The following is a 144,179-nucleotide window of genomic DNA, read 5'->3' as shown; positions in this document are numbered from 1 at the left end:
TCATTGCGCCACCTAGTGGTTTTGAGATAGAAATATGGTATTTTTGCCTAAAACTACTCCAACAGTACATCTTAAATCTTAGGTCATCATGTATTATTCTTTCATGGCTTGGAGATCATTGGTGCATGCCAATTAACTCCTTAGCAACCAATTAGGATACCTTATCAACCCTTTTTACAAGAGCTATATCTCTGCATCAGAACATCGTAGAGACATGGGGGTGGTCTCTTTTGACTCATTAACACCACTGTAACATTTTGTGGGCTGAGAATTGCCATTGCAAGCACCACTCACATTTTCTTCAGTGTTCTAGTTGTCAATGCTCCTCGAGAAGAGAGGGAGAGATGACACTGAATGAAAACACAGCTTTTTGCTGATAACTGTTATATTATTTAGTCTGATGTCAAGAGATTTTCCCAGGTTCTTTAAACTGCTCATCCGAATTCAACTTTACTGTCTTATGTGCCCTTTTTGGCTTGACCCCGGCATTGCTGCTTGCAGCTATATTTAGGGGTCAAGCCCCGAAGGGGCGAAGACCCCTATTGTATTTGTTAGTTTTCTTATTATTATTATTATTCTTCTTCTTCTTCCGCCATTGCGGTCTATGGCAGCCCATAGAACCGTACGTAGGAAAGTTATGAAATTTGGCACACTGATAAAGGACAGTCCAATGTGTCCCCACAGCAAATTTGGAGTCTCTAACTCCAACCCTCTAGCGCCACCAACAGTCTAAAGTTGCACTTACGTTTTTGTTTATAACTTCTGACCCGTACGTCCTAGAAACGAAATTCTTGTTTCCTCTGTTTCCTTGGCTCAAGACGATTCGACTGGACCCTATGACGTCATTTTCCGTCATTAAAATTTTTCCGCCATTTTGAATTATTCGTAAAACCTACTTTTGCGAACTCGTCCTAGAGCTTTTGCCCGATTTCCACGAAAATCGGTATGTAGCATCTACAGACCCTCACGGCAAAAAGTTATGGAATTCATGTCGATTCGCCAATCTGTTTGCGTAAACCGCGTCAACAAATTTTACGTAGAGTGCAAAAAAACGGATTTGAGGCTGTATCTTCGCCAAACTTAAGCCTATTGAAACGACACTTGGTACTTGTGATGCCAGTCAGGAACTGAGAGCGCATGCCCAGTTTCGTCGCAGCGCCACCTAGTGGTAAGACGAATGTTTTACACACCTATAACTTTGGCTGTGATCGACGTATTTTCATGGGACTTGTTTCCTTGGAGTCCTAAATAGTTGCCGAGTCCAACGATACCAAACATGCCAGAATTGGCCTTACGGTTAACCCTGCGCGGCAAAATAGCACTTAAAAAACACGCGCGAATATCTCCGCGAGCGTAATTCTGATCGACTCGAAAACATCATAGGAAGAATATTGCATTACCTTCTGAACAAAAAGTTCTATTGGCATTGTATTAAAATTTTCATCAGAAATGGCTGAAAATTGCAAAAAACGAAAAATTACCTTAAAATTTTGTGTTTTTACACATAAATGGCTATAACTTCGTAACGCAAAGAGATTTTTTTACCATATTTGATACCCTGATGTATGAGCATATTTTGAGGCCACACAAAAAAAATTGTATGCTTGCACCACTAGGTGGCCCTATAATTGAACAAAACCTTTGATATCAAGCCAGCCCTATGGTCATACAACTGTTTCTTCACTAAACTAAAGTGTATAGTCATAAAACTAGCTAGATGTAACACAGTTATGACCTGAGGTTGCATGCACAATTTTGTCATTGCGCCACCTACTGGTTTTGAGATAGAATAACGCATTTTTTGCCTAAAACTACTGCAACAACACTTCTAAAACCATGAGTCATCATGGATTATTCCTTTCATGGCTTTGACTATAATCACAGATGGTTGCCAATTCACTCCCTAGCAACCAATGAGAATACCTTATCAACCGTTTTTGCAAAAGCTATATCTCTGCATCGGAACACCGTAGAGACACGGGGGTGGGCTCTTTTCACTAATTAAACTTGGTTTAACTAGGTTCTTCAGTCTGCTTATCCAATCTCAATTTTACATCCTTTTGGGCCCTTTTCGGCTTGACCCCGGTATTGCTGCTTGCAGCTATATTGGCAATTGTTTCTGTTAGTAAATTTTTCTTCTTCCGCCATTGCGGTCTATGGCAGCCCATAGAACCGTACGTAGGAAAGTTATGAAATTTGGCACACTGATAGAGGGCAGTCCAATGTGTCCCCACAGCAAATTTGGAGTCTCTATCTCAAACCCGCTAGCGCCACCAACAGTCCAAAGTTGCACTTATGTTTTTGCTTATAACTTTTGATCCGTAAGTCCTAGAAACGAAATTCTTGTTTCCTCTGATTCCTTGGCTCAAGACGCTTCGATTGGACCCTAAGACGTCATTTTCCGTCATGAAAATTTTTTCGCCATTTTGAATTATTCGTAAAACCTACTTTTGCGAACTCGTCCTAGAGTTTTTACCCGATTGCCGCGAAAATTGGTATGTAGCATCTAGAGACCCTCACGGCAAAAAGTTATTAAAAGAATTTTGATAAACCAATCCGTTGTCGTATAGTGCGTCAACAAATTTTACGTAGAGCGCAAAAAAACAGATTTTAGGCTGTATCTTCGTCAAACTTAGGCCTATTGACACGACACTTGGTACTTGTGATGCCAGTCAGGAACTGAGTGTGCATGCACAGTTTCGTCGCAGCGCCACCTAGTGGCCAGACAGATGATTTATACACCTATAACTTTGGCTGCAATCAACGTATTTTGACGGGACTTGATTTTTATGAGTCCTGAGTAGACGCCGAGTCCAACGATACCAAACATGCCAGATTTCGCCTGACGGTTAGCCCTGCGCAGCAACACAGCATTTAAAAAACACGCGCGAATATCTCCGCGAGCGTTATTCCGATCGACTGGAAAACACCATAGGAAGAACATTGCATTACCTTCTGAACAAAAAGTTCTATTGGCATTATATTAAAATTTTCATCAGAAATGGCCGAAAATTGCAAAAAACGAAAAATTACCTTTAAATTTTGTGTTTTTTACACATAAATGGTTATTACTTCGCAACGAAAAGAGATTTTTTCACCAGATTTAATACGCTGATGTATGAGCAGAGTCTGAGGCCACACAAAAAAATTTGTATGCCTGAACCACTAGGTGGCCCTATAATTGAACAAAATCTTTCATATCAAGCAAGCCCTATGGTCATACAACTATTTCTTTGCTGAACTAAAGTGTATAGTCATGAAACTAGCTAGATGTAACGCAGTCATGAGGTTGCATGCACGATTCTGTCATAGCCCCCCCTAGTGGTTTGGAGATAGAAAATAGCTATTTTTGCCTAAATCTACTGCAACAGCACATCTAAAACCATGAGTCATCATGGATTATTCCTTTCATGGCTTTGACTATAATCACTGGTGGTTGCCAATTCACTCCCTAGCAACCAATGAGAATACCTTATCAACCGTTTTGCAAGAGCTATAACTCTGCGTCAGAACATCGTAGAGACACGGGGGTGGGCTCTTTTGACTCATTAACACCACTGTAACATTTTGAGAGCTGAGTATTGCCACTGCAAGCACCACTCATTTTTACTTCAGTGTTCTAGTTATCAATGCTCGTCGAAAGAGAGGGAGAGATTTCACTAAATGAGAACACAGCTTTTTTGCTGATAACTGTTATAATGTTTTGTCTGAAATCAAGAGATTTTCTTAGGTACTTTAAACTGCTCATCCGAAGTCAACTTTACTTTCTGCTGTGCCCTTTTTGGCTTGACCCCGGTGATTGCTGCTTGCAGCTATATTTACTAGTATTATTATTATTATTAGGGGTCAAGCACCGAAGGTGCTGAGACACCTATTGGAATTGTACTTTTTTCTTCTTCTTAGCCATTGGTGCCTATGGCAGCCCTATGAACCGTACATAGGAAAATGATGAAATTTGGCACAGTTATAGAGGTGGTCCTGAAAAGTCAAGTGACCAAAAATGGGGTCTCTAGCATTAACTCTATAGCGCCGCCAGCAGTCCAAAAAATCAATGTTCAAATGGTTATAACTGCTGATCCGCTTGATCTATGAAAATTCTACTTAGTACACGTGATTGCTCTCCTCATGCTTGTTGTTTTTAATTCTTTACAGTAAAACTCCACCCATTACAGTAGTGGCCATTTTGAAATGTACAGTATTCCGTTTATTCGCTACTCCTCCTTCAAATTTGGTTCAATTGTTATGAATTTTAGCACAGGTAATCTTTGGCGTGAGCCGCACAGAAATGACCGAACAGAATTTTGATATTTATCTTTGTTTAAAAGTAATAAATGCGCAAACTTAACGAGGTTGACGCAAAAATGGTTCTGAAGCTGTAGCTCGGTCATTCTTTGATCAATTGAAATGAAATTTGGTACACTTCATGTTGACCATGAACTTGGGGTTCATGCCAAATTTGGTGACAGCGCCACCTATGGGTCATGAGATAATAAAATAGGCTATTTTTGCCCATAACTTCTGAACTGTTTGTCAGAAAATTATGATCTTGATGTCTATGGATTGCTTACCCCCTGCCGCATCTGTCGATGTGTATTTTGCCGGGTTTGACCGAACCGCCTGTCCGCCATTTTGAAATTTCACATAATTTGTTATATTTTTTGAACTATTGGACATATCCGCGCAAAAATTAGTAAGGAGCTTCGACATGATGTCCTGAAAGTACCTGGGAAGTCAGAGTACAGCGCCACCTAGGGGTTATAAACTATAACAGTTCTTATGGAACTGCTTATAACTTCTGAATACTTTGTCTGATATTAATTTCTTTGTGAAATTGTATTCACTGGTTTATGCCGATTGCAACGATACCTTGTTTGTCATTTTCCAACATTCTATTCATGTGTTATTGTAAGGCATATGGTAAATGATCTTTCCGCTACTCCTTTTACAAATTTTGTTTATTTTATGCCAGGTTCTGCTCGTATAATGTTTGGAGCAATCCGCACAGGAATGACTGAACAGATTTTTCTGGCACCTAGGCATTTTTTTGAGAAATACCTCTGTAAAGTTGATCGTGCCTGTGATGTTGTCTATTTGTCATAGTTAATTACTGTATATTACATTTTATAGCGTTGCTCTACAGAATGTTTTTCTTGTCTTCAATCTCACTTGAGCTTTTTGATTCTCATATACATTGTATTTCTGTTATTTCTGCTCTGAGGTGTCATTTCTACATCTTTGGTAATTGGCATATGTCAATCCTTGCATCTCTCTAATCTCTTTTCTGCTGTCCTTTGAACTGTGTCAACTAAGTGGCGTGGCGAGTAAGGCACACGCAATGAGAATCTGAGTTATTGGGTTTGAATCCCGCCTGAGGCAAGTGTTCATCTCTTCTATTACATTTTGTTCTTTCTCACCTATTCTTCTTGACCTGTCTGTAGTTCACATATGTTCTGTTTTTGCCATGTTTTCGGTTGCTTCTCGGCACCGCAGTGGTTCTGCTCTTTGATTGCTACGCTTTGGGTTCTTTGCAGCGCCTTGTATTCTTGATGCACCTTGGGTGCTCAATGCGCCCTGGGTGATTGATACGTTGTATGTTTCTTGCTGTGCTTTGTGTGCTTGCTGTGCTTTGTGTGCTTGTTCTGCTGGCTGTGCTTTGTGTGCTTGGTGAGCTTGCTGTGTTTTGTGTGCTTGCTGTGCTTGCTTTGGGTGCTCATTATTGCGCTGAAGGTGCTTGACCCCGTGTTGCTGCTTGCAGCTATATTTAGGGGTCAAGCACCGAAGGTGCTGAGACACCTATTGTAATTGTTAGTATTATTATTATTAGGGGCCAAGCACCTATGGTGCTGTGGCACCTATTGTTTCTGTTAGTATTATTATTATTATTTTTCCGCTTCCCCAATGGGAATCTATGGCAGCCCTATGAACCGTATGTAGGAAAATGATGAAATTTGGCACAGTTGTAGTGGTGGTCATAAATAGTCATTTGGCCAAAAATGGGGTCTCTAGCAGTAACTCTATAGCGCCACCATCATCTCAAAAATTCAATATTCAAATGGTTATAACTCATGATCCATTTGCTCTATGAAAATTCTAATTAGTAAACGTGATTGCTCTCCTCATGCTTATTGTTTTTGATACCTTACAGTAAGACTCCACCCATTACAGTAGCGGCCATTTTGAAATGTACAGTATTTCGTTTTTTCGCTACTCCTCCTTCAAATTTGGTTCAATTCTTATGAGATTTGGCACATGTGATCTTTGGAGTGAGCCGCATAGAAATGACTGAACAGAATTTTGATATTTTTCTTTATTTAAAAGTAATTAATGCGTGAACTTAACGAGATTGACGCAAAATTGGTTCTGAAGCTGTATCTCGGTCATTCTTTGATCAATCGAGATGAAATTTGGTACGCTTCATGTCGACCATGAACTGGGGGTCCATGCCAAATTTGGTGACAGCGCCACCTATGGGTCATGAGATAGTAAAAAAGGCTATTTTTGCGCATAACTTCTGAATCGTTTGTCAGAAAATTATGATCTTGGTGTCTACGGATTCCTTGGCTCATGCCGCATCTGTCGATGTGTATTATGCCGGGATTGACCGAACCGTCTGTCCGCCATTTTGAAATTTGTGATAATTTGCTATAACTTTTGAAGTATCGGATATATCGGCGCAAACATCGGTAGGGAGCTTCGGCATGATGTCCTGAGGAAATCAGAGTACAGCGCCACCTAGGGGTTATAAACTATAACAGTTCTTATCGAATTGCTTATAACTTCTGAATTCTTTGGCATGTACGCTCTTTTCTGCTGACCCTTGAGCTGTGTCTACTGAGTGGCGCATCTGTTAAGTCGTATGCATAGAGATCCTGAGTTCATGGGTTCGAATCCAGCCTGAGGCAGGTGTTAATTTCTTCTATTAAAGTTTTGTTCTTTCCCACCTATTCTTTCTGACCTGTCTGTAGTTCACATATGTTCTATTTTTGTCATGTTTTCTGTTGCTGCTCTGCACTGCGGTGGTTCTGCTCTGTCATTGCAACGCTTTGGGTACTTGCTGCGCTTTGTGTTCTTGATGCACCTTGGGTGGTCAGTGAGCATTGGGTTATTGATACCTTCTATGTTGCTTGCTGTGCTTTGGGTGCTCATTGCGCTAAAGGTGCTTGGCCCCGAATCGCTGCTTGCAGCTATATTTAGGGGTCAAGCACCGAAGGTGCTGAGACACCTATTGTAATTGTTAGTATTATTATTATTAGGGGTCAAGCACCGAAGGTGCTGAGACACCTATTGTAATTGTTAGTATTATTATTATTATTATTATTATTATTATTATTATTTTTCCCCAATGGGAGTCTATGGCAGCCCTATGAACCGTACATAGGAAAATGATGAAATTTGGCACAGATGTAGAGGTGGTCATAAATAGTCATGTGACCAAAAATGGGGTCTTTAGCAGTAACTCTATAGCGCCACCAGTAGTCCAAAAATTCAATGTTCAAACTGTTATAATTGGTGAACCATTTGATCTATGAAAATTCTGCTTAGTACACGTGATTGCTCTCATCCCGCTTATTGAATTTGATACTTTACAGTAAGACTCCACCCATTACAGTAGCGGCCATTTTGAAATGTACAGTATTTCGTTTTTTCGCTACTCCTCCTTCAAATGTGGTTCAATTCTTATGAAATTTGGCACAGATGATCTTTGGAGTGAGCCGCATAGAAATGACCGAACAGAATTTTGATATTTATCTTTGTTCAAAAGTAATAAATGCGCAAACTTAACGAGGTTGACGCAAAAATGGTTCTGAAGCTGTAGCTCAGTCATTCTTTGATCAATTGAAATGAAATTTGGTACACTTCATGTGGACCATGATCTTGGGGTCCATGCCAAATTTGGTGACAGCGCCACCTATGGGTCATGAGATAATAAAATAGGCTATTTTTGCCCATAACTTCTGAACTGCTTGTCAGAAAATTATGATCTTGATGTCTATGCTATGGATTGCTTACCTCATGCAGCATCTGTCAATGTGTATTATGCCGGGTTTGACCGAACCACCTCTGCCATTTTGAAATTTAACATAAATTGTTATATTTTTTGAACTATTTGACATATCCGCACAAAAATTGGTAAGGAGCTTTGACATGATGTCCTGAAGTTACCTGGGAAGTCAGAGTACAGCGCCACCTAGGGGTTATAAACTATTACAATTCTTATTGATATTATACTGTTATCTCTTTCTGCTGCCCAATGAACCGTGTCAACTGAGTGGCGCACCTAGTTAATCGTATGCATTGAGATTCTGAGATCCTGGGATCGAATCCCACCTGAGTCAGGTATTTTGTTCTTCCTCATCAATTCTTCTAAACCTGTCTGTAGTTCACATGTGTTCTATTTTTCCATGTTTGCTGTTGTTGCTCTGCATTGTGGTGGTTCTGCTCTATGATTCCTGAGCCTTGCGTTTTTGATGCAATTTATGGTGCTTGCTGTGCTTTGTGTGCTTGCTGTGCTTTGTGTGCTTGCTGTGCTTTGTGAGCTTGCTGTGCTTTGTGAGCTTACTGTGCTTTGTGTGCTTGCTGTGCTTTGTGAGCTTGCTGTACTTTGTGTGCTTGCTGTGCTTTGTGAGCTTGCTGTGCTTTGTGAGCTTGCTGTGCTTTGTGTGCTTGCTGTGCTTTGTGAGCTTGCTATGCTTTGTGTACTTGCTGTGCTTTGTGTGCTTGCTGTGCTTTGTGTGCTTGCTGTGCTTTGTGTGCTTGCTGTGCTTTGTGAGCTTGCTGTGCTTTGAGTGCCTGCTGTGATTTGTGTAATTAATGTGCTTTGTGTGCTTGCTGTGCTTTGTGAGCTTGCTATGCTTTGTGTGCTTGCTGTGCTTTGTGTGCTTGCTGTGCTTTGTGTGCTTGCTGTGCTTTGTGAGCTTGCTGTGCTTTGTGTGCTTGCTGTGCTTTGTGAGCTTACTGTGCTTTGTGTGCCTGCTGTGATTTGTGTAATTGCTGTGCTTTGTGTGCTTGGTGTGCATTGTGAGCTTGCTGTGCTTTGTGTGCTTGCTGTGCTTTGTGTGCTTTGTGAGCTTGCTGTGCATTGTGTGCCTGCTGTGATTTGTGTAATTGCTGTGCTTTGTGTGCTTGCTGTGCTTTGTGTGCCTGCTGTGCTTTGTGTGCTTGCTGTGCTTTGTGAGCTTGCTGTGCTTTGTATGCCTGTTGTGATTTGTGTAATTGATGTGCTTTGTGTGCTTGCTGTGCTTTGTGAGCTTGCTATGCTTTGTTTGCTTGCTGTGCTTTGTGTGCTTGCTGTGCTTTGTGTGCTTGATGTGCTTTGTGAGCTTGCTGTGCTTTGTGAGCTTGCTGTGCTTTGTGTGCTTGCTGTGCTTTGTGTGCTTGCTGTGCTTTGTGTGCTTGCTGTGCTTTGTGAGCTTGCTGTGCTTTGAGTGCCTGCTGTGATTTGTGTAATTAATGTGCTTTGTGTGCTTGCTGTGCTTTGTGAGCTTGCTATGCTTTGTGTGCTTGCTGTGCTTTGTGTGCTTGCTGTGCTTTGTGTGCTTGCTGTGCTTTGTGAGCTTACTGTGCTTTGTGTGCTTGCTGTGCTTTGTGAGCTTGCTGTGCTTTGAGTGCCTGCTGTGATTTGTGTAATTAATGTGCTTTGTGTGCTTGCTGTGCTTTGTGAGCTTGCTATGCTTTGTGTGCTTGCTGTGCTTTGTGAGCTTGCTGTGCTTTGTGTGCTTGCTGTGCTTTGTGAGCTTACTGTGCTTTGTGTGCCTGCTGTGATTTGTGTAATTGCTGTGCTTTGTGTGCTTGGTGTGCATTGTGAGCTTGCTGTGCTTTGTGTGCTTGCTGTGCTTTGTGTGCTTGCTGTGCTTTGTGAGCTTGCTGTGCATTGTGTGCCTGCTGTGATTTGTGTAATTGCTGTGCTTTGTGTGCTTGCTGTGCTTTGTGTGCCTGCTGTGCTTTGTGTGCTTGCTGTGCTTTGTGAGCTTGCTGTGCTTTGTATGCCTGTTGTGATTTGTGTAATTGATGTGCTTTGTGTGCTTGCTGTGCTTTGTGAGCTTGCTATGCTTTGTTTGCTTGCTGTGCTTTGTGTGCTTGCTGTGCTTTGTGTGCTTGATGTGCTTTGTGAGCTTGCTGTGCTTTGTGAGCTTGCTGTGCTTTGTGTGCTTGCTGTGCTTTGTGAGCTTGCTGTGCTTTGTGGGCTTGCTGTGCTTTGTGTGCTTGCTGTGCTTTGTGTGCTTGCTGTGCTTTGTGAGCTTGATGTGCTTTGTGTGCCTGCTGTGATTTGTGTAATTGCTGTGCTTGTGTGCTTGCTGTGCATTGTGAGCTTGCTGTGCTTTGTGTGCTTGCTGTGCTTTGTGTGCTTGCTGTGCTTTGTGAGCTTGCTGTGCTTTGTGAGCTTGCTGTGCTTTGTGTGCCTGCTGTGATTTGTGTAATTGCTCTGCTTTGTGAGCTTGCCGTGCTTTGTGTGCTTGCTGTGCTGTGTGTGCATTGCGCCGAAGGTGCTTGACCCCGTGTTGCTGCTTGCAGCTATATTTTCATCTGAAATCATTAGGTTTACCTAAGTTCTTCAGTCTGCTTATCCAAACGCAACTTTACATCCTTCTGTGCCCTTTTCGGCTTGACCCCGGTGATTGCTGCTTGCAGCTATATTTATTATTATTATTATAATAATTATTCTGCTTCTTCTTCTTCTTCTTCTTCCGCCATTGCGGTCTATGGCAGCCCATAGAACCGTACGTAGGAAAGTTATGAAATTTGGCACACTGATAAAGGACAGTCCAATGTGTCCCCATAGCAAATTTGGAGTCTCTATATCTAACCCGCTAGCGCCACCAACAGTCCAAAGTTGCACTTATGTTTTTGCTTATAACTTCTGATCCGTAAGTCCTAGAAACAAAATTCTTGTTTCCTCTGATTCCTTGGCTCAAGACAATTCGATTGGACCCTATGACGTCATTTTCCGTCATGAAAATTTTTCCGCCATTTTGAATTATTTGTAAAACCTACTTTTGCGAACTCGTCCTAGAGTTTTTACCCGATTGCCGCGAAAATTGGTATGTAGCATCTAGAGACCCTCACGGCAAAAAGTTATTAAAAGAATTTTGATAAACCAATCCGTTGTCGTATAGCGCGTCAACAAATGTTACGTAGAGCACAAAAAAACTGATTTTAGGCTGTATCTTCGTCAAACTTAGGCCTATTGACACGACACTTGGTACTTGTGATGCCAGTCAGGAACTGAGTGTGCATGCACAGTTTCGTTGCAGCGCCACCTAGTGGCCAGACAGATGTTTTATACACCTATAACTTTGCCTGCCATCAACGTATTTTTACGGGACTTGATTTTTAGGAGTCCTGAGTAGACGCCGAGTCCAACGATACCAAACATGCCAGATTTCGCCTTACGATTAGCCCTGCGCTGCAAAACTGCACTTAAAAAACAAGCGCGAATATCTTCGCAAGCGTTATTCTGATCGACTCGAAAACACCATAGGAAGAATATTGCATTACCTTCTGAACAAAAAGTTCTATTGGCTTTATATTAAAATTTTCATCAGAAATGGCCGAAAATTGCAAAAAACTAAAAATTACCTTTTACAATTTGTGTTTTTATACATAAATGGTTATAACTTCGCAACGAAAAGAAATTTTTTCACCAGATTTGATACGCTGATGTATGAGCAGAGTCTGAGGCAACACAAAAAAATAGGTATGCCTGAACCACTAGGTGGCCCTATAATTGAACAAAATCTTACATATCAAGCAAGCCCTATGGTCATACAACTATTTCTAGCTAGATGTAACACAGCTATTAACTGAGGTTGCATGCACAACTTTGTCATTGCGCCACCTAGTGGTTTTGAGATAGAAATATGGTATTTTTGCCTAAAACTACTCCAACAGTACATCTAAAATCTTGGTTCATCATGTATTATTCCTTTCATGGCTTGGAGATCATTGGTGCATGCCAATTAATTCCTTAGCAACCAATTAGGATACCTTATCAATCCTTTTTACAAGAGCTATATCTCTGCATCAGAACATCGTAGAGACATGGGGGTGGTCTCTTTTGACTCATTAACACCACTGTAACATTTTGTGAGCTGAGAATTGCCACTGCAAGCACCACTCACATTTTCTTCAGTGTTCTAGTTGTCAATGCTCCTCGAGAAGAGAGGGAGAGATTACACTGAATGAAAACACGGCTTTTTGCTGATAACTGTTATATTACTTAGTCTGAAATCAAGAGATTTTTTTAGGTTCTTTAAACTGATCATCCGAATTCAACTTTACTTTCTTCTGTGCCCTTTTTGGCTTGACCCCGGCATTGCTGCTTGCAGCTATATTTAGGGGTCAAGCCCCGAAGGGGCGAAGACCCCTATTGTATTTGTTAGTTTTCTTATTATTATTATAATAATTATTCTGCTTCTTCTTCTTCTTCTTCTTCTTCTTCTTCCGCCATTGCGGTCTATGGCAGCCCATAGAACCGTAAGTAGGAAAGTTATGAAATTTGGCACACTGATAAAGGACAGTCCAATGTGTCCCCACAGCAAATTTGGAGTCTCTATCTCTAACCCGCTAGCGCCACCAACAGTCCAAAGTTGAACTTATGTTTTTGCTTATAACTTCTGATCCGTAAGTCCTAGAAACGAAATTCTTGTTTCCTCTGATTCCTTGGCTCAAGACGATTCGATTGGACCCTATGACGTCATTTTCCGTCATGAAAATTTTTCCGCCATTTTGAATTATTCGTAAAACCTACTTTTTCGAACTCGTCCTAGAGCTTTTGTCCGATTGCCACGAAAATTGGTATGTAGCATCTAGAGACCCTCACGGCAAAAAGTTATTAAAAGAATTTTGATAAACCAATCCGTTGTCGTATAGCATGTCAACAAATTTTACGTATAGCGCAAAATAGCTGATTTTAGGCTGTATCTTCGTCAAACTTAGGCCTATTGACACGACACTTGGTACTTGTGATGCCAGTCATGAACTGAGTGTGCATGCACAGTTTCGTCGCAGCGCCACCTAGTGGCCAGACAGATGATTTATACACCTATAACTTTGGCTGCGATCAACGTATTTTGACGGGACTTGATTTTTAGGAGTCCTGAGTAGTCGCCGAGTCCAACGATACCAAACATTTCAGATTTCGCCTTACGGTTAGCCCTGCGCAGCAAAACAACACTTAAAAAACACGCACGAATATCTCCACGAGCGTTATTCCGATCGACTCGAAAACACCATAGGAAGAACATTGCATTACCTTCTGAACAAAAAGTTCTATTGGCGTTATATTAAAATTTTCATCAGAAATGGCCGAAAATTGCAAAAAACGAAAAATTACCTTTAGATTTTGTGGTTTTTACACTTAAATGGTTATAACTTCGCAACGAAAAGAGATTTTTTCACCAGATTTGATACGCTGATGTATGAGCAGAGTCTGAGGCCACACAAAAAAATTGATATGCCTGAACCACTAGGTGGCCCTATAATTGAACAAAATCTTTCATATCAAGCAAGCCCTATGGTCATACAACTATTTCTTCACTAAACTAAAGTGTATAGTCATGAAACTAGCTAGATGTAACACAGTTATGAACTGAGGTTGCATGCACAACTTTGTCATTGCGCCACCTAGTGGTTTTGAGATAGAAATATGGTATTTTTGCCTAAAACTACTCCAACAGTACATCTTAAATCTTAGGTCATCATGTATTATTCTTTCATGGCTTGGAGATCATTGGTGCATGCCAATTAACTCCTTAGCAACCAATTAGGATACCTTATCAACCCTTTTTACAAGAGCTATATCTCTGCATCAGAACATCGTAGAGACATGGGGGTGGTCTCTTTTGACTCATTAACACCACTGTAACATTTTGTGGGCTGAGAATTGCCATTGCAAGCACCACTCACATTTTCTTCAGTGTTCTAGTTGTCAATGCTCCTCGAGAAGAGAGGGAGAGATGACACTGAATGAAAACACAGCTTTTTGCTGATAACTGTTATATTATTTAGTCTGATGTCAAGAGATTTTCCCAGGTTCTTTAAACTGCTCATCCGAATTCAACTTTACTGTCTTATGTGCCCTTTTTGGCTTGACCCCGGCATTGCTGCTTGCAGCTATATTGGCAATTGTTTCTGTTAGTAAATTTTTCTTCTTCCGCCATTGCGGTCTATGGCAGCCCATAGAACCGTACGTAGGAAAGTTATGAAATTTGGCACACTGATAGAGGGCAGTCCAATGTGTCCCCACAGCAAATTTGGAGTCTCTATCTCAAACCCGCTAGCGCCACCAACAGTCCAAAGTTGCACTTATGTTTTTGCTTATAACTTTTGATCCGTAAGTCCTAGAAACGAAATTCTTGTTTCCTCTGATTCCTTGGCTCAAGACGCTTCGATTGGACCCTAAGACGTCATTTTCCGTCATGAAAATTTTTTCGCCATTTTGAATTATTCGTAAAACCTACTTTTGCGAACTCGTCCTAGAGTTTTTACCCGATTGCCGCGAAAATTGGTATGTAGCATCTAGAGACCCTCACGGCAAAAAGTTATTAAAAGAATTTTGATAAACCAATCCGTTGTCGTATAGTGCGTCAACAAATTTTACGTAGAGCGCAAAAAAACAGATTTTAGGCTGTATCTTCGTCAAACTTAGGCCTATTGACACGACACTTGGTACTTGTGATGCCAGTCAGGAACTGAGTGTGCATGCACAGTTTCGTCGCAGCGCCACCTAGTGGCCAGACAGATGATTTATACACCTATAACTTTGGCTGCAATCAACGTATTTTGACGGGACTTGATTTTTATGAGTCCTGAGTAGACGCCGAGTCCAACGATACCAAACATGCCAGATTTCGCCTGACGGTTAGCCCTGCGCAGCAACACAGCATTTAAAAAACACGCGCGAATATCTCCGCGAGCGTTATTCCGATCGACTGGAAAACACCATAGGAAGAACATTGCATTACCTTCTGAACAAAAAGTTCTATTGGCATTATATTAAAATTTTCATCAGAAATGGCCGAAAATTGCAAAAAACGAAAAATTACCTTTAAATTTTGTGTTTTTTACACATAAATGGTTATTACTTCGCAACGAAAAGAGATTTTTTCACCAGATTTAATACGCTGATGTATGAGCAGAGTCTGAGGCCACACAAAAAAATTTGTATGCCTGAACCACTAGGTGGCCCTATAATTGAACAAAATCTTTCATATCAAGCAAGCCCTATGGTCATACAACTATTTCTTTGCTGAACTAAAGTGTATAGTCATGAAACTAGCTAGATGTAACGCAGTCATGAGGTTGCATGCACGATTCTGTCATAGCCCCCCCTAGTGGTTTGGAGATAGAAAATAGCTATTTTTGCCTAAATCTACTGCAACAGCACATCTAAAACCATGAGTCATCATGGATTATTCCTTTCATGGCTTTGACTATAATCACTGGTGGTTGCCAATTCACTCCCTAGCAACCAATGAGAATACCTTATCAACCGTTTTGCAAGAGCTATAACTCTGCGTCAGAACATCGTAGAGACACGGGGGTGGGCTCTTTTGACTCATTAACACCACTGTAACATTTTGAGAGCTGAGTATTGCCACTGCAAGCACCACTCATTTTTACTTCAGTGTTCTAGTTATCAATGCTCGTCGAAAGAGAGGGAGAGATTTCACTAAATGAGAACACAGCTTTTTTGCTGATAACTGTTATAATGTTTTGTCTGAAATCAAGAGATTTTCTTAGGTACTTTAAACTGCTCATCCGAAGTCAACTTTACTTTCTGCTGTGCCCTTTTTGGCTTGACCCCGGTGATTGCTGCTTGCAGCTATATTTACTAGTATTATTATTATTATTAGGGGTCAAGCACCGAAGGTGCTGAGACACCTATTGGAATTGTACTTTTTTCTTCTTCTTAGCCATTGGTGCCTATGGCAGCCCTATGAACCGTACATAGGAAAATGATGAAATTTGGCACAGTTATAGAGGTGGTCCTGAAAAGTCAAGTGACCAAAAATGGGGTCTCTAGCATTAACTCTATAGCGCCGCCAGCAGTCCAAAAAATCAATGTTCAAATGGTTATAACTGCTGATCCGCTTGATCTATGAAAATTCTACTTAGTACACGTGATTGCTCTCCTCATGCTTGTTGTTTTTAATTCTTTACAGTAAAACTCCACCCATTACAGTAGTGGCCATTTTGAAATGTACAGTATTCCGTTTATTCGCTACTCCTCCTTCAAATTTGGTTCAATTGTTATGAATTTTAGCACAGGTAATCTTTGGCGTGAGCCGCACAGAAATGACCGAACAGAATTTTGATATTTATCTTTGTTTAAAAGTAATAAATGCGCAAACTTAACGAGGTTGACGCAAAAATGGTTCTGAAGCTGTAGCTCGGTCATTCTTTGATCAATTGAAATGAAATTTGGTACACTTCATGTTGACCATGAACTTGGGGTTCATGCCAAATTTGGTGACAGCGCCACCTATGGGTCATGAGATAATAAAATAGGCTATTTTTGCCCATAACTTCTGAACTGTTTGTCAGAAAATTATGATCTTGATGTCTATGGATTGCTTACCCCCTGCCGCATCTGTCGATGTGTATTTTGCCGGGTTTGACCGAACCGCCTGTCCGCCATTTTGAAATTTCACATAATTTGTTATATTTTTTGAACTATTGGACATATCCGCGCAAAAATTAGTAAGGAGCTTCGACATGATGTCCTGAAAGTACCTGGGAAGTCAGAGTACAGCGCCACCTAGGGGTTATAAACTATAACAGTTCTTATGGAACTGCTTATAACTTCTGAATACTTTGTCTGATATTAATTTCTTTGTGAAATTGTATTCACTGGTTTATGCCGATTGCAACGATACCTTGTTTGTCATTTTCCAACATTCTATTCATGTGTTATTGTAAGGCATATGGTAAATGATCTTTCCGCTACTCCTTTTACAAATTTTGTTTATTTTATGCCAGGTTCTGCTCGTATAATGTTTGGAGCAATCCGCACAGGAATGACTGAACAGATTTTTCTGGCACCTAGGCATTTTTTTGAGAAATACCTCTGTAAAGTTGATCGTGCCTGTGATGTTGTCTATTTGTCATAGTTAATTACTGTATATTACATTTTATAGCGTTGCTCTACAGAATGTTTTTCTTGTCTTCAATCTCACTTGAGCTTTTTGATTCTCATATACATTGTATTTCTGTTATTTCTGCTCTGAGGTGTCATTTCTACATCTTTGGTAATTGGCATATGTCAATCCTTGCATCTCTCTAATCTCTTTTCTGCTGTCCTTTGAACTGTGTCAACTAAGTGGCGTGGCGAGTAAGGCACACGCAATGAGAATCTGAGTTATTGGGTTTGAATCCCGCCTGAGGCAAGTGTTCATCTCTTCTATTACATTTTGTTCTTTCTCACCTATTCTTCTTGACCTGTCTGTAGTTCACATATGTTCTGTTTTTGCCATGTTTTCGGTTGCTTCTCGGCACCGCAGTGGTTCTGCTCTTTGATTGCTACGCTTTGGGTTCTTTGCAGCGCCTTGTATTCTTGATGCACCTTGGGTGCTCAATGCGCCCTGGGTGATTGATACGTTGTATGTTTCTTGCTGTGCTTTGTGTGCTTGCTGTGCTTTGTGTGCTTGTTCTGCTGGCTGTGCTTTGTGTGCTTGGTGAGCTTGCTGTGTTTTGTGTGCTTGCTGTGCTTGCTTTGGGTGCTCATTATTGCGCTGAAGGTGCTTGACCCCGTGTTGCTGCTTGCAGCTATATTTAGGGGTCAAGCACCGAAGGTGCTGAGACACCTATTGTAATTGTTAGTATTATTATTATTAGGGGCCAAGCACCTATGGTGCTGTGGCACCTATTGTTTCTGTTAGTATTATTATTATTATTTTTCCGCTTCCCCAATGGGAATCTATGGCAGCCCTATGAACCGTATGTAGGAAAATGATGAAATTTGGCACAGTTGTAGTGGTGGTCATAAATAGTCATTTGGCCAAAAATGGGGTCTCTAGCAGTAACTCTATAGCGCCACCATCATCTCAAAAATTCAATATTCAAATGGTTATAACTCATGATCCATTTGCTCTATGAAAATTCTAATTAGTAAACGTGATTGCTCTCCTCATGCTTATTGTTTTTGATACCTTACAGTAAGACTCCACCCATTACAGTAGCGGCCATTTTGAAATGTACAGTATTTCGTTTTTTCGCTACTCCTCCTTCAAATTTGGTTCAATTCTTATGAGATTTGGCACATGTGATCTTTGGAGTGAGCCGCATAGAAATGACTGAACAGAATTTTGATATTTTTCTTTATTTAAAAGTAATTAATGCGTGAACTTAACGAGATTGACGCAAAATTGGTTCTGAAGCTGTATCTCGGTCATTCTTTGATCAATCGAGATGAAATTTGGTACGCTTCATGTCGACCATGAACTGGGGGTCCATGCCAAATTTGGTGACAGCGCCACCTATGGGTCATGAGATAGTAAAAAAGGCTATTTTTGCGCATAACTTCTGAATCGTTTGTCAGAAAATTATGATCTTGGTGTCTACGGATTCCTTGGCTCATGCCGCATCTGTCGATGTGTATTATGCCGGGATTGACCGAACCGTCTGTCCGCCATTTTGAAATTTGTGATAATTTGCTATAACTTTTGAAGTATCGGATATATCGGCGCAAACATCGGTAGGGAGCTTCGGCATGATGTCCTGAGGAAATCAGAGTACAGCGCCACCTAGGGGTTATAAACTATAACAGTTCTTATCGAATTGCTTATAACTTCTGAATTCTTTGGCATGTACGCTCTTTTCTGCTGACCCTTGAGCTGTGTCTACTGAGTGGCGCATCTGTTAAGTCGTATGCATAGAGATCCTGAGTTCATGGGTTCGAATCCAGCCTGAGGCAGGTGTTAATTTCTTCTATTAAAGTTTTGTTCTTTCCCACCTATTCTTTCTGACCTGTCTGTAGTTCACATATGTTCTATTTTTGTCATGTTTTCTGTTGCTGCTCTGCACTGCGGTGGTTCTGCTCTGTCATTGCAACGCTTTGGGTACTTGCTGCGCTTTGTGTTCTTGATGCACCTTGGGTGGTCAGTGAGCATTGGGTTATTGATACCTTCTATGTTGCTTGCTGTGCTTTGGGTGCTCATTGCGCTAAAGGTGCTTGGCCCCGAATCGCTGCTTGCAGCTATATTTAGGGGTCAAGCACCGAAGGTGCTGAGACACCTATTGTAATTGTTAGTATTATTATTATTAGGGGTCAAGCACCGAAGGTGCTGAGACACCTATTGTAATTGTTAGTATTATTATTATTATTATTATTATTATTATTATTATTTTTCCCCAATGGGAGTCTATGGCAGCCCTATGAACCGTACATAGGAAAATGATGAAATTTGGCACAGATGTAGAGGTGGTCATAAATAGTCATGTGACCAAAAATGGGGTCTTTAGCAGTAACTCTATAGCGCCACCAGTAGTCCAAAAATTCAATGTTCAAACTGTTATAATTGGTGAACCATTTGATCTATGAAAATTCTGCTTAGTACACGTGATTGCTCTCATCCCGCTTATTGAATTTGATACTTTACAGTAAGACTCCACCCATTACAGTAGCGGCCATTTTGAAATGTACAGTATTTCGTTTTTTCGCTACTCCTCCTTCAAATGTGGTTCAATTCTTATGAAATTTGGCACAGATGATCTTTGGAGTGAGCCGCATAGAAATGACCGAACAGAATTTTGATATTTATCTTTGTTCAAAAGTAATAAATGCGCAAACTTAACGAGGTTGACGCAAAAATGGTTCTGAAGCTGTAGCTCAGTCATTCTTTGATCAATTGAAATGAAATTTGGTACACTTCATGTGGACCATGATCTTGGGGTCCATGCCAAATTTGGTGACAGCGCCACCTATGGGTCATGAGATAATAAAATAGGCTATTTTTGCCCATAACTTCTGAACTGCTTGTCAGAAAATTATGATCTTGATGTCTATGCTATGGATTGCTTACCTCATGCAGCATCTGTCAATGTGTATTATGCCGGGTTTGACCGAACCACCTCTGCCATTTTGAAATTTAACATAAATTGTTATATTTTTTGAACTATTTGACATATCCGCACAAAAATTGGTAAGGAGCTTTGACATGATGTCCTGAAGTTACCTGGGAAGTCAGAGTACAGCGCCACCTAGGGGTTATAAACTATTACAATTCTTATTGATATTATACTGTTATCTCTTTCTGCTGCCCAATGAACCGTGTCAACTGAGTGGCGCACCTAGTTAATCGTATGCATTGAGATTCTGAGATCCTGGGATCGAATCCCACCTGAGTCAGGTATTTTGTTCTTCCTCATCAATTCTTCTAAACCTGTCTGTAGTTCACATGTGTTCTATTTTTCCATGTTTGCTGTTGTTGCTCTGCATTGTGGTGGTTCTGCTCTATGATTCCTGAGCCTTGCGTTTTTGATGCAATTTATGGTGCTTGCTGTGCTTTGTGTGCTTGCTGTGCTTTGTGTGCTTGCTGTGCTTTGTGAGCTTGCTGTGCTTTGTGAGCTTACTGTGCTTTGTGTGCTTGCTGTGCTTTGTGAGCTTGCTGTACTTTGTGTGCTTGCTGTGCTTTGTGAGCTTGCTGTGCTTTGTGAGCTTGCTGTGCTTTGTGTGCTTGCTGTGCTTTGTGAGCTTGCTATGCTTTGTGTACTTGCTGTGCTTTGTGTGCTTGCTGTGCTTTGTGTGCTTGCTGTGCTTTGTGTGCTTGCTGTGCTTTGTGAGCTTGCTGTGCTTTGAGTGCCTGCTGTGATTTGTGTAATTAATGTGCTTTGTGTGCTTGCTGTGCTTTGTGAGCTTGCTATGCTTTGTGTGCTTGCTGTGCTTTGTGTGCTTGCTGTGCTTTGTGTGCTTGCTGTGCTTTGTGAGCTTGCTGTGCTTTGTGTGCTTGCTGTGCTTTGTGAGCTTACTGTGCTTTGTGTGCCTGCTGTGATTTGTGTAATTGCTGTGCTTTGTGTGCTTGGTGTGCATTGTGAGCTTGCTGTGCTTTGTGTGCTTGCTGTGCTTTGTGTGCTTTGTGAGCTTGCTGTGCATTGTGTGCCTGCTGTGATTTGTGTAATTGCTGTGCTTTGTGTGCTTGCTGTGCTTTGTGTGCCTGCTGTGCTTTGTGTGCTTGCTGTGCTTTGTGAGCTTGCTGTGCTTTGTATGCCTGTTGTGATTTGTGTAATTGATGTGCTTTGTGTGCTTGCTGTGCTTTGTGAGCTTGCTATGCTTTGTTTGCTTGCTGTGCTTTGTGTGCTTGCTGTGCTTTGTGTGCTTGATGTGCTTTGTGAGCTTGCTGTGCTTTGTGAGCTTGCTGTGCTTTGTGTGCTTGCTGTGCTTTGTGTGCTTGCTGTGCTTTGTGTGCTTGCTGTGCTTTGTGAGCTTGCTGTGCTTTGAGTGCCTGCTGTGATTTGTGTAATTAATGTGCTTTGTGTGCTTGCTGTGCTTTGTGAGCTTGCTATGCTTTGTGTGCTTGCTGTGCTTTGTGTGCTTGCTGTGCTTTGTGTGCTTGCTGTGCTTTGTGAGCTTACTGTGCTTTGTGTGCTTGCTGTGCTTTGTGAGCTTGCTGTGCTTTGAGTGCCTGCTGTGATTTGTGTAATTAATGTGCTTTGTGTGCTTGCTGTGCTTTGTGAGCTTGCTATGCTTTGTGTGCTTGCTGTGCTTTGTGAGCTTGCTGTGCTTTGTGTGCTTGCTGTGCTTTGTGAGCTTACTGTGCTTTGTGTGCCTGCTGTGATTTGTGTAATTGCTGTGCTTTGTGTGCTTGGTGTGCATTGTGAGCTTGCTGTGCTTTGTGTGCTTGCTGTGCTTTGTGTGCTTGCTGTGCTTTGTGAGCTTGCTGTGCATTGTGTGCCTGCTGTGATTTGTGTAATTGCTGTGCTTTGTGTGCTTGCTGTGCTTTGTGTGCCTGCTGTGCTTTGTGTGCTTGCTGTGCTTTGTGAGCTTGCTGTGCTTTGTATGCCTGTTGTGATTTGTGTAATTGATGTGCTTTGTGTGCTTGCTGTGCTTTGTGAGCTTGCTATGCTTTGTTTGCTTGCTGTGCTTTGTGTGCTTGCTGTGCTTTGTGTGCTTGATGTGCTTTGTGAGCTTGCTGTGCTTTGTGAGCTTGCTGTGCTTTGTGTGCTTGCTGTGCTTTGTGAGCTTGCTGTGCTTTGTGGGCTTGCTGTGCTTTGTGTGCTTGCTGTGCTTTGTGTGCTTGCTGTGCTTTGTGAGCTTGATGTGCTTTGTGTGCCTGCTGTGATTTGTGTAATTGCTGTGCTTGTGTGCTTGCTGTGCATTGTGAGCTTGCTGTGCTTTGTGTGCTTGCTGTGCTTTGTGTGCTTGCTGTGCTTTGTGAGCTTGCTGTGCTTTGTGAGCTTGCTGTGCTTTGTGTGCCTGCTGTGATTTGTGTAATTGCTCTGCTTTGTGAGCTTGCCGTGCTTTGTGTGCTTGCTGTGCTGTGTGTGCATTGCGCCGAAGGTGCTTGACCCCGTGTTGCTGCTTGCAGCTATATTTATTATTATTATTCTGCCGTTTCTTAGCCATAGGCCTCTATGGCAGCCCTATGAACCGTACATAGGAAAATGATGAAATTTGGCACAGTTGTAGTGGTGATCATAAATAGTCATGTGACCAAAAATGGGGTGTCTAGCAGTAACTCTATAGCGCCACCAGCAGTGCAAAAAATCAATGTTCAAACTGTTATAAATAGTGAACCATTTGATCTATGAAAATTCTACTTAGTACACGTGATTGCTCTCATCCCGCTTATTGAATTTGATACTTTACAGTAAGACTCCACCCATTACAGTAGTGGTCATTTTGAAATGTACAGTATTTCGTTTTTTCGCTACTCCTCCTTCAAATGTGGTTCAATTCTTATGAGATTTGGCACAGGTGATCTTTGGAGTGAGCCGCATAGAAATGACTGAACAGAATTTTGATATTTATCTTTGTTCAAAAGTAATAAATGCGTGAACTTAACGAGGTTGACGCAAAATTGGTTCTGAAGCTGTAGCTCAGTCATACTTTGATCAATTGAAATGAAATTTGGTACACTTCATGTGGACCATGAACTTGGGGTCCATGCCAAATTTGGTGACAGCGCCACCTATGGGTCATGAGATATGAAAATAGGCTATTTTTGCCCATAACTTCTGAACTGTTTGTCAGAAAATTATGATCTTGATGTCTATGGATTGCTTACCTCATGCCGCATCTGCCGATGTGAATTATGCCGGGTTTGACTGATCCGCCTGTCCGCCATTTTGAAATTTCACATAAATTGTTATATTTTTTGAACTATTGGACATATCTGCGCAAAAATTGATAAGGAGCTTTGACATGATATCCTGAAGGTACCTGAGAAGTCAGAGTACAGCGCCACCTAGGGTTTATAAACTAGTTTGACATATGTTAATCCTTGTAGCTTTCTAATCTCTTTTCTGCTGCCTCATGAGCTGTGTCATCTGAGTGGCGCATCAAGTTAATCATATGTATTGAGATTCTGAGTTCCTGGGTTCGAAACCCACCTGAGTCAGGTATTTTGTTCTTCCTCATCAGTTCTTCTCAACCTGTCTGTAGTTCAAATGTGTTCTATTTTTCCATGTTTGCTGTTGTTGCTCTGCATTGTGGGGGTTCTTGCTGTGCTTTCTGTGCTTTGTGTGCTTTGTGTGCTTGCTGTGCTTTGGGAGTTTGCTGTGCTTTGTGTGCTGGTTGTGCTTTGTGAGCTTGCTGTGCTTTGTGAGTTTGCTGTGCTTGCTGTGCTTTGTGTGCTTGCAGTGCTTTTTTTGTTGCTATGCTTTGTGTGCTTGCTGTGCTTTGTGTGCTTACTGTGCTTTGTGTGCTTGCTGTGCTTTGTGAGCTTGCTGTGCTTTGTGAGCTTGCTGTGCTTTGTGAGCTTGCTGTGCTTTGTGAGCTTGCTGTGCTTTGTGTGCTTGCTGTGCTTTGTGAGTTTGCTGTGCTTGCTGTGCTTTGTGTGCTTGCAGTGCTTTTTTTGTTGCTATGCTTTGTGTGCTTGCTGTGCTTTGTGTGCTTACTGCGCTTTGTGTGCTTGCTGTGCTTTGTGAGCTTGCTGTGCTTTGTGAGCTTGCTGTGCTTTGTGAGCTTGCTGTGCTTTGTGAGCTTGCTGTGCTTTGTGTGCTTGCTGTGCTTTGTGAGTTTGCTGTTCTTTGTGTGCTTACTGTGCCTTGGGTGCTTGCTGTGCTTTGTGAGCTTGCTGTGTTTTGTGTGTTTGCTTTGCTTTGTGAGTTTGCTGTGCTTTGTGAGATTGCTGTGCTTTGTGAGCTTGCTGTGCTTTGTGTGCTTGCTGTGCTTTGTGAGCTTGCTGTGCTTTGTGTGCCTGCTGTGATTTGTGTAATTGCTGTGCTTTGTGTGCTTGCTGTGCATTGTGAACTTGCTGTGCTTTGTGTGCTTGCTGTGCTGTGTGTGCATTGCGCCGAAGGTGCTTGACCCCGTGTTGCTGCTTGCAGCTATATTTATTATTATTTTTCCCCAATGGGAGTCTATGGCAGCCCTATGAACCGTACATAGGAAAATGATGAAATTTGGCACAGATGTAGAGGTGGTCATAAATAGTCATGTGACCAAAAATGGGGTCTTTAGCAGTAACTCTATAGCGCCACCAGTAGTCCAAAAATTCAATGTTCAAACTGTTATAATTGGTGAACCATTTGATCTATGAAAATTCTGCTTAGTACACGTGATTGCTCTCATCCCGCTTATTGAATTTGATACTTTACAGTAAGACTCCACCCATTACAGTAGCGGCCATTTTGAAATGTACAGTATTTCGTTTTTTCGCTACTCCTCCTTCAAATGTGGTTCAATTCTTATGAAATTTGGCACAGATGATCTTTGGAGTGAGCCGCATAGAAATGACCGAACAGAATTTTGATATTTATCTTTGTTCAAAAGTAATAAATGCGCAAACTTAACGAGGTTGACGCAAAAATGGTTCTGAAGCTGTAGCTCAGTCATTCTTTGATCAATTGAAATGAAATTTGGTACACTTCATGTGGACCATGATCTTGGGGTCCATGCCAAATTTGGTGACAGCGCCACCTATGGGTCATGAGATAATAAAATAGGCTATTTTTGCCCATAACTTCTGAACTGCTTGTCAGAAAATTATGATCTTGATGTCTATGGATTGCTTACCTCATGCCGCATCTGTCAATGTGTATTATGCCGGGTTTGACCGAACCACCTGTCCGCCATTTTGAAATTTGACATAAATTGTTATATTTTTTGAACTATTGGACATATCTGCGCAAAAATTGATAAGGAGCTTTGACATGATATCCTGAAGGTACCTGAGAAGTCAGAATACAGCGCCACCTAGGGTTTATAAACTAATTTGACATATGTTAATCCTTGTAGCTTTCTAATCTCTTTTCTGCTGCCTCATGAGCTGTGTCATCTGAGTGGCGCATCAAGTTAATCATATGTATTGAGATTCTGAGTTCCTGGGTTTGAATCCCACCTGAGTCAGGTATTTTGTTCTTCCTCATCAGTTCTTCTCAACCTGTCTGTAGTTCAAATGTGTTCTATTTTTCCATGTTTGCTGTTGTTGCTCTGCATTGTGGTGGTTCTTGCTGTGCTTTCTGTGCTTTGTGTGCTTTGTGTGCATGCTGTACTTTGGGAGTTTGCTGTGCTTTGTGTGCTGGTTGTGCTTTGTGAGCTTGCTGTGCTTTGTGAGCTTGCTGTGCTTTGTGTGCTTGCAGTGCTTTTTTTGTTGCTATGCTTTGTGTGCTTGCTGTGCTTTGTGTGCTTACTGTGCTTTGTGTGCTTGCTGTGCTTTGTGAGCTTGCTGTGCTTTGTGAGCTTGCTGTGCTTTGTGAGCTTGCTGTGCTTTGTGAGCTTGCTGTGCTTTGTGAGCTTGCTGTGCCTTGTGTGCTTGCTGTGCTTTGTGAGTTTGCTGTGCTTTGTGAGCTTGCTGTGCTTTGTGAGCTTGCTGTGCTTTGTGTGCTTGCTGTGCTTTGTGAGTTTGCTATGCTTTGTGAGATTACTGTGCTTTGTGTGCTTGCTGTGCTTTGCGTGCTTGCTGTGCTTTGTGTGCTTGCTGTGCTTTGCGAGCTTGCTGTGCTTTGTGTAATTGCTGTGCTTTGTGTGCTTGCTGTGCATTGTGAGCTCGCTGTGCTTTGTGTGCTTGCTGTGCATTGTGAGCTTGCTGTGCTTTGTGTGCTTGCTTTGCTTTGTGTGCTTGCTGTGCTTTGTGAGCTTGCTGTGCTTTGTGTGCCTGCTGTGATTTGTGTAATTGCTGTGCTTTGTGTGCTTGCTGTGCATTGTGAATTTGCTGTGCTTTGTGTGCTTGCTGTGCTGTGTGTGCATTGCGCCGAAGGTGCTTGACCCCGTGTTGCTGCTTGCAGCTATATTGGTCATTGTTTCTGTTAGTAAATTTTTCTTCTTCCCAATGGGAGTCTATGGCAGCCCTATGAACCGTATGTAGGAAAATGATGAAATTTGGCACAGTTGTAGTGGTGGTCATAAATAGTCATGTGGCCAAAGAAGGGGTCACTAGCAGTAACTCTATAGCGCCACCAGCAGTGCAAAAATTCAATGTTCAAATGGTTATAACTGGTGATCCATTTGCTCTATAAAAATTCTACTTAGTACACGTGATTGCTCTCCTCATGCTTATTGTTTTTAATACATTACAGTAGGACTCCACCCATTACAGTAGCGGCCATTTTGAAATGTGCAGTATTTCGTTTTTTCGCTACTCCTCCTTCAAATTTGGTTCAATTCTTATGAAATTTGGCACAGGTAATATTTGGAGTGAGCTGCATAGAAATGACCGAACAGAATTTTGATATTTATCTTTATTCAAAAGTAATTATTGTGTGAACTTAATGAGATTGACGCAAAATTGGTTCTGAAGCTGTATCTCGGTCATTCTTTGATCAATCGAAATGACATTTGGTACACTTCATGTCAACCATGAATTGGGGGTCCATGCCAAATTTGGTGACAGCGCCACCTATAGGTCATCAGATATGAAAAAAGGCTCTTTTTGCCCATAACTACTGAACCGTTTGTCAGAAAATTGTGATCGTGGTGTCTACGGATTCCTTGGCTCATGCCGCATCTGTCGATATGTATTATGCCGGCTTTGACCGAATCGCCTGTCTGCCATTTTGAAATTTGTGATAATTTGCTATAACTTTTGAAGTATCAGATATATCGGCGCAAAAATCAGTACGGAGGTTCAGCATGATGTCCTGAGGAAATCAGAGAACAGTGCCACCTATGGTTTATAAACTATGAAAGTTCTTATAGAACTGCTTATAACTTCTGAATTCTTTGTATGGCATGTAAGCTCTTTTCTGCTGCTCATTGAGCTGTGTCTACTGAGTGGCACATCTGTCTAAGTTGTATGCATAGAGATTCTGAGTTCATGGGTTTGAATCCAGCCTGAGGCAGGTGTTAGTTTCTTCTATTAAAGTTTTGTTCTTTCCCACCTATTCTTCTTGACCTGTCTGTAGTTCACATATGTTCTATTTTTGCCATGTTTTCTGTTGCTGCTCTGCACTGCGGTGGTTCTGCTCTGTCATTGCAACGCTTGGGGTACTTGCTGCGCTTTGTGTTCTTGATGCACCTTGGGTGGTCAGTGAGCATTGGGTTATTGATACCTTCTATGTTGCTTGCTGTGCTTTGGGTGCTCATTGCGCTAAAGGTGCTTGGCCCCGAATCGCTGCTTGCAGCTATTTAGGGGTCAAGCACCGAAGGTGCTGAGACACCTATTGGAATTGTTAGTATTATTATTAGGGGTCAAGCACCGAAGGTGCTGAGACACTTATTGGAATTGTTAGTATTATTATTAGGGGTCAAGCACCGAAGGTGCTGAGACACCTATTGTAATTAGGGGTCAAGCACCGAAGGTGCCGAGACACCTATTGGAATTGTACTTTTTTCTTCTTCTTAGCCATTGGTGTCTATGGCAGCCCTATGAACCGTATGTAGGAAAATGATGAAATTTGGCACAGTTGTAGTGGTGGTCATAAATAGTCATGTGGCCAAAAATGGGGTCTCTAGCAGTAACTCTATAGCGCCACCATCATCTCAAAAATTCAATGTTCAGATGGTTATAACTCATGATCCATTTGCTCTATGAAAATTTTACTTAGTACACGTGATTGCTCTCCTCATGCTTATTGTTTTTAATACCTTACAGTAAGACTCCACCCATTACAGTAGCGGCCATTTTGAAATGTACAGTATTTCGTTTTTTCGCTACTCCTCCTTCAAATTTGGTTCAATTCTTATGAGATTTGGCACATGTGATCTTTGGAGTGAGCCGCATAGAAATGACTGAACAGAATTTTGATATTTTTCTTTATTTAAAAGTAATTAATGCGTGAACTTAACGAGATTGACGCAAAATTGGTTCTGAAGCTGTATCTCGGTCATTCTTTGATCAATCGAGATGAAATTTAGTACGCTTCATGTCGACCATGAACTGGGGGTCCATGCCAAATTTGGTGACAGCGCCACCTATGGGTCATGAGATAGTAAAAAAGGCTATTTTTGCGCATAACTTCTGAATCGTTTGTCAGAAAATTATGATATTGGTGTCTACGGATTCCTTACCTCATGCCGCATCTGTCGATGTTTATTACGCCGGGTTTGACCGAACCGCCTGTCCGCTATTTTGAAATTTGTCATAAATTGTTATAACTTTTGAAGTATTGGATATATTGGCGCAAAAATCGGTAGGAAGCTTTGGAATGATGTCCTGATTGTATCTGGGAAGTCAGAATACAGCGCCACCTAGGGGTTATAAACTATAACAGTACTTATAGAACTGCTCATAACTTCTGAATACTTTGTCGGATATTAATTTTCTTTGTGAAATTGTATTCACTGGTTTATGCCGATTGCAACGATACCTCGTTTGTCATTTTCCATCATTCTGTTCATGTGTTATTGTAAGGCATATGGTAAATGATTTTTTCGCTACTCCTTTTACAAATTTTGTTTATTTTATGCCAGGTTCTGCTCGTATAATGTTTGGAGCAATCCGCACAGAAATGACTGAACAGATTTTTCTTGCACCTAGGAATTTTTTTGAGAAAAACCTCTGTAAAGTTGATCGTCCCTGTGATGTTGTCTATTTGTCATAGTTAATTACTTTATATTACATTTTATAGCGTTACTCTACGGAATGTTCTTCTTGTCTTCAATCTCACTTGAGCTTTTTGATTCTCATATACATTGTATTTCTGTGATTTCTGCTCTGCGGTGTCATTTCTACATCTTTGGTGATTGGCATATGTCAATGCTTGAATTTCTGTAATCTCTTTCCTGCTGCCCCTTGAGCTGTGTCTGCTGAGTGGCGCATCCACTAAGTCGTATGCATAGAGATCCTGAGTTCATGGGTTCGAATCCCACCTGAGGCAGGTGTTAATTTCTTCTATTAAAGTTTTGTTCTTTCCCACCTATTCTTCTTGACCTGTCTGTAGTTCACATATGTTCTATTTTTGCCATGTTTTCTGTTGCTGCTCTGCACTGCGGTGGTTCTGCTCTGTCATTGCAACGCTTTGGGTACTTGCTGCGCTTTGTGTTCTTGATGCACCTTGGGTGGTCAGTGAGCATTGGGTTATTGATACCTTCTATGTTGCTTTCTGTGCTTTGGGTGCTCATTGCGCTAAAGGTGCTTGGCCCCGAATCGCTGCTTGCAGCTATATTTATTATTATTATTATTCTGCTTCTTCTTCTTCTTAGCCATAGGCGTCTATGGCAGCCCTATGAACCGTACATAGGAAAATGATGAAATTTGGCACAGTTGTAGTGGTGGTCTTAAAAAGTCATGTGACCAAAAATGGGGTCTTTAGTACTAACTCTATAGCGCCACCAGCAGTGCAAAAATTCAATGTTCAAAGGGTTATAACTTCTGATCCGCTTGATCTATGAAAATTCTACTTAGTACACGTGATTGCTCTCCTCATGCTTGTTGCTTTTAATACCTTACAGTAAAACTCCACCCATTACAGTAGCGGCCATTTTGAAATGTACAGTATTCCATTTTTTCGCTACTCCTCCTTCAAATGTTGTTCAATTCTTATGAGATTTGGCACAGATGATCTTTGGAGTAAGCCGCATAGAAATGACTGAACAGAATTTTGATATTTATCTTTGTTCAAAAGTAATAAATGCGCAAACTTAACGAGGTTGACGCAAAAATGGTTCTGAAGCTGTAGCTCAGTCATTCTTTGATCAATTGAAATGAAATTTGGTACACTTCATGTGGACTATGAACTTGGGGTCCATGCCAAATTTGGTGACAGCGCCACCTATGGGTCATGAGATAATAAAATAGGCTATTTTTGCCCATAACTTCTGAACTGTTTGTCAGAAAATTATGATCTTGATGTCTATGGATTGCTTACCTCATGCCGCATCTGTCGATGTGTATTATGCCGGGTTTGACCGAACCGCCTGTTCGCCATTTTGAAATTTCACATAATTTGTTATATTTTTGGAAATATTGGACATATCCGCGCAAAAATTAGTAAGGAGCTTCGACATGATGTCCTGAAGGTACGTGGGAAGTCAGAGTACAGCGCCACCTAGGGGTTATAAACTATAACAGTTCTTATGGAACTGCTTATAACTTCTGAATACTTTGTCTGATATTATATTTTTGCCATCTTTACTGTTGTTGCTCCGCACTGCAGTGGTTCTGCTCTGCATTTGCTTTGCTTCGGGTTTGGGCTCTGTATTGCGCGCTTTCTGCGCTTTGCGCATTTGCTGCGTCGTGCCGTTTTTGCTGTGCTTTGGGTGCTCATTGCGCTGAAGGTGCTTGACCCCGTATCGCTGCTTGCAGCTATATTTATTATTATTATTCTGCTTCTTCTTCTTCTTAGCCATAGGCGTCTATGGCAGCCCTATGAACCGTACATAGGAAAATGATGAAATTTGGCACAGTTGTAGTGGTGGTCTTAAAAAGTCATGTGACCAAAAATGGGGTCTCTAGTACTAACTCTATAGCGCCACCAGCAGTGCAAAAATTCAATGTTCAAAGGGTTATAACTTCTGATCCGCTTGATCTATGAAAATTCTATTTAGTACACGTGATTGCTCTCCTCATGCTTGTTGCTTTTAATACCTTACAGTAAAACTCCACCCATTACAGTAGCGGCCATTTTGAAATGTACAGTATTCCATTTTTTCGCTACTCCTCCTTCAAATGTTGTTCAATTCTTATGAGATTTGGCACAGATGATCTTTGGAGTAAGCCGCATAGAAATGACTGAACAGAATTTTGATATTTATCTTTGTTCAAAAGTAATAAATGCGCAAACTTAATGAGGTTGACGCAAAAATGGTTCTGAAGCTGTAGCTCAGTCATTCTTTGATCAATTGAAATGAAATTTGGTACACTTCATGTGGACCATGAACTTGGGGTCCATGCCAAATTTGGTGACAGCGCCACCTATGGGTCATGAGATATGAAAATAGGCTATTTTTGCCCATAACTTCTGAACTGTTTGTCAGAAAATTATGATCTTGATGTCTATGGATTGCTTACCTCATGCCGCATCTGTCGTTGTGTATTATGCCGGGTTTGACCGAACCGCCTGTCCGCCATTTTGAAATTTCACATAATTTGTTATATTTTTTGAACTATTGGACATATCCGCGCAAAAATTAGTAAGGAGCTTTGACATAATGTCCTGAAGGTACCTGGGAAGTCAGAGTACAGTGCCACCTAGGGGTTAAAAACTATAACAGTTCTTATGGAACTGCTTATAACTTCTGAATCCTTTGTCTGATATTAATTTCTTTGTGAAATTGTATTCACTGGTTTATGCCGATTGCAACGATACCTCGTTTGTCATTTTCCAACATTCTGTTCATGTATTATTGTAAAGCATATGGTAGATGATTTTTTCGCTACTCCTTTTACAAATTTTGTTTATTTTATGCCAGGTACTGCTTGTATAATGTTTGGAGCAATCCGCACAGAAATGACTGAACAGATTTTTGATATTCTGTTCTCTTTCTTAGAAATACCACTCCAAAGTTGACCGTGCCTGTGACGTTGTCTATTTGTCATTGTAAATTAATGTGACTGTATATTACATTGTATAGCATCACTATACAGAATGATCTGCTTGTCTTCAATCTCACTTGAGCTTTTTGATTCTCATATACATTGTATTTCTGTTAGTTCTGCTCTGCACTGTCAGTTCTGCATCTGTGTTGATTGGCATATGTCAATCCTTGCAGCACCTAAGCTGGTTTTTGCTGCCCTTTGAGCTGTGTTAACTGGGTTGCGCATCTGGTTAACCACATGCCATGAGATTTTGAGGTCATGGGTTCGAATCCCATGTGCAGTGGTTTTTGTCTTAACTTTTTTTTCTCACTTAAGTTTTGTGATTTTCATACAATACATTGTATTTCAGTTATTTGTGCTCTCTGTTGTCATTTCTGCACTTTTGGTAATTGCTGGATATCAATGTTTACAGCTCTAAATCTCTATTCTATAGCTTGGAAACACCAACTAAGTGGTTTATTCGTTTACTCAGTGGCACATGCGGTTAGTGCTGAGCTTTGGGAACCTGAGGTCATGTGTTCGAATCTCAGCTCTTACTTTCACTTATTGAGATTTCCTTTTGTGTTCCCTTTAACACGTTCTTCTCGAACCTGTGTGGTTTACACACGTGTTATATTTTTGCCATCTTTACTGTTGTCGCTTCGCACTGCAGTGGTTCTGCTCTGCATTTGCTTTGCTTCGGGTTCGGGCTCTGTATTGCGCGCTTTCTGCACTTTGTGCATTTGCTGCGTCGTGGGGTTTTTGCTGTGCTTTGGGTGCTCATTGCGCTGAAGGTGCTTGACCCCGTATCGCTGCTTGCAGCTATATTTATTATTATTCTGCTTCTTCTTCTTCTTAGCCATAGGCGTCTATGGCAGCCCTATGAACCGTACACAGGAAAATGATGAAATTTGGCACAGTTGTAGTTGTGGTTATAAATAGTCATGTGACCAAAAATGGGGTCTCTAGTACTAACTCTATAGCGCCACCAGCAGTGCAAAAATTCAATGTTCAAATGGTTATAACTTCTGATCCGCTTGATCTATGAAAATTCTACTTAGTACACGTGATTGCTCTCTTCATGCTTGTTGTTTTAATACCTTACAGTAAAACTCCACCCATTACAGTAGCGTCCATTTTGAAATGTACAGTATTCCATTTTTTCGATACTCCTCCTTCAAATGTGGTTCAATTCTTATGAGATTTGGCACAGATGATCTTTGGAGTAAGCCGCATAGAAATGACTGAACAGAATTTTGATATTTATCTTTGTTCAAAAGTAATAAATGCGCAAACTTAACGAGGTTGACGCAAAAATGGTTCTGAAGCTGTAGCTCAGTCATTCTTTGATCAATTGAAATGAAATTTGGTACACTTCATGTGGACCATGAACTTGGGGTCCATGCCAAATTTGGTGACAGCGCCACCTATGGGTCATGAGATAATAAAATAGGCTATTTTTGCCCATAACTTCTGAACTGTTTGTCAGAAAATTATGATCTTGATGTCTATGGATTGCTTACCTCATGCCGCATCTGTCGATGTGTATTATGCCGGGTTTGACCGAACCGCCTGTCCGCCATTTTGAAATTTCACATAATTTGTTGTATTTTTGGAAATATTGGACATATCCGCGCAAAAATTAGTAAGGAGCTTCGACATGATGTCCTGAAGGTACGTGGGAAGTCAGAGTACAGCGCCACCTAGGGGTTATAAACTATAACAGTTCTTATGGAACTGCTTATAACTTCTGAATACTTTGTCTGATATTATATTTTTGCCATCTTTACTGTTGTTGCTCCGCACTGCAGTGGTTCTGCTCTGCATTTGCTTTGCTTCGGGTTCGGGCTCTGTATTGCATGCTTTCTGCGCTTTGCGCATTTGCTGCATCGTGCCGTTTTTGCTGTGCTTTGGGTGCTCATTGCGCTGAAGGTGCTTGACCCCGTATCGCTGCGTGCAGCTATATTTATTATTATTATTATTCGGTAACACTTTATAATAACTGCACACTATGAAGCATTAGTAAAGCATTAGTTAAGCATTACTAAATAGTCAACTCTTCATTTATTAAACATTAATAGACATTAGTAAGTAGTTTATAAATGCTTTATTCTTGATTTATAAGCATATATATAATGTGTTTAATAATTTTCTTTTCATTCTTTATTAATGATTAATTCATCATTTCTAAAATAAGTTTTACATTATTTACAAACCAGTTATTAAGGAATTTTCAGTGGTTCTTAAGATCATTTAGGAAGTGTAAGTAAATGATTAATAAACTATTTAAACATTCATTTATACATTTTATTATTTATACATATAGTAGTAAGTTAGTCAGTGTGTTAATAAATGCTTCATTAACACATATTCCTACTGTAATTCATGATTAATTCAGCTAGTTATAAAACATTTAGAAGTGGTCAGTTAACTATTTTTGTGAGCTCATCTAAAGTGAGGACTATTTATGCTTTGTAAAGCTTTTATAAAGGAGATTTAAAGGCTCAGTTAACTTTTAAACAGAAAAAGAAAACAATCACAACAAAGAGTAATACAGAACATAGAAATATTTATTTCCAGATGCAAAAATTAAACTGTACAACTGTACACTTCATATAAAATGAAAAATAAACTTTTGCAATATCACAAAAAAAATCCTTGTACACCTCCAGTAAACATAAGCCTCTGCAATATGGTATAAAATGTTTTTTTTTTTAAAGTGCTACAGGAGTGCTAATGCAACATAAAAAATTAAAAAAATATACCATATAAAATACAACAAATAAAATAAATATTATAATAAAATATTTTACCGTGTAAAAACTTCCTCAGTATTAACATTACAGAACGTTTCAAACACTTCAAAACAGCAGTGCAGATTGTGGACATGTTTCAGTCCATTACACAACTTTTTGTGAAAACTTGAATACAGATCCTAGATCAGTTCACTTTCCTTTTAGAGGCAGCAGCTTACCGGAAGCCTTAAAGGCTTTGATAGTATCTTCTATAGCTGGATCCTCATGAATCACAGCAGCACATTGTGTGGCAAAAATACTGAGTTTAACTTCACTGCTGTGGGTTTTAAGGAGTTCCTTAAATTTGGAGGGAGCAGCGATGTACAATTCAGCAATCGGTGCATTGACTACGATGGTGTTCCGGTCCACCCCAACCTGCTTGAATGCAGCCGACAAGGTCCCTCCTCTGCTGAAGTGTCGAAGAACTCTTTCATATCGGGCCACAACCTACTTTGGTGTTTGAGCTGTAATTCAGAAAAAATAGAATTAGTGTTAGTATTTGGTTTTATTATTCTTGCACACCCTTTGACACTGCACATTGTTTCTATCTATAGTATGACACATTCCACAAACTTCAGAATAAAGAGAGCCGACCACTTCAGTTTCACCCAGATAATTAGAGCATTCCAATGTTAAATGAAGCCATTAAATAAGTCACATATGGACTTCAGTTATTTATTATACAGTTGTGTACTTTTTTGTTTTTTATTTGATATAATCTGATTTGTTGGTTTGTTTACATAGTACTTTAGCTAATAAAAGGCAGAAGCTGCTGTAGTTGTAAAGTCTAGTAATTGGTAGCTTATATAGTTATGATTTAATGCAATAAATTCATCTCATTTGGAGAGTCAGCTGACATTGGCTTAACTTAGCACCCTCCCTATACATTACATTATTACTACGCTCGCTAGTATGGTTTAATATTAGCCTCTGTATTCTGCTGCTTATGTTGTCCATAAATTTTTCTGTGTTTTCTCCTGCATCTGTTAATGTAAAGCTGCTTTAAAACAAATAAACAATTGTGAAAAGCACTATATAAATAAAATTGAATTGAATTTATGCTGCCTTCAAGTGCTATCAGAAATTTGACAATTCCCACTTCTAAAGTTGTGATTACGACCTCATCGCATTCAGCTTTCGAAATGGTTGGGTGTTCATGATGTGCATTTTTTACCTAGAAAACTTGTATTTACAATAGCTCCAAGAGCATGTGAAGGCAACATAAGTTACCCTGTCATTTTGTTTTAAATCTTTTACAAGGATTAAACTAAACACTAAATAAGTATTTAAGCTGATGTAATCCCAGATGCATTTTCTATGGGACACACACACACACACACACACACACACACACACACACACACACACACACACACACACACACACACACACACACACACACACACACAGTGACATCATGCAGGAAGAACCAAGAGAAACAAGTGGAAAGGGTAAAAATATCATTCTAACCTCTCTGACGTGTCTTTGTTTCTATTTTCTTCGACTTCTTCCCATACTTTTTCCCTTTCCCCTTTCTTTTCACCCTTTTCTTCTTCCTGTCCCCCTCTGATGAGGATATAGAGGAGTCAGACATAGAATCAGAGGAAGATTCTGAGCTGTCACGACAGGAATCTGAAGACAGGGGAATTGTATTCTTTGAAACGGTGTCCCCTCTTTTAAGAGCTGTTAAAATGGACACAAATATGTACATAAGTCTGACAGCTTGCATCACGTGGTACATAAGAACACAAAGCTTGACTCAAATAATAACACACACTCAATTTTACTATTATTTAAATACATGTTGTGTGTTGTGAGCCTTACCTGAGGCCAGCTGCTCTTTTAGATAGTCTCTCTCCTTGGTCAGCTCATCAATCTTGTCTTTTTGCCAATCTATTTTCAGTTTACACATCTCCAGCTCATGAGATTTTCTTTTGTCTGCCAGATGTGCAGTTGGGGCCGTGGGTACACCTATTTAAAAGTAACTATACATTATTGAATGAACTGTGAAAGTTATGTTTACTTTCTTGTTGTCTATCAAACTCTCGTCACATCCCTGAACATTACACAAAGAGAGTCAAAAAATGTCTTTAAAGCGTAACTAAACGCCTGGTCAGAGCCTGACTCCACCCACTGGCAATATTTGAAAAATGCAAGAAAAGTGTGCAGATCCCAAGGAGATAGAGGGGACGAACTAAGTGTGTGGTGAGATCGTAACAAGGGCATGGTGATCTTGAAGCTGCTTACGTTACGAATCATTTTTTGGACCCACCATCCGATAGGAAAATTCAACTGCAGTAGCCACGGTTTAACCTGAAGAGGGCAGCACTCAAAAGTTTTTACACCATATATTGTAGTATTAAAACACTTCATATCCAAATGTCAAAAAAAATCAATGAACAGCACTAATAAAGCCCCATTCGTACAGATTATTAACTACAAAAAGTTGGTTTAGGGTTTAGTTACGCTTTTAAAAAATCATCTACTGACAGCCAGGCATCTGCCTAGAATGCGTCGCAGCAACCCACCCCCCCCCCCCACCCCCCCGTGTCGCTGGCATCAGGACTTCGATTAGCTTGCTATCCATCATTAATAAGGTGTGCCAGTAAACAAAGTAACATACTTACCACTACTGCCACCGACGGAAGTCTCATCCAATGCATCCATCTCCACGCTGGCGTTCCGTTTGGCCCGGGTCCGCTTGCATTTTCTACTTTTTTCGGAGTTCTCCATGTCATAAACAAACTGCTGCTGCACATGCACATTTCCTTGTCCCCTGTTGATGACGTTCGAGAGCGCGAGTTTTCATTTGTCCCACATTGATTACGTTTGAAAGCGGGAGCGCGATTTCTCCCTCCTATTTGATCACAAACTAGCTGTCACTATATCACTGGGATCGAAAGTAATAAATTAATAAATTTTAAATAAAAAATTAAATTAAATAAAAATGAGCAGATTAAGCCGGCTAAAGAAGCTTATTAATGAGCACAGCTCTACAAAGAAATCCCTGAAGATGATTAATTGGCTTCAGAAAAGGAAACTGCTAAAAACAAAAATTAAATGCAGAATTTGTCATCGGGACATGAAAATGAAGAAAAGGACGAACAGTAGAGACCAATATGCTTGGTAAGACACACACGCACGAACGCACACGCACGCACACACACACACGCTATATATATATATATATATATATATATATATATATATATATATATATACACATACATACATATGTTCGTGTGTGTGCGTGTGTGTGTACACACATACATACATACATATATAAAATGTGCATCACACTGAAAGATTTTTTTACAATAGGATTTGTCGACAAGCAGGAGCACATGAGGGAAGGGCAAAACAAATTTCGGTCAGGCACAAATCAATATTCAGTGGATCAAAGGTCTCCTTCAATAGGTGGATGCAATTCCTGTACAGGTAGGAATACAACTGTAATATAAATATTTATATAATTAACTCACATTGTCACTGTTCTCTTTGTAATTTGCATAAAATAATGCATGTGTCATTTATTTTACATAAAGGCATTCATAACCATAACATGTTCTATTTGTTTTTACAGGTTTTCTCAGGGTCTGCGGTTACGGCAGATAGACATGATGGATGACAGCATTGCAGGCAGTTCAGCAACTCTTAGTAAAATGGCAAAGAAAATAAGGGAAGTCTGTGTCACAGCAGTTGAAAGGATGCGAAGGCGTACAGGTCAGCTGATTGGTGGAAGAAGGGAGTTTGTTGTGATCGACGAAAGCCATTTTCGGCACAAAAGAAAGGTATGTTATAGCAATAGCAACTTTAAATAAATGTGAAATATAGGTCCCAAAGTTATTATGTTATTATAATGTATCTGTTTACCTCTGTGTTTGTTGTGTTTTTCTCTATTAGTATGGTAGAGGAAGAATGGCTGGTGGGTGGAAAAGAAAGAAGTGGGTCTTTGGTATGTTAGGTGTGAGACATCATCAGCAGAAAAAATCCAGAAAACCTATTTTACGTCTTCTGGAGAGAAGATCTCGAAATGATCTAGTCCCTTTGATTGTGCATCATGTGAGGCCTGGGTCTTCAATTCTGAGTGACGAGTGGCGTGCCTATAACATCCTCCCTGCATTAGGGTACAACCATCACACTGTCAACCACAGCAGGTGGTATGTAGATCCCCACACTGGTGCCCATACCCAACATATTGAGAGGGCCTGGAGATCTTACAAGGAGCAGATCTGGAGGCTTAGGGGAAATCGGACTGAGAGTTTGCTTTCCGACCACCTTGCAGTGATAGAGTGGAATGAATGGCTGGCAAAGAAACACTATGATGGTGCATTTGGCAGACTGATTCATGACATTTCAAGAATGTACAAGTAGCATTATTTAGTCACTGTAAAAAGCATAAGAGTACTTTATATAAGAATTTATATAAAACGTAATTGTCAAATATTTGTTTTTCTATCTCTGTTATTTTGTTGCTTTTTTATATTTACTTTCTTTGTTGTTCATTTTGTTGCTTTTTTCTTTTTATGATATTGCAGAGGTTTATTTTTCATTTTATATGAAGTGTACAATTGTACAGTTTAAGTTTTGCATCTTGAAATAAATATTTCTTTGTTGTGTATTACTTTGTGTTGTGATTGTTTCCTTTTTCTGTTTAAAAGATAACTGAGCCTTTAAATCTCCTTTATAAAAGCTTTACAAAGCATAAATAGTCCTCACTTTAGATGAGCTCACAAAAATAGTTAACTGACCACTTCTAAATGTTTTATAACTAGCTGAATTAATCATGAATTACAGTAGGAATATGTGTTAATGAAGCATTTATTAACACACTGACTAACTTATTACTATATGTATAAATAATAAAATGTATAAATGAATGTTTAAATAGTTTATTAATCATTTACTTACACTTCCTAAATGATCTTAAGAACCACTGAAAATTCCTTAATAACTGGTTTGTAAATAATGTAAAACTTATTTTAGAAATGATGAATTAATCATTAATAAAGAATGAAAAGACAATTATTAAACACATTATATATATGCTTATAAATCAAGAATAAAGCATTTATAAACTACTTACTAATGTCTATTAATGTTTAATAAATGAAGAGTTGACTATTTAGTAATGCTTAACTAATGCTTTACTAATGCTTCATAGTGTGCAGTTATTATAAAGTGTTACCTATTATTCTGCTTCTTCTTCTTCTTAGCCATAGGCGTCTATGGCAGCCCTATGAACCGTACATAGGAAAATTATGAAATTTGGCACAGTTGTAGTGGTGGTCTTAAAAAGTCAAGTGACCAAAAATGGGGTCTCTAGCTCTAACTCTATAGCGCCACCAGCAGTGCAAAAATTCAATGTTCAAATGGTTATAACTGCTGATCCGCTTGATCTATAAAAATTATACTTAGTTCACGTGATTGCTCTCCTCATGCTTATTGTTTTTAATGCCTTACAGTAAAACTCCACCCATTACAGTAGCGGCCATTTTGAAATGTACAGTATTCCGTTTATTCGCTACTCCTCCTTCAAATTTGGTTCAATTGTTATGAAATTTGGCACAGGTGAACTTTGGAGTGAGCCGCACAGAAATGACCTAACAGAATTTTGATATTTATCTTTGTTCAAAAGTAATAAATGCGCAAACTTAACGAGGTTGACGCAAAAATGGTTCTGAAGCTGTAGCCCGGTCACTCTTTGATCAATTGAAATGAAATTTGGTACACTTGTACTGTGTCAGCTGAGTGGTGCGGCGAGTAAGGCACACGCAAAGAGATTCTGAGTTCTTGCGTTCGAATCCTGCTTGAGGCAAGTGTAAATTTCTTCTATTAACGTTTTGTTCTTTCTCACCTATTCTTCTCGACCTGTCTGTAGTTCACATATGTTCTATTTTTGCCATGTTTTCGGTTGTTTCTTTGCACTGCAGTGGTTCTGCTCTGTGATTGATGCTACGCTTTGAGTTCTTTGCAGCGCCTTGTATTCTTGATGCACCTTGGGCTCTCAATGCGTCCTAGGTGATGATACGTTGTATGTTTCTTGCTGTGCTTTGGGTGCTCATTGGGCTGAAGGTGCTTGGCCCCGTATCGCTGCTTGCAGCTATATTTATTATTATTATCGTCCCATGGGAGTCTATGGCAGCCCTATGAGCCGTACATAGGAAAATGATAAAATTTGGCACAGTTAGTCATGTGACCAAAAATGGGGTCTCTAGAAATAACTCTATAGCGCCACCAGCAGTGCAAAAAATCAATGTTCAAACTATTATAAATAGTGAACCATTTGATCTATGAATATTCTACTTAGTACACGTGATTGCTCTCATCCCGCTTATTGAATTTGATACTTTACAGTAAGACTCCACCCATTACAGTAGTGGACATTTTGAAGTGTACAGTATTTCGTTTTTTCGCTACTCCTCCTTCAAATGTGGTTCAATTCTTATGAGATTTGGCACAGGTGATCTTTGGAGTGAGCCGCATAGAAATGACTGAACAGAATTTTGATATTTATCTTTGTTCAAATGTAATAAATGCGCAAACTTAATGAGGTTGACGCAAAAATGGTTCTGAAGCTGTATCTCGGTCATTCTTTGATCAATCGAAATGAAATTTGATACACGTCATGTCGACCATGAACTTGGGGTCCATGCCAAATTTGGTGATAGCGCCACCTATGGGTCATGACATAATAAATAGGTTATTTTTGTTATTTTTCTGCTCACTGTGTTAACTGAGTGGCGCATCTAGTTAATCATATGCATTGAGATTCAGAGATCGTGGGTTCGAATCCCACCTGAGTCAGGTATTTTGTTCTTCCTCATCAATTCTTCTCAACCTGTCTGTAGTTTACATGTGTTCTATTTTTCCATGTTTGCTGTTGTTGCTCTGCATTGTGGTGGTTCTGCTCTATGATTCTTGAGCCTTGCATGTTTGATGCGCTGTATGGTGCTTGCTGTGCTTTGTGAGCTTGCTGTGCTTTGTGTGCTTGCTTTGCTTTGTGAGCTTGCTGTGCTTTGTGAGCTTACTGTGCTTTGTGTGCTGGCTGTGCTTTGTGTGCTTGCTGTGCTTTGTGAGCTTGCTGTTCTTTGTGAGCTTACTGTGCTTGCTGTGCTTTGTGTGCTTGCTGTGCTTTATGAGCTTACTGTGCTTTGTGTGCTTGCTGTGCTTTGTGAACTTGGTGTGCTTTGTGAGCTTGCTGTTCTTTGTGAGCTTACTGTGCTTGCTGTGCTTTGTGTGCTTGCTGTGCTTTATGAGCTTACTGTGCTTTGTGTGCTTGCTGTGCTTTGTGAACTTGGTGTGCTTTGTGAGCTTGCTGTTCTTTGTGAGCTTACTGTGCTTGCTGTGCTTTGTGTGCTTGCTGTGCTTTATGAGCTTACTGTGCTTTGTGTGCTTGCTGTGCTTTGTGAACTTGGTGTGCTTTGTGATCTTGCTGTGCTTTGTGAGCTTTGTGTGCTTGCTGTGCTTTGTAAGCTTGCTGTGCCTTGTGTGCCTGCTGTGATTTGTGAGCTTACTGTGCTTTGTGTGCTTGCTGTGCTTTGAAAGCTTGCTGTGCTTTGTGTGCTTGCTGTGCTTTGTGTGCTTGGTGTGCTTTGGGAGTTTGCTGTGCTTTGTGTGCTGGTTGTGCTTTGTGAGCTTGCCTGTGCTTTGTGAGCTTGCTGTGCTTTGTGTGCTTGCTATGCTTTGTGTGCTTGCTGTGCTTTGTGTGCTTGCTGTGCTTTGGGAGTTTGCTGTGCTTTGTGTGCTGGTTGTGCTTTGTGAGCTTGCTGTACTTTGTGTGCTTGCTGTGCTTTGTAAGCTTGCTGTGCTTTGTGAGCTTGCTATGCTTTGTGTGCTTGCTGTGCATTGTGAGCTTGCTGTGCTTTGTGTGCTTGCTGTGCTTTGTGTGCTTGCTGTGCTGTGTGTGCATTGCGCCGAAGGTGCTTGACCCCGTGTTGCTGCTTGCAGCTATATTGTTCTTCTTGTTTTCAATCTCACTTGAGCTTTTTGATTCTCATATACATTGTATTTCTGTTATTTCTGCTCTGCTGTGTCATTTTTGCATCTTTGGCAGTGTTGTGGAAGTTACTTTAAAAAAGTAGTGTTTGCTCGTTACTCGTTACTTTTTAAAAAAGTAATCCATTACTTTACTTAGTTACCGCCTTTGGAAAGTAACTTTTTACGTTACTCGTTACTTTTACGTTACTTTTATGTTGCAGAACCCAATATCTGTTTCTAAATGTGTAGGCCTAAATAAAGTTATACTATGGAGGACATAACAGGTATTTCTTTTGTGCTCTTTATTATAAAAAAGTATCAATAAGTTCCTTGGGAACATCATGGTAACCTCAAAATGAGTCATATGTCTCAAAATAAATTTATCTGAAAGTCTGTTTCATCTGGGGGTAAGCACAAGACCTACCAGGCTGAACAGCCTTTCCACTAGTGCACTGGATGGTGCAGGGCCGGCCCTGGCCAATTTGCTGCCCTAGGCAAGATTTCACCTGGTGCCCTTTAGAATCCCAGAATCACAATTGTGTTCCAATCATTTTGTTCATAACTTACACAGAAACAAACTGCACAGCTTTGTCTTGTTTTCTTTATTTTGAAAATATTTTGGAAACACACACGAACACACGAACACATACACACAATACCCTGTTACTCAGGCATTTGATCTTGACATTGTTAAAATCTTGTCTTTTTTACATGTTTTAACACTGTACATTTAACTTAAAATATTTAATTGTGTACAAGAAAACAGCTCTTATTAATGAATTATTAGTAGCATGTTGTAGTGTCTCGGGAGATAGTGCTCATTGTTAAATAGGTTTGTGGCTATACTGCACTGGAGCGGCAGTTTAAAATATAAACCCAGAATTCAGCGAACGTCAAGAACAAGAAAAAAACAATAAGGCCAAGACGCGGGATTTAAATTACGTTACACGGACCATGTAAAAATTTCAATGTTTCTGGATAGAAATACCAACTTTGTCTGGTATTAATAAGCTGCACATTGGAGTGCTGGCTGCTCCCCGCGGTGCTGAAGACGCGTGATGGCACATATACACAGATATCTACGTGCAATCTATTGGAAAGTGGAGGAGTTAGTTGGGTTAGTAAAATAACGAAATTACAGCTTTTAAATAGAAGAAAAAAAAAATTTTGTAAAGAGATATATTATTTTAAGTTTTAAAGTGCAGAACTCTTCTCAAGGGGAAGAAAGCTTTTCCCCTTTCGTGCAACCTATCGGAAAGCAGATGAGTTAGTTGGGTTAGTAAAATAATTAAATTATAGATTTAAGTACAAAATAGTATTTATATAAAGAGAACTATTGAAATAAAAAGTGCAGAACTCTTCTTAAGTGGAAGTAATAATGTAAAATAACGAATAAATAATAACGAATAATAGTTTCCAATAGGTTGCACGTAAATATCTGTGCTGCCACCAGTACTCCGTCCGAGCGCGTCTTCAGCACCGCGGCCAGCACTCCAATGCGCAGCTTATTAATACCAAACAAAGTGAACAAGTTGGTATTTCTGTGCAGAAACATTAAAATTTAAACATGGTCTGTGTAACATTATGTAAATTCCGCGTCTCTGTCTGATTGTTGTTTCCGTTTTCTTGTTCTTGACGTTCGCTGAATTCTGGGTTTATATTTTAAACTGCCGCTTCAGTGCAGTATAGCCACAGAGCTATTTAACCAAGCACGATCTTCCGAGATACTATGCTAAGATACAATTAATACAAAACGAAATTCACTTCATACGGAGTGGGGAGACATGATTTTGACCACTTTATTAAGTTTGTTTTCGTAGAAACCTTTCTCTAAAGTGAATTTCGTTTTGTATTAATTGTATCTTAATTTCAATCAATGTTTTATCAACCAATTGCTTGAATTTAATAAATAAGAAATAAATAAAAGAAAACGATTTAGTTTTATATTTATGTTTAAAAAAATATTTCATTTAAACATAAATATGAAGCTGAATCGTTTTCTTTAATTTATTTCTTATTTATTAAAATCAGGCAATTGGTTGATAAAACATTGATTAAAATTAAGATGCCTCCATCCCTCAAAAGTTAGCGTCAGCTGCTTCTTGCTTGCCATGATTTCTTTGCAGACTAATACGAGCCTCTGTCATGTGTGTGGACCTTGTGACTATTGCGCAAGCACGCAAATGGCAGTGTCCCTGTCAAATCTAACCAAAAGTAACGTTGCGCTGAATTGGCAAATGAACTACGTTACGTTACCAAATTTACAGTAGTAACGCGTTACACTACTTTTTTCTCAAAAAAGTAGTTACGTTACTGTAACGCGTTACTTTGTAACGCGTTACACACAACACTGATCTTTGGTGATTAGCATATGTCAATCCTTGCATCTCTGAAACCACTTTTCTGCTGCCCCTTGAACTGTGTCAACTGAGTGGCACAACTGGTAAATCACATGCAACGAGATTCTGAATTCTTGGGTTTGAATCCCGCGTAAGGCAAGTGTTAATTTCTTCTATTAACATTTTGTTCTTTCTCACCTATTCTTCTCAACCTGTCTGGTTTTCCACACGTGTTCTATTTTTGACATCTTTGCTGTTGTCGCTCCGCACTACGGTGGTTCTGCTCTGCGTTTGCATTGCTTCGGGATCGGGCTCTGTATTGTTCTATTTTTGACATCTTTGCTGTTGTTGCTCTGCATTGTGGTGGTTCTGCTCTGTGATTACTGCGCCTTGCATGTTTGATGCGCTGTATGGTGCTTGCTGTGCTTTGTGAGCTTGCTGTGCTTTGTGTGCTTGCTGTGCTTTGGGTGCTTGCTGTGCTTTGTGAGCTTGCTGTGCTTTGTGAGCTTTCTGTGCTTTGTGTGCTTGTTGTGCTTTGTGTGCCTGCTGTGCTTTGTGTGCTGGCTGTGCTTTGTGTGCTGGCTGTGCTTTGTGTGCTTGGTAAGCTTGCTGTGCTTTGTGTGATTGCTGTGCTTTGTGAGCTTGCTGTGCTTGCTTTGGGTGCTCATTATTGCGCCGAAGGTGCTTGACCCCCGTGTTGCTGCTTGCAGCTATATTTATTATAGTTTTCTTCTTCCCCAATGGGAGTCTATGGCAGCCCTATGAACCGTACATAGGAAAATGAAAAACATTTGGCACACTTGTAGTGGTGGTCCTAAATAGTTATGTGACCAAATATGGGGTCCTTAGCATTAACTCTATAGCGCCACCAACACTTCAAAAATTCAATATTCAAATGGATATAACTCTAGAAAAATTTGATCAACAAAAATTCTACCTAGTACATCTGATTGCTCTCCTCACGCTCATTAAAATGAACACCTTACATTAACTGTTTCACCGCCAGCGTTTAAAAAAAAGTTGCCAGTGTTGGACTTTAAGGAGTCCATTGCATGTTCATAATTTAGAGGAAAGGCACAAGATACGAATATCTAAGTTCAAATATTTATTGATCAGATATGAAAAAGTTTAACAGCGCGCTGGATCTTCTCATGACCACATCTGGTAAGCGAAGACACCCAGCCTCTTTTTTGACAATTATTTATATAATATGTGACGTCGATCTTTCTTCAGAAAATCTCCACCCACAAAGGCCGTTCCCCTCGTCCATCTGACTCCATCACCACACCCAATTTTAGCCTGTAGGCAAAGATGGACACACATAGACAAAGAAAAACAAACTGTTCTCCTCTCATCCCTGGGAGCCCTGCAGTTCCTCTCTAGTACTCCTCCACTTCACATAGCATGTTATAATGCTTTCTTAAAAACAAATCATTAATAAAACATTCATTTATAAAAAACATAAGCTGTAAGATGAAAGTGATTATTATGTAAAACATATTTCAATATCATGACATCATTTCATTATTCGTAAAATTGGTTATATGAATAAGGCACACATTAGTGGCAATTATAATCTTGAGATCTATGCCTGGTCTAGACATCGAGACGAACCGAGTAATTTCCATACATAGCATTTATTTGTGACATATTTCTGTTAAACATTATGGTTCATGTGTAATTAAAGGATTAGTCAATTTTCTTTTGCGGTTTGTGACGGTTTGTGACGTCACGCTGAACAGATCTGAACGCTGAACAGATCGTGCATCGTAGCTCCGTCGAGTTCATCATCTAAAAGCTTTTTTTTTTACCATCTTATTCCTATTTATATAATATAACTTATTAGTTTTATATAGGAATACTTTACCGTGACGATTATTGAGCAGTACTACCACGTGAAACTATTTATCACTAATAAACACCCAGTGTTGTTAGCATATAGCCCGCTAGCATCCACACGGTGGAGGCTGAAGCTAGCATTTTCCGATCTAATGGCGGATTCATCTGATATATGCTTTTCTGACCTATCCTCACCTGAGCGGGAAGCTGTGGAGGAGTTGTTTCCCAGTTTTAGCAGATCCAAGGCGAGGTACAGCGCCCACTTCACCCTGCCTTCCGACGTCCACAAGCGAGCAACAAACATGCATTCCACGCGATGCAGCTTCACGGACCGTGAACGACATGAAAGCGATCGGGAAGCTGTGGAGGAACCGCTGCCCGGCCTTCACAGATTCGGCAAGCCAAACATCACCCTGGCCCCAGACGTTCGCAGGCGACCGAGGCGTGTCACAACCGAACACCCCACGCGATGCAGCTCCGGGGACCGCGTTCGGGTAAACGAAGACGCCATCGCCCAGCATGAAAGCGGTAAGACTCCGCTTGTTATTGTAACATGTACTACTTGCCACATGTATAGTTTAGCTTCTGCTGTTAGCATAGAGGGGTTTACATGCACTAAGTGTATTGAAGTATTAAGGTTAACTGAGAAGGTTGCTGAACTAGAATCGCGCATCCGAACGCTAGTTGAGGATAGCAAAACCGCTAATGTTACTGTCGCAAATAATCTATCGAGCGAAAAGACTAATGGCTCGGTTCCGACATCAGATGCTAATATAAATATTACAAATACTGTATCGAGCGCGCATAGTGTTTATCAAAAAACACATGGCTCGGTTCCGTCATCAGAGTCAAGTCGGCGGTCAAACTGGGTGACTGTTAGGCGGCATAGTCATATAAGGCGTCCTTCTAAGACCCATAACGTAACGACAATTTCTAACAGATTCGATCCCCTAAGGAGTATACCAGCTGAAACACCTTTTAAAAGTGCCCTGGTCATTGGAGATTCTATACTCAGGAACACTAACATTGAGGCACCAAACACCATAGTCGACTGTATACCGGGAGCCAGAACGTCTGACATTAGATCCAAACTTAAAGTGCTGGCTAATGCTAAGCGGAAGTTTTCTAAGATTGTTATTCACGCCGGCACGAATGACACTAGGCTCCGCCAGTCGGAAATCACCAAAGATAATATTAAGGAGATGTGTGAAATTGCAAAAACAATGTCAGACAATGTAATATGCTCTGGTCCCCTCCCCGCCTACCGGGGAGATGAAACACATAGTAGATTAGTGTCTCTCAATGGATGGATGTCAAAGTGGTGCCCTCAGCATAACGTAGGGTTTATAGACAATTGGAAGCATTTCTGGGGAAGACCATTTCTCCTAACCCGAGATGGCCTTCATCCGTCATCGGAAGGAAGTGCTATACTCACTAAAAATCTGATCAATAGTCTTAATTCTGATATAGTATGACTATCCAGGGCCCAGGTCAGGAAACAGATGGATCAGCTTAACCGTCCATCTGTTAGCTGCCGTGATATGTCAAGATCACATATATCCCAGCACTTCGAGTCAATCTTACCGAAATATCAGCACATTTCAACTGTATCTGTTCCCCGAACAAATAAATACAGGGCACCGCTTGTTACATCTGGTACAAATCTGATTCAAATAAAATTAGAAAACAATACATTAACAGATGAATCTCGAATCTTAAAATTCGGCCTTCTTAACATTAGATCGCTTACCAATAAAGAACCTATTGTCAATGAAATAATTACAGACCAAAACTTAGATGTACTCTGTTTAACAGAAACCTGGCTTAAAGCAGACGACTACATTAGTTTAAATGAATCCACCCCACAAGACTATTATTATAAACACGAACCTCGATTAAAGGGGAGAGGGGGTGGTGTAGCTACAATATACAACACAATGTTTAAAGTAAACCAAAAATCTGAGCTAAAATTTAAATCATTTGAAGTAATGTTGTTAAATATGGAAATAACTGATCGTAACCACAAACAGCTTTCTTTTGCTTTAGCGACAATCTATAGATCACCGGGCCACCATGCAGATTTCCTTAATGAAATAGCAGATTTCCTATCTGAGCTTGTAGTCACTGTAGATAAAGCTCTTATTGTTGGTGATTTTAATGTCCATGTGGACAACCCAAAAGACGCATTAGGACGTGCGTTTATAGATGTTCTAAATTCTCTCAATATTAGACAAAACGTGACAGGGCCAACGCATACTCGTAATCACACATTAGACTTAATTCTGTCACTCGGACTCAATATTAATGACGTCGAAATATCACCTCAGAGTGATGCAGTTTCTGACCATTACCTTGTGTCATACACTGTACTTCTAGATAGGATCACTCAATCTACAACATGCTACCGACTAGCCAGAACAATAATTTCCACCACTAAAGATAGCTTTATTAGCACTCTTCCAGACCTGTCCCAAATGAAACATGTAGCAGATAACTGTGACGATCTAGATATTGAAATAGAAAACCTAAACAATGTCTGTTCTAACACATTGGATGCCGTTGCTCCCATTCGAAAAAAGAGATTCAAAGAAAAACCGCCAGCTCCATGGTATGACCAGGGCCGGCCCGAGGCATAAGCGAACCAAGCGGCTGCTTAGGGCCCCGCTGGCCACCAGGGGGCCCCCGCCCCAATCGTTTTTTTATTTTTATTTTTTATACAATTAAATAACTTTAACAGGTAATATAAATGGATGAATGAATGAATACGAATTTATAAATGAATAATTAAAGACAAGAAAATTTTGATTTGCAGACAACTATGTGTCTGCAGTGCTAGCGTTTTAGTCAGGCGCAACATAGACACCTGCGCCACCTGCGCGTCGGCGCGCAAGTGCACAACGTCGTCACTCACTGTAAACAATGATGAGCCATTTGACATGTCAAAAAAAAGGATATATCCCTCTGGGGCCGAAAAGAGAACAAAGAAAAGGACCGAGGATGAGAACAAAGAGCAAGATAAAGGTATGTTTGCATGATTATATACAGTATGTTTAATTTGTGTTAGTGGTGTGACAGATCGACGTTAATCCGTGACCGTGATCGACCCACGGTTCGGCTCGCATGCGCTTAAATAGTGAAAGTTTATCATTTGCACGTGTTTCAAAGGCTTGCAAAAGTTAACATTTCAAGTAATTTTAAACATTTTATCCCACAAAAAGGCGCTAAAGTGAGCAGTATTCTGCAAGCCCATTCGGTTTAAATTGTCCAGCCCAGCTCCCTTCAGAGATCAGAACACTAACACTTGATGTTTAAACTTTAGAGAGAGTTCCGCTATTTTGTGTCATACTGTAGTCCATTAACATATATCTGAGGAATAGGGCACTGAAAAGAACATAACGTTTTTATGCTCCGCTGTCTGTATTTCCGTCTGTGTGAGCGCGCCGCGTATAAGTGCACTTAGTAGGGCACACATAAAATCTTTCTATTCTTGACAGGGCACATACAAACAAAATGATCTCCACAGTACTCTTTTCCAATAAAAACAGTTGTTTATGTCTTTAGACGGTTTATGTATAGATTAGGCAGAAACCAGGTCCGTGCTTCTCTTAAAGAGACAGTAACCTTAATTAACCTACTTAAGTCTGTGTCATTAATGTTAATCAAACCTTCCAAGACAAAGAGAAAATCACTTCTGTAGCTCTAAAAAAGAATAATTATATTTAATTCATACAATAAAGTGTTATGATTCATTTGATTTGATTTCTGTTCCTAATGCTAATTTTAGCCATTACTTAATGTGCAACTTTGTTCTTTTTATAAATGTTTGTAAGTAATTTCTTCATTTTTTTAATAGTTTTTCCAACCCCTTATTCTGCTGATCCGAAAAATGATCAGATCTGTGCCTCAAAAACCATAATGTGATCCGAACCGTGAGTTTTGTGATATATCACACCCCTAGCTAGCATTGCTGTATGTGTTGAAGTGAACGTTCCAACATTGGTAACGTTCCAGCTTCATAGGCAAAGCACATGAGCTCTTTGTCTAAGATCTTTGGTAAGAGATGGTATTGGACTTTATGAGAATATATACCAATACCATGTTGGGTAGGGAGATTTCTGTGATGAAAATGGACTTCAATCTTATTTATATGGTGGGTAGTGATGTAACAGTGCTATCCTATATTTATTTATTTATTGCTTGTTGTGTAAGTAATGAAAAATAAGCAAAATAAACTCATTCTGCTCGATCAACTATGCACTTATCCAATGCTATTTTTTTCAGGAACACTGTTGAAGTACTTTGAAGCACAACCAACTCCACCCGCCCCTGATGTTTCATCAAGTGTCAGTGTCTCCACAGCTGATGATGCAGCAGATGAGGTTTTTCTTGTTGGCCAATGTTAACATTCCATAGACTGTTAATATGACATGACACATTGAAGAATAAAGTATTTTATTTAAGTATAGATTTTTTTCATTATTTAAATTATTATTCATTTATAATGTAACATTAGAGCGTGACATTTGTGTCCGCGTGGTGGGAGGGGGGCCCCCAAACACATTCTGCTTAGGGCCCCCAAGAGGCTCAGGCCGGCACTGGGTATGACCATCACACAGCAGCTCTTAAAAAGGCAGCTAGAAAAATGGAAAGAAATTATAGAAGCACAAAGTTAGAAGTATGGCGCGCAGCATGGAAACAGAATGTTAAACACTACAGACAGGCTATTAAAACCGCCAGATCTACATATCTTAGCAAGCTTATAAATGAGAATCATAATAACCCTCGTTTCCTCTTTAGCACAGTTGCGAAACTGACTAGAAACAAAGAACAAACAGAAACCAATAGTAAACTTCAACACAATAGTAACGACTTCATGAACTTCTTTTCTAACAAAATTTCGGCTATTAGGGAAAACATCGTAGGTACCCAGGCAGCCACCACTCTACCCATTAGTTCACTTAACACTAGACTACCATGCGAACATCTTGATTCATTTAAACCTACTACAATAGATGAGCTCTCTAAACTAGTCACATCATCCAAATCATCGTCCTGTATATTAGACCCCGTTCCCACAAAACTACTTAAAGAAGTATTCCCTGTAGTGTCAACCCCGGTTCTAAATATCTTTAACTCATCGCTAGAAATAGGATACGTTCCAACAGCTTTCAAACTAGCAGTTATTAAACCGCTGATTAAAAAACCACAGCTTGACCAAGGAGAACTTAAAAACTTTAGACCAATCTCAAATCTCCCTTTTCTTTCGAAAATATTAGAAAAGGTAGTGGCAAGCCAGTTACGCACATTCTTGACAAATAATAGTACATATGAAAAGTTCCAATCAGGATTCAGGCCCCACCATAGCACAGAGACAGCGTTGCTTAGAGTTACAAATGACCTCCTATTAACATCCGATCGTGGTGAAATCTCAATTCTTATATTACTAGACCTTAGTGTAGCATTTGACACAATAGACCACAGAATCCTACTCAATAGACTAGAAAACTATGTTGGTATCAGTGGTCAGGCGCTAGCCTGGTTTAGGTCATATCTAACCAATCGCTATCACTTTGTTTATGTAAATGAGGAAGAGTCATATCACTCCCTGGTTAAATACGGTGTACCGCAGGGATCAGTTTTAGGTCCTATCCTGTTCTCGTTATACATGTTACCCCTAGGAGACATTATCAGGAAACATAACATAAGTTTTCATGCTATGCGGATGATACCCAGCTTTACATCTCCTCGCATCCCAGTGAAACACACACGTTTTCTAAGCTAAAAGACTGCATTAGCGATGTTAGTGACTGGATGGCACATAACTTTCTTAAGCTCAACTCCAATAAGACAGAGGTACTTATTATTGAACCAAATCGCTACAAACATAATATGTCAGATTACAAATTGCACATAGATGGCTGTACTGTGGTGCCATCTTCCACGGTTAGGAACTTAGGTGTGATGTTCGACAGCAACTTATCCTTTGATAGTCATATCGCCAACGTCTGCCGCACAGCAGCGATTTTGGCGCTATCGTAAGTCTTATGAATAGTATGGCATACAGACCCGTTTGCCACTGAACCTGCATTAATGACGACAGTGGGGCTTCCGGCCTTAGTCAAACGGGTTAACACGTATGGTCGGGTTGCGATGTTTTTGGCGTTTTCTCCTGGTCCTGTAAATGGTATACAATATAGACCCGTTTGCCACTGAACCTGCATTAACGACGACAGTGGGGCTTTAGGCCTTAGTCAAACGGGTCGTCAGGTTTCATTTTCTCTTAAAGATCGGAAGGTGACCCTTATTTACCATATATACCCTCGCATTGGGCCCCCAATTTGCTAAATCCTCAACTGTGGATAACATAATTATGCCGCAATATTTAGTCTGTCTGGAACTAAGCTGAGTTAAACCACATCACTGTGTGACACTTCAATACATATGAACGGCCGCTACGCTAATACGATTTTGTTTTTCTCTCCCTGTCTCGTCCTCGACCCGAGGACGAGACAAACAGACCCAGTCCCGGTAGATGTGAAAGTCGGCACACCTCTGATCTACTGGCTGTCCTTCAACGTTATGCCCAGCTGATACCTGACCAACGATCACCGGCAGAACCGCTTAATCTCCGCTAAATCTCCATTTCCGTTCTCCCAAGGGTTTTTCCCTCCTAGGACTTTTTTTTCCTCGGATAAAAGCCCGGGGTTTTTTTTTCTCCTAGGGGGTTTTTCACCCCGAGGAGGCAGCCTTTTTGGGCTTTACATAGCTTCCTCTACTATACGTTGCTTTAGTAATACGTGCAATTATAATATTGAGTCATAGCCGCAGCAAATTTAACTGCTCATGCTATCATGTATTCTGTTGTGCTATCTGTCGTTTCTGTGCTTTTCACTGCTTCTATTTATGTAAAGCTGCTTTGAAACAATTGACTTTTGTGAAAAGCGCTATATAAATAAAATTGAATTGAATTGAATTGAATTAACTTCTTTAGATAGATAAACACATATTAAATCTTTTACTGCAATACTACTTCTAAGGAAACACTTTAATCATTATTTAAAACCATCTGTTAGGAAAGAAAACACACACACACACACACACACACACACACACACACACACACACACACACACACACACACACACACACACACACACACACACACACACACACACGCACACACAGAGGAGATTCTGTTCTTCAAGGTTGAGCTGCCCTGCCCCCATTAGGTTATTCTGTATGCAACCTTCATTTCATTGGTTAATACACATTTATCAAAGACAACATCTTATATTTATTACATCAATTATTCAATGATTAATACTGATTAAGTAAGAAATACATTGCATATTTTATCCTGTGAATATTAAACATGGTTCCCTGTTTGCTTTTCTCCCTCAGGCCTCTCTCTTATCTTGATCAATGCCAGGCGTAAATTCCTCAGCATATGCTGTTTCTCCCCCAACCGAAACCACAGCCTCTCAACTTTACACACAGACATTTACTCACATATCTCAGCACAGAAAGCATAATGGCACATATGAATTATAACATAACATACTGATTAATAAAACAACATAAAAATCCCACAATTCCCTCTCTTGACCTCTGAAAGAGGTCACACATTTTCTTCTTCCTCCTCATCCAGGTTCTGTACAACTTCATTCTTGTGGACTCAAATCCACACAGGAAAAGTAAACTATATTATTATACGAAACTTTAAGAAAATCAACAGTAATGTAAAATGTAATAATTATAGAAAACTCAAAACTCTTAAGCAATCAGGTTATAATGAATATATGGCAATTGTGATATTCAGGTCTCTAAACCCTTCTGTCAGGATTTCCAGCACTTTGTGGAAATCCAATTTATCCAGTCCACACCCCAGCCGGGGAGTGGATACACTTGTTATGTTTTCTTTCTCACACCACTCTCTCATACATCTGAGGCTGTAGGTAAAATTCTCATATATTGGTAAATCAGTACAATTTTGTTCTATTATTAAATGAAAAATCAATCTGCCGTCGTCCTCATGGGTAACTAACTGCACATTCACCTGTGTGTTTGTTCTGTCTTACAACCTTTTGTGTACCGTACTTCGTTTTGAACTGTACGGCTATACCTGCTCCGTAGGCACAATCTGTGCTCACACAGTGTGCTAGGGGTTCTGTTACTGGGCTGGAAAAAATGTCACCTTTTTTATGCACAATTTTACAGAATGTTTGTTGACTTTGTTGTTGGTGTTGTGTGAGTGTTACCACTGATGTGTTACCACTTCCTGTTTTGTCCTCTCTGTATTCCAGCTGATTCACTTTCACTTTCAACACTCTCCTTCTCTTGGACCTGAGTCCTCAGGTCCACACCTGTGTATGTTAGAAACCTAAACATCATTTATAACAGCTGGGTCGTTCTCACAATTTTGTTGTGTGGTAGCCTGGCAAGAAAAATGTTTAATCAGAGCAGTTAGTTTGTAGAAATAAACAGCATTAGTTAGTGGCAGGATTGGATCCTACACCAAGGCGTTCCGTGGGCCTGGAAACTGTCGACCTGTAAGCAATTCAAAGGTTGTGAAACCAGAAATCCTGTTAACAGAAAAGTGAATAGTCATTAATGCAATTGGTAATGCCTCAAGCCATGTTATTTTTGTCTGTGCACAGAGTGTGTCAAGTCAAGTTTCAACGTCAAAGTCAGGTTCACTATTTCATCTTAGCTCTAACATTGGGGTGATAAGCAGCCCCGAAACTATATGTCAATTCCATTGCGTGTTTGTCAGTTTGTCAGATCTAACTTTGTCTTGGGAAACCATGGTTGGGGATATAAGTGGTTTATTAGGCAGTTGACAACAGCCACTCCATTAGGTACCTTCACAGCCTGTAGTATGTGTCAGGCTTTGCTAGCATTTACTATAGGCCGGCCTTTCCTGGTTTCAAACCCACCTATCTGCCATATGGCAGTTCCATATATACTGCACCAATCACATATGCAGAGTCACTATAAACAACCACCCTCTCTTCACCAGTGTAGTGCAAGGCTTTGATAACAGCTACCATTTCAGCTCTCTGTGCTGACTGCTTACCCTCCAATTTACCACTCAGTCTTGTTACAAAATCACCCTCAACTTGCTCAACCACAGCAAAGCCTGCCTTTAGCGAACCATCTGATGCTCTAAAACAACAACCATCTGTAAACATTTAGATTACCGATGGGGGAGTTGTCAGTGGTACCGCGAACAAACCATCTCTCAATTTGTTTGCTTTTTCAGTCAATGGTATAACAATTATAATTAATTACAATAACAATAATTTTTATATCAGTCAATGGTATGCAATCATGCGGCTCACCCTCAGTGATGAGATCTGCCATGTGAACACCTTCATGCACATATATGATGTCTGGGCTGGCAATTTCCTTAAATACAAAGTTTGTTACAATAATCAGTTATTTTTCTATTCTCACAGCTTTTCTTGTTTACATTTTACAGTGTTCTATGGTGTTCTTTTTTCGTTTTCAATTTATTTCTTTTATCTATTTTAATTTCCTTTCTGCCATAGCTGTTCTGTGCCATTTATATTTGCTTTTTAGCTCAGTACCATCAGTGGAATTCTGACTTCCTCTGTAGATACCAAATTCAATTATGCATTTCTTCCTGTCAGATTAATAGGAGTCTGATTTGATTTCAGAACAGGTAATCACACCTAAGTTCTTGATCAGCCTTTAAATGTGTCTAGCTGATTTTCTCATAAAGATTGTCTGTGTCCCTATAGTAACAAGGTCTTTACTAAACATTGAACGGCTGTTTACTCTTTCCCCTTTTTCAGTCAAAGGCTCGTATGAAGATGAAAAAGTTCAGTGTCCAGTGAAGTATTGTCCAGTTTCTCTTGCCTCCAAGAACATTATTGTCTTTGTGAGTCTCTTTCTGGATTCCACTCAGTCTTTTTGGTGTTTCATCCTTGTAATTGTCTCTGACCATATGCAGTGCCCCCTTCACTGCTTGAGTTCAATTATAGTCCCATTCAAATAGAATGTGTTCTCAGTCCAGTTTATGAGTTACTCCTCTCTTTGCAACTCCAACACTTTGATGTCACACACAGTTTTTCATTGTCTGTTTCTTGCCAGCTTTTTAGTCACTTTCTTGAATGTCAAAGGATGAGAGCTTTCAGCCTTTCAAGGTTTAACTTAACCCATTGCAAAATATTGCCTTTCAATTTAAAATAAAATTTATCTTGTGACCACCTTCCATCATCAGATGAAGACTCCTCTTCATTTTGTTAAATCTTTTTGTCCTTTATACAATTTATCTGTGTCATTCACCTTTTAACAATTTTCTGTCCTTTTTTTAATTGTTCATCTTTATTTCCACCTTTAATAACTTGGTCTCTACTCTTTTCTGTAATTTGTTGTTTTTCTTTCAAAGCTTCGCCTCTGTCTTTCTGCTAGATTTTGCTTAATCCCATTTATGGTTTTAACAGACTCAATATATCACAGACACACTACATTTTCACACAAATAAAATCTACATCTACATTTAATTCACCGCTATTGATTTGAAAAACAGGCTGTTGCATTGGGGCTTTGGCTTTCTCATAAGGAGGAGGTGTGTGCAAGGAGGGGTAGATCGATTTCACTGGGGGTGGAACTGGAGGAGGAGCCGTAGGTGTCACACTTGAGTCTGGCTGACTGTTTCCTTGTTTAACTTCCTTTGGCTTTGCAGCTGCACCACTGTCAACTTCCCCTAACTAATGCAACCTCTTTTTGTCTTTTCTTAACATCTTTAGGATCAGTTTGGGCCATCATTAATTGAATTATTTTAAGCCATGGCACATACACCGGTGAACACACATAGTCATCACACTCTTTCTGAAATTCAGCCATAATATATATCAACGTTCAATACACGGTACAAATACTATTACAATACAATTTCTCAGACAAAACCACAACAATAACAGTAAGACGTCAATTTTCTTTTCCAGTATTCGTAGGCCTTACACCTCACGGGCTGCTGTACACCCCCTACGGCTACAACCGAGTCGGTATTTTATAACACCTAATGTATTAAAGGAATCCTCAACCTTATATTTAATTCTGTTAACTTACACCGCCATTAACAGTATTCGTAGGAATTTCACCTAACGGGCCTTTCACCCAAATTGGTACTTTATAGCGCCTAATGCACTAATGGCCTCCAACCATAAATTACAATATTCGTAGGATTTTCACCTAACGGTTTCTCAACCCTTAAATTTAATACTGTACTCAATTAGATGGTTCCTGGGCCCTCCACCCATTGGTTTCTCAACCCCCTACGGGCTTCAACCCGAGTTGGTATTTTATAACGCCTAATGCGTTAAAGGACTCCTCAACCTTTTATTTAATAACAAAATTCAAAGATTTCAAAAAGTTTTTCACTCTGATCAATTCTTATTGTTTAAATAATTAATTTCAGTTCGGAGCTCCTTATCAACACAATTAATTTGGTATATCCAAATAGCAGAATTCGATACAACAGGTTTCTGCTTACCTTGTTTTAGTAGAGCGCTCTTTTTGTGTTGAAATGGAGCCCTCCCTTACTCTGGTTTCTTCAATGTGAAACCCTCCTTCCTCTCACTCTCTCCTTTCCCTCCACAAAACGTCGGCGGTCACCAATTGTTGGACTTTAAGGCGTCCATTGCATGTTCATAATTTAGAGGAAAGGCACAAGATACGAATATCTAAGTTCAAATATTTATTGATCAGATATGATAAAGTTTAACAGCGCGCTGGATCTTCTCATGACCACATCTGGTAAGCGAAGACACCCAGCCTCTTTTTTGACAATTATTTATATAATATGTGACGTCGATCTTTCTTCAGAAAATCTCCACCCACAAAGGCCGTTCCCCTCGTCCATCTGACTCCATCACCACACCCAATTTTAGCCTATAGGCAAAGATGGACACACATAGACAAAGAAAAACAAACTGTTCTCCTCTCATCCCTGGGAGCCCTGCAGTTCCTCTCTAGTACTCCTCCACTTCACATAGCATGTTATAATGCTTTCTTAAAAACAAATCATTAATAAAACATTCATTTATAAAAAACATAAGCTGTAAGATGAAAGTGATTATTAGGTAACACTTTATTTTAAGACCCGCAAAGTACCGCGTAATTACAGCGATTTTACAGCGTACCTATTTGTAACAACAGGGTAGGTAACCTGTAGGTATAAGGGAATAATATTTTAAGTTTGGGGTAATAAGGGGGTAAGAATATGAAGAATTATAAATTATTTATACTCTAAGTATTTTATAACAACAGGGTACCTATTGTAATATTACGTGGTATGTATGACTTAGTCAAGTCTATGGGGAAATTATGTTATATTTATTTTTTATTGTGAATTTTTCATATTGACTACTGAATGTTGTATACAGTCAATGTCTACGAGCCACATCGGCAAATAAATATAACAGCATATCACTTTTATTTTAGTAGCCTATATTACTTGCTTTTAATAACAAAAGTCAAGCTGATTTAATGTGGTTATCTTTTTTTAAGGTAAGTACAATAAAAATAGCAACTTATTCCCTATTTACCAGGAAACTCCTACATTTGCGGACATATCTGAAGTGGTGATTTGCAATTTATTTACTGTAAACACAAGTATTTTAGCCAAATATAATTTATGCAATGGCAAACCAGAATGAAACAACAGCAGATATCAGCTCCCGCTAAAGCAAAAGACGACTACATGCGTAGACTACTGCGCAGGTGTAGAGCGCGCGGTCGTCTGCAGGAGGTTTGCTGGAACGCGATCCTGAGGTGAAATTTCTTTAAGAGGTTTTAAAAACGTTCTACACTGTGGAGTACGGCTGCGAGTGATGTTAGCAGGTTCCGCATGCTGGATAAGGTGACTGGTTTTGTTAATACATGACTCACGCATTTCAAACAATGTTTTTCAAGAAAGTTGCTAGCTAACGGTAGCAGGTTAGCTAGCACATAAGTAAGCCTAAAATTTATAAACGTAACTGGCTTAGAAAACTCTGTTTCTGTCAAGGCACAGTGAATAAACATTTACTGAAGGCTTTCATTTATGTTTTTTATATGTAATGCAGAACAGCATTTGTGAGACGACATCAACTCATCATCCGAGTGGACAAGAACACCAACAGAGGAAGCCAAGCCGCAAAAACAATGAAAAATTGTCATGACTTTTTATTTTAAATAAAAGTTATGTGATAATAAACATTAAGTGTTGGCTTAATTATAGTGTTTTAAAGATGTTTTGAAATAAGTTGTTTTAAAATAAAAATAACAATATTCTGTATGTTTATGGTATTTACCCTATAACATTTATTAACAAGAGGTGAACAAAGCACCACTTTAGTTTACAGCCCGCAAATATGAGAGTTACCTGGTACATACACAGAACAAGCGGGGAATAAGCCCCACTTCAATTTACAGCCCGCAAATATAAGAGTTACCTGGTACATACACAGAACAATCGGGGAATAAGCCCCACTTCAATTTACAGCCCGCAAATATAAGAGTTACCTGGTACATACACAGAACAATCGGGGAATAAGCCCCACTTCAATTTACAGCCCGCAAATATAAGAGTTACCTGGTAACTCCTGTATACATATACAGATCAAAGAGGTACAAGTTGCTATTATCTTTATTGTGTGTTATATTTTATTTGCCGACGTGGCTTGTAGACATCAACTGTAGGCTATACAAAACACTTCATCAGGTAAGTAGCAAATATGAAAAAAAACCTATTACACATAGACCATATTACCCATAGACGTAAGTCATACATACCACGTAATATTACAATAGGTACCCTGTAGTTATGAAATACTTAGAGAATAATTTTCCATATATTCTTACCCCTTTATTACCCCAAACTTAAAATATTATTCCCTTATAACTACAAGTACGTACTGTAGAGGTACTCTGTTGTTACAAATAGGTACGCTGTAAATTCGGTTTAATTACGCGGTACTTTGCGGGTCGTAAAATAAAGTGTTACCGATTATTATGTAAAACATATTTCAATATCATGACATCATTTCATTATTCGTAAAATTGGTTATATGAATAAGGCACACATTAACTTCTTTAGATAGATAAACACATATTAAATCTTTTACTGCAATACTACTTCTAAGGAAACACTTTAATCATTATTTAAAACCATCTGTTAGGAAAGAAAACACACACACACACACACACACACACACACACATACTGGTTTTTGTGATTTACAAGGACACTTCAGCCCAAACCAGTTTTTTGCTGAATTAGGGGGACACCCCTTTCCACTTGCTCTACAGTGATGTGGAGGATATCAAAAATTTTATTTTGAGCCATACAACACAGATTTCACTTCAAAGTTTGTTTACACACAACACAATGTATAATATAGCAACCAGACAAAATGCGCATTTATGAGGACATTTGATAATTAGATGGAAGCCCCACCCATGACAAACGTTATTATGAGGACAGTGATTATGAACACACACACACATGACTTTAAAGTGTATTACAGGGTCCAACGTGAATTAATGGGACATAGCTTAACACAAACACAAAAGTGATGGCAGTGTGCATTAAAGGGACACAACTGATTTACAAGGACAAATGATTAAACACAAACACAAAAGTGATGGGAGTGTGCATTAAAGGGACACAACTGATTTATAAGGACAAATGATTAAACACAAACACAAAAGTGATGGCAGTGTGTATTAAAGGGACACAACTGATTTATAAGGACAAATGATTAAACACAAACACAAAAGTGATGGCAGTGTGTATTAAAGGGACACAACTGATTTATAAGGACAAATGATTAAACACAAACACAAAAGTGATGGCAGTGTGTATTAAAGGGACACAACTGATTTATAAGGACAAATGATTAAACACAAACACAAAAGTGATGGCAGTGTGTATTAAAGGGACACAACTGAGTTATAAGGACAATAGATTAAACACAAACACAAAAGTGATGGCAGTGTGTATTAAAGGGACACAACTGAGTTATAAGGACAATCGATTAAACACAAACACAAAAGTGATGGCAGTGTGTATTAAAGGGACACAACTGAGTTATAAGGACAATAGATTAAACACAAACACAAAAGTGATGGCAGTGTGTATTAAAGGGACACAACTGATTTATAAGGACAATCGATTAAACACAAACACAAAAGTGATGGCAGTGTGTATTAAAGGGACACAACTGATTTATAAGGACAATCGATTAAACACAAACACAAAAGTGATAGCAGTGTGTATTAAAGGGACACAACTGATCTATAAGGACATTAGACTCAGCACACAGTAACATTAACATTATAACCTTTCATAAACATACAGTAAAAAACAGCAGTAAACACTGTTAAAACCACAATAAAAGGTTCATGACATATGGGCTTTTAATTTTTTAAGTTCACCATGTTTTTATGTTACTACAGTTTTTGCATAGAAAACGTGCAAAATTAAGTAATTTATGACCTTTTGCACCCTGTTTCTAGTGATAGAAATGGCAAAATATGTGTTCAAGTGTGACAATGTCACACAGGAAACATGTTGTACCGCTCATCTTATACAGTATATTGTGATTTTATGTATATTTGAGTTTTAATAGGTTTTACATGTTTTCATTTATTCTAGGGCTGCACGATTTGGGAAATTTTCCCCATTGCGGTTATTGTTGCTAATATTGCGACATGCGATTGCGATTATAATAAATGGTATCATGAGTCAACTTGATGGGTTTTAAGGAAAATCCACACACAGTTTAGGGATAATGCTAAAATGTGTATTTGTAAAACTAGAAATGTTTTGGTATTGCCACATGATGTAGTAACTGCTCAGTGTCAGTAATCCTAAATCCAAAATACCGCCATACAACAGACGTAGAGTTTTTTTCAGCTACCAGATCACTGTCAATCTCCTCTGCATCCATCTTCGCTCTGTTATTTCCGTGCTGCGCACACACAAGTAACAACGCACGCAACACATGTGCATGCCACACGTGCACTGCCTTTTTTGTTCATTTTTCTTTCTTTTTTTAAACGGCAAGAAAAATCATCAAACTGTTATCAGAAAGTTTGTGTTAACAAGTCCACACATTTATTTATTTAATATAATTGCAACATTTTGCTGTCATATAATCGCACAGGCTGACATCGCGATTGCGATGCGATTAATTGTGCAGCACTAATTTATTCTATTTTATTCCGTTAGCTATTTTGTTTTATGTCTTTTGGGCTTATTTAAACAAGAATTCTGACCCTCAAAGACCTGTTAGTCTGGCTTTAAAATGTCCACCTCCACTCCATTTATTATCCTAAATTAGATGCACCTGTTGGCTGCATAAAGACACCTGTCCACCCCATACAATCAGTAAGAATCCAACTACTAACATGGCCAAGACCAAAGAGCTTTCCAAAGACAGAGACAAAATTGTACTGGAAAGGGCAACGGGGAAATTGCCAAGCTGCTTGGTAAAAAAAGGTCCACTGTTGGAGCAATCATTAGAAAATGGAGGAAGCTAAACATGACTGTTAATCTCCCTCGGACTGGGGCTCCATGCAAGATCTCACCTTGTGGGGTTTCAATGAGGCTGTTTACACTTGGCATTAACATGCGTTTTCGTCGATCGGATCACAAGTGGACGACGTTAATGCCAGGTGTAAACGGTGTTCAAAACGTTTTGAACGCGTCCACTTTCGACCACTTTCAACCACATTCAGAGGTAGTCGAAACCACTTTCGATCGGATCGCTTTGGAGTTGCTGAACGCAATGTGGTTGAATGCGTTCGAACATCCACATGCGACCGCCTTCTCTCCGCCCATTTATCTAATCTGAGGTATTAAACACTAATTTTACGTCTTTTTTTGACTTCTGCCGTGAACATACGGTGAACAGCGCTATTTTTAGACTTTCATTGATAAAACTACTGCGGGGTGTTCTCCGTAGTTTTGTTTTGAAAGCGTGAAAGTTGCGCGATCCTATTTCATCAATTGCGCCGAAAATTCAGAGAAAGCTCCAACAAATAAACGTACAAAACACTGTGCAGCATGTATACTTGCTAAACAAGCAGCGGGCTCCGACATAATATAAGTTTGCGTCCATATAAACTCATAATTACTCCCGCTCGCGTTTGAATGACAGCAGAGAGACTCGCCCACCGTCTCACAGACCACCCCCTCACAGTATTCAGGACAGATGCGGTCAAAAGTGGACAAAAGAGACGGATTTAAATACCAGGTGTAAGCGCAATGTGTCTCTCTCGTCCACTTGTGATCCGATCGATGAAAACACATCTTAATACCAAGTGTAAACAGCCTCTATGATCCTAAGGTGAGAAATCAGCCCAGAACTACATGGGAGGAGCTGGTCAATGACCTGAAAAGAGCTGAGACCACCATTTCCAAGTTTACTGTTGGTAATACACTAAGACATCATGGTTTGAAATCATGCATGGCACGGAAGGTTCCCCTGCTTAAACCAGCATATGTCCAGGCCCGTCTTAAGTTTGCCAATGACCATTTGGATGATCCAGAGGAGACATGGGAGAAAGTCATGTGGTCAGATGAGACCAAAATATAACTTTTTGGTCATAATTCCACTAAACGTGTTTGAAGAAAGAAGAATGATGAGTACCATCCCAAGAACACCATACCTACTGTGAAGCAAGGGGGTGGTATTATCATGCTTTTGGACAATTTCAGACCCCCCCATGATTTACTCCATAAATACTTATTTTCCTCATATACAATATATATACAATGGAGTGATGAGGGTGATGACTGTCAGGTGAAGAAGATATATACTGTGGCCAGCGTCATCACAGCTGCCACAACGACTTCAGGATCCAGTTCTGAGGGTGCTGGGCTAAGTTTGGGGTAGACAGTGAGTGCTGGGCTGAGTTCAGGGAAGCCAGGAGAATGAGCGCTTAAGAGATAAATTGCATAGATGGGGAGAAATCATCATGAATATATGATCATCCAGCCCCACCTTAAAACACGCATTAGGGATGGCATCACCCCAGCTTTCCAGATGAGCCAACTCCATGATCTCAGCTACATATACCTCCAGAGGCAATCCATTTTGCTGAAGGTGAAGAAGCAAGTAGTCCTCTGGAGAATCAATTTTATAAGGTCTGTTCTGTTACGGTTTAGTGGTGGATGATGACGAAGAAGATGAGGATAAATATAAACAAGAACTTCAATATACATTCCCTATGAAATAAACAATAAATCTACATCACAATAACGCAACTTAAACGAGAAAGGACAATGACTAAAAAACAACAGGGTATATATACACAATGGAGTGATGAGTGTGATGACTGGTCAGGTGAAGAGGATTGAAGATGATGATCAAGTGAGGGAGAGTGGAGGATGATGGGAAATTGAGATCTTAGAGAGATAACTGGGAAAACAAAGGAAAACAGGCAGGCTGACAAAACGGGACTGTAACACACTTAACTCTGATTACAAATTATATTAAGTGAGTATTTAGTAAACGCAAGTGTCTCTTTTATCATAAACCCTTATGTGATGCGATGCACATAGGTTCACATGACGCACAGAACACGTATTTTGACATGACAAGCCACATATATGATGGAAAAGCCGCCACTGGAAAGGGTATTTCTGTTTTCACCTTAAGACTTCAGTGTAACCACCCACTTCAGGTGTTTGACAGGATCAGTCTGATTGACAGACTACATCTTTTAAAGAGTTAGTTCACTACAAAATGTAAATGTTGTCATTAATTACTCTCCCTCATACCATTCCACACCCATAACACCTTCATTCATCTTCAGAACACAAATGAAGATATGTAACACAACTATTAGGTTCAAAGCTCATAAAGAACTTATTGTACGAGCTGTATTACAGGCTGCTGGGATCAGAATGATGACATTAAAGTCTACAGGTTCCCTCAATGCAGACAGACCTTCACCACAAGACCTGTTTTAGGTAAAAACGCGGTGCTGAGTGAAGTGGTGGAGAAACTGAGGACTAAACCACAAGCTGAATATGCTGGATCCGAAACATGTGACATTTGTACTGGGAAAAAAAATATCCTGTCTGGTGTGTCTGGAATCATACTGTTAGAAAAATTCATCGAGTTTCACTCCAGTAAGCGACACAAAATAAGCGATGACACTGAACGTCCTTAGATGAGCTGCCCTTTAACACGATAAAATCTAAAGTAAATTCTACATTGTATCAGAAGTTGCTTGAAGAACAAGTGAGACCACCTGTCAAAAATGTTTTACCTAAAGTGGAACTGGACCTTGGAACATGACAATGACCCAAAACATAACAAATCCACCAAGGACTGGCTGCAAACTGGCAAAGTGAAAATCCCAGATCCTAAAACCTATTGAGGTCCTGTGGGGGGATTTAAAATGGACTGTATTGCAAGAAACTTCTTAAAGGTTGATGAAGGTCATTAATGATGTTATGATGCGCTAAAAGTTGTATATGTGTTGCAAATCACTTAAAACAATAATAGCTGTCACAAATGATATTACAAAGTGGAAACTAGTTATTTTTGCATTTATTGAGGCCATATTGTTTATCCTGTTTGAAAAGTTAAGTTAAAGCCATGTCACAACGTGAAGTTTGGGTGCATGCTGCTGGTTTGTGGTGGCCTACAAACATACACAGAAAATATGCTTGTAAGGAACATTTCTTTACCAGACAGTTTTGTGAATTGGTATTGAGTGCAATCCAGTTCCACATATCTTCATCTTTTAAAGACACCATACAGGTTAGTTTGTATTAATACACTGTTTAGTATTATAAGTGTTTTCAATACGTCAGCATTTATATGCAAGATAAACTTTGAATAGTTATTTTTTATAGTTATTACTTCTATATACGCTTCATTAGGTTCATATTCACGTTCTCCTGTATGCACATGATGGTCTAACGGCTCAAACTTATAAGGAAGTTAACCTGCACTGTCATCTATCGGATCATACTGTGATTCAGGGAATTCTGGTGCTCAGTGTCTAGCTGCTACTCTTGGCATCACTATCCAACTTGCCAATCTGTGTGTGTGTGTTGTACTTATTTACTTAATGTAACTCCCCTTGATGCAATTGCCACCTTTTCTCCATGCTCTACTCTCCCATCTTACCCCCAGATAACAGCCGCTTTTTAAAAAGTTTTTCAAATCCTGTCCCAATTACAATGTAAAATTCCAGTGCAAAGTAGTGGCTTAACAGAAAAATGAACAGTTTCACTTCTACTCTTTGATCTATCACATTATATTGCATTTTAACACAACTCAATGCTATTTTACATATTATCTGTTCTGTTGTCAGACATAAAACGAGTAGCCTATAAAATAGTGACTAAACACGACCCATTACACCTCGTGTTTAATCCAACCAGCTGTTCCTTTAACTGCTGCTAAAATCCTGATTTAGATATGCAACATTGTCTGACAAAATCACCATACATTTACATTGTAGCTTTACTGCTGTTGCTCTTAATTATAATTAATAATCATAATTGTTGTTGTGTTTTGAGCCATTTTTTGATTTTAAATGCGAGTGATATAGCGCAGACAATTCGGTGCAAATTCAGAAATATAAGAGAATACACTGTTGTTGTTGTTACACAGACTTCAGAACACGTGCACGGGCACTAGTGCGACAGCACTAGACTTCACAATTTAATCATAGCGTGTGTGTGTGGCACAAGTAGAAGCACACTATGTCATGATTCTCAGGGAACACAGAATACAGGAGCAGACTGATGAAACACAACACTATTTAAATAGAAAAACATGTAAAAGAAAAAAGACCCGCAAGAAGTAAAAACAACACGGAACCAGTAAACAACAATAAACAGACTAGGTAAAACAAACAATAAACTTGACAATGACTTAACTAGACTTAGATTAGACTTAAACACTAGGACTTACTTGGCACAGAGTACAAAACTAACCGGCACAAGCAAACAAAAGGGCATTAAATAAGGAGCAAATCAAGAGGGCAATCATGAAACAATAATAAGATAATTAACGAGGAGACGGGGGTCAGGGTAAGGAAATAAGACAAGGAAGCACACAAGAGGTGATTCTCAATGTTTAACTCCGCGTTCCTCCGTGTACTTTCTTTTTTGCGCAAACGTCAACAGTCACGGCTGTTACTGACAGAGAAGACACCTGATCGAGTTCATCATGACTTAACGAAAGGTTAGCAGTAGTGTTTCCCACACATACCCGTTTTCTTGGTCTGAGTCTGTGTGCAAGCTCTCTCCCTCCCCTATGATACAATATGCTTGTGCACGTGTTCTATAGTCGTAACATAGCAACAGTGTATTCTCTAATTTTTCTAAATTTAATATATGACGTCACATATATGCTAATAGGCGTGTCACGTCATCACCGCCACAGTCTCTCAAAATTCTGAGGAGCATCGCATGGCCTCTGAAGGAAGTGACTTGTAAGGACCAGTCCTGCCAAGGAAGTATCCTTGACATTGAGAAACAGCTACAGTATAAACAAAGGCCTTGTGCTACCTCAAAAAAGATTTGGGCCTGTTATAATCCTGAAGAGAAAACAGGATACGCACATCCAAAAAAGTTTTGACCAGGTGCAAGATCTAAAGATGAATAAAAAAAACAGAAAAAGATCTGCACACTGTAAAAAGTCCCTTTTATTTCAAAAGTTAAGAAAGCAAAGTTTCAGTCGAAGACCTTCGTCTGGGAAACACTGGTTTGCCAGACGAAGGTCTTCGACCAAAACTTAGCTTTTTTAACTTTTGAAATAAAAGGGACTTTTTACAGTATGCAGATCTTTTTCTGTTTTTTTCCTGTTATAATCCTGCCACAAAGGACAAAGACTATTACAGGAAGGTAGGGCCATGACACACTATACAGGTGCTGCGTCCGAAACCGCCTTCTTCCATACCATATTTTGGGCAAAAAACAGTAGGCGAGGTGAGTAGTATGTCCGAATACATAGTATTAAAAAAACAGTATGCGAAATGTACCTGGATGACCTACTACTTCCGGTTAGATTTTGCAGTGTGCATATGACTGACACTTCTCTATCCCATGATGCCCCGGGAGTGGAGTTATCCACTGAAGAAGAGGCGTCGTCATATTAGGAAATGTCAAAAACGACAATGAGGCTGTATTCGCACTGGTATGACATGACGTAATGACGACATATGTGACGTATCAACATGGCGGATGTAGTATGTCTGAATGGTATTTATATTACCAGGATTCATACTGTAAGTAGGTACTCTCATTCAGTACGTGCTGTACAGTATGCGGTTTCAGACGCAGCCAGGGTATAGACCCTTTTACAGTTGGTAAACATTGTGACGTATTTGTGTGGGCGGGGCTTAGCTGGAGGCAAAAAGAGCCGCAGAGGCAATGTTGACAAGCTTAAGATAGCACGTTTTAGGAAGGATTTATTAAACATGGATGCAAACACTGTCAGGACCGCGGGACCGTGACACGTATTTTTGTAAATTAACTCTTGCGATTTTAAGGTTTTAGATATTTCCTAGACAACATATGAATTACTTTGAGGTGGTTTGGGTAATTTTGTCTAGGCTTACTGTCTTATGTAACCTATCGCTGGGCTAACTATTGATTATTTTAAGAGACTATTCAAACGATGGCATACACATCTATCGCTGTATGTTTGTTTAACATTTAAGCTAAACAATAGCGCGGTTGGCGACTTTTCACCTATAAAACAGAAACTTGCTGATTTGTACTAGATAAAACCAACACAACAGTAAATATGCATAGGTTATTTTACCTGATATGAAGTGTGCACTGCAAACACGAGCATTATTTATGATAGTCTCCGTCTAGTCTGTACGCCGTATTGCATTCAACCACAATTGTCTTCTTGATTTCTGTGAAGCAATGTCTGCTGGGATCCGGTAAAACTTTATTTTTGAACCAAAAGTGCTGTTCCTTTTAATCTGGCAGCCAAAAACACAACAAGATGACATTTTAAAGTCAAAAACTCAAACTTTTAGCGCGCCGGCTATGAGTTCCTACTTATTTTTTGCCTCCAGCTAGAGCGGTGACGTTACAGTGACGTGGGCGATTAAGGGGTCTATATAATAAACATATGGATGTAATTCACTCTGTACGTATCAAATAGCATTTAAACAATAAAACATTACAAAGTTGTTGCATACAAAGAATTACAAACACAAAACCATGGTTCATTCTGAGTGTACTGCTACCCATCCCCCAGAGTGTACAGTAAGACACCATTAGTAATTACGAGGACGTACAAACACAAAACCATGGTCCATTCTGAGTGTAGTTAGAGAAACACTGAACTGCTGAACATCCCCCGGAGTGTACAGTAATACACCATCAGTAATTACAAGGACGTACAAACACAAAACCATGGTCTATTCTGAGTGTACTGCTACCCATCCCCCAGAGTGCACAGTAAGACACCATCAGTAATTACGAGGACGTACAAACACAAAACCATGGTACATTCTGAATGTAGTTAGAGAAACTCTGAACTGCTGCCAATCCCCCACGGTGAAAAGTAAGACACAATCAGTAATTATGAGGACGTATGAGCACAAAAACCTGGTCCATTCTGAATGTAGTTAGAGAAACACTGAACTGCTGAACATCCCCCAGAGTGTACAGTAAGACACCATCAGTAATTACATTGACATACAAACACAAAACCATGATCTATTCTAAGTGTACTGCTACCCATCCCCCAGAGTGTACAGTAAGACACCATCAGTAATTACGAGGACGTACAAACACAAAACCATGGTCCATTCTGAGTGTAGTTAGAGAAACACTGAACTGCTGAACATCCCCCAGAGTGTACAGTAAGACACCATGAGTAATTACAAGGACGTACAAACACAAAACCATGGTCTATTCTGAGTGTAGTTAGAGAAACACTGAACTGCTGCCCATCTCCCAGAGTGTACAGTAAGACACCATCAGTAATTACATGGACATACAAACACAAAACCATGATCTATTCTAAGTGTACTGCTACCTATCCCCCAGAGTGTACAGTAAGACACCATCAGTAATTACGAGGACGTACAAACACAAAACCATGGTACATTCTGAATGTAGTTAGAGAAACTCTGAACTGCTGCCAATCCCCCACGGTGAAAAGTAAAAAACAATCAGTAATTATGAGGACGTATGAGCACAAAACCCTGGTCCATTCTGAATGTAGTTAGAGAAACACTGAACTGCTGAACATCCCCCGGAGTGTACAGTAATACACCATCAGTAATTACAAGGACGTACAAACACAAAACCATGGTCTATTCTGAGTGTACTGCTACCCATCCCCCAGAGTGTACAGTAAGACACCATCAGTAATTACGAGGACGTACAAACACAAAACCATGGTACATTCTGAATGTAGTTAGAGAAACTCTGAACTGCTGCCAATCCCCACGGTGAAAAGTAAGACACAATCAGTAATTATGAGGACGTATGAGCACAAAAACCTGGTCCATTCTGAATGTAGTTAGAGAAACACTGAACTGCTGAACATCCCCCAGAGTGTACAGTAGGACACCATGAGTAATTACGAGGACGTACAAACACAAAACCATGGTCCATTCTGAGTGTAGTTAGAGAAACACTGAACTGCTGAACATCCCCCAGAGTGTACAGTAAGACACCATGAGTAATTACAAGGACGTACAAACACAAAACCATGGTCTATTCTGAGTGTAGTTAGAGAAACACTGAACTGCTGCCCATCTCCCAGAGTGTACAGTAAGACACCATCAGTAATTACATGGACATACAAACACAAAACCATGATCTATTCTAAGTGTACTGCTACCTATCCCCCAGAGTGTACAGTAAGACACCATCAGTAATTACGAGGACGTACAAACACAAAACCATGGTACATTCTGAATGTAGTTAGAGAAACTCTGAACTGCTGCCAATCCCCCACGGTGAAAAGTAAAAAACAATCAGTAATTATGAGGACGTATGAGCACAAAACCCTGGTCCATTCTGAATGTAGTTAGAGAAACACTGAACTGCAGAACATCCCCCGGAGTGTACAGTAATACACCATCAGTAATTACAAGGACGTACAAACACAAAACCATGGTCTATTCTGAGTGTACTGCTACCCATCCCCCAGAGTGTACAGTAAGACACCATCAGTAATTACGAGGACGTACAAACACAAAACCATGGTACATTCTGAATGTAGTTAGAGAAACTCTGAACTGCTGCCAATCCCCACGGTGAAAAGTAAAAAACAATCAGTAATTATGAGGACGTATGAGCACAAAACCCTGGTCCATTCTGAATGTAGTTAGAGAAACACTGAACTGCTGAACATCCCCCGGAGTGTACAGTAATACACCATCAGTAATTACAAGGACGTACAAACACAAAACCATGGTCTATTCTGAGTGTACTGCTACCCATCCCCCAGAGTGTACAGTAAGACACCATCAGTAATTACGAGGACGTACAAACACAAAACCATGGTACATTCTGAATGTAGTTAGAGAAACTCTGAACTGCTGCCAATCCCCACGGTGAAAAGTAAGACACAATCAGTAATTATGAGGACGTATGAGCACAAAAACCTGGTCCATTCTGAATGTAGTTAGAGAAACACTGAACTGCTGAACATCCCCCAGAGTGTACAGTAGGACACCATGAGTAATTACGAGGACGTACAAACACAAAACCATGGTCCATTCTGAGTGTAGTTAGAGAAACACTGAACTGCTGAACATCCCCCAGAGTGTACAGTAAGACACCATGAGTAATTACAAGGACGTACAAACACAAAACCATGGTCTATTCTGAGTGTAGTTAGAGAAACACTGAACTGCTGCCCATCTCCCAGAGTGTACAGTAAGACACCATCAGTAATTACATGGACATACAAACACAAAACCATGATCTATTCTAAGTGTACTGCTACCTATCCCCCAGAGTGTACAGTAAGACACCATCAGTAATTACGAGGACGTACAAACACAAAACCATGGTACATTCTAAATGTAGTTAGAGAAACTCTGAACTGCTGCCAATCCCCCACGGTGAAAAGTAAAAAACAATCAGTAATTATGAGGACGTATGAGCACAAAACCCTGGTCCATTCTGAATGTAGTTAGAGAAACACTGAACTGCTGAACATCCCCCGGAGTGTACAGTAATACACCATCAGTAATTACAAGGACGTACAAACACAAAACCATGGTCTATTCTGAGTGTACTGCTACCCATCCCCCAGAGTGTACAGTAAGACACCATCAGTAATTACGAGGACGTACAAACACAAAACCATGGTACATTCTGAATGTAGTTAGAGAAACTCTGAACTGCTGCCAATCCCCACGGTGAAAAGTAAGACACAATCAGTAATTATGAGGACGTATGAGCACAAAAACCTGGTCCATTCTGAATGTAGTTAGAGAAACACTGAACTGCTGAACATCCCCCAGAGTGTACAGTAGGACACCATGAGTAATTACGAGGACGTACAAACACAAAACCATGGTCTATTCTGAGTGTAGTTAGAGAAACACTGAACTGCTGCCTATCCCCCAGATTGTACAGTAATACACCATCAGTAATTACGAGGACATACAAACACAAAATCATGATTTATTCTAAGTTTACTGTTACCCATCCCCCAGAGTGTACAGTAAGACACCATCAGTAAATACGAGGACGTACAAACACAAAACCATGGTCGATTCTGAGTGTAGTTAGAGAAACACTGAACTGTTGCCCATCCCCCAGAGTGTACAGTAAGACACCATCAGTAATTACATGGACATACAAACACAAAACCATGATCTATTCTAAGTGTACTGCTACCTATCCCCCAGAGTGTACAGTAAGACACCATCAGTAATTACGAGGACGTTCAAACACAAAACCATGGTACATTCTGAATGTAGTTAGAGAAACTCTGAACCGCTGCCAATCCCCCACGGTGAAAAGTAAGACACAATCAGTAATTATGAGGACGTATGAGCACAAAACCCTGGTCCATTCTGAATGTAGTTAGAGAAACACTGAACTCAACACTGAACTTTAGCCTGCCAGTGTTTAGTCAGCACTGCAGTCACAATATAGTGAGTGTTCAACTAGCAGACACAGTGTGGTGACACTGTTCAACTAGCAGACACAGTGCGGTGACAGTGTTCAACTAGCAGACACAGTGCGGTGACAGTGTTCAACTAGCAGACACAGTGCGGTGACAGTTTTCAACTAGCAGACACAGTGCGGTGACAGTGTTCAACTAGCAGACACAGTATGGTGACAGTGTTTAACTAAAAGACACAGTATGGTGTCAGTGTTTAAGTAGTAGTCACAGTTAGTTACAGTGCTTTCCTAGTAGTCACAGTGCGGGACAGTGTTTACCTAGCAGACACAGTAGAGTGACAGTGTTTAACTAGAAGTCAAAGTATGGTGACAGTGTTTAACTAGAAGTCATAGTTAATGACAGTGTTTTATTAGCAGTCACAGTGCGGTGACAGTGTTTAACTAGCAGACATATTGCAGTCAAAGTGTTTTATTAGCAGTCACAGACTAGCGTGGTGACAGTGTTAAACTAGCAGACACAGTATGGTGACAGTGTTTAACTACAAGTCAAAGTATAGTGACAGTGTTTAACTAGAAGTCATAGTTAATGACAGTGTTTTATTAGCAGTCACAGTGCGGTGACAGTGTTAAACTAGCAGACATATTGCAGTCAAAGTGTTTTACTAACAGTCACAGTTAGTGACAGTATTTAATTAGCAGTCACAGTGTGGTGACAGTGTTTTACTAGCAGACATATTGCAGTCAAAGTGTTTTACTAGCAGTCACAGTTAGTGACAGTGTTTAATTAGCAGTCACAGTATGGTGACAGTGTTTAACTAGAAGTCACAGTTAGTAACAGTGTTTTATTAGCAGTCACAGTGTGGTGACAGTGTTTAAATAGCAGACACAGTATGGTGACAGTGTTTAACTAGCAGGCACAGTATGGTGACAGTGTTTAACTAGTAGTCACAGTTAATAACAGTGTTTTATTAGCAGTCACAGTGCGGTGACAGTGATAAACTAGAAGACATATTGCAGCCAAAGTGTTTTACTAGCAGTCACAGTTAGTGACAGTGTTTAATTAGCAGTCACAGTGCAGTGACAGTGTTCAACCAGAAGACCCAGTGTGGTAACAGTGTTCAAATAGCAGACACAGTATGGTGACAGTGTTTAACTATCAGACACAGTACGGTGATGGTGTTCAACTATCAGACACAGTAAGGTGACAGTGTTTAACTAGAAGTCATAGTTAGTCACAGTGTTTTACTATCAGTCACAATGCGGTGAGATTGTTTAACTAGCAGACATATTGCAGTTAAAGTGTTTTACTAGCAGTCACAGTAAGTGACAGTGTTTAAAAGCAGTCACAGTGTGTTGACAGTGTTTAACTAGCAGACATATTGCAGTCAAAGTGTTTTACTCGCAGTCACAGTTAGTGACAGTGTTTAATTAGCAGACACAGTGTGGTGACAGTGTTCAACTAGCAGACACAGTGCGGTGACAGTGTTCAACTAGCAGACACAGTGCGGTGACAGTGTTCAACTAGCAGACACAGTGCGGTGACAGTGTTCAACTAGCAGACACAGTGCGGTGACAGTGTTCAACTAGCAGACACAGTGCGGTGACAGTGTTCAACTAGCAGACACAGTGCGGTGACAGTGTTCAACTAGCAGACACAGTGCGGTGACAGTGTTCAACTAGCAGACACAGTATGGTGACAGTGTTTAACTAAAAGACACAGTATGGTGTCAGTGTTTAAGTAGCAGACACCATGCGGTGACAGTGTTCAACTAGCAGACACAGTGCGGTGACAGTGTTCAACTAGCAGACACAGTGCGGTGACAGTGTTCAACTAGCAGGCACAGTGCAGTGACAGTGTTTAACTAGCAAGACACAGTGCGGTGACAGTGTTTAACTAGCAGACACAGTGCGGTGAAAGTGTTTAATTAGCAGTCACAGTGCGGTGACAGTGTTTAACTATCAGACACAGTACAGTGACAGTGTTAAACTAGCAGACACAGTACGGTGACAGTGTTTAACTAGAAGACACAGTATGGTGTCAATGTTTAAGTAGTAGTCACAGTTAGTTACAGTGCTTTCCTAGTAGTCACAGTGCGGGACAGTGTTTACCTAGCAGACACAGTATAGTGACAGTGTTTAAATAGAAGTCAAAGTATGATGACAGTGTTTAACTAGAAGTCATAGTTAATGACAGTGTTTTATTAGCAGTCACAGTGCGGTGACAGTGTTTAACTAGCAGACATATTGCAGTCAAAGTGTTTTATTAGCAGTCACAGACTAGCGTGGTGACAGTGTTAAACTAGCAGTCACAGTATGGTGACAGTGTTTAACTAGAAGTCATAGTTAATGACAGTGTTTTATTAGCAGTCACAGTGCGGTGACAGTGTTAAACTAGCAGACATATTGCAGTCAAAGTGTTTTACTAACAGTCACAGTTAGTGACAGTATTTAATTAGCAGTCACAGTGTGGTGACAGTGTTTTACTAGCAGACATATTGCAGTCAAAGTGTTTTACTAGCAGTCACAGTTAGTGACAGTGTTTAATTAGCAGTCACAGTATGGTGACAGTGTTTAACTAGAAGTCACAGTTAGTGACAGTGTTTTATTAGCAGACACAGTATGGTGACAGTGTTTAACTAGCAGGCACAGTATGGTGACAGTGTTTAACTAGTAGTCACAGTTAATGACAGTGTTTTATTAGCAGTCACAGTGCGGTGACAGTGATAAACTAGCAGACATATTGCAGTCAAAGTGTTTTACTAGCAGTCACAGTTAGTGACAGTATTTAATTAGCAGTCACAGTGCAGTGACACTGTTCAACTAGCAGACACAGTGTGGTAACAGTGTTCAAATAGCAGACACAGTATGGTGACAGTGTTTTACTATCAGACACAGTACAGTGACAGTGTTCAACTATCAGACACAGTAAGGTGACAGTGTTTAACTAGAAGTCAGAGTTAGTCACAGTGTTTTACTATCAGTCACAATGCGGTGAGATTGTTTAATTAGCAGCACAGTGCGAAGAGATTGTTTAATTAGCTGCACAGTGCGGTGACAGTGTTTAACAAGAAGTCACAGTTAGTGAGTTTTACTAGCAGTCAGAGTCAGTGAAAGTGTTTAAGTAGCAGTCACAGTGCGGTGAGAGTGTTTAACTAGAAGTCACAGTTAGTTACAGTGCTTTCCTAGTAGGGGTGGAACGGTACACAGAAGTCACGGTTCGGTTCGTACCTCGGTTCAGGCGTCACGGTTCGATTAAATTTCGGTACAATGGAGGGAAAAGCAAAACAAAAATGCAGAAGGCAATTTTTTTAGTACTTAAGATAATCTTAAAAACATAGGTGTCCTTATCTGTGTTATTTTGAGATGTCATGAATATGAACTGAAATGCATTTAACATACTATCTCGTATTACAAAAATCAGGGATGTGATTCTTCCGGATTAATCCGGAATTCCGGATTATCCGACCTGAAAATGTGACCTACGTGAATCATGCAGATACGTAAAAAATAGGGGGGAGGGGGGTATCTCACAGCCGTCACCATGGTAACCCGGGACGAAACCACAATCGCCGTCCCCGCGCAACAGGGCCACACCGGGCGGCACGTTAGATGACAAAGAGATGCATTTTCCTTCCTTTCCAAGTATCAACAAGGACGTGTTTCCGACCGTTCGCAAATGGCGGATGGCGAAGTATGATTGTATTGGTCAGATCAATAAAGCTCCCTGCGAGGGGTCCTGCAGTGTACCTCAGTCGCCCTCGCGGTACAGTGGTATCGTGAAAAGAACATCTCCAGATCGGATGATCTGGGTATGTATTATTGCTTGTGTCTATCGAAAAAGGAATCACGATCTCGATTCATACCCTGCATTCAGATGCACGTGTTCACGTATTTACATTAAAACAATCCAGATGTTATGTTGTCAAACTTGCTTACACTCACACAGTGCAAAACCAAACCCTATTCATTCACCAATCAGACCCGATCGTTTCTCTCCTCTCTTCTCCTCATTTGCGACGTTTGGCTGTCACCCGCGTGACGCGAAACAAAGCGGCAAACATATTCTGCGTGATTCACGTAGGTCACATGTTCAGGTCGGAAAATCCGGAATTCCGGATTAATCCGGAAGAATCACATCCCTGAAAAATGTATACCACTTTAAGTAATCTTGCATTCATCTTACATACAAATATGAGTTCAAATGTATTACAAGTGTTACCTAAATACATTTTAAAATTACATTTTGGCCTTATTTCATATTAATGTACTAAAGAACAAAAAAAATAGGCTTGTAGGATGAATTAATAAGGTGTGTACGACTTCACGGGGCGCTGTAAGAAACGTCAAGTGGATGACGTCAGAGTAACGCAAGAGCGATTTGAAATCAGCATCCTCTGCAAGATTTCTCGCGGTACTCTGACGCTGATGGCGCTGCGTAAAGTTGAGCACACTTAAAAAAAGCAGCTGGACTCGACAGAACTGCCCTGTATTTGCCTGCGCTTTGTCCATAAATTGTATATACAGGACAATTTATCTCCTACTTCTCAGCGTGAGAAACACAAAGTGTGGCGTGTGAGCGTGTAAACTAACTGAAATGCGTGTGTCTCAAGGTGAATGCGTGAGACTTGAAAGCCCTCATTAGATGTATTTCCACTCACATACCCAACAACTGCTGAGCAACGCCCACACACAGTCCTCGTCTTTACCAACACTCTCTCGCCTGTACTACTATAACTGACTGGAAAACCGTAGTTTTGCCAAACTTGCGATCTTAAAAAGGCCGGCGGATCTCCTAACTCCTGTGGAACATCACCACTTGCCATACTCGCTGTCGCTGCTCGCTCACTCACTGACTGGACCGGCGTCGACCTGACAAAAAACTGCAGAGTGACAGAGAATGTAGACAGGCTCTGATAAAGCGCATACATAGGCGGAGCTCGGCTGCATCGGCGCCAATCAGAGCTTCAGAGCTAAAGCGGGGCTACAGATTAGCTGTCCATAAAAAGCCCGCGTATCTAACAGTAGTTCCACATACATTAATTATTTTGCACGTAAGTTTTTTTATTTTCATACCGTGCATTCTCCGTTTAAATTCATGCACCGAACCGTGACCCCCGTACCGATTCGGTTCGAAACGGATACATGTACCATTCCAACCCTATTTCCTAGTAGTCACTGTGCGGGACAGTGTTTACCTAGCAGACACCGTATAGTGACAGTCTTTAACTAGAAGTCACAGTATGGTGACAGTGTTTTACTAGAAGTCAGAGTTAGTCACATTGTTTTCCTTGTAGTGACAGTGCAGTGAGAGTGTTTATGTAGCAGCACAGTGCGGTGACAGTGTTTAACTATCAGTATGGTGACAGAGTTTAATGGCAATCACAGTGCAGTGAAATTAGTCAGTTTATGATATTTTGTTTTACGTGGTATTGCTAATGAATAGCCAAACTCTTGAAAACGAACTGTAGCAACAGTTTTTATCTGAGTAGGACCTAAACTCTGCAGGACAGTGGTTCTCCAAAAGCAGAGTTCCCTTTACCTTGGTCATCATCTTTCCAGGATACAAACAAACACTTCACTGGCAAATACCTTCTTTGTTCTATCATCTGCTGGACAGTTGAGCAAACCTTCTGTCTGTTTTTCATCTTAGAAGTTACCTGTGAAAAGTGAATCAAGCTTTAATGATAAACAACGTATTCTTTGCTCTTGTGTAATTGATAGTACTTGTGCAATAAGTTATTTCACAGAGCAGATGTTTACATTTAGGCTTAGTCCAAGACCAAAATTTAAATACACGTGATTCTTAGTACTGTGTGATGTTATCTAGATCAGTGGTTCTTAAACTGATGTATGGTGAATTTGCCTTTCCAGCAACTTCTATATATTTGACCTCTTGCCAACAGTGACAGTAAAATGTTTAAAATCATCTTTTCATACTAAAAACTGAGGCTCACACACATTAAAAAAGATTTAAAAATGCACTGATGATCAAAAAGGCAAAACCATAGGTGAAGGTTGAAATGATAATTATTATTGGTGTCAATTTTTTTTGTTGTTGTCTGAAAAAACAGTTTCTAAAGACCACAACTAAGCTATAACTAAACAACCAAATGAATAAAAACTCTAAAAAAAATAACTCTTTACACTGTTCACCCTGTCCAATATTCCACATACACCTGACTTTGAAAGTATGGTGCTACATTCTTGATCTTTAAATTGAAGTAAAAATGAAATCCCAGGACACTTAAAACAACCAAGAGAGATTAACTTTCCTACCTGTTCTATCACTGATGTGAAAGTGCAAGACAAGCGGTTATTTTAATTCAGTCAAGTTTGAAATCGCTTTTATCCAGTCATGACGGTTCACACCACAAATGAAAACGCAGGGTTTAGGGATGACAGTGTGAAACGTCAGCTTATGAATACCCAGGGTTATCTCTTAACCTCTGGTTAAGTATGAACAATGTGAAACGTGAAACAGATAACCCAGGATTCTGTTAACCCAGGGTTTAGAATAACCCAGGGTTAACTTTTCCAGTGTGAAAAGCCCTATTGTGTCAGAAGCTGATGCTATGAGAGCTCCTCCCACTTCCATTTTCTCTGAAGCTGGCGTGCAGACTGTCCTTCTATGTCCACACACAGGCTTAGATGGGATAGCGCTGCAACCTGTGAACGTGTGCTGGGCTAAATAGATCCCAGCATAAAGCACCGGCATAAGTGCGCTGTACAGTGCTTTCTCATCAGGCATGTGTTCATTGCACAGTCGCAATGTCTTGACTCAGTATTGTGCACTGCAACGATAATGTGAAAGGACCGTGGCAGATGGGGTGGTCTGCGTCGCATAGAAGCAGTAGGCCGCTCTGAGTACTAGGATATAAGAAAACCCGAAGCAGTAATGCAGAGTTCAGACTGCATGATTTTCAAACTAGTGGAGTCACAGATGTTTTCACTTTGCGCGACTATCTGGGGTAGCATGACTATCTGGGGAACTTCCAGCTGTCCTGTATTTTGCTCTCTCATTGGCTGTAGGTCATTGGCGATGTTTTTTTAGTCAAAACACATTTCACACGGCATGATTTTGAATCGCTCAGATCACGTCTTTGATAATTTACACTGTGTCATTGTCACTCGCGTGCACGAGCATCGATTTGCCTGTGATTTCAGGCATTTAGCTGCAATTTCTCAAAACCTGTCGGCGAGTCAAAATCAGGGCTAAAATCGTGCAGTCTGAACTCTGAACTCAGCATAAGTTAAAGGGGTAAACACTGCCGGGTAAGATAAAGGGGTAAACACTGCCGAATGATCGAGACATTGCGGCCCCATTATGACATGCATGCGGGTGCCCATTATATGCTGTCCGCTGTGGAATAACCCCCCTGCTAAAGACAGGCATGTGGGGTTTGCAGTAGTGAAAAACATTACCAAAATATTGAACATAAACAACTGTTTTAAATCAAAATAAGATACAGCATGTTTTCGGTTGTGTAGATGTAGTAGTTTGCTATTAATTTTGAAACGTAAACATTCAGACCCTTTGCGCTGTTTCTATCTCATGTTAAAGCAGTAAAGCAGGGCTATTCAATTGGCGGCCCGCGGGCCAAACCCGGCCCCCAAGGTAATTTGATCCGGCCCTTTATGTAGTCTGTTAAAAAGACATCTCTAGAATAAAGTTAGACAACGGGCCCTACAGTTACGAGTTGATGCGCGTGCGTCTGTTTCATACAGCATGAGCTGCAGAGCGCGAGTCATGTGATTGGTGCGAGCAGCTTTGTCACGTGTTTATATTCGTGCTTTGGTCCACAAGTTCAACGCGATCCCCTCCCCCGCTCGCGCTCGCGTCTCAAGACGCGATAGCTGACAGTGGTGAGTTAAGAGACCGGACTCTATGGTGGTTTTAACTTTATTTGTAGTATTTCCAGCTTAAAAACACTACCCTATCGCTCACAGCCCAGCACCTGCACCACTTTATGCGTATCGTGCTGACAAACATACACCTGATTTTACTGCTCTTGCGAAATCTAAAAACATATTGTCTTATTAGAAGGTAGCCTAATGTTTGCCAATTATTAAGATGGCTGTTTTAGTTTAAATAGGGCTACTGTAATAATTAGCTTTGACAAAAAACAGCATAAAACAATTATGTTCCATATTATAAACTTTTTTGTTATGTGCACCGAAGTGAGTAAATGAGTTAAATTCTCAATGAGTGTGATATGGATCTTATTTACCTATTTAAATGTAGAATAAAGCTTACTTGGGCATCTTACAATGCACTTGTTGTTATGCAATTTCTTAAATACAACATATGAACATGTCTGGAAGTAGAAAAAGCCTACTTAGACATCTGGCAATGCACTAATGTTGTTGAATGCAGTTTCAAAATACACGTTTGTAGAAAAAGCCTATTGTACAATGCACTGATTTTGTTTTTATGCAGTTTCAAAATGTAACATTAGTATGTTTAAATGTATGAAAATTTAATCATCATCACTGTTATATCTTCGGACCCTCATTTGAGATGCTTTTCATGAACTGGCCCCCACGACAAACTAATTGAATAGCCCTGCAGTAAAGTAACCGATGTTAATTCGGGTTTTTGCTCTTTGCTGATCCAGACATTTTTTGTCATGGTTTGACTCTGTTTACAGAGGAGACATGAACGCGCTGATGACGTATGATGTCTGCGTGAACGCAGTGGCATGCAAAACACGTTCACAGAAGAGGAGCAAAAATTGCATACGTCCAATTATTGTATTTGGTCCAAGTTCAATGATTTGTTGAATGTTTTGGTCCTACACCTTTCACAGATAACATATTTATACAAATAGATTCAAACACATTAACATAGTGATTGCTATCAGGATGTGAGGAGACTTTTAACCAGCATAACTAAAAAAATTTCTAGATCAAATCAGACCCTGCTTTTAACACTGAAACACTTGTTACAGCTCGCTACGCACACAAAGGGTGGCAGTTACATATGTTTGTTTCGAGGAATCTGCTGTTTTTTACAGGCCTGTGAGGTTAAACTTGGCTGAACTTATGGGGACGTTGGTATGCTGTGAACGAGAGGATGCCGTGCGCTGAACATGACAGGCTCCAAAGAAACTGGGGCTGTTCATGTCTGAGCAGTGAACGAAGTGAATTATGTTACAAGGCAGATGCCAGAATGAGGGTCTTTTCATGTATGGGGAGCGGCTGAAGCAAGCTGTGATCTCACAAAACTGAAACCTATGGTCTGTCTATGTATTGTGCACACTGTGGCGAGTTGGTGGGAAAGGGAGGCTTATACACGTGGCTCTCTCTGCAGTGTGTTGTGGTCACAATCAAGAACAGGGCTGAGAGCTGTGCGCTGTGTTAAGACGGATCGCTGCACGGGGGGCGAGGAATGAAGCGAGGAGCTATGTCCATGTAAATGTTTACCGGCATGCATGCAAGGGTCATGGGCTTTCTGTCCGTAATGCGTGCGATTCTCTCTGGTGATGATTCAGCATCACGATGTGGAGATAAATAATCTATGAATTTACCACGTAGACAGGCTATATAGTGTTGGAAGGCACTTCTACACAGCGTTATGGTCGGCATTGGTCAGTACACTGGCATTGTTCAATAAAGCTTCAGAGAAAAGGCAAGTGGAAGAAGCTCCCATAGCTTCTGACGCAATATCAAGAGACCGTTCTTGAAAAGGAACAAAATAATTTGCAAGACCTGAAGGAAGAGACAACTATGAACAACTATCACAAAACATTAAAACAGGCATTTATCATTCAGGTAACATCAAGCAGTATTAAGAAGAAGCTTCATGTAAAAACTTAAACTGGATTATTTTTGTAAATTCAGTTATTATTGTGTTGGGGACTATATGTAAACCACTGTCATCTAAAATAACTTGTTCAAGTTAGCATTAAATGAAAAACAAACTTCAATTTTCATCATTCCTCTTATTTTTATCAAATTACCAAATATAGATGTATTGTAAACTTATGACCACAACTGTATGTGAGCAAATGTAAAGAAAACATGTTATCACTATCGATCTATTCTAAAAATCTTGATGGGAATAAAATCAGTACATTTATAAGAGGGTTTAATTACTTAATACAACTATATGATGAGAAAATCAAACCTTATGAAATGAACCATAGTTTAAGTAGTTAGCCTATTTTTTAAATAAAAGTAAAACTATAGAAACCCCAGATTTACCATGGTCTTCTGTTACTATAAAACCATGGTTTATTTTCCTCAGGGAATGACAAATAAATATTACAAATAACGTAGTTACAGTTACAGTTTTACCATGTAACCACAAATTAACCATAGTTTTGCTAGTGTAACCATAATTTAACCATGCTATGTAAAACTGTGGTTTCACAAATGATAATCTGCCAAAAAAGACATGGTTACTAAGTTACACTTTTACTATAGTAAAACCAAGGTTAATTTTCATAAGGTTGCTAATGCTAACGTGGTAAAAACAGTTTTAAAACTTTAATAGCAGCTGTTTGCTTAACATTGTATAAATCTTACCTGGAGTCTTGTAACTTTGATGATTTATTTGATGATTTAATCGATGATTTATCCTCACATGTGGTCTTCTCAAGAGATTTTACTAATCCATGCATCAGTTCAATCGATCTGAAAGTGTTTCCAATCATATTGTTCCTCTGTGCTGTTATTGATATAGTTGTGGTATGAACACTGCGATCATTTTATATTAAAAACGATTTTAGAACTATATTTTTATCGTTTTCGTCCTTGATGTACATAACACAATCCTTTGACAAATCCCGAAATTATGAGGACATCTGGCTGTCAGCCAATCGGAAGCGGCGATTTCATACACACACATGAATATTAATTAGGAGGTGCAGTACACCAGACCGGCCTACAGGGGCGCAGTCTCGATACACACGTCATACACAAAGTCTGGTCATTGTGACTTATGGAGACTTTCGGAGAAAATGAGAATTTAAGCTCCTCCTACCCCTAGAAGCACTTCTACATTGCCCGTATTATGAGGACACCGACCCTGTCCTCATAATACAAAATGTCCTCATAGTGTGGCGTGTATTCATATGAAATGTCCTCGTAAATCACAAAAACCAACACACACACACACACACACACACACACACACACACACACACACACACACACAAACACACACACACACACACACACACACACACACAGGAGATTCTGTTCTTCAAGGTTGAGCTGCCCTGCCCCCATTAGGTTATTCTGTATGCAACCTTCATTTCATTGGTTAATACACATTTATCAAAGACAACATCTTATATTTATTACATCAATTATTCAATGATTAATACTGATTAAGTAAGAAATACATTGCATATTTTATCCTGTGAATATTGAACATGGTTCCCTGTTTGCTTTTCTCCCTCAGGCCTCTCTCTTATCTTGATCAATGCCAGGCGCAAATTCCTCAGCATATGCTGTTTCTCCCCCAACCGAAACCACAGCCTCTCAACTTTACACACAGACATTTACTCACATATCTCAGCACAGAAAGCATAATGGCACATATGAATTATAACATAACATACTGATTAATAAAACAACATAAAAATCCCACACCAGCCAGCGCCAGCGTTTTTCATGATTTTCACCAAAGTTTAATGCCTTCCAGAAAATGTTCTTCTTTAAATATATAAACATACAATATACCAAATGAAAGAACAGACCCTCTGCTTTCAAACAAAAAAAAACGTTTCTTCCTACCTTCAGTGGTTCTTTTGTAATCAGCTTTTGAATATGGGTAGGTTTCTGCAAAAACACCACATTTTGAGCAAAAAGCAGAGATAATTCAATTTTTGTGACGGACTTTTTATAGAGATCCCATTCAGAGCGATCTTTAAAACAAACACGGACATGCAGCCGCTTGCCATAGGGCAATACTTCCGGGTTTAAAAACCTGGTGGATAATAGCGGTATTGCGGAAATACGGAAAATCTCGTCATTGGCGGGGAAGCGTTTTCTCTCAATTGACGAGATATCTCGTCAATGGCGGTGAAAGAGTTAAGACTCCACCCATTACAGTAGCGGCCATTTTGAAAAGTACAGTATTTTGTTTTTTCGCTACTACTTTTGCAGCGTTCATTGCATTGTTACGCAATTTGGCACAGATAATCTTTGGACTGAGCCGCAGAGAAATGACTCAACAGAATTTTGATTTTTATCTTTGTTCAAAAGTTATAAATGCGTACATTTATCGATGTCGACCCAAAATTAGTTCTGAGTCATTATCTCGGTCATTCTTTGATCAATTGAAATGAAACTTGGTACCCTTCATGAGGGTCATTAGATATAAAAAATTGCTATTTTTGCCCATAACTTTTGAAATGTTTGATAGAAAATTATGATCTTGGTGTCTATGGATTCCTTGGCTATTGACAAATCTGTCGATATATATTATGCCGGAAATGACCAAACCGCCTGTCCACCATTTAGAATTTTGTCATAAATTGTGATAACTATTATTCTATATAATGTATCGGCACAAAAATCGGTAGGGAGCATCGGTATGATGTCCTGAAGGTACCTGGGAAATCTGAAAACAGCGTCACCTAGGGTTTATAAACTATATAAAACAGCCTATAACTTCTAAAAACTTTGTCTGATATTCATTTTCTTTGTGAATTTTTATTCACTGGTTTATGTCGATTGCAACGATATCTCATTTGTCAGTTTCCAACATTCTGTTAATATTTTATTACATAGCATATGTGAAGTAGTTTTTTCGCTACTACTTTTGCAAATTAAGTCTATTTTATGCCAGGCTCTGCTCACATAAACTTTAGAGCAATCCGCATAGAAATGACCAAACACATTTTTTATATTCTCTGCCATTCCCGAGAAATACCTCTCCAAAGTTGACTGTCCCTGTGACATTGTCTCTTTGTCATATTAAATTATTATGACTGTATTATAACATGTTGTGCATTCCTATACAACATGTTTTTCTTGACTTAAACTTTAACTCTTCTCACTTAAACTATCTGATTCTCATATAAATTGTAATTTTGTTATTTCTGTTCTGCAATGTCATGTCTGCACCTTCCTTGATTGGGCCATTTGAATGCTTGCAGGTCTGAAAACCTTGGCTGGCTACACTGCCTGTGTAGCGCAGTCTACTAAACGCATGCATCAAAACTCAGAGGTTGAGGGTTCGAATCCCGTCTGATGCATGTGTTATGTTTTTCTATTAATATTTGTTTTGAGTTTATTCTCACGTATTATTCTCAACCAGTCTGTTTTCCATGTTCTGCACGGCTTGCAGTAATTTGGTGGCCAAGCATCACAAGTACAGTATTCAGTTTTTTTGCTACTACTTTTGGAGTGTTTGTTGAATTGTTACACAATTTGGCTCAGATTATCTTTGGACTGAGCCGCATAGAAATGACCAAACAGAATTTTGATATTTATCTTTGTTCAAAAGTAATACATTTGTCAATCAGGAATAACTTTTCAACCGTTTAATCAACTAAACTTCTAAGTAGAATATTTGATGGGAGTAATGTATGCCTTCCCAGTAGCTCAACAATATGCATGATGGCCATGAAATCCAGTGGTTGTGGGTTCACATCCAGCGTAGGGCAGCAATTAAAATGGTTGACATTTTTGTGTCATGTAGAGTCAAATGTTCGAACAGGTTTGACAGGTATACAGGGGATTTTAAAAAATAATGTTCTTGAGAAAAAATCTCTCCAAACGTGAACATACACATTGTCACTTCAGCAGTCTAACTTAAGCAGCTGTCTGTATGTATGTCTCCCCTGTAGCTCAACCAGATGAGTGACAGGCATGACACCTGGAGATCATGGGTTCAAATCCTGGCTAGGGCAGCAATTGAAGTCTCTTACTTTAGAGTCAAAAGCTTCAATTAATTATTTGTATTTTACTTTATTATTTTTACAGGTATTATTTCGTTTGTGCTCTTTTGGTTTAAGTCTCATGTGTAACATGTATGATGCTTTGGTGGTTCAATTGTTTTCTAGGTCAGCATTGGACTAATCGGTCCTTCTTTCAGCATGCAAATAAATATTATACTTCAAAATTTTTATTTTTTCATTATGTTCATTCTCATCTCTGAGTCCTGTGTGCTGATAGTTCCCATACATATCTGCTACATTGCATTCTTCAATTGCATGTCCTTTCAGCTTCGTTGCGTGTTGCAGGACCATTGTTGCTTGGCACCGTATCGCTGTCTACAGCTATATTCGTCAATGAGATTACTTCTCACAAACACGCTCAAGCACGGGATATGTGTGCTTGTCAATGACGGGCATTAAATACGCGGAATTCCGCTGAGTTTTCTGCCGATATCTGCGGGCGCGAATTCCGTTTGCGTCTGCCTATATACTCCTGCTGCTATTTAAGTTGTCACGTTATTGTTTGTAACTGTTCTGAATCGTTTTTTATATATAAAAGTTTGTTATTCATAAATTAATAACCTACTGTTTCAAACATTAAGTAAAAAAAATCCAGACAACCCTGTTTATGACTGTCACTGTTAATAATTTTGTGATTGAATCTCCATTACGGTAGTTTTTTTGATGCGCGTGGGGGGGTGCCTAGATATTCGAATATATTCGGATACATTGCATGATATTCGAAATCCGTTCGAATTTGAGTTTTCTCAAAAGTGACAGCCCTAATATATATATAGTTAGTATATACAGTAGGGTTGTGAAGTACACAACAGTAGGGTTGTGAAGCGTTTTAGCATTAAACCGTGATTTTTATGGATCCGGTGTTCTGTCGAAGTCTGATTCCCCTATGTTTCCATTTAGTGCCTTATAGCATTTTAACCACGTTACGTTTATTTTTCAGATAGATAAAAAGTTTTAATGGCTTGGCTACTGATATGCATGTATGTAATGTATATGTATTGTTCTTTTTTTGCTAAATCAATTACTTTTACAGTCTGAATCGCTAGAGTACATATAAAAGCAATACTATCATGTATTATATAATAGCGTTTATTAAATATTTCATAATTTTCCTGTTTTCTATTATTTCTTCCTTATATTTTTCTTGCGTGTTTGTTCTAAAACTATTATAAAAGTATTATGTTTAAACATACGTGACCCGTCACGGAAACCAGGGGCACAACTCGGCAGCACAAGTTTCGAGAAAATGAGAATCAAAGTTTTTTTATTTTTTTATTTGTGATTTTCGTTTTATTGCAGAATCTGTTAGTTGAGATCACGAAGAAGCCTCTCCATGTTTGAGATAGCAGTTTATGTATATTTAAAAGGGTACATTTTGCGGTTGAAATAGGCTTGTTTTTCCAGAGATTCTAGCGTGCAGCGGGAGGCGTCATTGTCTGTGTGTATATTTACATACTGTATAAGCTTGTGTTTTTGCCTCCGCCCCCACAGGGAACAGCGTGACTACTGAATAAGGATAGTTCGCCCAAAACTGAAAATAATGTCATTAATGACTTACCCGTATGTCGTTCTAAACTCGGAAAACCTCCGTTCATCTTCGGAACACAGTTTAAGATGTTTTAACTTTAGATTTAGTCCGAGAGCTTTCTGTTTCCTCCATTGAAAATCTATGTACGGTTTCCATGTCCAGAAAGGTAATAAAAACATAATCAAAGTAGTCCATGTGACATCAGTGGGTCAGTGAGATTGTGGTGAAACATGGACAATACAGTTTGGTCCAAAAATAGCAAGAATTACGACTTTATTCAGCATTGTCTTCTCTTCCGGTTCGAGAGTGAAGTCACGTGACTTGAAGTGACGCGCTGCCCTGTTCCTCAGACATGTTTGCTTAGTTTTATTTATTTTTTTCAAACTTATAGCGTGCGTCTCCCCAGACTGTAAATGAAGCTCAGGCCCATAAAACAAAAGAAAGATAAAAGAAGCTGGGGCGAACAAATAACAGTCAGCCGCATCGTACGTCAGCCGTGTCACTGACTTTATGGGGCGCCGCAGTCGGATGACGTCAAAGTACCGCGAGAGCTCTTCAAGAAATCTTACGGAGTAGTTTAATTTTGACTCGCTCTCGCTGTACTTTGACGTATTGCAGCGCAGCATGAAGTCAAACTCATAAGTTACACAGAGACCCTATTTTAAATACAAAATTTGAAGGCGGGTTCATGTGTTTAACGGAACGCAAATACCGGACTGTAATCTGATATACCCTTACATGTTACGATGTAAATAGTCCTCAGATTGTATATTATATTGTATTAACAGAAGTTCATGCGAAATCTGATGTAAACAATAGACTATATATCTATATTTCATGCATTATACGCATTTGTGGACAAAAATCATTGGATGATTCACACATCTGAAACAGACTGGGTTCGACTTGTGATCCCCACAAAGGTAAAAGTCCTGTTTATTTTTGCATGTTGTACATTCGGACTTCTGTAATAAAATAATACATATGATGCTAGAACATCTGTAGCCTATCTCAAAACGGCTTTACAGGGGGTATGTCTTAGCTAAATGAGATGTAAATGAGCCCTATTGTCTCTCCAGCCAGGGAAAAGGGAAAGTGTTAACTTTTTTCTTTCTCAAATTTCTCAGCATTCTCCTTCTTGAATGTGTTACATTCAAATGGCCACAACTTCTCCAAATATTATCAGATTTCCATGTGTTACACATCGTTAGAAAGCTTAGAAACTGCACTTTCAGAATCTATGAATAACTCAAAATGCTCCAGATCCGACTTGTGTCCCTACTTTCCGTGACTGGTCACATACATTAAAAAGGCCTGTTTATATATTAATAACACTTTACATCGTGTGTGTGTGTGTGTGTGTGTGTGTGTGTGTGTGTGCGTGTGCGTGTGTGTGTGTGTGTGTGCTATATTTATATATTTATTAAGTATGTAAACATAATAATTTTAGAACAAACAGGAAGAAGACATAAGCTAAGATATAAGGAAATAATAGAAAACGAAAAAATTATGAAATATTTTTAAAAAAGTGATATTGTGAATGAATTGCTTTTTCAGTATAAAAAAATCATTTATTCTGAATAAATTATAATTGTAACGTGATAAAAACGCTATAAGAAACACATGGAGAGAACAGACTTCGACAGAACACCGGACATCTTCTCTACTTATTTTCTATTCTAATTATTAAAAGATTTCCAGATGATTTCCTCGCTCCATTCTGTCCGTTTAAGGGCTTATTGTAATCATAAACACCTACGTTTATCTTCAAATGATGTCTTCGACGATGGTATTCTATAAAAATGAAAGCCATCTATTTTGGCATTCTTATTCTGACACTTAACAGCACAACAGGACATTTTCTAGTGAGTTATCTTGCTCTTTTCACTCGTGTCTAATTCATTTCCACTGTTTTTCTGCAACCGCATTGTGCCCGCAGCTTGCAGTGACATAATTGTGACGTCTACTCTAAATTGGTCTATACAAATTACATGCAGATGTAACAGTTATGTTAACAATGTCTGTGAAAATGTCTGTCAGGGTTGCCAACTTTGGTGATTTGTCTGGAGTGAGATTTCTCCCGAAACATGCGCTTGTAGCGGCTGTGGGATTTGATTTTGTTTTACTAATCGTGCTGTTTATAATCTTAATTAATGTGTATTATTACAACAATGATTTCTGTGCTGAGTACAAGAAAGTTGTCTGTGTGGTTTCGGTTGGGGGAGAAACAGCATATGCTGAGGAATGTACGTCTGGAAATTGTTAAGATAAGAGAGAGGCCTAAGGGGGAAAAGCAAACAGGCAACCATGTTATTAACCAATTCTTTAATATTCACAGGATAAAATATGCAATGTATTTCTTACTTAATCAGTATTAATCATTGAATAATTGATGTAATAAATATAAGATGTTGTCTTTGATAAATTTGTATTAACCAATGAAATGAAGGTTGCATACAGAATAACTTACTGGGGGCATGGCAGCTCAACCTTGACTAACAGAATCTCCTGTGCTTGTTCTTTGTGTGTGTGTGTGTGTGTGTGTGTGTGTGTGTGTGTGTGTGTGTGTGTGTGTGTGTGTGTTGGTTTTTGTGATTTACGAGGACATTTCATATGAATACACGCCACACTAAGAGGACATTTTGTATTATGAGGACAGGGTCGGTGTCCTCATAATACGGGCAATGTAGAAGTGCTTCTAGGGGTAGGAGGAGCTTAAATTCTCATTTTCTCCGAAAGTCTCCATAAGTCACAATGACCAGACTTTGTGTATGACGTGTGTATCGAGACTGCGCCCCTGTAGGCCGGTCTGGTGTACTGCACCTCCTAATTAATATTCATGTGTGTGTATGAAATCGCCGCTTCCGATTGGCTGACAGCCAGATGTCCTCATAATTTCGGGATTTGTCAAAGGATTGTGTTATGTACATCAAGGACGAAAACGATAAAAATATAGTTCTAAAATCGTTTTTAATATAAAATGATCGCAGTGTTCATACCACAACTATATCAATAACAGCACAGAGGAACAATATGATTGGAAACACTTTCAGATCGATTGAACTGATGCATGGATTAGTAAAATCTGCTGAGAAGACCACATGTGAGGATAAATCATCGATTAAATCATCAAATAAATCATCAAAGTTACAAGACTCCAGGTAAGATTTATACAATGTTAAGCAAACAGCTGTTATTAAAGTTTTAAAACTGTTTTTACCACGTTAGCATTAGCAACCTTATGAAAATTAACCTTGGTTTTACTATAGTAAAAGTGTAACTTAGTAACCATGTCTTTTTTGGCAGATTATCATTTGTGAAACCACAGTTTTACATAGCATGGTTAAATTATGGTTACACTAGCAAAACTATGGTTAATTTGTGGTTACATGGTAAAACTGTAACTGTAACTACGTTATTTGTAATATTTATTTGTCATTCCCTGAGGAAAATAAACCATGGTTTTATAGTAACAGAAGACCATGGTAAATCTGGGGTTTCTATAGTTTTACTTTTATTTAAAAAATAGGCTAACTACTTAAACTATGGTTCATTTCATAAGGTTTGATTTTCTCATCATATAGTTGTATTAAGTAATTAAACCCTCTTATAAATGTACTGATTTTATTCCCATCAAGATTTTTAGAATAGATCGATAGTGATAACATGTTTTCTTTTTATTTGCTCACATACAGTTGTGGTCATAAGTTTACAATACATCTATATTTGGTAATTTGATAAAAATAAGAGAAATGATGAAAATTGAAGTTTGTTTTTCATTTAATGCTAACTTGAACAAGTTATTTTAGATGACAGTGGTTTACATATAGTCCCCAACACAATAATAACTGAATTTACAAAAATAATCCAGTTTAAGTTTTTACATGAAGCTTCTTCTTAATACTGCTTGATGTTACCTGAATGATAAATGCCTGTTTTAATGTTTTGTGATAGTTGTTCATAGTTGTCTCTTCCTTCAGGTCTTGCAAATTATTTTGTTCCTTTTCAAGAACGGTCTCTTGATATTGCGTCAGAAGCTATGGGAGCTTCTTCCACTTGCCTTTTCTCTGAAGCTTTATTGAACAATGCCAGTGTACTGACCAATGCCGACCATAACGCTGTGTAGAAGTGCCTTCCAACACTATATAGCCTGTCTACGTGGTAAATTCATAGATTATTTATCTCCACATCGTGATGCTGAATCATCACCAGAGAGAATCGCACGCATTACGGACAGAAAGCCCATGACCCTTGCATGCATGCCGGTAAACATTTACATGGATATAGCTCCTCGCTTCATTCCTTGCCCCCCGTTCAGCGATCCGTCTTAACACAGCGCACAGCTCTCAGCCCTGTTCTTGATTGTGACCACAACACACTGCAGAGAGAGCCACGTGTATAAGCCTCCCTTCCCCACCAACTCGCCACAGTGTGCACAATACATAGACAGACCATAGGTTTCAGTTTTGTAAGATCACAGCTTGCTTCAGCCGCTCCCCATACATGAAAAGACCCTCATTCTGGCATCTGCCTTGTAACATAATTCACTTCGTTCACTGCTTAGACCTGAACAGCCCCAGTTTCTTTGGGGCCTGTCATGTTCAGCGCACGGCATCCTCTCGTTCACAGCATACCAACGTCCCCATAAGTTCAGCCAAGTTTAACCTCACAGGCCTGTAAAAAACAGCAGATTCCCCGAAACAAACATATGTAACTGCCACCCTTTGTGTGCGTAGCGAGCTGTAACAAGTGTTTCAGTGTTAAAAGCAGGGTCTGATTTGATCTAGAAATTTTTTTAGTTATGCTGGTTAAAAGTCTCCTCACATCCTGATAGCAATCACTATGTTAATGTGTTTGAATCTATTTGTATAAATATGTTATCTGTGAAAGGTGTAGGACCAAAACATTCAACAAATCATTGAACTTGGACCAAATACAATAATTGGACGTATGCAATTTTTGCTCCTCTTCTGTGAACGTGTTTTGCATGCCACTGCGTTCACGCAGACATCATACGTCATCAGCGCGTTCATGTCTCCTCTGTAAACAGAGTCAAACCATGACAAAAAATGTCTGGATCAGCAAAGAGCAAAAACCCGAATTAACATCGGTTACTTTACTGCAGGGCTATTCAATTAGTTTGTCGTGGGGGCCAGTTCATGAAAAGCATCTCAAATGAGGGTCCGAAGATATAACAGTGATGATGATTAAATTTTCATACATTTAAACATACTAATGTTATATTTTGAAACTGCATAAAAACAAAATCAGTGCATTGTACAATAGGCTTTTTCTACAAACGTGTATTTTGAAACTGCATTCAACAACATTAGTGCATTGCCAGATGTCTAAGTAGGCTTTTTCTACTTCCAGACATGTTCATATGTTGTATTTAAGAAATTGCATAACAACAAGTGCATTGTAAGATGCCCAAGTAAGCTTTATTCTACATTTAAATAGGTAAATAAGATCCATATCACACTCATTGAGAATTTAACTCATTTACTCACTTCGGTGCACATAACAAAAAAGTTTATAATATGGAACATAATTGTTTTATGCTGTTTTTTGTCAAAGCTAATTATTACAGTAGCCCTATTTAAACTAAAACAGCCATCTTAATAATTGGCAAACATTAGGCTACCTTCTAATAAGACAATATGTTTTTAGATTTCGCAAGAGCAGTAAAATCAGGTGTATGTTTGTCAGCATGATACGCATAAAGTGGTGCAGGTGCTGGGCTGTGAGCGATAGGGCAGTGTTTTTAAGCTGGAAATACTACAAATACAGTTAAAACCACCATAGAGTCCGGTCTCTTAACTCACCACTGTCAGCTATCGCGTCTTGAGACGCGAGCGCGAGCGGGGGAGGCGATCGCGTTGAACTTGTGGACCAAAGCGCGAATATAAACACGTGACACAGCTGCTCGCACCAGTCACATGACTCGCGCTCTGCAGCTCATGCTGTATGAAACAGACGCACGCGCATCAACTCGTAACTGTATTCTAGAGATGTCTTTTTAACAGACTACATAAAGGGCCGGATCAAATTACCTTGGGGGCCGGGTTTGGCCCGCGGGCCGCCAATTGAATAGCCCTGCTTTACTGCTTTAACATGAGATAGAAACAGCGCAAAGGGTCTGAATGTTTACGTTTCAAAATTAATAGCAAACTACTACATCTACACAACCGAAAACATGCTGTATCTAATTTTGATTTAAAACAGTTGTTTATGTTCAATATTTTGGTAATGTTTTTCACTACTGCAAACCCCACATGCCTGTCTTTAGCAGGGGGGTTATTCCACAGCGGACAGCATATAATGGGCACCCGCATGCATGTCATAATGGGGCCGCAATATCTCGATCATTCGGCAGTGTTTACCCCTTTATCTTACCCGGCAGTGTTTACCCCTTTAACTTATGCTGAGTTCAGAGTTCAGACTGCACGATTTTAGCCCTGATTTTGACTCGCCGACAGGTTTTGAGAAATTGCAGCTAAATGCCTGAAATCACAGGCAAATCGATGCTCGTGCACGCGAGTGACAAAAACACAGTGTAAATTATCAAAGACGTGATCTGAGCGATTCAAAATCATGCCGTGTGAAATGTGTTTTGACTTAAAAAAACATCGCCAATGACCTACAGCCAATGAGAGAGCAAAATACAGGACAGCTGGAAGTTCCCCAGATAGTCATGCTACCCCAAATAGTCGCGCAAAGTGAAAACATCTGTGACTCCACTAGTTTGAAAATCATGCAGTCTGAACTCTGCATTACTGCTTCGGGTATTCTTATATCCTAGTACTCAGAGCGGCCTACTGCTTCTATTCGACGCAGACCACCCCATCTGCCACGGTCCTTTCACATTATCGTTGCAGTGCACAATACTGAGTCAAGACATTGCAACTGTGCAATGAACACATGCCTGATGAGAAAGCACTGTACAGCGCACTTATGCCGGTGCTTTATGCTGGGATCTATTTAGCCCAGCACACGTTCACAGGTTGCAGCGCTATCCCATCTAAGCCTGTGTGTGGACATAGAAGGACAGTCTGCACGCCAGCTTCAGAGAAAATGGAAGTGGGAGGAGCTCTCATAGCATCAGCTTCTGACACAATAGGGCTTTTCACACTGGAAAAGTTAACCCTGGGTTATTCTAAACCCTGGGTTAACAGAATCCTGGGTTATCTGTTTCACGTTTCATATTGTTCATACTTAACCAGAGGTTAAGAGATAACCCTGGGTATTTATAAGCTGACGTTTCACACTGTCATCCCTAAACCCTGCTTTTCATTTGTGGTGTGAACCGTCATGACTGGATAAAAGCGATTTCAAACTTGACTGAATTAAAATAACCGCTTGTCTCGCACTTTCACATCAGTGATAGAACAGGTAGCAAAGTTAATCTCTCTTGGTTGTTTTAAGTGTCCTGGGATTTCATTTTTACTTCAATTTAAAGATCAAGAATGTAGCACCATACTTTCAAAGTCAGGTGTATGTGGAATATTGGACAGGGTGAACAGTGTAAAGAGTTATTTTTTTTAGAGTTTTTATTCATTTGGTTGTTTAGTTATAGCTTAGTTGTGGTCTTTAGAAACTGTTTTTTCAGACAACAACAAAAAAAATTGACACCAATAATAATTATCATTTCAACCTTCACCTATGGTTTTGCCTTTTTGATCATCAGTGCATTTTTAAATCTTTTTTAATGTGTGTGAGCCTCAGTTTTTAGTATGAAAAGATGATTTTAAACATTTTACTGTCGCTGTTGGCAAGAGGTCAAATATATAGAAGTTGCTGGAAAGGCAAATTCACCATACATCAGTTTAAGAACCACTGATCTAGATAACATCACACAGTACTAAGAATCACGTGTATTTAAATTTTGGTCTTGGACTAAGCCTAAATGTAAACATCTGCTCTGTGAAATAACTTATTGCACAAGTACTATCAATTACACAAGAGCAAAGAATACGTTGTTCATCATTAAAGCTTGATTCACTTTTCACAGGTAACTTCTAAGATGAAAAACAGACAGAAGGTTTGCTCAACTGTCCAGCAGATGATAGAACAAAGAAGGTATTTGCCAGTGAAGTGTTTGTTTGTATCCTGGAAAGATGATGACCAAGGTAAAGGGAACTCTGCTTTTGGAGAACCACTGTCCTGCAGAGTTTAGGTCCTACCCAGATAAAAACTGTTGCTACAGTTCGTTTTCAAGAGTTTGGCTATTCATTAGCAATACCACGTAAAACAAAATATCATAAACTGACTAATTTCACTGCACTGTGATTGCCATTAAACTCTGTCACCATACTGATAGTTAAACACTGTCACCGCACTGTGCTGCTACATAAACACTCTCACTGCACTGTCACTACAAGGAAAACACTGTGACTAACTCTGACTTCTAGTAAAACACTGTCACCATACTGTGACTTCTAGTTAAAGACTGTCACTATACGGTGTCTGCTAGGTAAACACTGTCCCGCACAGTGACTACTAGGAAATAGGGGTGGAACGGTACATGTATTCGTTTCGAACCGAATCGGTACGGGGGTCACGGTTCGGTGCATGAATTTAAACGGAGAATGCACGGTATGAAAATAAAAAAACTTACGTGCAAAATAATTAATGTATGTGGAACTACTGTTAGATACGCGGGCTTTTTATGGACAGCTAATCTGTAGCCCCGCTTTAGCTCTGAAGCTCCGATTGGCGCCGATGCAGCCGAGCTCCGCCTATGTATGCGCTTTATCAGAGCCTGTCTACATTCTCTGTCACTCTGCAGTTTTTTGTCAGGTCGACGCCGGTCCAGTTAGTGAGTGAGCGAGCAGCGACAGCGAGTATGGCAAGTGGTGATGTTCCACAGGAGTTAGGAGATCCGCCGGCCTTTTTAAGATCGCAAGTTTGGCAAAACTACGATTTTCCAGTCAGTTATAGTAGTACAGGCGAGAGAGTGTTGGTAAAGACGAGGACTGTGTGTGGGCGTTGCTCAGCAGTTGTTGGGTATGTGAGTGGAAATACATCTAATGAGGGCTTTCAAGTCTCACGCATTCACCTTGAGACACACGCATTTCAGTTAGTTTACACGCTCACACGCCACACTTTGTGTTTCTCACGCTGAGAAGTAGGAGATAAATTGTCCTGTATATACAATTTATGGACAAAGCGCAGGCAAATACAGGGCAGTTCTGTCGAGTCCAGCTGCTTTTTTTAAGTGTGCTCAACTTTACGCAGCGCCATCAGCGTCAGAGTACCGCGAGAAATCTTGCAGAGGATGCTGATTTCAAATCGCTCTTGCGTTACTCTGACGTCATCCACTTGACGTTTCTTACAGCGCCCCGTGAAGTCGTACACACCTTATTAATTCATCCTACAAGCCTATTTGTTTTGTTCTTTAGTACATTAATATGAAATAAGGCCAAAATGTAATTTTAAAATGTATTTAGGTAACACTTGTAATACATTTGAACTCATATTTGTATGTAAGATGAATACAAGATTACTTAAAGTGGTATACATTTTTCAGGGATGTGATTCTTCCGGATTAATCCGGAATTCCGGATTTTCTGACCTGAAAATGTGACCTACGTGAATCACGCAGAATGTGTTTGCCGCTTTGTTTCGCGTCACGCGGGTGACAGCCAAACGTCGCAAATGAGGAGAAGAGAGGAGAGAAACGATCGGGTCTGATTGGTGAATGAATAGGGTTTGGTTTTGCACTGTGTGAGTGTAAGCAAGTTTGACATCATAACATCTGGATTGTTTTAATGTAAATACGTGAACACGTGCATCTGAATGCAGGGTATGAATCGAGATCGTGATTCCTTTTTCGATAGACACAAGCAATAATACATACCCAGATCATCCGATCTGGAGATGTTCTTTTCACGATACCACTGTACCGCGAGGGCGACTGAGGTACACTGCAGGACCCCTCGCAGGGAGCTTTATTGATCTGACCAATACAATCATACTTCGCCATCCGCCATTTGCGAACGGTCGGAAACACGTCCTTGTTGATACTTGGAAAAGAAGGAAAATGCATCTCTTTGTCATCTAACGTGCCGCCCGGTGTGGCCCTGTTGCGCGGGGACGGCGATTGTGGTTCCATCCCGGGTTACCATGGTGACGGCTGTGAGATACCCCACTCCCCCCTATTTTTTTACGTATCTGCATGATTCACGTAGGTCACATTTTCAGGTCGGATAATCCGGAAGAATCACATCCCTGATTTTTGTAATACGAGATAGTATGTTAAATGCATTTCAGTTCATATTCATGACATCTCAAAATAACACAGATAAGGACACCTATGTTTTTAAGATTATCTTAAGTACTAAAAAAATTGCCTTCTGCATTTTTGTTTTGCTTTTCCCTCCATTGTACCGAAATTTAATCGAACCGTGACGCCTGAACCGAGGTACGAACCGAACCGTGACTTCTGTGTACCGTTCCACCCCTACTAGGAAAGCACTGTAACTAACTGTGACTTCTAGTTAAACACTCTCACCGCACTGTGACTGCTACTTAAACACTTTCACCACACTTGACTGCTAGTAAAACACTGTCACTGACTCTGACTGCTAGTAAAACTCACTAACTGTGACTTCTTGTTAAACACTGTCACCGCACTGTGCAGCTAATTAAACAATCTCTTCGCACTGTGCTGCTAATTAAACAATCTCACCGCATTGTGACTGATAGTAAAACACTGTGACTAACTCTGACTTCTAGTTAAACACTGTCACCTTACTGTGTCTGATAGTTGAACACCGTCACTGTACTGTGTCTGATAGTAAAACACTGTCACCATACTGTGTCTGCTATTTGAACACTGTTACCACACTGTGACTGCTAATTAAATACTGTCACTAACTGTGACTGCTAGTAAAACACTTTGACTGCAATATGTCTGCTTGTTTATCACTGTCACCGCACTGTGACTGCTAATAAAACACTGTCATTAACTGTGACTACTAGTTAAACACTGTCACCATACTGTGTCTGCTAATAAAACACTGTCACTAACTGTGACTTCTAGTTAAACACTGTCACCATACTGTGACTGCTAATTAAACACTGTCACTAACTGTGACTGCTAGTAAAACACTTTGACTGCAATATGTCTGCTAGTAAAACACTGTCACCACACTGTGACTGCTAATTAAATACTGTCACTAACTGTGACTGTTAGTAAAACACTTTGACTGCAATATGTCTGCTAGTTTAACACTGTCACCGCACTGTGACTGCTTATAAAACACTGTCATTAACTATGACTTCTAGTTAAACACTGTCACTATACTGTGTCTGCTAGTTTAACACTGTCACCACGCTAGTCTGTGACTGCTAATAAAACACTTTGACTGCAATATGTCTGCTAGTAAAACACTGTCACCACACTGTGACTGCTAATTAAATACTGTCACTAACTGTGACTGTTAGTAAAACACTTTGACTGCAATATGTCTGCTAGTTTAACACTGTCCCCGCACTGTGACTGCTAATAAAACACTGTCATTAACTATGACTTCTAGTTAAACACTGTCACCATACTTTGACTTCTAGTTAAACACTGTCACTATACTGTGTCTGCTAGGTAAACACTGTCCCGCACTGTGACTACTAGGAAAGCACTGTAACTAACTGTGACTACTACTTAAACACTGACACCATACTGTGTCTTCTAGTTAAACACTGTCACCGTACTGTGTCTGCTAGTTTAACACTGTCACTGTACTGTGTCTGATAGTTAAACACTGTCACCGCACTGTGACTGCTAATTAAACACTGTCACTGCACTGTGTCTGCTAGTTGAACACTGTCACCGCACTGTGTCCGCTAGTTGAACACTGTCACCGCACTGTGTCCGCTAGTTGAACACTGTCACCGCACTGTGTCTGCTAGTTGAACACTGTCACCGCACTGTTTCTGCTAGTTGAACACTGTCACCGCACTGTGTCTGCTAGTTGAACACTGTCACCGCACTGTGTCTGCTAGTTGAACACTGTCACCGCACTGTGTCTGCTAGTTGAACACTGTCACCGCACTGTGTCTGCTAGTTGAACACTGTCACCGCACTGTTTCTGCTAGTTGAACACTGTCACCGCACTGTGTCTGCTAGTTGAACACTGTCACCGCACTGTGTCTGCTAGTTGAACACTGTCACCGCACTGTGTCTGCTAGTTGAACACTGTCACCGCACTGTGTCTGCTAGTTGAACACTGTCACCGCACTGTGTCTGCTAGTTGAACACTGTCATCGCACTGTGTCTGCTAGTTGAACACTGTCACCGCACTGTGTCTGCTAGTTGAACACTGTCACCGCACTGTGTCTGCTAGTTGAACACTGTCACCACACTGTGTCTGCTAATTAAACACTGTCACTAACTGTGACTGCGAGTAAAACACTTTGACTGCAATATGTCTGCTAGTTAAACACTGTCACCACACTGTGACTGCTTTTAAACACTGTCACTTACTGTGACTGCTAGTAAAACACTTTAACTGCAATATGTCTGCTAGTTAAACAATCTCACCGCATTGTGACTGATAGTAAAACACTGTGACTAACTATGACTTCTAGTTAAACACTGTCACCTTACTGTGTCTGATAGTTGAACACCATCACCGTACTGTGTCTGATAGTTAAACACTGTCACTAACTGTGACTGCTAGTAAAACACTTTGACTGCAATATGTCTGCTAGTTATACACTGTCACCACACTGTGACTGCTAATTAAATACTGTCACTAACTGTGACTGCTAGTAAAACACTTTGACTGCAATATGTCTTCTAGTTTATCACTGTCACCGCACTGTGACTGCTAATAAAACACTGTCATTAACTGTGACTACTAGTTAAACACTGTCACCATACTGTGCCTGCTAGTTAAACACTGTCACCATACTGTGTCTGCTATTTAAACACTGTCACCACACTGTGACTGCTAATAAAACACTGTCACTAACTGTGACTTCTAGTTAAACACTGTCACCATACTGTGACTGCTAATTAAACACTGTCACTAACTGTGACTGCTAGTAAAACACTTTGACTGCAATATGTCTGCTAGTAAAACACTGTCACCACACTGTGACTGCTAATTAAATACTGTCACTAACTGTGACTGTTAGTAAAACACTTTGACTGCAATATGTCTGCTAGTTTAACACTGTCACCGCACTGTGACTGCTAATAAAACACTGTCATTAACTATGACTTCTAGTTAAACACTGTCACTATACTTTGACTTGTAGTTAAACACTGTCACCATACTGTGTCTGCTAGTTTAACACTGTCACCACGCTAGTCTGTGACTGCTAATAAAACACTTTGACAGCAATATGTCTGCTAGTTAAACACTGTCACTGCACTGTGACTGCTAATAAAACACTGTCATTAACTATGACTTCTAGTTAAACACTGTCACCATACTTTGACTTCTAGTTAAACACTGTCACTCTACTGTGTCTGCTAGGTAAACACTGTCCCGCACTGTGACTACTAGGAAAGCACTGTAACTAACTGTGACTACTACTTAAACACTGACACCATACTGTGTCTTTTAGTTAAACACTGTCACCATACTGTGTCTGCTAGTTGAACACTGTCACCGCACTGTGTCTGCTAGTTGAACACTGTCACCGCACTGTGTCTGCTAGTTGAACACTGTCACCGCACTGTGTCTGCTAGTTGAACAGTGTCACCACACTGTGTCTGCTAGTTGAACACTCACTATATTGTGACTGCAGTGCTGACTAAACACTGGCAGGCTAAAGTTCAGTGTTGAGTTCAGTGTTTCTCTAACTACATTCAGAATGGACCAGGGTTTTGTGCTCATACGTCCTCATAATTACTGATTGTGTTTTACTTTTCACCGTGGGGGATTGGCGGCAGATCAGAGTTTCTCTAACTACATTCAGAATGTACCATGGTTTTGTGTTTGTACGTCCTCGTAATTACTGATGGTGTCTTACTGTACACTCTGGGGGATAGGTAGCAGTACACTTAGAATAGATCATGGTTTTGTGTTTGTATGTCCATGTAATTACTGATGATGTCTTACTGTACACTCTGGGGGATGGGCAGCAGTTCAGTGTTTCTCTAACTACACTCAGAATAGACCATGGTTTTGTGTTTGTACGTCCTCGTAATTACTCATGGTGTCTTACTGTACACTCTGGGGGATGTTCAGCAGTTCAGTGTTTCTCTAACTACACTCAGATAGGACCAGGGTTTTGTGTTTGTACGTCCTCGTAATTACTAATGGTGTCTTACTGTACACTCCGGGGGATGTTCAGCAGTTCAGTGTTTATATAACTACATTGAGAATGGACCAGGGTTTTGTGCTCATACGTCCTCATAATTACTGATTGTGTTTTACTTTTCACCGTGGGGGATTGGCAGCAGTTCAGAGTTTCTCTAACTACATTCAGAATGTACCATGGTTTTGTGTTTGAACGTCCTCGTAATTACTGATGGTGTCTTACTGTACACTCTGGGGATAGGTAGCAGTACACTTAGAATAGATCATGGTTTTGTGTTTGTATGTCCATGTAATTACTGATGGTGTCTTACTGTACACTCTGGGGGATGTTCAGCAGTTCAGTGTTTCTCTAACTACACTCAGAATAGACCATGGTTTTGTGTTTGTACGTCCTTGTAATTACTCATGGTGTCTTACTGTACACTCTGGGGGATGTTCAGCAGTTCAGTGTTTCTCTAACTACACTCAGAATGGACCATGGTTTTGTGTTTGTACGTCCTCGTAATTACTGATGGTGTCTTACTGTACACTCTGGGGGATAGGTAGCAGAACACTTAGAATAGATCATGATTTTGTGTTTGTATGTCCTCGTAATTACTGATGGTGTATTACTGTACAATCTGGGGGATAGGCAGCAGTTCAGTGTTTCTCTAACTACACTCAGAATAGACCATGGTTTTGTGTTTGTACGTCATCGTAATTACTCATGGTGTCTTACTGTACACTCTGGGGGATGTTCAGCAGTTCAGTGTTTCTCTAACTACATTCAGAATGGACCAGGTTTTTGTGCTCATACGTCCTCATAATTACTGATTGTGTCTTACTTTTCACCGTGGGGGATTGGCAGCAGTTCAGAGTTTCTCTAACTACATTCAGAATGTACCATGGTTTTGTGTTTGTACGTCCTCGTAATTACTGATGGTGTCTTAGTGTACACTCTGGGGGATGGGTAGCAGTACACTCAGAATAGACCATGGTTTTGTGTTTGTACGTCCTTGTAATTACTGATGGTGTATTACTGAACACTCCGGGGGATGTTCAGCAGTTCAGTGTTTCTCTAACTACATTCAGAATGGACCAGGGTTTTGTGCTCATACGTCCTCATAATTACTGATTGTGTTTTACTTTTCACCGTGGGGGATTGGCAGCAGTTCAGAGTTTCTCTAACTACATTCAGAATGTACCATGGTTTTGTGTTTGTACGTCCTCGTAATTACTGATGGTGTCTTACTGTACACTCTGGGTGATAGGTAGCAGTACACTTAGAATAGATCATGGTTTTGTGTTTGTATGTCCATGTAATTACTGATGGTGTCTTACTGTACACTCTGGGGGATGTTCAGCAGTTCAGTGTTTCTCTAACTACACTCAGAATAGACCATGGTTTTGTGTTTGTACGTCCTTGTAATTACTCATGGTGTCTTACTGTACACTCTGGGGGATGTTCAGCAGTTCAGTGTTTCTCTAACTACACTCAGAATGGACCATGGTTTTGTGTTTGTACGTCCTCGTAATTACTGATGGTGTCTTACTGTACACTCTGGGGGATAGGTAGCAGTACACTTAGAATAGATCATGATTTTGTGTTTGTATGTCCTCGTAATTACTGATGGTGTATTACTGTACAATCTGGGGGATAGGCAGCAGTTCAGTGTTTCTCTAACTACACTCAGAATAGACCATGGTTTTGTGTTTGTACGTCATCGTAATTACTCATGGTGTCTTACTGTACACTCTGGGGGATGTTCAGCAGTTCAGTGTTTCTCTAACTACATTCAGAATGGACCAGGTTTTTGTGCTCATACGTCCTCATAATTACTGATTGTGTCTTACTTTTCACCGTGGGGGATTGGCAGCAGTTCAGAGTTTCTCTAACTACATTCAGAATGTACCATGGTTTTGTGTTTGTACGTCCTCGTAATTACTGATGGTGTCGTACTGTACACTCTGGGGGATGGGTAGCAGTACACTTAGAATAGATCATGGTTTTGTGTTTGTATGTCAATGTAATTACTGATGGTGTCTTACTGTACACTCTGCGGGATGTTTAGCAGTTCAGTGTTTCTCTAACTACATTCAGAATGGACCAGGTTTTTGTGCTCATACGTCCTCATAATTACTGATTGTGTCTTACTTTTCACTGTGGGGGATTGGCAGCAGTTCAGAGTTTCTCTAACTACATTCAGAATGTACCATGGTTTTGTGTTTGTACGTCCTCGTAATTACTGATGGTGTCTTACTGTACACTCTGGGGGATAGGTAGCAGTACACTTAGAATAGATCATGGTTTTGTGTTTGTATGTCCATGTAATTACTGATGGTGTCTTACTGTACACTCTGGGGGATGTTCAGCAGTTCAGTGTTTCTCTAACTACACTCAGATAGGACCAGGGTTTTGTGTTTGTACGTCCTCGTAATTACTAATGGTGTCTTACTGTACACTCCGGGGGATGTTCAGCAGTTCAGTGTTTATATAACTACATTGAGAATGGACCAGGGTTTTGTGCTCATACGTCCTCATAATTACTGATTGTGTTTTACTTTTCACCGTGGGGGATTGGCAGCAGTTCAGAGTTTCTCTAACTACATTCAGAATGTACCATGGTTTTGTGTTTGAACGTCCTCGTAATTACTGATGGTGTCTTACTGTACACTCTGGGGATAGGTAGCAGTACACTTAGAATAGATCATGGTTTTGTGTTTGTATGTCCATGTAATTACTGATGGTGTCTTACTGTACACTCTGGGGGATGTTCAGCAGTTCAGTGTTTCTCTAACTACACTCAGAATAGACCATGGTTTTGTGTTTGTACGTCCTTGTAATTACTCATGGTGTCTTACTGTACACTCTGGGGGATGTTCAGCAGTTCAGTGTTTCTCTAACTACACTCAGAATGGACCATGGTTTTGTGTTTGTACGTCCTCGTAATTACTGATGGTGTCTTACTGTACACTCTGGGGGATAGGTAGCAGAACACTTAGAATAGATCATGATTTTGTGTTTGTATGTCCTCGTAATTACTGATGGTGTATTACTGTACAATCTGGGGGATAGGCAGCAGTTCAGTGTTTCTCTAACTACACTCAGAATAGACCATGGTTTTGTGTTTGTACGTCATCGTAATTACTCATGGTGTCTTACTGTACACTCTGGGGGATGTTCAGCAGTTCAGTGTTTCTCTAACTACATTCAGAATGGACCAGGTTTTTGTGCTCATACGTCCTCATAATTACTGATTGTGTCTTACTTTTCACCGTGGGGGATTGGCAGCAGTTCAGAGTTTCTCTAACTACATTCAGAATGTACCATGGTTTTGTGTTTGTACGTCCTCGTAATTACTGATGGTGTCTTAGTGTACACTCTGGGGGATGGGTAGCAGTACACTCAGAATAGACCATGGTTTTGTGTTTGTACGTCCTTGTAATTACTGATGGTGTATTACTGAACACTCCGGGGGATGTTCAGCAGTTCAGTGTTTCTCTAACTACATTCAGAATGGACCAGGGTTTTGTGCTCATACGTCCTCATAATTACTGATTGTGTTTTACTTTTCACCGTGGGGGATTGGCAGCAGTTCAGAGTTTCTCTAACTACATTCAGAATGTACCATGGTTTTGTGTTTGTACGTCCTCGTAATTACTGATGGTGTCTTACTGTACACTCTGGGTGATAGGTAGCAGTACACTTAGAATAGATCATGGTTTTGTGTTTGTATGTCCATGTAATTACTGATGGTGTCTTACTGTACACTCTGGGGGATGTTCAGCAGTTCAGTGTTTCTCTAACTACACTCAGAATAGACCATGGTTTTGTGTTTGTACGTCCTTGTAATTACTCATGGTGTCTTACTGTACACTCTGGGGGATGTTCAGCAGTTCAGTGTTTCTCTAACTACACTCAGAATGGACCATGGTTTTGTGTTTGTACGTCCTCGTAATTACTGATGGTGTCTTACTGTACACTCTGGGGGATAGGTAGCAGTACACTTAGAATAGATCATGATTTTGTGTTTGTATGTCCTCGTAATTACTGATGGTGTATTACTGTACAATCTGGGGGATAGGCAGCAGTTCAGTGTTTCTCTAACTACACTCAGAATAGACCATGGTTTTGTGTTTGTACGTCATCGTAATTACTCATGGTGTCTTACTGTACACTCTGGGGGATGTTCAGCAGTTCAGTGTTTCTCTAACTACATTCAGAATGGACCAGGTTTTTGTGCTCATACGTCCTCATAATTACTGATTGTGTCTTACTTTTCACCGTGGGGGATTGGCAGCAGTTCAGAGTTTCTCTAACTACATTCAGAATGTACCATGGTTTTGTGTTTGTACGTCCTCGTAATTACTGATGGTGTCGTACTGTACACTCTGGGGGATGGGTAGCAGTACACTTAGAATAGATCATGGTTTTGTGTTTGTATGTCAATGTAATTACTGATGGTGTCTTACTGTACACTCTGCGGGATGTTTAGCAGTTCAGTGTTTCTCTAACTACATTCAGAATGGACCAGGTTTTTGTGCTCATACGTCCTCATAATTACTGATTGTGTCTTACTTTTCACCGTGGGGGATTGGCAGCAGTTCAGAGTTTCTCTAACTACATTCAGAATGTACCATGGTTTTGTGTTTGTACGTCCTCGTAATTACTGATGGTGTCTTACTGTACACTCTGGGGGATAGGTAGCAGTACACTTAGAATAGATCATGGTTTTGTGTTTGTATGTCCATGTAATTACTGATGGTGTCTTACTGTACACTCTGGGGGATGTTCAGCAGTTCAGTGTTTCTCTAACTACACTCAGAATAGACCATGGTTTTGTGTTTGTACGTCCTTGTAATTACTCATGGTGTCTTACTGTACACTCTGGGGGATGTTCAGCAGTTCAGTGTTTCTCTAACTACACTCAGAATGGACCAGGGTTTTGTGCTCATACGTCCTCATAATTACTGATTGTGTCTTACTTTTCACCGTGGGGGATTGGCAGCAGTTCAGAGTTTCTCTAACTACATTCAGAATGTACCATGGTTTTGTGTTTGTACGTCCTCGTAATTACTGATGGTGTCTTACTGTACACTCTGGGGGATGGGTAGCAGTACACTCAGAATAGACCATGGTTTTGTGTTTGTACGCCCTTGTAATTACTGATGGTGTATTACTGTACACTCCGGGGGATGTTCAGCAGTTCAGTGTTTCTCTAACTACATTCAGAATGGACCAGGGTTTTGTGCTCATACGTCCTCATAATTACTGATTGTGTTTTACTTTTCACCGTGGGGGATTGGCAGCAGTTCAGAGTTTCTCTAACTACATTCAGAATGTACCATGGTTTTGTGTTTGTACGTACTCGTAATTACTGATGGTGTCTTACTGTACACTCTGGGGGATAGGTAGCAGTACACTTAGAATAGATCATGGTTTTGTGTTTGTATGTCCATGTAATTACTGATGGTGTCTTACTGTACACTCTGGGGGATAGGTAGCAGTACACTTAGAATAGACCATGGTTTTGTGTTTGTACGTCCTTGTAATTACTCATGGTGTCTTACTGTACACTCTGGGGGATAGGTAGCAGTACACTCAGAATAGACCATGGTTTTGTGTTTGTACATCCTTGTAATTACTGATGGTGTATTACTGTACACTCCGGGGGATGTTCAGCAGTTCAGTGTTTCTCTAACTACACTCAGAATGGACCATGGTTTTGTGTTTGTACGTCCTCGTAATTACTAATGGTGTCTTACTGTACACTCTGGGGGATGGGTAGCAGTACACTCAGAATGAACCATGGTTTTGTGTTTGTAATTCTTTGTATGCAACAACTTTGTAATGTTTTATTGTTTAAATGCTATTTGATACGTACAGAGTGAATTACATCCATATGTTTATTATATAGACCCCTTAATCGCCCACGTCACTGTAACGTCACCGCTCCAGCTGGAGGCAAAAAATAAGTAGGAACTCATAGCCGGCGCGCTAAAAGTTTGAGTTTTTGACTTTAAAATGTCATCTTGTTGTGTTTTTGGCTGCCAGATTAAAAGGAACAGCACTTTTGGTTCAAAAATAAAGTTTTACCGGATCCCAGCAGACATTGCTTCACAGAAATCAAGAAGACAATTGTGGTTGAATGCAATACGGCGTACAGACTAGACGGAGACTATCATAAATAATGCTCGTGTTTGCAGTGCACATTTCATATCAGGTAAAATAATCTATGCATATTTACTGTTGTGTTGGTTTTATCTAGTACAAATCAGCAAGTTTCTGTTTTATAGGTGAAAAGTCGCCAACCGCGCTATTGTTTAGCTTAAATGTTAAACAAACATACAGCGATAGATGTGTATGCCATCGTTTGAATAGTCTCTTAAAATAATCAATAGTTAGCCCAGCGATAGGTTACATAAGACAGTAAGCCTAGACAAAATTACCCAAACCACCTGAAAGTAATTCATATGTTGTCTAGGAAATATCTAAAACCTTAAAATCGCAAGAGTTAATTTACAAAAATACGTGTCACAGTCCTGCGGTCCTGACAGTGTTTGCATCCATGTTTAATAAATCCCTCCTAAAACGTGCTATCTTAAGCTTGTCAACATTGCCTCTGCGGCTCTTTTTGCCTCCAGCTAAGCCCCGCCCACACAAATACGTCACAATGTTTACCAACTGTAAAAGGGTCTATACCCTGGCTGCGTCTGAAACCGCATACTGTACAGCACGTACTGAATGAGAGTACCTACTTACAGTATGAATCCTGGTAATATAAATACCATTCAGACATACTACATCCACCATGTTGATACGTTACATATGTCGTCATTACATCATGTCATACCAGTGCGAATACAGCCTCATTGTCGTTTCTGACATTTCCTAATATGACGACACCTCTTCTTCAGTGGATAACTCCACTCCCGGGGCATCATGGGATAGAGAAGTGTCAGTCATATGCACACTGCAAAATCTAACCGGAAGTAGTAGGTCATCCAGGTACATTTCGCAAACTGTTTTTTTAATACTATGTATTCGGACATACTACTCACCTCGCCTACTGTTTTTTGCCCAAAATATGGTATGGAAGAAGGCGGTTTCGGACGCAGCACCTGTATAGTGTGTCATGGCCCTACCTTCCTGTAATAGTCTTTGTCCTTTGTGGCAGGATTATAACAGGAAAAAAACAGAAAAAGATCTGCATACTGTAAAAAGTCCCTTTTATTTCAAAAGTTAAAAAAGCTATGTTTCGGTCGAAGACCTTCGTCTGGCAAACCAGTGTTTCTACTTGTGCCACACACACACGCTATGATTAAATTGTGAAGTCTAGTGCTATCGCTTTTTTTCAAACTTATAGCGTGCGTCTCCCCAGACTGTAAATGAAACTCGGGCACACAAAACAAAAGAAATATAAAAGAAGCTGGGGGCGGAACAAATAATAGTCAGCCGCATCGTACGTCAGCTGCGTTACTGACTTTATGGGGCGTCGCAGTCTTGCAGCGCAGCATGAAGTCAAACTCATAAGTTACACAGAGATCGTTGAATTCTTTATATAATTGGCTACATGTTTTGTCTATCAATATTTTCCATGAAGTCACTGGCTGATGGAGCAACGATCGAGCGATTGGTAACATCCCTTAAGGACTTCACGTTTTCGACGGCGCTGTTTGGATTATCTATTATACTACCTCCCTATTTTAAATACAAAATTTGAAGGCGAGTTCATGTGTTTAACGGAACGTAAATACCGGAGTGTAATCTGATATACCCTTACATGTTACGATGTAAATAGTCCTCAGATTGTATATTATATTGTATTACCAGAAGTTCATGCGAAATCTGATGTAAACAATAGACTATATATCTATATTTCACGGATTATACGCATTTGTGGACAAAAATCATTGGATGATTCACACATCGGAAACAGACTGGATTCGACTTGTAAACCCCACAAAGGTAAAAGTCCTGTTTATTTTTGCATGTTGTTCATTCGGACTTCTGTAATAAAATACTACATATGATGCTAGAACATCTGTATCTCAAAAAAGCTTTACAGGGGGTATGGCTAAGCTAAATAAGATGTAAATAAGCCCTATTGTCTCTCCTGCCAGGGAAAAGGGAAAGTGTTACCTTTTTGCTTTCTCAAATTTCTCAGCATTCTCTTTCTTGAATGTGTTACATTCAAATGGCCACAACTTCTCCAGATCTTCTCAGATTTCCATGTGTTACACATCGTTAGAAAGATTAGAAATTGCACTTTCAGAATCTATGAATAACTCAAAATGTCCCAGATCCGACTTGTGTCCCTACTTTCCGTGACTGGTCACATTTGTAAGTGTATTTTATGTGTATAATTAAATGATATTTCACCCAAAAATGAATATAAGCTGATTATTTCTTCACTCTTAGGTTGTCAAAGATGTATCTGGCATTCTTTTTCAACCTGAAGACAAATTAAGGTTTTGGAGGTAAACAGTCCAGGATTTTTCTTCATCTAATGCAAGTGAATTGGGCTCATTTTTTTACCTTTTTTCACAGAGTTGAAAAATTGGGACAGGATTTGAAAAACTTTTTAAAAAGCGGCTGTTATCTGGGGGTAAGATGGGAGAGTAGAGCATGGAGAAAAGGTGGCAATTGCATCAAGGGGAGTTACATTAAGTAAATAAGTACAACACACACACACAGATTGGCAAGTTGGATAGTGATGCCAAGAGTAGCAGCTAAAGTGGCACCAGAATTCCCTGAATCACAGTATGATCAGATAGATGACAGTGCAGGTTAACTTCCTTATAAGTTTGAGCCGTTAGACCATCATGTGCATACAGGAGAACGTGAATATGAACCTAATGAAGCGTATATAGAAGTAATAATTAATAGAAGTAATAAATAATTTGCAGCTGGTTCAAAACGCTGCAGCGAGGCTTCTTACTGGTACTAAGAAAAGGGAGCATATTACACCAGTTCTGAAAAGGCTCCATTGGCTCCCTGTGAAATATCGGATACAGTATAAGGTTTTGTTATATGTTTACAAAGCTGTTCATGAGTTGGCCCCAGAATATATCAAGGATCTGGTGGTTAAGAACTCTGGTAGATCCCAAAGGTCTTTTAATTGCTTACTACTATATGTTCCAAGAACTCGTCTTAAGACGAAAGGGGATCGAGCGTTTTCAGTCGTTGGCCCTAGGTTGTGGAATGCTTTGCCTCCTGATATTAGATCTGCACCGTCAGTTGATGTTTTGAAAATTCGTGTGAAAACTTATTTGTATTCTGTATCTTTAAATTCTTGATGCTCTATTGTATATTGTATTTAGTATGATTTTTTCTTGGTTTTAGTTGTACAGTCCTTTGGTCTACGTTGTAGTGGAAAGGGCTATATAAATAAATGAGACTTGAGACTTGAGACTTGAATAACTATAAAAAATAACTATTCAAAGTTTATCTTGCATATAAATGCTGACGTATTGAAAACACTTATAATACTAAACAGTGTATTAATACAAACTAACCTGTATGGTGTCTTTAAAAGATGAAGATATGTGGAACTGGATTGCACTCAATACCAATTCACAAAACTGTCTGGTAAAGAAATGTTCCTTACAAGCATATTTTCTGTGTATGTTTGTAGGCCACCACAAACCAGCAGCATGCACCCAAACTTCACGTTGTGACATGGCTTTAACTTAACTTTTAAACAGGATAAACAATATGGCCTCAATAAATGCAAAAATAACTAGTTTCCACTTTGTAATATAATTTGTGACAGCTATTATTGTTTTAAGTGATTTGCAACACATATACAACTTTTAGCGCATCATAACATCATTAATGACCTTCATCACCCTTTAAGAAGTTTCTTGCAATACAGTCCATTTTAAATCCCCCCACAGGACCTCAATAGGTTTTAGGATCTGGGATTTTCACTTTGCCAGTTTGCAGCCAGTCCTTGGTGGATTTGTTATGTTTTGGGTCATTGTCATGTTCCAAGGTCCAGTTCCACTTTAGGTAAAACATTTTTGACAGGTGGTCTCACTTGTTCTTCAAGCAACTTCTGATACAATGTAGAATTTACTTTAGATTTTATCGTGTTAAAGGGCAGCTCATCTAAGGACGTTCAGTGTCATCGCTTATTTTGTGTCGCTTACTGGAGTGAAACTCGATGAATTTTTCTAACAGTATGATTCCAGACACACCAGACAGGATACTTTTTTTCCCAGTACAAATGTCACATGTTTCGGATCCAGCATATTCAGCTTGTGGTTTAGTCCTCAGTTTCTCCACCACTTCACTCAGCACCGCGTTTTTACCTAAAAAACCTTGTGGTGAAGGTCTGTCTGCATTGAGGGAACCTGTAGACTTTAATGTCATCATTCTGATCCCAGCAGCCTGTAATACAGCTCGTACAATAAGTTCTTTATGAGCTTTGAACCTAATAGTTGTGTTACATATCTTCATTTGTGTTCTGAAGATGAATGAAGGTGTTATGGGTGTGGAATGGTATGAGGGAGAGTAATTAATGACAACATTTACATTTTGTAGTGAACTAACTCTTTAAAAGATGTAGTCTGTCAATCAGACTGATTCTGTGAAACACCTGAAGTGGGTGGTTACACTGAAGTCTTAAGGTGAAAACAGAAATACCCTTTCCAGTGGCGGCTTTTCCATCATATATGTGGCTTGTCATGTCAAAATACGTGTTCTGTGCGTCATGTGAACCTATGTGCATCGCATCACATAAGGGTTTATGATAAAAGAGACACTTGCGTTTACTAAATACTCACTTAATATAATTTGTAATCAGATTTAAGTGTGTTACAGTCCCGTTTTGTCAGCCTGCCTGTTTTCCTTTGTTTTCCCAGTTATCTCTCTAAGAACTCAATTTCCCATCATCCTCCACTCTCCCTCACTTGATCATCATCTTCAATCCTCTTCACCTGACCAGTCATCACACTCATCACTCCATTGTGTATATATACCCTGTTGTTTTTTAGTCATTGTCCTTTCTCGTTTAAGTTGCGTTATTGTGATGTAGATTTATTGTTTATTTCATAGGGAATGTATATTGAAGTTCTTGTTTATATTTATCCTCATCTTCTTCGTCATCATCCACCACTAAACCGTAACAGAACAGACCTTATAAAATTGATTCTCCAGAGGACTACTTGCTTCTTCACCTTCAGCAAAATGGATTGCCTCTGGAGGAATATGTAGCTGAGATCATGGAGTTGGCTCATCTGGAAAGCTGGGGTGATGCCATCCCTAATGCGTGTTTTAAGGTGGGGCTGGATGATCATATATTCATGATGATTTCTCCCCATCTATGCAATTTATCTCTTAAGCGCTCATTCTCCTGGCTTCCCTGAACTCAGCCCAGCACTCACTGTCTACCCCAAACTTAGCCCAGCACCCTCAGAACTGGATCCTGAAGTCGTTGTGGCAGCTGTGATGACGCTGGCCACGGTATATATCTTCTTCACCTGACAGTCATCACCCTCATCACTCCATTGTATATATATTGTATATGAGGAAAATAAGTATTTATGGAGTAAATCATGGAGGGGTCTGAAATTGTCCAAAAGCATGATAATACCACCCCCATGCTTCACAGTAGGGATGGTGTTCTTGGGATGGTACTCATCATTCTTCTTCCTTCAAACACGTTTAGTGGAATTATGACCAAAAAGTTCTATTTTGGTCTCATCTGACCACATGACTTTCTCCCATGTCTCCTCTGGATCATCCAAATGGTCATTGGCAAACTTAAGACGGGCCTGGACATATGCTGGTTTAAGCAGGGGAACCTTCCGTGCCATGCATGATTTCAAACCATGATGTCTTAGTGTATTACCAACAGTAACCTTGGAAATGGTGGTCTCAGCTCTTTTCAGGTCATTGACCAGCTCCTCCCATGTAGTTCTGGGCTGATTTCTCACCTTAGGATCATTGAGACCCCACAAGGTGAGATCTTGCATGGAGCCCCAGTCCGAGGGAGATTAACAGTCATGTTTAGCTTCTTCCATTTTCTAATGATTGCTCCAACAGTGGACCTTTTTTTTACCAAGCAGCTTGGCAATTTCCCTGTTGCCCTTTCCAGTACAATTTTGTCTCTCTTTGGAAAGCTCTTTGGTCTTGGCCATGTTAGTAGTTGGATTCTTACTGATTGTATGGGGTGGACAGGTGTCTTTATGCAGCTAACAGGTGCATCTAATTTAGGATAATAAATGAAGTGGAGGTGGACATTTTAAAGCCAGACTAACAGGTCTTTGAGGGTCAGAATTCTTGTTTAAATAAGCCCAAAAGACATAAAACAAAATAGCTAACGGAATAAAATAGAATAAATGAAAACATGTAAAACCTATTAAAACTCAAATATACATAAAATCACAATATACTGTATAAGATGAGCGGTACAACATGTTTCTTGTGTGACATTGTCACACTTGAACACATATTTTGCCATTTCTATCACTAGAAACAGGGTGCAAAAGGTCATAAATTACTTAATTTTGCACGTTTTCTATGCAAAAACTGTAGTAACATAAAAACTTGGTGAACATAAAAAATTAAAAGCCCATATGTCATGAACCTTTTATTGTGGTTTTAACAGTGTTTACTGCTGTTTTTTACTGTATGTTTATGAAAGGTTATAATGTTAATGTTACTGTGTGCTGAGTCTAATGTCCTTATAGATCAGTTGTGTCCCTTTAATACACACTGCTATCACTTTTGTGTTTGTGTTTAATCGATTGTCCTTATAAATCAGTTGTGTCCCTTTAATACACACTGCCATCACTTTTGTGTTTGTGTTTAATCGATTGTCCTTATAACTCAGTTGTGTCCCTTTAATACACACTGCCATCACTTTTGTGTTTGTGTTTAATCGATTGTCCTTATAACTCAGTTGTGTCCCTTTAATACACACTGCCATCACTTTTGTGTTTGTGTTTTATCTATTGTCCTTATAACTCAGTTGTGTCCCTTTAATACACACTGCCATCACTTTTGTGTTTGTGTTTAATCTATTGTCCTTATAACTCAGTTGTGTCCCTTTAATACACACTGCCATCACTTTTGTGTTTGTGTTTAATCGATTGTCCTTATAACTCAGTTGTGTCCCTTTAATACACACTGCCATCACTTTTGTGTTTGTGTTTAATCTATTGTCCTTATAACTCAGTTGTGTCCCTTTAATACACACTGCCATCACTTTTGTGTTTGTGTTTAATCGATTGTCCTTATAACTCAGTTGTGTCCCTTTAATACACACTGCCATCACTTTTGTGTTTGTGTTTAATCGATTGTCCTTATAACTCAGTTGTGTCCCTTTAATACACACTGCCATCACTTTTGTGTTTGTGTTTAATCGATTGTCCTTATAACTTAGTTGTGTCCCTTTAATACACACTGCCATCACTTTTGTGTTTGTGTTTAATCATTTGTCCGTATAACTCAGTTGTGTCCCTTTAATACACACTGCCATCACTTTTGTGTTTGTGTTTAATCATTTGTCCTTATAAATCAGTTGTGTCCCTTTAATGCACACTCCCATCACTTTTGTGTTTGTGTTTAATCATTTGTCCTTGTAAATCAGTTGTGTCCCTTTAATGCACACTGCCATCACTTTTGTGTTTGTGTTAAGCTATGTCCCATTAATTCACGTTGGACCCTGTAATACACTTTAAAGTCATGTGTGTGTGTGTTCATAATCACTGTCCTCATAATAACGTTTGTCATGGGTGGGGCTTCCATCTAATTATCAAATGTCCTCATAAATGTGTATTTTGTCTGGTTGCTATATTATACATTGTGTTGTGTGTAAACAAACTTTGAAGTGAAATCTGTGTTGTATGGCTCAAAATAAAATTTTTGATATCCTCCACATCACTGTAGAGCAAGTGGAAAGGGGTGTCCCCCTAATTCAGCAAAAAACTGGTTTGGGCTGAAGTGTCCTTGTAAATCACAAAAACCAGTATGTGTGTGTGTGTGTGTGTGTGTGTTTGTTTTCTTCCCTAACTGATGTTTTTTTAATAATGATTAAAGTGTTTGCTTAGAAGTAGTATTGCAGTAAAAGATTTAATATGTGTTTATCTATCTAAAGAAGTTAATGTGTGCCTTATTCATATAACCAATTTTACGAATAATGAAATGATGTCATGATATTGAAATGTGTTTTACATAATAATCACTTTTATCTTACAGCTTATGTTTTTTATGAATAAATGAATGTTTTATTAATGATTTGTTTTTAAGAAAGCATTATAACATGCTATGTGAAGTCAACCATATGTGAAGTGGAGGAGTACTAGGGAGGAACTGCAGGGCTCCCAGGGATGAGCGGAGAACAGTTTGTTTTTTCTTTGTCTGTGTGTCTGTCTGTCTTCACCGGCAGGCTGAAATTGGGTGTGGTGAGGGAGTCAGATTCACGAGGAAGAGCGGCCTTGTGGGTGGAGATTCTAAGAAGAAGATCGACGTCACATATTTTATAAATATGCATGTTACTTCCTGAGCTGGTTGTTCGCCGCTTGAGACGACCCAGCGATCTGTAAAACTTTTTCATATCTGATCAATAAATATTTGAACTTAGATATTTGTATTTTGTGCCTTTCCTCTAAATTATGAACATGCAATTGACGCCTTAAAGTCCAACAATTGGTGACCGCCGACGTTTTGTGGAGGGAAAGGAGAGAGTGAGAGGAAGGAGGGTTTCACATTGAAGAAACCAGAGTAAGGGAGGGCTCCATTTCAACTCAAAAAGAGCGCTCTACTAAAACAAGGTAAGCAGAAACCTGTTTTATCGAATTCAGCTGTTTGAATATACCAAATTACTTGTGTTGATAAGGAGCATCAAACTGAAGTTAATTATTTAAATAATAAGAATTGATCAGAGTGAAAAACTTTTTGAAATCTTTGAATTTTGTTGTTAAATAAAAGGTTGAGGATTCCTTTAACACATTAGGCGTTATAAAATACCAACTCGGGTTGAAGCCCGTAGGGGGTTGAGAAACCAATGGGTGGAGGGCCCAGGAATCATTTAATTGAGTACAGTATTAAATTTAAGGGTTGAGAAACCTTTAGGTGAAAGGCCTAGGAATTATCTAATTGAGTACAGTATTAAATTTAAGGGTTGAGAAATCTTTAGGTGAAAGGCCTAGGAATAATATAATTGAGTACAGTATTAAATTAAGGGTGTGGAAACCTTTGGGTTAAAGGCCCAGGAAATTCCATTGTGTACTTGATTCTGCAGTTATATTTGGGTATATTTCATTTTGACATTATATATATAGAGGAATTGTATTTACAGTTGTATAAAGCATGGCTGAATTTCAGAAAGAGTGTGATGAATATGGGTGTCAGCCAGTGTATGTGCAATGGCAAAAAAAATAAATATAGCTGCAAAGCAGCGATGCCGGGGTCAAGCCAAAAAGGGCACAACCTTCACTAACCACTGAACCACTGGCAATGCACACATTAATGATATAGATATAAGCAAAAATAGCAATTTTTCAAATCTCGTGAACACTATGTGGCACTGTGACGAAACTGTGCACGCACCCTCATGTCATGACTGCCATCAAAACTACTTTGGCAAAGATACAGCCTCAAATCCGTTTGTTCGCGCTCTACGTAAAATGTTATGACGCGGTATACGGAAACGGATCGGCGAATAGACACGAATTCCATAACTTTTTGCCATGAGTGTCTCTAGATGCTAAACACCCATTCTTTACGCAAATTGGACAAAAGCTCTAGGACGAGTTCGAAAAAGTAGGTTTTACAAACAATTCAAAATATCAAAATAATTAGCTTAACGGAAATGACGTCATATGGTGCAATTGAATTGGCATGAGCAAAAGAATTAGATGAAACAAGAATTGCGTTTCTATGACGTATGGGTCAGCAGTTATAACCAAAAATGCAAGTGAAAATTTGGACTGTTGGTGGCGCTATAGGGTTTGACAAAGACACTCCAAATTTGGTGTGGGGACTATTTGGAATGTCCTCTTTGAGTGTGCCAAATTTCATAACTTTCCGACAAAAAAAGTTAAAAATCAAAATGGCCGACCCCCAAAATGGCCGACCGAAAACCATTTGGTATCGTTTGACTCGGCATGCCTCAAGGAATCTAACAATAGCACTTGTATAATTTTAGACTCAAGTTTGCAGTAGTTATAAGCAAAAATAGCCATTTTTCAAATCTCGTGAACACTAGGTGGCGCTGTGATGAAACTGGGCACGAACCCTCAGGTCATGACTGCCATCAAAACTACCAAGTTTCGTGTGAATACGTTTAACTTTGGCGAAGATACAGCCTCAAATCCGTTTTTACGCACTCTACGTAAAATTCATTGACGCGGTATACGGAAACGGATTGGCGAATCGACACGAATTCCATAACTTTTTGCCATGAGTGTCTCTAGATGCTACACACCCATTCTTTACGCAAATTGGACAAAAGCTCTAGGACGAGTTCGAAAAAGTAGGTTTTACAAACAATTCAAAATATCGAAATAATTAGCATAACGGAAATGACGTCATATGGTGCAATCGAATCGGCATGAGCCAAGGAATCAGAAGAAACAAGAATTGCGTTTCTATGACGTACGGGTCAGCAGTTATAACCAAAAAGGTAAGTGAAAATTTGGACTGTTGGTGGCGCTATTGGGTTTGACATAGACACTCCAAATTTGGTGTGGTGACTATTTGGAATGTCCTCTATGAGTGTGCCAAATTTCATAACTTTCCTACGTACGGTTCTATGGGCTGCCATAGACGCAATGGCGGAAGAAGAAGAATAATAGATAATAATAATAATAAGAAGAAGAAGAAAACTAACAATCCCAATAGGGGTCTCGCCCATTCTGGGCTTGACCCCTAATTAAATTAATGATGGCCCAAACTGATCCTAAAGATGTTAAGAAAAGACAAAAAGAGGTTGCATTAGTTAGGGGAAGTTGACAGTGGTGCAGCTGCAAAGCAAAAGGAAGTTAAACAAGGAAACAGTCAGCCAGACTCAAGTGTGACACTTACGGCTCCTCCTCCAGTTCCACCCCCAGTGAAATCGATCTACCCCTCCTTGCACACACCTCCTCCTTATGAGAAAGCCAAAGCCCCAATGCAACAGCCTGTTTTTCAAATCAATAGCGGTGAATTGAATGTAGATGTAGATTTTATTTGTGTGAAAATGTAGTGTGTCTGTGATATATTGAGTCTGTTAAAACCATAAATGGGATTAAGCAAAATCTAGCAGAAAGACAGAGGCGAAGCTTTGAAAGAAAAACAACAAATTAGAGAAAAGAGTAGAGACCAAGTCATTAAATGTGGAAATACAGATGAACAATTAAAAAAGGACAGAAAATTGTTAAAAGGTGAATGACACAGATAAATTGTATAAAGGACAAAAAGATTTAACAAAATGAAGAGGAGTCTTCATCTGATGATGGAAGGTGGTCACAAGATAAATTTTATTTTAAATTGAAAGGCAATATTTTGCAATGGGTTAAGTTAAACCTTGAAAGGCTGAAAGCTCTGATCCTTTGACATTCAAGAAAATGAATAAACGCTGGCAAGAAACAGACAATGAAAAACTGTGTGTGACATCAAAGTGTTGGAGCAGCAAAAGAGAGAGAAGAACTCATATAGTAAACTGTGGACACATCCTATATGAATGGGACTATATGGAGCAGTGAAGGGGGCACTGCACAATGTTCAAAGACGATTACAAAAAAAGACTGAGTGGAGTCCAAAAGGAGACTAACAAAGACAATAATTTTCTTGGAGACAAGAGAAAAACTGGACAATGAACTTTCCATCTTCATAAAAGCAGTTGAGTGAAAAGGGGGAAGGAGTAAACAGCCGTTCAATGTTTAGTAAAGACCTTGATACTATAGGGACACAGACAATCTTTGAGAAAATCAGCTAGACAAATTTAAAGGCTGATCAAGAACTTTTTTGTTAGGTGTGACTACCTGTTCTAAAATCAAATCAGACTCCTATTAATCTGACAGGAAGAAATGCATGATTGAATTTGGTATCTACAGAGGAAGTCAGAACTACACTGATGGTACTAAGCTAAAAAGCAAATATAGATGGCATAGAACAGCTATGGAAGAAAGGTAATTAAAATAGATAAAAGAAATAAATTGAAAAAGAAAAAAAGAACACCCTAGAACACTATAGAAGGTAAACAAGAAAAGCTGTGAGAATAGAAACATAACTGATTATTGTAACAAACTTTGTATTTAAGGAAATTGCCAGCCCAGACATCATATATGTGCATGAAGGTGTTCACATGGCAGATCTAATCACTGAGGGTGAGCCACATGGTTGCATACCATTGACTGAGATAAAAATTATTATTATTATAATTAATTTTAATTGTTATACCATTGACTGAAAAAAGCAAACAAATTGAGAGATGGTTTGTTTGCGGTACCACTGACAACTCCCCCACCGGTAATCTCAATGTTTACAGATGGTTGTTGTTTCAGAGCAGCAGATGGCACATTGAAGGCAGGTTTTGCAGTGGTTGAACAGGTTGAGGGTGATTTTGTGACTAGAGTGAGTGGTAAATTGGAGGGTAAGCAGTCAGCACAGAGAGCTGAAATGATAGCTGTTATCAAAGCCTTGCACTACACTGGTGAAGAGAGGGTGATTATTTATAGTGACTCTGCATATGTGATTGGTGCAGTATATATGGAACTGCCATATGGCAGATAGGTGGGTTTGAAACCAGGAAAGGCCGGCCTATAACAAATGCTAGCGAAGCCTGACGCATACTACAGGCTGTGAAGGTACCTAATGAAGTGGCTGTTGTCAACTGCCTAATAAACCACTTATATCCCCAACCATGGTTTCCCAAGACAAAGTTAGATCTGACAAAATTAACAAACACGCACTGGAATTGAAATATAGTTTCGGGGCTGATTATCACCCCAATGTTAGAGCAAAGCTGAAATACTGAACCTGACTTTGACATTAAAACTTGACTTGACAAAATCTGTGCACAGACAAAAATAACATGGCTTGAGGCATTACCAATTGCATTAATGTCTATTCGCTCTTCTGTTAACAGGATTTCTGGTTTCACACCCTTTGAATTGCTTACAGGTCGACAGTTTCCAGGCCTACGGAACGCCTTGGTGTAGGATCCTATCCTGCCACTAACTAATGATGTTTATTTCTACAAACTAACTGCTCTGATTAACCCTCGTGTGGTGTTCATATTTTTGTTACTTAGACAATGTTTGTGGGTCTAGTGGACCCACTGAAATATTTGTATCTTAAAACAATGCAGTCATACAAATTTATGTATAACTGTTTACAGATGTTTACTTTAGCCTTATTGCAAGTAAAATAAATAGAATATATGGTTAATATTTGTCATTTACCACTAGTAGAGGACTATTTATAGATTAAAGTGCTATTCGTTTTTGTGATTATATGAAATAAGAGAAGAAAATTCTATTCTCCCCCAGATATTGGGGAAAAACATGTTTATCTTAAATAAGTATTAATCACTTTTTCATCTCAAATACGTTTTTCATCACTTTGATGTTTAATTCTTTGAACTAAGTTTGAAATTGTACACATTTGTGTCAGTTTACATAGCACAAGCCCCATCTGGAAAGATGCTGTATCATAACATATCATCCAAATTGAACAAATAACCTGTTCATGTCAGCCTACACAACACATAAGAAGCAAATTATTTCCCCTGTAGCTGTGTTGCATATGCATTTTTTGCATTTTATAGACGTATACTGTGTCTTCCTGTCCATCTTATGTCCACACACACTGCAGTACAATGTGTTGCTATTGGCTACAACCTAAAATGATAAAAATGCTTGGATATAATTTTTACTTTCTCTATTTCTACTTCTCTATTTACTTTCTTTATCTCACACACTCATACACACACACACACACACACACGTGCGCACACACCATAGGTTTTGTGGTAAACTCATGGTTTTACAAATGGTTATCAAGACACCACTTACCATGATTACTACACTTTTACTATAATACAACCATGGTTATTTTTTGTAAGGGATATTATGGTAAAATGTAGATTGGTTCCTGTTAGACAGAAGGTAAAGTGTTTGGGACAGTGGGGGCAGAAGTGTTCATCCTTGATATATAACATGTTGTATCCTTGCGCTGTTACAGCAAGTGCAGAGGGACAAAACTCTGACATGGATCCATCACATATGTACAGACATATATACAAACACACTCATGCACTCACATCAGTCCCAGATAGAAGAAAAACAGAGTGAAGTTACATAGCACATTCAATTTTTACTCTCTTATTAACCCCGGGTCCAGTGGACCCGAACACCACATATGTAATATAAATGTGTAGGGGGGGTGTACAGTGTACAGTCATTATCAAGTTGTTCATTTTTATGTTCTTTATAGAAAATGAGCCAAGGCCAATGAATCTGAGGTTGAAACTATGATTAATTGCATAATTTTTCTGTTAGTAAACATTAAAAACGGGTCCCACAGACCCGAACACCACACAAGGGTTAAACATTTTTCCTGCCAGGCTACCAAACAACGAAATTGTGAGAACGACCCAGCTGTTAAAAATGATGATTGGGTTTCTAACTGACACAGGTGTGGACCTGAGGACTCAGGTCCAAGAGAGGGAGAGTGTTGAAAGTGAAAGTGAATCAGCTGGAATACAGAGAGGACAAATAGGAAGTGAAACATCAGTGGTAACACATCAGTGGTAACACTCACACAACACCAACAACAAAGTCAACAAACACACTGTAAAATTGTGCATAAAAAAGGTGACATTTTTTCCAGCCCAGTAACAGAACCCCTAGCACACTGTGTGAGCACAGATTGTGCCTACAGAGCAGGTATAGCCGTACAGTTCAAAGCGAAGTACGGTACACAAAAGGTTGTAAGACAGAACAAACACACAGGTGAATGTGCAGTTACCCATGAGGACGACGGCAGATTGATTTTTCATTTAATAATAAAACAAAATTGTACTGATTTACCAACATATGAGAATTTTACCTACAGCCTCAGATGTATGAGAGAGTGGTGTGAGAAAGAAAACTTAACAAGTGTATCCACTCCCCGGCTGGGGTGTGGCCTGGATAAATTGGATTTCCACAAAGTGCTGGAAATCCTGACAGAAGTGTTTAGAGACCTGAATATCACAATTACCATATATTCATTATAACCTGGGTAACTACATACCATATTGACCTTTGAATTTTGACCTTTGAATTTCTTAAGTTTCTTATACAATTCTACAGTATTAATTTCATATTTCATTTTTCTTTTCCTTTTTGAATTTACGATTGTTATTTGAGTATTAGCCAATAGGCATAAGTGTATTTTTTCCACAGAGATGAAGCTATATGGAAATTGGAAGGTTCTGTGGGCCCTAGGAGTTATAACTGCAATTATAATCACCATAATATTTGGCATAAACAATGGAGATCCCTGTGTAACAGACTGATAGTGTCTGCAATAGAGAAAAAAAGAAAATCCACCCCCATACAGCATGCCGCTATTAGGCCTACAGAACCTGGAGGATGATGAGGAGGAACAAATGTGACCTCTTTCAGAGGTCAAGAGAGGGAATTGTGGGATTTGATTTTGTTTTACTAATCGTGCTGTTTATAATCTTAATTAATGTGTATTATTACAACAATGATTTCTGTGCTGAGTACAAGAAAGTTGTCTGTGTGGTTTCGGTTGGGGGAGAAACAGCATATGCTGAGGAATGTACGTCTGGAAATTGTTAAGATAAGAGAGAGGCCTGAGGGGGAAAAGCAAACAGGCAACCATGTTATTAACCAATGCTTTAATATTCACAGGATAAAATATGCAATGTATTTCTTACTTAATCAGTATTAATCATTGAATAATTGATGTAATAAATATAAGATGTTGTCTTTGATAAATTTGTATTAACCAATGAAATGAAGGTTGCATACAGAATAACTTAATGGGGGCATGGCAGCTCAACCTTGAATAACAGAATCTCCTGTGCTTGTTTTCTGGGTTATAGGGCTAATATTTTGACCCAATTCCTGGGTTGTTTGGGTTTCTGGGTTTTTTTCAAAGGTTAACCCATGTTCTGGGTTAACGCCCCGCCCCCCGCTGTTCTGGAATTTTCTCACAACAGTCGATTGAAATAACTGTCACCGGAGTTAGCGGCGCGCTCGATCCGTTTTGGCCTGGGCTTCTTCGTTGTGTATTCAAGGTAAGCAAGTATTTTAAGTGTCAATGTAACGTAAACTTTCTGTGTCCATGTCCCTGTTGCTTAGCTCATTGTTATAATACCGCATAGGTGTCATTTACACTGGGGACGCTGGGGACATGTCCCCACCACTTTTTGAAATGGCTGATTTTGTCCCCACCACTTTTTGAAAGCATTTGGTTAAAATGTTCTGAAAAATCAAACAATACCTGTTTGACTTACAGTGCAAAAATGACTTTCTTACTTAGTATTTTTGTCTTGTTTTCAGTAGAAATATCTAAAAATTCTTAAATCAAGATGCTTTTTCTTGAGCAAAATTACCTAAGAAAATAAGTCTAGTTTAGACAAAAAACATACAATTTAAGTGAATTTGTGATTAAAACAAGCAAAAATATCTGCCAATGGGGTGAGAAAAAAAAATCTAAAAATACGATTTCTTTATCTTAAACACTTAATTTAAGCAAAAATTTCTCAACCCACCCCAACAAATTCACTTAAATTGTATAGTTTTGTCTAAAAACTAGACTTATTTTCTTACGTCATTTTGAGAATTTTCAAGAAAGTCAGATTTTCAAGAAAAAAAGTCTTAGTATTTTTGTCTTGTTTTCAGTAAAAATATCTAAAAGTTCCAAAATTAAGATGCTTTTTCTTGATGAGCAAAAATCTAGTTTTTAGACCAAAAATATCAAATCTAAGTGATTTTGTGCATAAAACAAGCAAAAAAATCTGCCAATGGCGTAAGTATTTTTTTCTTGAATTTAGTGTTTAAGAAAAATTTTCAAGATTTTTTTGACTACCCCATTGGCAGATTTGTTTGCTTGTTTTATGCACAAAATCACTTACATTTGGTATTTTTGGTCTAAAAACTAGACTTATTTTCTTAGGTAATTTTGTTCATCAAGAAAAAGCATCTTAATTTAAAATTTTTTAGATATTTTTACTGAAAACAAGACAAAAATACTAAGAAATTTTTTTCTTAAAAATCATTTTTTGCAGTGTACGACTGGTTTTGAGGTCCAGGGTCACATATGTTGCGTTGTGCGCTTATGGTGTGTTTTCTTTTACAAATGTAATGAATTTCATTGTAATCATTGACTTAACGTGCTGCAGTTTTCTACAGAATGGTGCTTTGGCACTGTTCGGTTGAGCTGGTGTTGTAGGGACTGTTACATGTGCAGTCGACATTGTTGAGGGTTTTATGCTGAGCATTTTTGTGATGTTGACCGGCCTACACTATGCCCATTTTTGATGCACCGTTATTCAATATTTTTTCCCATCCTGCTGTAATGTTTTTTCATCTAATCTTTGGTCCCCACCACTTTTCAACACAAACTGACGCCCCTGTAATACCGGTAAAAATACGATAAGTACAGGGCAGCTATGACTTCGTGCAACGTTAAGGGGGTTAAGGGGGAACACCGGACGGGGAACACCAGACGAGAAGCGCCGCGCCGTATATAAGACCACTCGAGGTATCCCGCACTTTCTCAGATTATGGCCAGCAATATTGTTATGTTTAAGGACATTATGGAATTAAGATATATCAGTACTATGTTATGATTGTACTGTATAATTAAATACAATCGTTGCTGAGTCTGCAGTCTGAACACTTTACCTCAGAGCGTCCGTAAACTGAATGAATTTAGGATATCACCTGAAAATCCAATATCAACCAATTTTCATGAAAGTAGCTCATTTCTGTAAATGAATGTAAAATTTAATGTACATTACAGCACATGGTGAAGTCTGTATATACATTAACGACGAATTTGAGACAAATAAGTGTAAATTTAAAACTATGTACATGGCGCTCGGCGCCGCAGACAGACGCAAAATGGCGCCGCCGGTACACACACTGTACCCTGTGTCTCTTCGTTCCCTAGCTCCCGAGGTCGTGAATCAGTTTATCATGTACACAGGTTCGGGCACTGGTAAGGACTTTAGCACACTTGACATTGGGACACTGTTCACTTATTATCCTGTGATGTGGCTGCTTAAGCGTGTTATGATCACTCACTGTTACTCATCAACAACCGGCAAAACCAACCGTTGCGTTGCTTTGAGTTATGTTTACCAGCTGCACCATGCTTATAATATTATACAGTGCTCTACTGGCTGAAGTAGTGAGATTTAAAGAAGCAGGTCAAGTCTTCAAATTGTTGCTAACCTCTATATGTTTTCTCCAGGTCTTTTTAAATGGACAGCTTTGTCACTGACAAGTTAACTGAGTGGCGGCTGTTTGAGCTGACATAGACATTTTTGAGGTGAGCTTTTTACTCTTATTGCCCTCATATCATCTCTCTATACCTAAACATTTTTCTTTAAAGGAAAACTACACCGTTTTTCAATATTTTACTATGTTTTTACATCAACTTAGACAAAATAATACATCCCTGTCTTTTTAATGTGTGCAGTACATCGTGTACAGCATGTCGTGAATGTGTTAGCATTTAGTCTAGCCCCATTCATTCCTTAGGATCCAAACAGGAATGAATTTAGAAGCAACAAAACACTTCCATGTTTTCCCTATTTAAAGACTGTTACATGAGTATTTACACGAGTAAGTATGGTGGCACCAAATAAGAGGTGACGATATTTTAAGCGGATTAAAAAATGAGAACTATATTGTATGGTGGAAGAGCACTTAGTTTGCAGCACTTTGACCTCTGGTGCAGTAACATCACTCCTGTGAACTCTCTCATCTTTTTCAAAAATCAGTGTGATGAGTGATGATGTTACTGCACCAGAGGTCAAAGTGCTGCAAACTAAGTGATCTTCCGCCATACAATATAGTTCTCATTTTTATCAGCTTAAAAAAATATTTAGTGCCACTAGATTTACTCGTGTAACTACTCATGTAACAGTCTTTAAATAGGGAACACATGGAAGTGCTTGGTGGCTTCTAAATTCACCCCAGTAGTAAATATGAGCGACATACTGTCAAAATGATTGATGGTGACCTTTGACCTCAGAGGAGGGGGTGACCTTTTGACCTGCGAGGGAGGGGCTGACCTTTTGACCTGTGAGGGAGGGGTTGACCTTTGACCGGACCACCCACGTCGTGAACCTTTGACCTCCGGGGAGGGGCTAACCTTTGACCGGACCACCCACGTCGTGAACTTTTGACCGGACCTCCCACGTCGTGAACTTTTGACCGGACCTCCCACGTCGTGAACTTTTGAACCGATCGCCCACGCTGCTCTGAACTTTTGAACCGACCTCCCGCGCTGCTCAGAACTTTTGAACCGACAGCCCACGTAGCACTGAACTTTTAACCGGACCGCCCACGTTGGGTTGAACTTTTAACCGGACCGCCCACGTCACGTTGACATGTTTACGTCCGGGGTTATCTCCGGGACACGTTAAATCATGTCCTCCTACGATAAAACAATAAAAACAGTGTTTACACAAGCGGTCTTCATTAAAACACATCCCGTGCTCCCATCATAATTTATATAAGGTGGGGGCCCGATACGTCTAATAAATGCCGGGAAAATCACAGTTACGAAAATCACAAACATGGATAGCCCATGCGGCTCGTGCGATACTCCGGTGAGTGAATGGAAAAATAGCGTGGACCATCTCGCTATGCCCCCAAAAAAACTTTAACTTTTAACATGCGCCATTTTGGAATGCGTGACATCATTATAAGCTGCCTCTCTACAAATTAGTGTGAAATCCTCTCATTGATTAGTTTCATTAAACACAATTTTTTTATGTCAAATGATCAAAGAAATTAAGTGTTCTTTCTTTTCTTTTAAACGTCATCCTGGCTTATAAGGCTATATTCATGGTGAGAATAAGCTGTAATTATATAAAGTAAGATTAGAAAAGATGTTTAAAATGAACTTTCTCTAATAATCTTAGCACTATGTTTGGATACGACTGATTAAAAAACATGTTCAAAAGTATCAACATAATAAAAAAGGTTTCTCACAGCGTCAGATGAAATACAATCTAAAAGAATAAAGAACAATGAATTCTGTCAAGATGAACATTTTGTAGGATTTTCTCTAGAGAGTAAAAATTGATGTGTAATTTTTAATTCTGCATTTTGTATAGATGAACTGATTTTCAAAACAGAAGTTATGTTTTTTTTCAAATAAACTGTTCAATACAAAGATATGGTCTTCTGCCACTTACACAGATCGTAGTCCTTAAAGTTGCATTCCTGAGAGATGCTTCCACTCTGAATCGTAAATCGTTTTGGCAGTGCCCGTGTGAGGGCCGAGATATTTTGTTTTTTAACTAGTAAAGCATGTCCAGTCCTCCTGCGATAGCAGGACAGTGTTTATACAAGGGGCCTGCATTATTGCAGATTGCGTTGCTTTCATCATACTAATAAGTACAGCATAAGTAAAGACAAAAAGATACATATTACAAAACATTACCCGTCTAAAAACTGAGACTTTTAACTTTAGGTTATTAGTATATTAGGTTTAGTATAGTTTTCAGACTTTCAGAAAGAACTCATCAACTTAAAGAATAAAGCACTTATCAATTACATTTATTTTAATCTCAAAAACACATTTTCGTCTAGTATTTATTATTGCACCTGAAATACAAGTACCTGAGACATGCTCACACTCCTTAGCCAAAACACTAAAACTTTTAGTGCTTTTGTATTTAATATAATATTTAATAATATTTGACAAATTACCCCATACAAGACAAACAAATTAGATGCATTCAATGAACACAACATACAGGACAAACAAATAAGATGCATTCAATGAACACAACATACACAATCTTAATTCATTATGTGCTTTGATCCCCTCATGCCTCTGTCTCTGCTGTTCTCAGTTAGTAATGTCTATAAGACAGAAGTTAAAAATCAAACTACTTACACATTTAAATTTAAAGTCTATTAAACTCACACTACTCTTTACCCAGAATAACATGTACTACTTTCGTGGTGACAAAGCGAGGTACATGATTTCTTCAATTTATATAAACACAAGTAAACTTTTTATTGTAAAATAGTCAAATAAAAGAGTAAGACTAAAGACATAGGCTAACTGATGATCCTTACATATGAAATACCCACACAAAATCATCTAGGTATATTCTTAAAGCGACGTTGGTTTTGTTACACCATAATATAAGAAAAATAAATCAGTAAAGATTCACTTTGCTATCATTTCCAACTAATGTTGATGTATTGTGTTGTACGCAAAACATCTGAACTTCAGTCAGCTTTTCGGGGAACTGAGCATTATTTTACTTTTTAAAGATTCCAACATCTAGTTGATTTTGAAAGATTCCGACATCTAGCTGATTTTTAACCTTTACCTATACATGTTGCTTGGTTCACTGTAAACCCGGCATGCTTACCGTTATGTTTACCTTTAAATGACAGAGAATATAATAGCACTTACCCCATAAAAACAAAAAATGTCTTCACAGAAAACAGTAACAAACCATCTGATAAATCGAGTGTTGTAGAACAACGAGTGGAATCTATGTGATAGTTCAGATTAAAAATACCTCGCTTTATTATATACAGCTCCACAAGGCAAAACAAAGATCTCACGTAGTCCATCATGTTACACAGGCAGTTTGATTATTGTGACCACCCTGTACTTTAGTGCACTAGGGGCATTATGGGAAATGTAGTAATTTTCACAAGGCGAATCGAACGCTGTATTTGTTAAAGGTGCATTGTGTTACTTTTAAAAAAGACAAAAATGCTAAATAATATACATAACTATATTATCAGTGGTGTATAAGGACCTTACATAATGAACTGAATTGTTTCTATTACCTAAGAACGAGCCATTTTTATCTACATACACCGCGGGTCCCCTTATACGGAAGTCACCGTCATATCTCTACAGTAGCCGTAAACGTACAAACTGCTCTAAAGAGCACGTTTCTTCCCTACGTTGTCTCAGACGATGACATGTTTGTCGTGCGACAGCTACCATATGGGTTTTAAAATTGAAGAGTGAGTTGTCTGTGGCAATTCACAATCTCACCACTAGATACCGCTAAATTCTACACACACCACCACGTTTCCAAGATGCATTACGATCTAAGCCATCGCACTGGGAGAGAGAGTACATCATGAGACATATTATTTACCATTTTATTTGTTGTTGTTGACACAATTTAATGTAAAGTGGAAGATCTTATTAATTTATAAAAAATAACAGCTTAAAGATAACTATTAGGGCTGAAACTAAAAACCCTCATATTAGCTGTGTACATTATGAAACTGATTTTATTTCACCTGTTTTACAAGTTAAGAAAAATTTAAGCGTTCCACATAAGAAGCAAGAATTCCTTTTCCTACGGGTGCATAGAGCGGAGAGGATGATATAGAAAATACCGGGAAAGACCTTTCCCACTGACACTTTAATATTCTATAGATTCATAACTCACACCGATGACTATGTGATGAGGGGCGTGTGAATTGCTGTGTTTAGAAGGGACGGGTCAGGATTTATAGGTTTCAAATCAGAGCCTGAAACTTGGAGCTCTCACACCTCAGATACGACGCTCTGGCATGTTCGTATAGCAGCATATTTGAAGGCTACTTTCAGGAATTCTCCAGTAAATTGTTTAAAGCAAAGTTTTTAACACGGTATAACTTAACTGTGCAGGATTCAAGGAGTTGGAGACGCTATTTTTGAGGATGCTGCAAGGACGACCGGAAGCTTAACAAAATCAGGGAGAGACTTGTGGACGAACATTGTGTAAAGTTGTCTACGACACTGGATTCTTGAAAAGAGAGCACAAATGTCACTTGAGCGTGATCACAAACGCAAGACGGCGTACGTGTGCGGTCCTCCGGTTTTTAAAGAAATGCTTTCAGAACACTACAGGAGCGCGCTTGTTAATCTTTTGTGTGCGGTAATATCTGCAGACGCGGATGTGTGCTTGCCGCAAAATGACTGCAAAACTGATGCCGAGCGTGTAACCAACCTCAAGAAAAAAAGAGATGTCGTAAAAAATCTGGACAAGTCTTTTGATAAGATGGTTCAAGTGTCTGTTAACGCCGATGAACCGATCAATGTGTTCATCAAAAAAGCCCTGAATGCTATGTATGAATGTAATGATGAGGAGTTTGGCATTGCTGACATCCTCCTCATGTCTGCATATGTAATAGATGTATGTGTTGCCGTAGCGACAAAGAAAGACCAAATCAATGTGCGTGAAATTGTTGAAATTGCTGTTGACTTTATAATCGACAAAGGTCTTGGCGCATGCACAGACTTTCTATTGTATCTAGACAACATCATAACCTTTGGTGATGATTGAAAACAATGCGAGTTCCTGGGACACATCGTACACCTGAAAACACATTCACTTTTTCACGACCTACCTTTAAACATTTGAACATGGTCTTTTAATTTTTCTTTACATTCTTTCCACCTATTACCTTATTTTTTCTTCACATTCTTTCCACCTATAGTTTATTTGATAAGTTCTGGTTTTAGCTCTTAGAAAGTTTCTGATAAATGTCTGTGTGAAATGTTACCACAACATTCGGTCATTTGGACATTTAGACATCTTGTTCATACAAAGTGCGACACTTGTTATGTTATGTAAAAATAAAAGTGACTTGCATCAGTATGAAAAGCTAAATTCACATGCATGACCTGATACAAATTTGGTGATTTTGTTACTTGGTGATTTTTACATAGACACGCCAGTTACTTTGCATAAACTATATAACTCTATGAAACTTGTGCTTCAATAACTGAATCACCATTTCAAAACTTATCAGGCCCATTTTAAGCACATTACAACATACATTCATTTATTTACCATTCGTAAAACATGCGTAGTTGCAACACTACCATTCAGTTAGACTTTACATTTCTAGACTGTGTTTTTTCTCAAAGGTTGCTTATATTTACAGACAACACACTACACCCAAGTGTATCTTAACAATGGCAAACAGGAATAACAACGTTTGCAAACAAGTGTAGTTAAGCACTTTGATTTTTGACATGATTCAAAGAAAGCAACGGTGAATCATCAAAACGTTGCTAGTTTTTTAGCTTCCGAAAGTTTACATTTTTACTTGCAAACAAACCAGGAACATTATTCATCTGAACACTTTCACCAAACCTATGTCTTTGTTGTATTTATTTAGACAATCTTTTGTTTTCATAGTTTTGATCTGCTCATGTTAAATTTCTTCTGTATATCTTCTAAAGATAAATATGGTCATTGTCCTTGGGTTTTCTCAGATTTCATAAACCTTTGAAACCTTCTTTGTCTTAATGCCATCAATGTATTTATTACTTATCCGTTATTTGCTATACTGTATGTCATATTTTTGAGTTTACACCATTCATTTTTACAGAAAGTTTCAGAAACTCACATTTACATGAAATTATGATACATTTTACTTTTAATGATCTCCAGGAGTGAGTGCTGGTTTAACAGGGGTAAGCTGTTATCATGCCACAATCCTGAAGGTTTATAAGCCAAACAAGAGTCCTTCAACACATCATATTGATTTCGTTTAACTGAAAAACTGTGAAATTATGTACAGACCAGTTCAAATGGTAAAAACAGTAGTAAGAAAACGAATAATGTTTAACTAGTACAATCGTCACTTAAAGTTTTGTCATATGATAATGATATGATGTTTTATCTTTCAGGTGGTTGTTGAAGTATTTTGGCACAACTGTTTATTCCAATCTTTAATCAGCCATACATGACAAGAGTTTTTTGTTTTTGTCTGAAGCGACATTAAGCATCTAATCTACAACATCGCACTGTAAATGTATAAAAAATTATACAAACCATCCTTAACACAATATACTGAAGATGCTGTAAAGTGTTTACTCACATGGTACTGATATCACATGATACATTTTCAAACAAATTCAAAGTTACATTTCACTATGTTCGCATCACAATTTACAAGCACTTAACAAACACTGTCTCGTTTAGTCTTATTTTTAAGCGCATTGATACCGTTACACTTAGCATCCACCGCACTTGATGTTGAAAGATTACTCAGTACACGTTGTAATGTTTTAATCACTTGGTACTGATTTTACACGTTTTACATTTTCATAACAATTTATACTCTACTTTTCACCGTCTCCACTGTTTCACAATAACAGATTTAGTAAGTATATACTTCACTATGTTGTGGAGTTGTTTTAGTGCCATTTTTAGAGGTAAGCTGCACATTAACTTGAGTACTGTACTTACTGTGAGTACCGTGTTTTTTGGTATCTGTACTTTACTTTATTATTTTCTAGAGAAAAAAAAATCCTTTAACAACGGTGTTGTTTAATTGTTGTAGCATTTTTGTACGTAGTTCTCTCAATACATTATGCCTCTGAAGCAACCTACTGAATACACTGACTAGTTTGTAGTCAGTTATCTTTGGAATAACGAGCTTGATGAACGATACACACCCTATAGAAATTAAACAAAAACAAGGTCGTTAATGAAGGCATCTCCACTTTTTATTTAAAACTATAAAAGTTACACGATAGAAAAAGTCTTACACTCATTTACATTTGAACGAAAAATATCTTACTTTTCACGTCAATATAACTTAAACAGGTACTTGGGTGTCAAAAGTTGTTACTCTGTTTGAGGTTTGAAAGTCAGCGGATGATTTTCGAACACTAATCGGTGATGTCAAAATAGGCAAAGGTGATTATTTTACACAGTGCCTACCAGTGGTCATACTGCATAAAGTCTACTGCAGTTTTCTGAAAAGATTAAACATTTGTTTCATTCTAAATGTTTGTTTGTTTATATCACAGCCTTCAAAACCTAGCCTTTACCCTGTGTAAAGTATGTAAAGTTTTAATTTATGCTAAATTCTTAAATTGGATATTGTCGGTCTTTCATAGCTACAGATTCTATTATGTTAAGTGTAACTATTTAATTATTTTACCTGCGAGTGACTTATGTCAGGTTCAACAATCACAATAGTTACATTTGGCTTTGCAAAAGAATGCACGCTGTGACATAACGACCCAAAGAGAGCACGTTGCACCTCTCCTTATCAGTTTACACTGGCCTGGTATAGATGCCGGCATTAAATTCAAAACTCTGCTGTTAGCCTAAGACAACCGCACCCAATACCTACACTCACTATTCATACATACTCGAGTTGCTTGCCGGCTTCAAAACCCGACTAAAGACACATCTCTCAACTATACCCAGACCCTGGAATACTAAGCCCTTATTTCTATTTCACCTCTTCTTTCCTCACATATTCTTTCCTATCAATAAATAAAAATTGTTTACAATATGTTAAGTTAACTGAGAGTATAGTTTTTAGAACACTTTTGGCTCTTTTGTTGATTTCATTGCTACTGTTGCTCCTGCTAAATAATGAAATGTAAATGTTATGTGGTCTAACATGCAAGTATAGATGGTTTCAGCAGTAACAACATAAACAAGTGGCTTCGTGGTCTTCACATAACTTCCGGTAAACTCTGCGAAGAATAAATAACAACAAAGTCCTTTTAAAGTGGTTTATATATATATAACAAGCAAATAAACAACACATAGATTACAAGGTATTTCTTTGATGGTTCAGTATCTGCAACTAGTCAAAACAATAAATAAACAGAAAACGGAAGTAAAGTTCAGACCTGACGCTTATTGCGTCACCGCAAGTTCGCCCGATAAAACGGTCTATAGGACTAACTTGAGTTAATTTAAATAGTTGTTTAATAGTTACAAATATTTTTCAAATAAAAAACATGATATAAAAGAAAGGTTTTTATATTGTGTTAATTTGACAAGATAAAGATTAAAACATGTATGAAAGGGGTTGACTTAATAAGCCTATCTATGTTTTGCTTGCCAATGTAACTATTGTGATTGTTGAACCTGACATAAGTCACTTGGCAGGTAAAATAATTAAATCGTTACACTTAACATAATAGAATCTGTAGCTATGAAAGAATGACAATATCCAATTTAAGATTTTAGCATAAATTAAAACTTTACATACTCACAGGGTAAAGGCTAGGTTTTGAAGGTTGTGATATAAACAAACAAACATTTAGAATGAAACAAATGTTTAATCTTTTCAGAAAACTGCAGTAGACTTTATTAAGTATGACCACTGGTAGGCACTGTGTCAAATAATCACCTTTGCCTATTTTGACATCACCGATTAGTGTTCGAAAATCATCCGCTGACTTTCAAACCTCAAACAGAGTAACAACTTTTGACACCCAAGTACCTGTTTAAATTATATTGACGTGAAAAGTAAGATATTTTTCATTCAAATGTAAATGAGTGTAAGACTTTTTCTATCGTGTAACTTTTATAGTTTTAAATAAAAAGTGGAGATGCCTTTATTAATGACCTTGTTTTTGTTTAATTTCTATAGGGTGTGTATCGTTCTTCAAGTTCGTTTTTCCAAAGATCACTGACTACAAACTAGTCAGTGTATTCAGTAGGTTGCTTCAGAGGCATAATGTATTGAGAGAACTACGTACAAAAATGCTACAACAATTAAACAACACCATTGTTAAAGGATTTTTTCTCTCTAGAAAATAATAAAGTAAAGTACAGATACCAAAAAACACGGTACTCACAGTAAGTACAGTACTCAAGTTAATGTGCAGCTTACCTCTAAAAATGGCACTAAAACAACTCCACAACATAGTGAAGTATATACTTACTAAATCTGTTATTGTGAAACAGTGGAGACGGTGAAAAGTAGAGTATAAATTGTTATGAAAATGTAAAACGTGTAAAATCAGTACCAAGTGATTAAAACATTACAACGTGTACTGAGTAATCTTTCAACATTAAGTGCAGTGCATGCCAAGTGTAACGGTATCAATGCGCTTAAAAATAAGACTAAACGAGACAGTGTTTGTTAAGTGCTTGTAAATTGTGATGCGAACATAGTGAAATGTAACTTTGAATTTGTTTGAAAATGTATCATGTGATATCAGTACCATGTGAGTAAACACTTTACAGCATCTTCAGTATATTGTGTTAAGGATGGTTTGTATAATTTTTTATACATTTACAGTGCGATGTTGTAGATTAGATGCTTAATGTCACTTCAGACAAAAACAAAAAACTCTTGTCATGTATGGCTGATTAAAGATTGGAATAAACAGTTGTGCCAAAATACTTCAACAACCACCTGAAAGATAAAACATCATATCATTATCATATGACAAAACTTTAAGTGACGATTGTACTAGTTAAACATTATTCGTTTTCTTACTACTGTTTTTACCATTTGAACTGGTCTGTACATAATTTCACAGTTTTTCAGTTAAACGAAATCAATATGATGTGTTGAAGGACTCTTGTTTGGCTTATAAACCTTCAGGATTGTGGCATGATAACAGCTTACCCCTGTTAAACCAGCACTCACTCCTGGAGATCATTAAAAGTAAAATGTATCATAATTTCATGTAAATGTGAGTTTCTGAAACTTTCTGTAAAAATGAATGGTGTAAACTCAAAAATATGACATACAGTATAGCAAATAACGGATAAGTAATAAATACATTGATGGCATTAAGACAAAGAAGGTTTCAAAGGTTTATGAAATCTGAGAAAACCCAAGGACAATGACCATATTTATCTTTAGAAGATATACAGAAGAAATTTAACATGAGCAGATCAAAACTATGAAAACAAAAGATTGTCTAAATAAATACAACAAAGACATAGGTTTGGTGAAAGTGTTCAGATGAATAATGTTCCTGGTTTGTTTGCAAGTAAAAATGTAAACTTTCGGAAGCTAAAAAACTAGCAACGTTTTGATGATTCACCGTTGCTTTCTTTGAATCATGTCAAAAATCAAAGTGCTTAACTACACTTGTTTGCAAACGTTGTTATTCCTGTTTGCCATTGTTAAGATACACTTGGGTGTAGTGTGTTGTCTGTAAATATAAGCAACCTTTGAGAAAAAACACAGTCTAGAAATGTAAAGTCTAACTGAATGGTAGTGTTGCAACTACGCATGTTTTACGAATGGTAAATAAATGAATGTATGTTGTAATGTGCTTAAAATGGGCCTGATAAGTTTTGAAATGGTGATTCAGTTATTGAAGCACAAGTTTCATAGAGTTATATAGTTTATGCAAAGTAACTGGCGTGTCTATGTAAAAATCACCAAGTAACAAAATCACCAAATTTGTATCAGGTCATGCATGTGAATTTAGCTTTTCATACTGATGCAAGTCACTTTTATTTTTACATAACATAACAAGTGTCGCACTTTGTATGAACAAGATGTCTAAATGTCCAAATGACCGAATGTTGTGGTAACATTTCACACAGACATTTATCAGAAACTTTCTAAGAGCTAAAACCAGAACTTATCAAATAAACTATAGGTGGAAAGAATGTGAAGAAAAAATAAGGTAATAGGTGGAAAGAATGTGAAGAAAAATTAAAAGACCATGTTCAAATGTTTAAAGGTAGGTCGTGAAAAAGTGAATGTGTTTTCAGGTGTACGATGTGTCCCAGGAACCTCGCATTGTTTTCAATCATCACCAAAGGTTATGATGTTGTCTAGATACAATAGAAAGTCTGTGCATGCGCCAAGACCTTTGTCGATTATAAAGTCAACAGCAATTTCAACAATTTCACGCACATTGATTTGGTCTTTCTTTGTCGCTACGGCAACACATACATCTATTACATATGCAGACATGAGGAGGATGTCAGCAATGCCAAACTCCTCATCATTACATTCATACATAGCATTCAGGGCTTTTTTGATGAACACGTTGATCGGTTCATCGGCGTTAACAGACACATGAACCATCTTATCAAAAGACTTGTCCATATTTTTTACGACATCTCTTTTTTTCTTGAGGTTGGTTACACGCTCGGCATCAGTTTTGCAGTCATTTTGCGGCAAGCACACATCAGCATTTGCAGATATTACAGCATAAAAAAGATTAACAAGCTCACTCCTGTAGTGTTCTGAAAGCATTTCTTTAAAAACCGGAGGACCGCACACGTGCGCCGTCTTGCGTTTGTGATCACGCTCAAGTGACATTTGTGCTCTCTTTTCAAGAATCCAGCGTCGTAGACAGCTTTACACAATGTTCGTCCACAAGTCTCTCCCTGATTTTGTTAAGCTTCCGGTCGTCCTTGCAGCGTCCTCAAAAATAGCGTCTGCAACTCCTTGAATCCTGCACAGTTGAGTTATGCCGTGTTAAAAACTTTGCTTTAAAAAATTTACTGGAGAATTCCTGAAAGTAGCCTTCAAATATGCTGCTATACGAACATGCAAGAGCGTCGTATCTGAGGTGTGAGAGCTCTAAGTTTCAGGCTCTGATTTGTAACCTAAAAATCCTGACCCGTCCCCTCTAAACACAGCAATTCACACGCCCCTCATCACATAGTCATCGGTGTGAGTTATGAATCTATAGAATATTAAAGTGTCAGTGGGAAAGGTCTTTCCCGGTATTTTCTATATCATCCTCTCCGCTCTATGCACCCGTAGGGAAAGGAATTCTTGCTTCTTATGTGGAACGCTTAAATTTTTCTTAACTTGTAAAACAGGTGAAATAAAATCAGTTTCATAATGTACACAGCTAATATGAGGGTTTTTAGTTTCAGCCCTAATAGTTATCTTTAAGCTGTTATTTTTTATAAATTAATAAGATCTTCCACTTTACATTAAATTGTGTCAACAACAACAAATAAAATGGTAAATAATATGTCTCATGATGTACTCTCTCTCCCAGTGCGATGGCTTAGATCGTAATGCATCTTGGAAACGTGGTGGTGTGTGTAGAATTTAGCGGTATCTAGTGGTGAGATTGTGAATTGCCACAGACAACTCACTCTTCAATTTTAAAACCCATATGGTAGCTGTCGCACGACAAACATGTCATCGTCTGAGACAACGTAGGGAAGAAACGTGCTCTTTAGAGCAGTTTGTACGTTTACGGCTACTGTAGAGATATGACGGTGACTTCCGTATAAGGGGACCCGCGGTGTATGTAGATAAAAATGGCTCGTTCTTAGGTAATAGAAACAATTCAGTTCATTATGTAAGGTCCTTATACACCACTGATAATATAGTTATGTATATTATTTAGCATTTTTGTCTTTTTTAAAAGTAACACAATGCACCTTTAACATATACACCGTTCGATTCGCCTTGTGAAAATGACTACATTTCCCATAATGCCCCTAGTGCACTAAAGGACGCGGTGGTCGCAATAATCAAACTGGCGGTGTAACATGATGGACTACGTGACATCTTTGTTTTGCCTTGTGGAGCTGTATGTAATAAAGCGAGGTATTTTTAATCTGAACTAACACATAGATTTCACTCGTTGTTCTACAACACTCGATTTACCAGATGGTTTGTTACTGTTTTCTGTGATGACATTTTTGTTTTGTTTTTATGGGGTAAGTGCTATTATATTCTCTGTTATTTAAAGGTAAACATAACGGTAAGCATGCCGGGTTTACAGTGAGCCAAGCAACATGTATAGGTAAGGGTTAAAAATCAACTAGATGTTGGAATCTTTAAAAAGTAAATTAATGCTCAGCCCCCCAAAAAGCTGACTGAAGTTCAAATGTTTTGAGTACAACACAATAAATCAACATTCGTTGGAAATGATAGCAAAGTGAATCTTTACTGATTTATTATTCTTATATTAAGGTGTTATAAAACCAACGTCGCTTTAAGAATATACCTAGATGATTTTGTGTGGGTATTTCATATGTAAGGATCATCAGTTAGCCTATGTCTTTAGTCTTACTCTTTTATTTGACTATTTTACAATAAAAAGTTTACTTGTGTTTATATAAATTGAAGAAATCATGTACCTCGCTTTGTCACCACGAAAGAAGTACATGTTATTCTGGGTAAAGAGTAGTGTGAGTTTAATAGACTTTAAATTTAAATGTGTAAGTAGTTTGATTTTTAACTTCTGTCTTATAGACATTACTAACTGAGAACAGCAGAGACAGAGGCATGAGGGGATCAAAGCACATAATGAATTAAGATTGTGTATGTTGTGTTCATTGAATGCATCTTATTTGTTTGTCCTGTATGTTGTGTTCATTGAATGCATCTAATTTGTTTGTCTTGTATGGGGTAATTTGTCAAATATTATTAAATATTATATTAAATACAAAAGCACTAAAAGTTTTAGTGTTTTGGCTAAGGAGTGTGAGCATGTCTCAGGTACTTGTATTTCAGGTGCAATAATAAATACTAGACGTAAACTTGAGTTTTTGAGATTAAAATAAATGTAATTGATAAGTGCTTTATTCTTTAAGTTGATGAGTTCTTTCTGAAAGTCTGAAAACTATACTAAACCTAATATACTAATAACCTAAAGTTAAAAGTCTCAGTTTTTAGACAGGTAATGTTTTGTAATATGTGTCTTTTTGTCTTTACTTATGCTGTACTTATTAATATGATGAAAGCAACGCAAGCTGAGCTGCATTAATGCAGGCCCCTTGTATAAACACTGTCCTGCTACCGCAGGAGGACTGGACATGCTTTACTAGTTAAAAAACAAAATATCTCGGCCCTCACACGGGCACTGCCAAAACGATTTACGATTCGGAGTGGAAGCATCTCTCAGGAATGCAACTTTAAGGACTACGATCTGTGTAAGTGGCAGAAGACCATATCTTTGTATTGAACAGTTTATTTGAAAAACATAACTTCTGTTTTGAAAATCAGTTCATCTATACAAAATGCAGAATTAAAAATTACACATCAATTTTTACTCTCTAGAGAAAATCCTACAAAATGTTCATCTTGACAGAATTCATTGTTCTTTATTCTTTTAGATTGTATTTCATCTGCCGCTGTGAGAAACCTTTTTAATTATGTTGATACTTTTGAACATGTTTTTTAATCAGTCGTATCCAAACATAGTGCTTAGATTATTAGAGAAAGTTCATTTTAAACATCTTTTCTAATCTTACTTTATATAATTACAGCTTATTCTCACCATGAATATAGCCTTATAAGCCATCATTTGACATAAAAAAATTGTGTTTAATGAAACTAATCAATGAGAGGATTTCACACTAATTTGTAGAGAGGCAGCTTATAATGATGTCACGCATTCCAAAATGGCGCATGTTAAAAGTTAAAGTTTTTTTGGGGGCATAGCGAGATGGTCCACGCTATTTTTCCATTCACTCACCGGAGTATCGCACGAGCCGCATGGGCTATCCATGTTTGTGATTTTCGTAACTGTGATTTTCCCGGCATTTATTAGACGTATCGGGCCCCCACCTTATATAAATTATGATGGGAGCACGGGATGTGTTTTAATGAAGACCGCTTGTGTAAACACTGTTTTTATTGTTTTATCGTAGGAGGACATGATTTAACGTGTCCCGGAGATAACCCCGGACGTAAACATGTCAACGTGACGTGGGCGGTCCGGTTAAAAGTTCAACCCAACGTGGGCGGTCCGGTTAAAAGTTCAGTGCTACGTGGGCTGTCGGTTCAAAAGTTCTGAGCAGCGCGGGAGGTCGGTTCAAAAGTTTAGAGCAACGTGGGCGGACGGCTCGAAAGTTCATCGCGACGTGGGAGGTCCGGTCAAAAGTTCACGACGTGGGTGGTCCGGTCAAAAGTTCACGACGTGGGAGGTCCGGTCAAAAGTTCACGACGTGGGTGGTCCGGTCAAAGGTTAGCCCCTCCCCGGAGGTCAAAGGTTCACGACGTGGGTGGTCCGGTCAAAGGTCAACCCCTCCCTCACAGGTCAAAAGGTCAGCCCCTCCCTCGCAGGTCAAAAGGTCACCCCCTCCTCTGAGGTCAAAGGGCACCATCAATCATTTTGACAGTATGTCGCTTATATTTACTACTCACCCCTGTTTGGATCCTAAGGAATGAATGGGGCTAGACTAAATGCATTAATAACGCGCTGTACAAAGATGAACTGCATGCATAGAAAAAAGGATGTATTATTTCGTCTAAGTTAAGGTAAGAACATAGTAAAATATTGAAATACTTTTTCTTTAATAGGGCTTAAAGGGATAGTTCACCCAAAAATGAAAATTCTGTCATCATTTACAGGCCATCTACAGGGTTGAGAAGAAGACTATCCGGCATTCCACTGAAGAGTCCCTGACAGTGTTCATACACCAAATGTCTGTAAGTACAATGGACCAGTTTCTCAGCACCACTCTGAGAGAGAATATTCTTAATTCT

General features: G+C 39.1%; 1 long non-coding RNA gene across 1 annotated transcript; it reads left to right on the top strand.

Moving 5' to 3' along the window:
- Positions 1 to 59,433: 59,433 nt before the first annotated feature.
- On the top strand, positions 59,434 to 60,360 carry LOC141282071 (uncharacterized). The gene is made up of 2 exons (XR_012336632.1): positions 59,434 to 59,896; positions 60,102 to 60,360. It is a non-coding gene; the product is annotated as an uncharacterized lncRNA (long non-coding RNA).
- Positions 60,361 to 144,179: the final 83,819 nt, after the last annotated feature.

The sequence above is a fragment of the Paramisgurnus dabryanus genome, chromosome 4 (genome assembly GCF_030506205.2).
Source record: "Paramisgurnus dabryanus chromosome 4, PD_genome_1.1, whole genome shotgun sequence".
NCBI lineage: Eukaryota > Metazoa > Chordata > Actinopteri > Cypriniformes > Cobitidae > Paramisgurnus > Paramisgurnus dabryanus.
This window is presented reverse-complemented; position numbering and strand designations above follow the sequence as displayed.